Source organism: Bubalus bubalis, chromosome 5 (genome assembly GCF_019923935.1).
Source record: "Bubalus bubalis isolate 160015118507 breed Murrah chromosome 5, NDDB_SH_1, whole genome shotgun sequence".
Lineage (NCBI taxonomy): Eukaryota > Metazoa > Chordata > Mammalia > Artiodactyla > Bovidae > Bubalus > Bubalus bubalis.
Genome location: NC_059161.1, coordinates 40507901 through 40646425, shown reverse-complemented (window position 1 = coordinate 40646425; position 138525 = coordinate 40507901). Strand labels below are relative to the sequence as shown.

At 39.2% G+C, this 138525-nt stretch overlaps 2 long non-coding RNA genes across 4 annotated transcripts; both read right to left on the bottom strand.

Annotated features, from left to right (window-relative positions):
• Window positions 1-47025: 47025 nt before the first annotated feature.
• On the bottom strand, window positions 47026-49690 carry LOC123333697. Its single transcript, XR_006551161.1, has 2 exons — window positions 49611-49690; window positions 47026-47644 (listed from the first exon to the last, which is right to left on the bottom strand). It is a non-coding gene; the product is annotated as an uncharacterized LOC123333697 (long non-coding RNA).
• A 26479-nt stretch (window positions 49691-76169) lies between these two features.
• Window positions 76170-136776, bottom strand: LOC123333696. Of its 3 annotated transcripts, XR_006551160.2 has the most exons (4): window positions 136586-136776; window positions 136339-136438; window positions 119253-119490; window positions 116418-118384 (listed from the first exon to the last, which is right to left on the bottom strand). It is a non-coding gene; the product is annotated as an uncharacterized LOC123333696 (long non-coding RNA). The 3 variants fall into 3 exon arrangements; XR_006551159.2 differs by lacking the exon at window positions 116418-118384 and adding an exon at window positions 76170-77601 and having other exon boundaries at window positions 136339-136776; XR_006551158.2 differs by having other exon boundaries at window positions 136339-136776.
• Between the last annotated feature and the right edge of the window lie 1749 nt (window positions 136777-138525).

Below are 138525 nucleotides of genomic sequence, written 5' to 3'. Positions count from 1 at the left end.
CACCACACTTTATTTTTATCACTATTAATGAAAAGATCTCTTTAAAAATATATGCTGTTTTGCCATGTTAAATAATATACTGGATAGCATTTAATATTCACTTGATAACCTTAGGTTATCATTATGATGTCAGTTACTAAATTTCATTTTCCTGAGAGGATTCTGAAATATATAAAGTGCTACTTGTCACCACATTAATCTGCCTTAGGTAGTACTAAATCCTGTAGCTTTGCTGTGTGGACTTTAACTATCACTCTTACTCTTTTGTCTTCAAGAAATATTTTGTTCTTGGGGAAATTAAAAGAGACATGAATGACTAGACAGATATATCATGTTCATGATTCAAAAGATACAATATTTTAAAGATATCAGTTACTCAAAAATCTATGTGTAGATTCAATGTAGTCACAATCAAAATCTCATCAAGTTTTTTTATTGAAACTGAAAGCTGATTCTGAAATTTCCATGTAAATGCAAGAGACCCAGAATAACCAAGACAATTTTTTAAATGAAGAACAAAGTTACAGTACTCAGATTTTAAGAATTATATAGATATAAAACTATAACCATAAAGCTACAGTAATGAAGTCAGATGGTTAATAGGGTAACTGATTTTCAATAAAAGATATTAACCCATTCAATAAGGAAAGTATAAACTTTTTAACGAGCAGTCCTAGAGCAATTGGTTATCCTTATGCAAAAGTAATATTGGGCTTTCCTGGTAGCTCAGCTGGTAAAGAATCTGCCTGCAATGCAGGAGACTTGGGTTCAATCCCTGGGTTGGAAAGATCCCCTGGAGAAGAAAAAATACCCACGCCAGTATTCTGGCCTGGAGAATTCCATGGACTATATAGTCCATGGGCTCACAAAGCGTTAGACACTACTGAGCAACTTTCACTTTCCTGCAAAAGTAACCTTGACCCTTAACTCACACAATACATAATACTTAATTTGGAATGGATCATAAATCTAAAGAGAAGATATCAAACTATAAAAGTCTAAGAAACAAAACATAAGCAAAAAGTCTACAAGACACCAAATTTGGCAGTAAGTTCTTAGGTTTTCTGTGACCAGATAGGCTAGAGTTCACAGGGTCGCACAGAGTCAGATATGACTGAAGCAACTTAGCATGCATGCATGACTACAAATGGACAGCAGAAGGGAATTTTAAGGATGATGAACCTAGTCTGTATGGTACTACAGTGGTAGATAAAGGTACTCTGTGCTTTTGATAAAACCTCTAGTAGTGTGCATCACAAAGAGTAAACCTCATTTTATGCAAATTTTTGAAAAATCAAGTAGGATATTGAAGAGATCCTGGAATAGAACACAGACTGTGTTAAACAAATACAGATATATGACATAATCTTCCTGAAAAGGAAGAGGGAGAAAGTAACCATCACAGACTAAGAAAGACTAAAGGAAAAATGACAATAAAATGTAATATGGCATCCAAGATGGGCTCCTTGAACAGCCTTAACAAGAAAACTGATGAAATCCAAATAGAGTATGGAATTTAGTTAATAGTGATACAAATATTAGTTTATTAGTTTTGGTAAATATGCTATAGTAATTTAAGTTAGTTGTGTTAGGGGAAATTGAAACTGGGTGAGGGGTATATGGGAATTCTTTTGCAACTTTTTGGTAAATCTAAAATTATTTCTAGATAACATGTTTAAATGAATTAATAAATACCTAAGAACCTATAATATGCAGTTTATGTATACTAATTTTATATAAACCTAATTTATATATCTTGATATAAATGATGGAATAAATAAATGAGAAAGAATGAACAAATCTTCCTTACAGAAGAACTGCAAATAATAAATGCAGAAATAGTGGATTCATGTTGATATATGGCAAAACCAATACAATATTGTAAAGTTAAAAATAAAATAAAATTAAAAAAATAAAATTATGTGCTATAAAATAAATAAATAAATAAATGCAGAAATAATGAGAGAAATACAAAATCACCATTACAACACCAGAGTAATTATTGGTGCAGGTGGTGTCTATTGATGGGTACTAAAATTAGCGGGTAAAACTTTAAAGAGAAAAAGAATACTTGCAGTTTCAAAGTAACTGCCCCAAATATGAATTGCCATGGTGGTTTTAACATATGGCCACAAATTTTTTGATACCCTTTTCTCCAGGAAGTGGAGGTTTAAGTATGGGTTGAACTTAGTGACAAGCTTCAAATGAATAGAATATGAGCTGAGAAAAATAATCACTTTACAGTGAAGAAACCTGGAAGATACCACCCTACCAAGTGGTCAAGTTAACATCACCAGTAAAAAGTCTCGTTGATATCATGTATTGCTGATAATACAATGAAAATGTCACTTCACCTTGTTCTATTCTTCATCAGAAATGCATAACCTCATAAGAAAAAAAAATTATAGTCATGAGAAAGCCTCAGAAAAACCCCAGTAGAGGGACATTCTACAAAATACCTGAGGCATACTCTACCAGTGTCAGTCATGAGAAACGAGGAAAGTCTGAAAAACTGTTATAGACTAATGACTAAATGAATTGGATCTAAAAATGGGAACAAGTTAAAAAAAAAAAAAAACTGGAGAAATCTGAATAAAGTCTCTAGTTAACTGTCTTGAACCAATGCTAATTTCTGGTTTCAATAAATGTAATATGCTTATGTAATATGACATTAAGGGAAGCTGAATGAAGGGTATATGAGAATTCTCTGTGCTATCTTTGTAACTGGAAAATAATAAATCTGAAATTATTTTGAAATCAAAAGTTAAGAAAAATCACAAAGTATTTTAAAGTTATTGCTTCCATTGCAATAATTTTAAGATACTTTGTGATTTTTTTTAACTTTAGATTTCAAAATTATTTTAGACTTGTTATTTACAGTTGTACAGCATTGTAAAGCAGTTTTCCTCCAATTAAAAAATAGAAATAAAATAGTTATTGCTTCCAAATATTATTGCATATTTGAATAAAATGTTAGAATTAGCTTAGTAAAATAGTGGTTAAGAATGAGAGCTTTAATTTTAACCAAATAAAACGCAGTTCTGCCTTTTACTAGCTCTGTAACTTGGGCAAGTTGCATAATTCTTCCAAGTCTCAGTTTCTTATCTGTAAAATGGGAATGATATTAGATAACTTCTAGATTTTATAAGGATTAGAGAAGATAATGCATAGAATCTAGCACATAAGAATTGTGTAATATATTTATTATTGTTATTAAAAAATACTACTACCGTTGCTTATGTCTAAATAACCAAATATAAATGAAGAGTATCCTCTGCGCTGAGATTATTCACCTTAACCTACAAATAGGTAGAGAATACATTGTGAAGGTTTCGCAGATACTGGCAAAGAGGCCCTCAGCATGGCTGCTTTTAGCTGAGTAGACAGCTGGCTTTTATGGGAGGCAGAGGGCTGCCAGGAAAGGGTTGGTGGATCATGCCTCAGATGGTAAAATTCTTAGCCAAATATGAAGAGCCAGAAAGTCCCAGGAAGATATTGGTGGTCTTTTTTTTTTTTATGTATTTTATTTACTTATTTTTGGCTGCACTGGGTCTTTGTTGCTGGGCACGGGTTTTCTCTAGTTGCAGCGGGTGGGGGGTTTCTACTTGCAGTGCACATGCTTCTCTTGTTGCAGAGCACAGTCTCTAATAATAATATGGTTGTCAGTAGTTGCAGCACACAGGCTTAGCTGTTCCACAGCATGTGAAATCTTCCCAGGCCAGGGATCAAACCCATGTCCCCTGCATTGGCAGGCAGATTCTTATCCACTGGACCACCAAAGAAGTCCTGTGGTCATCTTCAGTCAGTCAGTCAGTTCAGTTGCCCAGTGGTGTCCCACTCTTTGCAACCCCAACGACTGCAGCATGCCAGGCTTCCTTGTCCCTCACCACCTCCCGGAGTTTACCCAAACTCATGTCCATTAGGTTGGTGATGCCATCCAGCCATCTCATCCTCTGTTGTCCCCTTCTCCTCCTACCTTCAATCTTTCTCAGCATCAGATTCTTTTCAATTGAGTCAGCTCTTTGCATCAGGTGGCCGAAGTATTGGAGTTTCAGCTTCAACATCAGTCCTTCCAATGAACACTCAGGACTGAGCTCCTTTAGGATGAACAGGTTGGATCTCCTTGCAGTCCAAGGGACTCTCAAGAGTCTTCTCCAACACTGCGGGTCAAAAAAATCAATTTTTTGGTGCTCAGCTTTCTTTATAGTCCAACACTCACATCCATACATGACTACTGGAAAACCATAGCCTTGACTAGACGGACTTTTGTTGGCAAAGTAATGTCTCTGCTTTTTAATATGCTGTCTAGGTTGGTCATAACTTTCCTGCCAAGGAGTAAGCATCTTTTAATTTCATGGCTGCAGTCACCATCTGCAGTGATTTTGGAGCCCCCCAAAATAAAGTCTGACACTGTTTCCACTGTTTCCACATCTATTTCCCATAAAGTGAGGGGACCAGATGCCATGATCTGAGTTTTCTGAATGTTGAGCTTTAAGCCAACTTGTTCATTCTCCTCTTTTACTTTTATCAAGAGGCTTTTTAGTTCCTCTTCACTTTCTACCATAAGGGTAGTGTCAGCTGCATATCTGAGGTTATTCATATTTCTCCTGCCGATCTTGATTCCAGCTTGTGCTTCTTCCAGCCCAGCATTTCTCATAATGTACTCTGCATATAAGTTAAATAAGCAGGGTGACAATATACAGCCTTGATGTACTCCTTTTCCTATTTGGAACCAGTCTGTTGTTGCATGTCCAATTCTAACTGTTGCTTCCTGACCTGCATACAGGTTTCTCAAGAGGCAGGTCAGGTGGTCTGGTATGCCCACCTCTTTCAGAATTTTCCACAGTTTATTGTGATCCATACAGTCAAAGGCTTTGGCATAGTCAATAAAGCAGAAATAGATGTTTTTCTAGAACTCTCTTCCTTTTTCCATGATCCAGCAGATGTTGGCAATTTGATCTCTGGTTCCTCTGCCTTTTCTAAAACCAGCTTAAACATATGGAAGTTCACGATTCATGTTTTGTTGAAGCATGGCTTGGAGAATTTTGAGCATTACTTTGTTAGTGTGTGAGATGAGTGCAACTGTGCAATAGTTTGAGCATTCTTTGGCATTGCCTTTCTTTGGGATTGGAATGAAAACTGACCTTTTCCAGTCCTGTGGCCACTGCTGAGTTTTCCAAATTTGCTAGCATATTGAGTGCAGCACTTTCACAGCATCATCTTCCAGGACTTGATATAGTTCAACTGGAATTCCATCACCTCCACTAGCTTTGTTCATAGTTATGCTTTCTAAGGCCCAGTTGACTTCACATTCCAGGATGTCTGGCTCTAGGTCAGTGATCACACCATCGTGATTATCTGGGTCCTGAAGATCTTTTTTTGTACAGTTCTTCTGTGTATTCTTGCCACCTCTTAATATCTTCTGCTTCTGTTAGGTCCATACCATTTCTGTCCTTTATTGAGCCCACCCTTGCATGAAATGTTCCCTTGGTTCTCCTAATTTCCTTGAAGAGATCCCTGGTCTTTCCCATTCTGTTGTTTTCCTCTATTTCTTTGTACTGATCACTGAGATAGGCTTTCTGATTTCTCCTTGCTATTCTTTGGAACTCTGCATTCAAATTGGTATATCTTTCCTTTTCTCCTTTGTTTTTAGCTTCTCTTCTTTTCAAAACTATTTGTAACGCCTCCCCAGACAGCCATTTTGCTTTTTTGCATTTCTTTTCCATGGGGATGGCCTTGATCCCTGTCTCCTTGTACAATGTCATGAACCTCCATCCATAGTTCATCAGGCACTCTATCTATCAGATCTAGTCCCTTAAATCTATTTCTTACTTCTACTGTGTAATCATAAGGAATTTGATTTAGGTCATACCTGAATGGTCTAGTGGTTTTCCCTACTTTCTTCAATTTCAGTCTGAATTTGGCAATAAGGAGTTCATGATCTGAGCCACAGTCAGCTCCCGGTCTTGTTTTTGCTGACTGTATAGAGCTTCTCCATTTTTGGCTGCAAAGAATATAATCAGTCTGATTTTGGTGTTGACCGTCTGGTGATGCCCATGTGTAGAGTCTTCTCTTGTGTTGTTGGAAGAGGGTGTTGGCTATGACCAGTGCATTCTCTTGGCAAAATTCTATTAGCCTTTGCCCTGCTTCATTCTGCATTCCAAGGCCAAATTTGCCTGTTACTCCAGGTGTTTTTTGACTCCTACTTTTGCATTCCAGTACCCTATAATGAAAAGGACATCTTTTTTTTCGGTGTTAGTTCTAAAAGCTCTTCAAAGAACCATTCAACTTCAGCTTCTTCAGCATTACTGGTTGGAGCATAGACTTGGATTACTGTAATATTGAATGGTTTGCCTTGGAAACGAACAGAGATCATTCTGTCGTTTTTGAGATTGCATCCAAGTACTGCATTTCAGACTCTTGTTGACCATGATTGCTACTCCATTTCTTCTAAGTGATTCTTGCCCACAATAGTAGATATAATGGTCATCTGAGTTAAATTCACCCATTCCAGTCCATTTTAGTTCTCTGATTCCTAAAATGTCAACATTAACTCTTGCCATCTCCTATTTGACCACTCCCAACATGCCTTGATGGCAACCCACTCCAGTGTTCTTGCCTGGAGAGTCCCAGGGATGGCGGAGCCTGGTGGGCTGCCGTCTATGGGGTCGAACAGAGTTGGACACGACTGAAGCGACTTAGCAGCAGCAGCAGCAACATGCCTTGATTCATGGACCTAACATTCCAGGTTCCTATGCATTATTGCTCCTTACAGCATTGGACTTTACTTCCATCTCCAGTCACAGCCAGAACAGGGTATTGTTTTTGCTTTGGCTCCATCTCTTCATTGTTTCTGGAGTTATTTCTCCACTGATCTCCTGTAGCATATTGGGCACCTACCAATCTGGGGAGTTCATCTTTCAGTGTCCTATCTTTTTGCCTTTTCATTCTGTTCATGGGGTTCTCAAGGCAAGAATACTGAAGTGGTTTGCCATTCCCTTCTCCAGTGGACCACATTTTGTCAGAACTCTCCACCATGACCCGTCCGTCTTGGGTGGCCTTACAGGGCATGGCTCATAGTTTCACTGAGTTAGACAAGGCTGTAGTGCACAGGATCAGATTGGTTAGCTTTCTGTGATTGTGGATTTCAGTCTGTCTTCCCTCTGATGGAGAAGGATAAGAGGCTCATGGAAGCTTCCTGATAGGAGAGACTGACTGAGGGGGAAACTGGGTCTTGTTCTGAAGGGCAGGACCATGCTCAGTAAATCTTTAATCCAATTTTGTCATGATGGGTGGAGCTGTGTTCCCTCCCTCCTAGTCATGCCTTGGTGGTGGTCTTAGTCATGCTATTTTTCACTCTGACTTTCCAGACGCTGCTATTTATTCCTCTGAGAAAGGAAAAAACAAACACATAAGGGCATTCTTGATCAGTTTCTTCAGTGCTCTTTTCACTCTCACCCAGTGGGAAACTCACATAGCTCTAAATAGATGTTTTTATATAGGAGTAACAAGACTTCCCTCATAGCTCATTTGGTAAAGAATCTGCCTGCAATTCAAAAGTCCAGGGTTCAGTTCCTGGGTTGAGAAGATCCCCTGAGAAGGAAATGGCAACCCACTCTAGTATTCTTGCCTGGAGAATACCATGGACAGAGGAGCCTGGCAGGCTACAGCTATAGTCTATGGGGTTGTAAGAGTCTGACACAACTGAGCGACTAAGCACAGACACACGCAACAAGGCCATACGGTACTAACCCTGAACATTTTGATCCAAGACCAAGTTGACATCATGAACATGATGAAGTTGGATGTAGTCCCTGAAACCCTGCATGTTAGTCCCAGCTTGATAGTTCTGTGAATATTTGTGTATGAGTGAGTGGTTATTAGTGTTCACTTGGTTAAACCAATAAAACCAATGTTATTCCTTCCATGCTAACCCAAACCTCAGATTCCTGTTCTTTCAGTAAATATATCACACACCTTACATGTAAATAGGTTTTGCCATGGGCAAAGCTGTCTCTCAGGCAGCTTATTTAAGTTTTTATTATTATTTAAGACTTTAAATTATTTAAGATTGCTTTTAAAAGTTTATTATTATTATTTAAGGTCTTACGTTTGAGGTCTTTGGGGTAAGAAAACACTCAGTGATTTCTGCTTTTTTCCTCCAGTGCCTCCTTCTCTTCCTCACCCTTCTTTTCTACTGGGAATAAGGTCTTTTGCTGCGTGGAACCACCCCATCTCCGCAGCTTCATAATTTTAGCATAGCATTGGGCTTCCCAGGTGTTGCTAGTGGTAGACAATCCGCTTGCCAATGCAGGAGACTCAAGAAACATGGATTTGATCCCTGGGTCAGGAAGATTTCTGAAGTAGGAAATGGCAACCCACTCCAATATTCTTACCTAGACAATTCCATGGACAGAAAATCCTGGTGGGCTACATCCATGGGGTCTCAAAGTGTCGGACTCGACTTAGAAACTGAGCATGCATGTAATCTTTTTTATTGCTCCTACTGGCTCAGCACATAGTATGTGTGTGATTGAGATCCACAATTTCCTCTGTTGGCTGAGCAATTAGTATTTTGATAGAAAGACAGAAAAGATACATGCAAATGGGTCAAAACAGGGTAATAAGTGAGCTGCTGAGAATGCTGGATCAAAGGTAGGTTCAGAAGATGACAAGTAATGAAGAAAAGGAAAATAGAGGCAAAAAACAAACAAAAAACCCCTCACCTTCTTAATTTTCCTCATGTGAGCTCAGATAGTGAGGAGCCATGGTGATACTAGCATTTCCACAGCCCTTTCTAAGGAGTTTTCATAACTATCTCATCTGATGCTTAGAGCAAGCAGTGAGGTGGGAAGGGAGGATGCCCAAAGGGCCCAAGGTCAAACCAGGTTTTAACGTTCCAAACCCAGAGTTGTTTCCCTTACCCTGCCAACTTCTAGAGGCTCATCTACATGGGAATGGACTCTAGAAGGGAAGGGCTTATTCTTAAAAAACCATTTATACTGAAAAGAGCAGAGGAAGCTGACTTTACCTGATGACTCAGAACTAGAAAGCACTGCCATGCACACTCATCAGGACATCTCTGCTATGAGGATGCATAGATGCATCATTCCCTCAGTCTCCAGCTTGGGTAGGGTGTGCTGGCACAAGGTCTCCACCTTTGCTGCACTGATGTCCTGTGCCGTTCCCTACTCCATCACCCAGGAGAGACTCCACTATCTGCCTTTTTCAGGGGGACCCTTATCAGCCCAGGACATGTGGTATAACCAATTCACCATTTATTATTAAAATTCTTTTTGTGGCGGATTCATTTTGATATTTGGCAAAACTAATACAATTATGTAAAGTTTAAAAAATAAAATAAAATTAAAAAAATTCTTTGATGTCCTTCTTTTAGTAAAAATTTTAATTGAACTATAGTTAGTTTACAATATAGTCTTTGTTTCTGCTGTATAGCAAAGTGAGTCAGTTATACATATATTCACTCTTCTCTAGATTCTTTGGTCATTGTATAGGTCATTACAGGATATTGAGTAGAGCCTCCTGTGCTATACAGTAGGTCCTTATTAGTAATCTATTTTATATATGGTAGTGTGAAGTTTAAAATGTTGATTCTATATTGAACCTACATAAAAGTTACAACAAATCAATTTTTTTCTGAAACATTTGAGAGTAAGTTTTGACAGGATGCCCCTATCATACTTTAAAGCTAGATTGTACTCTTAACAAATGAGGATATTCCCCTGTATAACCACAGCAACCATCAAAATCAGGAAACTAATATTGACATATGCAATTAATACCATCCTATCTTATCCTTTCACTGAGGTTTCAGTCAGTGTCCCAGTGATGTCTTTATAAGGAAAGGATCCAGTTCAGAATTACACACTGTGTTTAGTTGTGTCTCTTTAGTTTGCCTCTATCTTTGATCTTCTTTTCTTGACTTTCAGGATCTTGGTACTTTGAGGGATTACAGAATTGTTTTTTTTTTTGTTTTGCTTTGTTTTGTTTTGGAGAGTATCCAGTTTTATTTTTCTCTGATGTCTCACCATGATTGAGTTCAGGTTATTGTCAGGCATAGCATAGAAGTGATGCTGCATTCTTCTCATTGCGTCTTGTCAAGAGCATGTAACTGATTTGTCACATTACTAATGATTCTAGTTTGATCATTTCATTAAGGTGATATCCCCCAAGCTTGTTCAGTTGTTAAGTCATGTCTGACTCTTTTTGACTCCATTGACTGTAGCACGCCAGGCTCTTCTCTCCTCCACTATCTCCTGGAGTTTGCTTGAATTCATGTCCATTGAGTTGGTGATACTAGCTAACCACCTTATCCTCTGCTGCCCCCTTATCTTTTTGCCATCAATCTTTCCCATCGTCAGGATCTTTTCCAATGAGTCAGCTCTTCGCTTCAGGTAGTGAAAGTATTGGAGCTTCAGCAACACTCCTTCCAATGAAAACTGGTTGACTGTCAAGAGTTCTCTCCAGCACCACAATTTGGAAAGCATCAATTCTTTGGTGTTCAGCCTTCTTTATGGTCCAACTCTCACATCCATACATAACTATTGAAAAAACTATATCATTCTTTACTAAAGGGGACCAGAACTCCTTAGAGCAATGACTGATTCCATAGCTGGGGTAGGGTTGTTGACATTTCTCCTGGCAATCTTGATTCCAGCTTTCGATTAATCCAGTCCAGCATTTTGCATGATGAACTCTGCCTATAAGTTAAATAAGCAGGCTGACAACATACAGCTTTGACGTATTCCTTTGCCAGTTTGGAACCAGTCCATTGTTCCATGTCCAGTTTTAACTGTTGCTTCTTGACCCATGTACAGATTTCTCAGGAGATAGGTAAAGTGGTCTGATATTCCTGTCTCTTGAAGAATTTTTCAGTTTGTTGTGATCCACAAAGTCAAAGGCTTTAGTGTAGTCAATGAAGCAGAAGTAGATGTTTTCCTGGAATTCCCTTGTTTTCTCCATGATCCAATGAATGTTGGCAATTTGATCTCTGGTTCTTCTGCCTCATCAAAACCCAGCTTATACATCTGGAAGTTCTCAGTTCACATACTGCTGAAGTTTAGCCTGAAGTATTTTGAGCATAATCTTGCTAGCATGTGAAATGAGCACAATTGTGTGATAATTGGAACATTCTTTGGCATTGCCTTTCTTTGGGATTGGAATGAAAACTGATCTTTTCCAGTCCTGTGGCCACTGGTGAGTTTTCCAAATTTGCTGACATATTGAGAGCAGAACTTAAACAGCATCACCTTTTAATATTTTTTTATTAAATTTATTTATTTTAATTGGAGGTTAATTACTTCACAATATTGTATTTGTTTTGTCATACATCAACATGAATCTGCCACGGGTGTACACGTGCTCCCCATCCTGAACCCACCTCCCACCTCTCTCCCCATACCATCCCTCTCGGTCATCCCAGTGCACCAGCCCCAAGCATCCTATATCCTGCATTGAACCTGGACTGGTGATTCGTTTCTTATATGATATTATACATGTTTCAATGCCATTCTCCCAAATCACCCCACCCTCTCCCTCTCCCACAGAGTCCAAAAGACTGTTCTATACATCTGTGTCTCTTTTGCTGTCTCACATACAGGGTTGTCATTACCATCTTTCTAAATTCCATATATATGCGTTAGTATACTGTACTGGTGTTTTTCTTTCTGGCTTACTTCACTCTGTATAATAGGCTCCAGTTTCATCCACCTCATTAGAACTGATTCAAATGTATTCTTTTTAATGGCTGAGTAATACTCCATTGTGTATATGTACCACAGCTTTCTTATCCATTCATCCTCTGATGGACATCTAGGTTGCTTCCATGTCCCGGCTATTATAAACAGTGCTGTGATGAAAATTGGGGTACATGTGTCTCTTTCCCTTCTGGTTTCCTCAATTTCCACACTGAGGGATTGTCTTGATGACTGTGGCTTTGTAGTAGAGCCTGGAGTCAGGCAGGTTGATTCCTCCAGTTCCATTCTTCTTTCTCAAGATCGCTTTGGCTATTAGAGGTTTTTTGTATTTCCATACAAATAGTGAAATTATTTGTTCTAGCTCTGTGAAAAATACCATTGGTAGCTTAATAGGGATTGCATTGAATCTATAGATTTCTTTGGGTAGTATACTCATTTTCACTATATTGATTCTTCCAATCCATGAACATGGTATATTTCTCCATCTATTAGTGTCCTCTTTGATTTCTTTCACCAGTGTTTTATAGTTTTCTATATATAGGTCTTTAGTTTCTTTAGGTAGATATATTCCTAAGTATTTTATTCTTTCCATTGCAGTGGTGAATGGAATTGTTTCCTTAATTTCTTTCTATTTTCTCATTATTAGTGTATAGGAATGCAAGGGATTTCTGTGTGTTGATTTTATATCCTGCAACTTTACTATATTCATTGATTATCTCTAGTAATTTTCTGGTGGAGTCGTTAGGGTTTCCTTGTAGAGGATCATGTCATCTGCAAACAGTGAGGGTTTTACTTCTTCGTTTCCAATTTGGATTCCTTTTATTTCTTTTTCTGCTCTGATTGCTGTGGCCAAAACTTCCAAAACTATGTTGAATAGTAGTGGTGATAGTGGGCACCCTTGTCTTGTTCCTGACTTTAGGGGAAATGCTTTCAATTTTTCACCATTGAGGATAATGTTTGCTGTGGGTTTGTCATATATAGCTCTTATTATGTTGAGGTATGTTCCTTCTATTCCTGCTTTCTGGAGAGTTTTTATCATAAATGGATTTGAATTTTGTCAAAGGCTTTCTCTGCATCTATTGAGATAATCATATGGCTTTTATTTTTCAATTTGTTAATGTGGTGTATTACATTGATTGATTTGTGGATATTGAAGAATCCTTGCATCCCTGGGATAAAGCCCACTTGGTCATGGTGTATGATCTTTTTAATGTGTTGTTGGATTCTGATTGCTAGAATTTTGTTAAGGATTTTTGCATCTATGTTCATCAGTGATATTGGCCTGTGGTTTTCTTTTTGTGTGGCATCTTTGTCAGGTTTTGGTATTAGGGTGATGGTGGCCTCATAGAATGAGTTTGGAAGTTTACCCTCCTCTGCAATTTTCTGGAAGAGTTTGAGCAGGATAGGTGTTAGCTTTTCTCTAAATTTTTGGTAGAATTCAGCTGTGAGGCCGTCTGGACCTGTGCTTTTCTTTGCTGGAAGATTTCTGATTACAGTTTCAATTTCTGTGCTTGTGATGGGTCTATTAAGATTTTCTATTTCTTCCTGGTTCAGTTTTGGAAAGTTGTACTTTTCTAAGAATTTGTCCATTTCTTCCATGTTGTCCATTTTATTGGCATATAATTGCTGATAGTAGTCTCTTATGATCCTTTGTATTTCTGTGTTGTCTGTTGTGATCTCTCCATTTTCATTTCTAATTTTATTGATTTGATTTTTATCCCTTTGTTTCTTGATGAGTCTGGATAATGGTTTGTCAATTTTATTTATCCTTTCAAAGAACCAGCTTTTGTCTTTGTTGATTTTTGCTATGGTCTCTTTTGTTTCTTTTGCATTTATTTCTGCTCTAATTTTTAAGATTTCTTTCCTTCTGCTAACCCTGGGGTTCTTCATTTCTTCCTTTACTAGTTGCTTTAGGTGTGCTGTTGCCTAGTCACATCAGTCGTGTCCGACTCTGTGCGACCCCATAGACAGCAGCCCACAAGGCTTCCCCCATCCCTGGGATTCTCCAGGCAAGAATACTGGAGTGGGTTGCCATTTCCTTCTCCAGTGCATGAAAGTGAAAGTGAAGTTGCTCAGTCGTGTCTGACTCTTAGCAACCCCATGGACTGCAGCCTTCCAGGCTCCTCTGCCCATGGGATTTCCCAGGCAAGAGTACTGGAGTGGGGTGCCATTGCCTTCTCTGTGCTTTAGATGTAGAGTTAGGTTATTTATTTGAATTTTTTCTTGTTTCTTGAGGTATGCCTGTATTGCTATGAACTTTCCCTTAGCACTGCCTTTACAGTATCCCTCAGGTTTGGGGTTGTTGTGTTTTCATTTTCATTCATTTCTATGCATATTTTAATTTCTTTTTTGATTTCTTCTGTGATTTGTTGGTTATTCAGCAGCGTGTTGTTCAACCTCCATATGTTGGAATTTTTAATAGTTTTTCTCCTATAATTGAGATCTAATCTTACTGCATTGTGGTCAGAAAAGATGCTTGGAATGATTTCAATTTTTTTTTGAATTTACCAAGGCTAGATTTATAGCCCAGGATGTGATCTACCTGGAGAAGCTTCCGTGTGCTCTTGATAAAAAGGTGAAATTCATTATTTTGGGGGTGAAATGTCCTATAGATATCAATTAGGTCTAACTGGTCTATTGTATCATTTAAAGTTTGTGTTTCCTTGTTAATTTTCTGTTTAGTTGATCTATCCATAGGTGTGAGTGGGGTATTAAAGTCTCCCACTATTATTGTGTTATTGTTAATTTCCCCTTTCATACTTGTTAGCATTTGTCTTACATAGTGCAGTGCTCCTGTATTAGATGCATATATATTTATAATTGTCATCTCTTCTTCTTGGATTGATCCTTTGATCATTATGTAGTGTCCTTCTTTGTCTCTTTTCACAGCCTTTGTTTTAAAGTCTATTTTATCTGATATGAGTATTGCTACTCCTGCTTTCTTTTGGTCTCTATCTGCGTGGAAAATCTTTTTCCAGCCCTTCACTTTCAGTCTGTATGTGTCCCCTGTTTTGAGGTGGGTCTCTTGTAGACAACATATATAGGAGTCTTATTTTTATATCCATTCAGCCAGTCTTTGTCTTTTGGTTGGGGCATTCAACCCATTTATGTTTAAGGTAATTTTTGATAAGTATGATCCCGTTGCCATTTACTTTATTGTTTTGGGTTCGAGTTTATACACCTTTTTTGTGTTTCCTTTCTAGAGAAGATCCTTTAGCATTTGTTGGAGAGCTGGTTTGGTGGTGCTGAATTCTCTCAGCTTTTGCTTGTCTGTAAAGCTTTTGATTTCTCCTTCATATTTGAATGAGATCCTTGCTGAGTACAGTAATCTGGGCTGTAGGTTATTTTCTTTCATCTGTTTAAGTATGTCTTGCCATTCCCTCCTGGCCTGAAGAGTTTCTATTGAAAGATCAGCTGTTATCCTTATGGGAACCCCCTTGTGTGTTATTTATTGTTTTTTCCCTTGCTGCTTTTAATATTTGTTCTTTGTGTTTCAGTTCAGTTCAGTCGTGTCTTTGTGTTTGATCTTTGTTAATTTGATTAATATGTGTCTTGGAGTGTTTCGCCTTGGGTTTATCCTGTTTGGGACTCTTTGGGTTTCTTGGACTTGGGTGATTATTTCCTTCCCCATTTTAGGGAAGTTTTCAACTATTATCTCCTCAAGTATTTTCTCATGATCTTTCTTTTTGTCTTCTTCTTCTGGGACTCCTATGATTTGAATGTTGTGGCGTTTAATATTGTCCTGGAGGTCTCTGAGATTGTCCTCATTTCTTTTAATTCATTTTTCTTTTATCCTCTCTGATTCATTAATTTCTACCATTCTATCTTCTACTTCACTAATCCTATCTTCTGCCTCCGTTATTCTAGTTGTTGCCTCCAGAGTTTTCGATCTCATTTATTGCATTATTCATTATATATTGACTCTTTTTTATTTCTTCTAGGTCCTTGTTAAACCTTTCTTGCATCTTCTCAATCCTTGTCTCCAGGCTATTTATCTGTGATTCCATTTTGATTTCAAGTTTTTGGATCATTTTCAATATCATTATTCGGAATTCTTTATCAGGTAGATTCCCTATCTCTTCCTCTTTTGTTTGGTTTGGTAGACATTTATCCTGTTCCTTTCAGTTCAGTTCAGTCACTCAGTCATGTCCGACTCTTTGTGATCCCATGAATCGCAGCACACCAGGCCTCCTTGTCCATCACAAACTCCCGGAGTTCACTCAGACTCACGTCCATCGAGTCAGTGATGCCATCCAGCCATCTCATCCTCTGTCGTCCCCTTCTCCTCCTGTCCCCAATCCCTCCCAGCATCAGAGACTTTTCCAATAAGTCAACTCTTTGCATGAGGTGGCCAAAGTATTGGAGTTTCAGCTTCAGCATCATTCCCTACAAAGAAATCCCAGGGCTGATCTTCTTTAGAATGGACTGGTTGTATCTCCTTGCAGTCCAAGGGTCTCTCAAGAGTCTTCTCCAACACCACAGTTCAAAAGCATCAATTCTTCGGCGCTCAGCCTTCTTCACAGTCCAACTCTCACATCCATACATGACCACAGGAAAAACCATAGCCTTGACTAGACGGACCTTTGTTGGCAAAGTAATGTCTCTGCTTTTGAATATGCTATCTAGGTTGGTCATAACTTTCCTTCCAAGGAGTAAGCGTCTTTTAATTTCATGGCTGCAGTCACCATCTGCAGTGATTTTGGAGCCCAGAAAAATAAAGTCTGACACTGTTTCCACTGTTTCCCCATCTATTTCCCATGAAGTGATGGCACCGGATGCCATGATCTTTATTTTCTGAATGTTGAGCTTTAAGCCAATTTTTTCACTCTCTTCTTTCACTTTTATCAAGAGACTTTTTAGTTCCTCTTCACTTTCTGCCATAAGGGTGGTGTCATCTGCATATCTGAGGTTATTGATATTTCTCCCGGCAATCTTGATTCCAGCTTGTGTTTCTTTCAGTCCAGCGTTTCTCATGATGTACTCTGCATATAAGTTAAATAAGCAAGGTGACAATATACAGCCTTGACATACTCCTTTTCCTATTTGGAACCAGTCTGTTGTTCCATGTCCAGTTCTAACTGTTGCTTCCTGACCTGCATACAGATTTCTCAAGAGGCTGGTCAGGTGGTCTGGTATTCCCATCTCTTTCAGAATTGTCCACAGTTTATTGTGATCCACACAGTCAAAGGCTTACCTGCTGGGTATTCCTCTGTCTCTTTCATCTTGTTTATATTGCTGAGTTTGGGGTGGTCTTTCTGTATTCTGGCAGTTTGTGGAGTTTTCTTTATTGTGGAGTTTCCTCACTGTGGGTGAGGTTGTATGGGAGGCTTGTCAAGGTTTCTTGGTTAGGGAAGCTTGTGTCGGTGTTCTGGTGGATGGAGCTGGATTTTTTCTCTCTGGAGTGCAATGAAGTGTCCAGTAATGAGTTATGAGATGTCAATGGGTTTGGAGTAACTTTGGGCAGCCTGTATATTGAAGCTCAGGGCTGTGTTCCTGTGTTGCTGGAGAATTTACATGGTATGTCTTGCTCTGGAACTTGTTGGCCCTTGGTTGGTGTTTGGTTTCAGTGTAGGTATGGAGGTGTTTGATGAGCTCCTGTCGATTAATGTTCCCTGGAGTCAGGAGTTCTCTGGTGTTCTCAGGATTTGGACTTAAGCCTCCTGCTTCTGGTTTTCAGTCATCTTTTAATATTTTAAATAGCTCAGCTGGAATGAGAATTTTTTTTTTTCAGGAGTAAAAAAAATATATACACACACACATACATACATACACACACACATACACACATATATACAGAGCCTAGTGAGGGATGTAAGTAGATGTATTTGTGTGTGCATACCCATTTTTGTCTATATTTATCTCTATGTGTGTATATGTATATATACATGTACAAAAAAGCCCAATTGGCCAGTACCTTCAGTTACTGTCCAACACTACATGGTTCATTCTAGTTTTCTTCCTTCCCACATTTATAACTCTTTTCCAACAATGAGAAAGCATATACTTCTTATTTGATCAACCTCCTTGTTTGTAACTAATCTCTTATTGTCATTGTCCTAATCCTGCCATGAACCCCTGTCTAACATCACCTGAGTTCAGATATCCTGGGCTGACTACATCTGCAGGCTGAAGATCCCTGGTGCCTCATAGGCTCTAATGTTCCCAACAGGATTCCTTTCCTCATCTTGCTCAGGTTATATTTGCACGAGGTGCCCCCTTCATCTCCCTTGGATACAGACACTTATGCAGGACACCTACATGGATACTCTCATTCATCTACTTAGACTTTTCCACCCATACCAAGCTGCCCTCCTGTGTAGACATCCTCCTTATCTGCCTCTTGGGCTCTAATACCCCCACCCTATGCTCCTTTCTTTGTTGACCTTCTCTGCATCTTTCTGTGCTTCTGCCACATCATGACCTTCCTGCCAGCCCCCTGCCAGGATGAATACTTTGTCCTCTTCTCACTCTCACTGGGCCATTTTGGAAGCCTGACTAACTTTCTTTAGGCTCTCCAACATATGCCAGGCCACTCTTCTTCACAGACACCCTCCTCACCCTCCTTGGGCTATGGCTTTTACGCAGACACCACCCATCACTCATAGGCTCCCACATCTTAGATCAAGATGTTCCCTCTCCTCTCCCACATTTCAGTGCCTGTCTTGCTCAGCCCTACCTATTGCCTTCGAACTGTACAGCTCAGGAGGGGTGGGGAAAAGGGATGAGAACCATTTCTGAGATTTTTTCCTTTTCCTTTTTTTGGCTTATTTTATGCATTTGTCTTTTTATTATAATTTATTTTTAATTGGAGGATGGTTGCTTTACAATGTTGTGTTAGTTTCTGCTATACAATAACATGAATCAGCCATAGGTATACTTATGTCCCCTCCCTCTGGAACCTCCCTGCTACTCCACCCCCCATCCCACCCCTCTAGGTCATCACAGAGCACCATGGCTGGGCTCCCTGTGTTATACAGCAACTTCCCACCAGCTATTGATGTTACACGTGATAACACTGTTTCTTATTTCAAGATTCCTGGACTCCACATAGAAAAGCAACTGAACATAAAGTAAATTTAGTACCAAGATTTTTAAATAATTGTGAAGGGAAGTAGAATTGAGTTAAAGCCTAAAATAAAATGACCTTTGAAAATCTTAAATAAGAGATTTCAAGTTTCCAGGATTTTGTTAGAAGGGCAAGTCCCAATTTATTTCTCCAAGCTCCTTATGATATGTTGGTGCCTATGCTCTGCCTGTCAAAATAGTTTACATTTCCACAGTTAGTTTAGGCTGCATGTTCAGAAAAACCTCCTTTATAAGTTCTGGCTCTTAGGAGGTGGGAAGGGGGTTCAGGATGGGGAACACATGTACACCCATGGCTGATTCATGTCAGTGTATGGCAAAAACCACTACAACATTGTAAAGTAATTAGCCTCCAATTAAAATAAATAAATTAATTAAAATTAAAAAAATAAGTTCTGGCTCTTGCACCTCTTCAACTTGACTACTCAAAACAAGAATTCTGAATCATTTGATTATAACTGACCTTTGATTATAAAATGCCGTTTTTTACTTTCCAGTTGTTTTCCATGTGTAATAACAGACTGCTCCACAAGTTTGTGAAAATTTTTTGTAGCCCCTCCTCCACCCAGAGTCTAACAGAAGGTTAAGCTCACTAAGCTAGATTTGATGTAACTGATACTTCAGAGACAAAAAAAAAAAAAAAAAACCACACCCAGAGTCAGAAAGGGGACTTCCCTTGATATCACTCTTTCTCTGTCTCCCCTTAACCACCTTGACCTCATATCTACCCCCAGCCTCCTGCTGCATCTAGATTCGTTTGTGTTGTTATTGTCTGAGGCATAGGGGAGGCAGAAGCCGTTTATTTACTGAAGGTATTGCTTGCTGAGTAATACTTGGAGAAATACATGGGTTTCTGACACAGTCACCAGGGACCAGCAGCTTCTACCACAGTTGATGTGTTCATCTTTGGTCAACGACATAAGAACACATTGGAATTTCCCTGCGCTGATGAGAGGAATGGAAGAACTTGAGGACAGGCTGAGAGGAGAGAAGTACATTCTTAGGGGTGCAAACTCCAAGCTGTTCTGATAACCAGAGATGCCAGCTTTGTTTTCCCTTTTGTTTGTATTAACAGAGAAATTATTAGCTGGGATTGCCTCAAATAGGGGGCTTCCCAGGTGGCACTACTAATAAAGAAACTGCCTGCCAATGCAGGAGACATAAGAGATGTGGGTTCAGTCTCTGGATTGGGAAGATACCCTGGCTTAGGGCATAACGGTACACTCCAGTGTTCTTGCCTGGAGAATCCCATGGACAGAGGAGCCTGAAGGGCTGCAGTCTAATGGGTGGCAAAGAGTTGGACATGACTGAAGCAACTTAGCATGCATGCATGCCTCAAATAGGGATTTGTCTTGTCTAATATTACTGACTACCTTGACCTCATTGAGAGTCTGGAGGCTTTGTTAGAAATAACTTTGAATAATCCTTTGGATACCCCATTTCTTTTAAAATCAGTAAAGGGAATGTATACTCAATCTACTTGAACAGATACTGCCTTCTCAGAAAGCATGGCTTCTTCATAGAATATTATTATTACTTTCACATATTATGTTCATTCTTCTTTATTAAATTATTAATATACCTGTTTCTTAATTAACAGTAATGTTATGATATTTAGGATTATTTTTCTGTGAATGGATAAATGATATTCGTATTTTTCAGAGTTTTTAAAACCACTTTATTGAAGTATGATTGATGTACAAAAAGCTATACATAATCAATTGTGCAATTAGTGAATTTGGAGATAAGTATACAGCAATGAAGCCACCACCTCAGCCAGTGCCATAAACGTATCTCTTACTTCTGTAAGTTTATTGCCATCCATGCTCTTTTATTTGTGATAAGAACTCAATCTAAGTTCTATCTACTTAGCAAAATTTTAAGAATGTGATGTGGTATTGTTTACTGTAGGCATTGTGCTATACAGTAGGTCTCTAGGATTTATCTTGCATAACTGAAACTCTGTATCCTTTGACTCATCCTCCCCATTCTCCCTTCCCTTTTCCCCCATGGAAAGTCTCTGCTTCTATCAGTTTGACTATGTTTTTTTTTCTTTTTCTTTTTTAGTTTGACTATTTTAGATTCCTCATAAAGGTGAGATCATTAATAACTATTTGTCATTCTGTGTCTGGTTTATTTCACTTATTATGCTATCTCCCATATTCATCCATGCTGTTCCAAATGGCAGGGTTTCCTTCAATTTTAAAGGCTGAATAATATTCCATTGTATGTATATGCCAGAATTTTCCTTATCCATTTATTCAATGATAAATACTTAAGTTGCTTTCATATCTTTGCTATTTTGAATTATGATGTAATGAGCATGAGAACACAGATATCTTTTCAAGATTCTAATTTCAATTTCTTTGGATATACACTCAGAAACAAGATTGCTGGATCTTCTGGAAGTTCTATTTTTAATTTATTAAGGAACTTCCATACTGTTTTCCATGATAGCGGCATCAGTTTACAATCCCACTAACAGTGTACAAGGGTTCCCTTTTCCCCACATTCTCAACAACACTTGTTATCTTTTGTTTTTTGGCAATAACCATTGTAACAGTTGTAAGGTAATGTCTCACTGTGGTTTTGATTTTCATTTCTCTGATAATTAGTGATTCTGAGCACCTTTTCATCTACCTATTGGCCAACTTTATGTCTTCTTTGAAGAAAGGTCTATTCGAGTCATTTGGCTATTTTTTAATCAGCTTTTTTCTTTCAGTTGTAAGAATTTCTTATATATTTTGAGTACTAACCTTTTATCAGATACATGGTTTGCAAATATTTCCTCCCATCCTATAATTTGCCTTTTCATGTTGTTGATTGCTTCTTATGCTGTGCAGTTTTTTAGTTTAATGCTATTCCTCTTGTCCTTTTTTGTTGCCTGTGTCCAGGATTTTATTTCTGAAGTTGCAGGAATAAGAAGAACACAGATTTTAGGCATAATTTTGCATTATTGGCTTCAAAATTTAAACTTATTTTTTAAATAAGATGAAACTTTACTGTTGAATATATGTGATTTACCCAATGTGTATTGATTATCAACTGTGTGCAAGTTGCTGCCTTGGAGTTAAGAATAGAAAAGGATAAGCAGAGAGAAAAGAGACAAATTCTCCATCTCTGGGGACATTATAAGTTCAAGGGAGGAAATTAAATAGATAAATAACGAAAAGATATTTTGTATTGAGTGAATTAATTCTCCTGAAATTAATTCTTCCTGAGAAAAATTTTCCAAATGAGACTAATTTGTGAATTCTCTTTTATTAGATCAAAGTCTGAAAGCATGAGAAAGTAAGAATTCAGGGAAAAATGAGCAGTAGACTGGGGCTATAGCAAATGATCCCTAGGCAATATATGTAGGAAATAATTCTGGAGAAGCAGTTTGGAGTTAGATTATGAAGTCTTAGTTTCTACATTAAGGAACTTACAGTTTATTCTCATGATGGTATGGGAGAGGCTTCTAGGAAAGTGAGTGACATGAACTGATTTTCAGTGTGGGGACTGAGCAGTGGAGTGAATGGGAGTTTGTATCATAAAGTAAATCACCTATTTGTTTATTCCACAAACACTTGTTGAGTATCCAATGGTTGCTGGTGATACTGAATCTGATAAGACAAGATTTCTGTGATTGAGAAGCTTCTGGCCTAATGACAGATATAGTGCCAAGTAATCAGTGCTTTGGGGCTTCCCAGTTGGCACTAGTGGTAAAGAATCTGCCTGGAAATGCAGGAGATGTAAGAGCCTTGGTACAGTCCATAGGGTCACAAAGAGTTGAACATGATGAAGCGACTTACCACACATGCACAATCAGTGCTTTGATAGTGGTAGCATAGGATAGATTTAAATGAGACTGGTAGGTAGAGGTAATGATAAAAGAAAGCTATATGGGTCAATGACACGGGTTTGCAAAAGTAGGTCCACATTAGCTAGACTTGTATTAGAGGTGTGTGTATGGATTTGTGTGACAATGGTGGTGAGGGGTGTGTAGAAATTGGGTACTTCAGGTAGAGAGGTTTTCATATATAAATTCGTGGACATGGGACACATTTTCAGAAGGGATATGTACCAAATTATTTCATGTGAATGAACTGAACTGTATATAGTGGGTATGGTAGGAAATGAGCCTAGAGAAGAAGGCAGAAACTAAATTGTGGAAGACTTTAGTTGGTCCATGAAGATTTTTTTTTTTTACTTTAATACTGTTGGGTGGGTCAAAAAGTTAATTCAGGTTTTCCATACCATCTTATGGAAAAACACAAATGGACTTTTTGGCCTATCCAATAAATGCAATGGGAATCTGTGAAATTTAAGTAGGAAATGGCATAATCATATTTGGACTTGAGAAAGATCACATGTAGTTATTTGTAAATAGACACTAACCAAATTAGAGGTAAGAAGTCTGGTTGAGAGAGTGTTGTAGTTGCCCAGGTGAAGAGTAATGAGACTCTGAATTAAGCCAAAATGGGGTGAAATCGATGGATTGAAGACTTTTAAGACAGTAAAAGCTATGGAGTCAAAAGAGAGGTTGGGTTTGTAAGGCTGAGTGAGAGGGAGCGTTCTGCTAGGATGCTTAGTGTTTGGCTGTGAACTCGTAGAAAAGCAGGATGTCATGTATTGGAACAGAAAATATTGGAGAATACAAATTGTGAAATTATTTGTTCTAGCTCTGTGAAGAATACCGTTGGTAGCTTGATAGGGATTGCATTGAATCTATAGATTGCTTTGGGTAGTATACTCATTTTCACTATATTGATTCTTCCAATGCATGAACATGGTATATTTCTCCATCTATTAGTGTCCTCTTTGATTTCTTTCACCAATGTTTTATAGTTTTCTATATATAGGTCTTTAGTTTCTTTAGGTAGATATATTCCTAAGTATTTTATTCTTTCCATTGCAATGGTGAATGGAATTGTTTCCTTAATTTCTCTTTCTGTTTTCTCGTTATTAGTGTATAGGAATGCAAGGGATTTCTGTGTGTTGATTTTATATCCTGAAACTTTACTATAATCGTTGATTAGTTCTAGTAATTTTCTGGTGGAGTCTTTAGGGTTTTCTAAAACCTCAAATAGCCAAAGCTATCTTGAGAAACAAGAATGGAACTGGAGGAATCAACCTACCTGACTTCAGGCTCTACTACAAAGCCACAGTCATCAAGACAGTATGGTACTGGCACAAAGACAGAAATATAGGTCAATGGAACAAAATAGAAAGCCCAGAGATAAATCCACGCACCTATGGACACCTTATCTTTGACAAAGGAGGCAAGAATATACAATGGAGAAAAGACAATCTCTTTAACAAGTGGTGCTGGGAAAACTGGTCAACCACTTGTAAAAGAATGAAACTAGAACACTTTCTAACACCATACACAAAAATAAACTCAAAATGGATTAAAGATCTCAACGTAAGACCAGAAACTATAAAACTCCTAGAGGAGAACATAGGCAAAACACTCTCGGACATACATCACAGCAGGATCCTCTATGACCCACCTGCCAGAATACTGGAAATAAAAGCAAAAATAAACAAATGGGACCTAATTAAACTTAAAAGCCTCTGCATAACAAAGGAAACTATTAGCAAGGTGAAAAGACAGCCTTCAGAATGGGAGAAAATAATAGCAAATGAAGCAACTGACAAACAACTAATCTCAAAAATATACAAGCAACTCCTACAGCTCAATTCCAGAAAAATAAATGACCCAATCAAAAAATGGGCCAAAGAACTAAATAGACATTTCTCCAAAGAAGACATACAGATGGCTAACAAACAGATGACAAGATGCTCAACATCACTCATTATCAGAGAAATGCAAATCAAAACCACAGTGAGGTACCATTTCACGCCAGTCAGAATGGCTGCGATCCAAAAGTCTACAAGCAATAAATGCTGGAGAGGGTGTGGAGAAAAGGGAACCCTCTTACACTGTTGGTGGGAATGCAAACTAGTACAGCCACTATGGAGAACAGTGTGGAGATTCCTTAAAAAACTGGAAATAGAACTGCCTTATGATCCAGCAATCCCACTGCTGGGCATACACACTGAAGAAACCAGAAGGGAAAGAGACACGTGTACCCCAATGTTCATCGCAGCACTGTTTATAATAGCCAGGACATGGAAGCAACCTAGATGTCCATCAGCAGATGAATGGATAAGAAAGCTGTGGTACATATACACAATGGAGTATTACTCAGCCATTAAAAAGAATACATTTGAATCAGTTCTAATGAGGTGGATGAAGCTGGAGCCTATTATACAGAGTGAAGTAAGCCAGAAAGAAAAACACCAGTACAGTATACTAATGCATATATATGGAATTTAGAAAGATGGTAACAATAACCCTGTGTATGAGACAGCAAAAGAGACACTGATGTATAGAACAGTCTTATGGACTCTGTGGGAGAGGGAGAGAGTGGGAAGATTTGGGAGAATGGCATTGAAACATGTATAATATCATGTATGAAATGAGTCGCCAGTCCAGGTTTGATGCACAATACTGGATACTTGGGGCTGGTGCACTGGGATGACCCAGAGGGATGGTATGGGGAGGGAGGAGGGAGGAGGGTTCAGGTTGGGGAACACATGTATACCTGTGGCGGATTCATTTTGATATTTGGCAAAACCAATACAATATTGTAAAGTTTAAAAATAAAATAAAATTAAAAAAAAAAAAAGAAAATATTGGAGAATAAAGAAGAGAGGGTTTGGGGAGAAAACTGCTAAAGTTAGGATTGGACATGTTGAGTTTTAAAATGCTTATGGGCCATCGTTCTGTAGCCATTAATAGAGCCCTGAGTAGCCCTGGTATTTAAGAGTGGGAAAGAGGGAACTATGAAGGAGAAGAAGGAGGGAAATCAAAAGCATGGTGTCCTAGAAATGAAGGGGACAGAGTTTCACAGATGTGTCAGTGAGCAGCAATATCAGATATCATGAGAACAAAGAAGGAAAGAGCAGCAACAAGCTTGGAGCTTGTTGGAGACATTAGAAGTATGGTAGAGATAGGAGCTAGATTGCTATGAGTTGAGAAATGATGAGATCTGTAAATTAAAGGAAGAGGAAGCAGCAAGCCCCCTCCCCTTTCTCTTTTAAAAGAAGCATGGATTCTTAGAACGAATCATTGCCATTGATTTGGCATTGCTGGGTGATGTTTAAATATGTATATGTTGATGGAGCTGTACAGTTCTTGTGCCCATTACAGCCTCCCTAACCTGACGTTTGCTCTCTTCTCTGATCTTCAAATGCAGTGCAGCCAGGTGAGGACAGCTAGAAGGGTGAGACCCAGTCACCAGAATGGACTAGGTACTTGCTGAGGACAGTGAAAGTAATGTTTTGTGGCAGATAGAACAAAGAACATGAAATGAACAAGCATCCGGTTTACATCAAGGAGCAGCTTAAGAATGGGTAGACAGGGGTCCCAAAACCAGAAACATTGGCAGAAAAGACCCAGCGGACCCAAAACATTTCAAAGTTCTTGAGATTCAGTGCTAGTTCATGTCTGAGTAATAGAAAACCTGTAGGCCGTGGCTTTAAAACCACAGCATCATTCTTATGTAGGAATTCTGGGAAAAACCCCAAGGGGTTATCTCTTTGGGTTAGATGGAGCTGCCTGCTTGCAGACATGCAAATAATAATAAATATGTTTGATCTTTACCCATTTACTAAATTATAAGCTTCTAGATGCCAGGAAATCTGGGAGAGCAGGGTTTGTTTTTTTCAAAAATAATCATCATGTTTTGATAATTGAAGATACAGGCTTATTGGAAAAAAGAAATGTTTAATTACCGAAATGTGTAGAAAGTGAAAGTTTCCCATAATCAACCACCCACCCCCATAACCACTGTAAATTGGTATATCTATGCAATTACCTGGGTTTTTTTTTTTTTTTTTTTTTTTTACAAGAATGGATAATACTGTATATGTTTTGTGACTTTGATTTCAGTGATGAGTGCCCTTTCGGTCAGTACACAGAGACAACTTTCAGGCTTCATCTTCCTTAACAAACCAACAGAAACAAAACTTGTATTCTGTAGTGTACAGATTAATGAAATTATTTTAACAAATTCCTGTCAACAGACATGTGGGTTGTTTCTGGTCTCTCACCATTTCAGATAGACTGTAGTAAGTGTTCTTGTGTATGGATCTGCATAAGCATTTCTATTGGATATATGCCTATTTCTAAAAATGCATTTATAAAAATTATGTATATTTTGCCAAACTGCCCTGGGATAGGTGTTAAAGAAGTTTCAAACAGTATCAGTAGCAGGGGTTCTCATCTCGGATTACGTGAACTATGGATGTGATCAGGGTGTCTGAACTACAATGGGAAAAAAATTAGCATCTTCATTTCCTCTCACCTCTGAAATTTAGCTTTCAATTGCTAGTAATAACAACAAACCACAGTAGTTTTAGCAATAGTTGTGATTTTCTCACTAATGGAATTCATTGTTGCTGTCAATATCTTGAAATATTATTTGTTTCTTCACTACTTTGAATTTAAGGTGGCTTTAATTCCTGACAGTGTATCTTATTATTTAATGTGTTTAAAAAGTAGGTATATAAAACCAATATCACAGGTTTTAAAATATTGATAAATATTTCAATATACTTACTTCCTTTGTAATAGTGTGTACTTTATGTTTTTACGAGCATTTTTATGACAAATGGTCCACAGCCTTCTCCATACTGTCATAAACTGTGGCGCAAGAAGTGTTGCAAATTCCTAAGACTTAGAGGCACAGTACATAAAGCGAGAATTATAATAGAATTAATAAGAAATACTTATGGTGCTATGACAAGCCAGATGCTATCCTAAGTACATTACTTATATTAACTCATTTAATCTTTACAACAACCCAGTTAGGGAAGTCATCTATTTTCACTTACAGCAAAGAAAATAAAGCACAGGGAGGTGAATTTGCCCAGGGTCACACTACTAAACCAGTTGTGTAGGCAGGCTGTGACCTCAGCATTGCACTTTAGGGTCTGTGTACTTACCTCCTTGGATAAACTGGTTTCAGAGAAAAGTATCTTCATGTATGAAATAGTGAAGTCTTCACCTGGTCACCCTGACTTCACACCCTGACCTGAAAAGTGTGATTCGATATGTGCATCTTTACCTACTGTGTTGATGGAAACATGGGGGCAGGATACATAAAAGAACTAACAGAGAGCACAGACTCCCTGCTTCTGAATATAGTTAATATCTTCTTACCTGTGATGATTCTCATTCACTCACAAATTCATTTATTCCACAAATATCTTGTACCAGGTACTTTCCCTGGCACTGGGGATGTAGCAGAGCATCCGAAAAATACAGTTCCTACCTTTCTAGATCTTATACTGTGGTCAGGAAATTGAGACAAATAAACAAATCCATGGGAACAAACAAAATGAACAAGGTCATTTCATAAGAGATAAGTGCTATGAATATGCTAAAACAGGGTAATGGGATAGAGTGACACAGACAAGGGTGGGAGATGCAGCTTCAGCTGAGTGGTCAAGAAGGGCTCTACTGCAGGGTGGCATTTGGGCTGAGACAACAGAGATTTAGAGGACCCAAGCTCTCTGAGGACCTAAGGGACAGTAACCACACCACGGTCCGATGTCCGAATGTATGAAGGAGGTTGCTGAGACCGGGTCAGGTCATGGGAGAGGAGTGGGTGGTGACAATGGGCCACCTTTTGGGGAAGATGTCTTCTCTGACTAACTGGTAAAGTAAGACACTTTGAACCTTCCCCTCTCATACTTTCTTAGCAGGAATTTCTCAGCATCAGAGCCAGCCCTTAAAAATCTCTGGTGTTAGGAATGCTCTTGAGGGAGGATCAAGTCAGATCTCTCCTTCACTAGCTCTCTGCCTGAAGCCTTTTTCACTTGACCCTTTTCAAGAGCACGTGTTGTCTTTACATGTTTTCAAGTTGCTCTTCACTCCCCCAGGGACAAAATACCAGGAAGGAAAGAGACTTTGCCAGTTACAGAATACTGACAACACACTGTCACCCCAAATAGGCAGACTCATCTCCAGAAAAGTGAGTCTGTCCACAGTTTCGAGTTTCAGTTCTGTTTTGTTGTCTCACCACTGACCAATTTTCTGTCAATAGAGGGTGAATTGACTTTAGTGGGAGTGCTTACTTCTACTGTGAATCTAAGAAAATCAAAATAAAAAGTACAGGAATAAAAGAGATTTCAGTGTAGCCCAGAGGAGATCAATAAAACCAGGGTAGCAGAGGTGTGGGCTTACACTCATAAAATCATTTGCTTCCTTTCAGCTTTGTAGGAAGCCTGCAGGTGCTAAGGGAGGAGATGCTGAGTAGCTTCTCAGAGGGACACATATTCCTGTAGGGGTTCACACTGTTCCCAGGAACACCCTAATGAGCTGGCCGTGGAGGCATATGCTGTCTGTGGTTGTGAAAAGCATCAAGGCAATTTTTTTTTAAAGGAAGGGAGTTTCACCCTGAGTTTTTAACTTAAAATGGGCTAACATTAAAATATTTTCTGCCTTTCTAAAGCAAAGTCAGATTCCTTCCTCCTCCCACACAGATTTTTCAAACACTCATCTGATCTTCTTCAATGTCTTAGAGCAAGGAGGGGGAAGACAGGGCAGAATGACTCAAATAATTAAATAGACCCTACCAGGCAGGAAAATAAGAGGCCATAGGATAGAAACCAAGAATCCTAGAGAAGCTCCCATTATATACAATTGACCCATTTCAGAATTTTACATATTTTTATTTATTTATTTTCATATTTTTCTTTTTTAATATAAATTTATTTATATTAAATTATTGTTTAATATCAATTAATATATATTATATTAGTAATTATATTACTTTACAATATTGTATTGGTTTTGCCATACACTGACATGAATCTGCCATGGGTGTACATGTGTTCTCCATCCTGAACCCCCCTCCCACCTCCCTCCGCATGCCATCCCTCTGGGTTCATCCCAGTGCACCAGCCCCGAGCACCCTGTATCATGCATCGAACCTGGACTGGCGATTCGTTTCACATATGATAATATACATGTTTCAATGCCATTCTCCCAAACCACCCCACCCTCTCCCTCTCCCACAGAGTTCAAATTTTAATTGGAGGATAATTGCTTTACAATATTGTGTTGGTTTCTGCTGCACAACAACGTTAATCAGCCGTTAAGTATACATATATCCCCTCCCTCTGGAGCCTCCCTCCCACCCCTCTCATCCCACCCCTCTGGGTCATCACAGACCACCTGGCTGAGCTGCCTGTGCTATACAGCAACTTCCCACTAGCTAGCTATTTTACACATAGGAATGTATATATTTCAATTCTACTCTTTTAGTTCATCCCACTCTCCTTCCCCTGCTGGGTCCACAAGTTCATTCTCTATGTCTGTGTCTCTATTCTTGCCCTGCAAATAAGTTCATCAGTACCATTTTCTAGATTTCATATATATGCATTAATACTTACATGTTTTTAAAGTCCTTTCTAGCTAAGCAGAAAGATCACACTTAGTTTGCTTTCCATTTATTTTTGTGTGTCAGTCACCCCTCAATGATTGTAAACCAGTCTTGATCTCCTTCAGTTCAGTTCAGTCGCTCAGTCATGTCCGACTGTTTGCAACCCCATGAGTCACAAGCACGCCAGGCCTCCCTGTCCATCACCAACTCCCGGAGTTCACTCAAACTCATGTCCATCGAGTCAGTGATGCCATCCAGCTGTCTCATCCTCTGTCGTCCCCTTTTCCTCCTGCCCCCAATCCCTCCCAGCATCTGAGTCTTTTCCAATGAGTCAACTCTCCGCATGAGGTGGCCAAAGTACTGGAGTTTCAGCTTTAGCATCATTCCTTCCAAAGAAATCCCAGGGCTAATCTCCTTCAGAATGGACTGGTTGTATCTCCTTGCAGTCCAAGGGACTCTCAAGAGTCTTCTCCAACACCACAGTTCAAAAGCATCAATTCTTCGGCGTTCAGCCTTCTTCACAGTGCAACTCTCACATCCATACATGACCACAGGAAAAACCATAGCCTTGCCTAGATGGACCTTTGTTGGCAAAGTAATGTCTCTGCTTTTCAACATGCTATCTAGGTTGGTCATAACTTTCCTTCCAAGGAGTAAGCGTCTTTTAATTTCATGGCTGCAGTCGCCATCTGCAGTGATTTTGGAGCCCAGAAAAATAAAGTCTGACACTGTTTCCACTGTTTCCCCATCTATTTGCCATGAAGTGGTGGGACTGGATGCCATGATCTTCGTTTTCTGAATGTTGAGCTTTAAGCCAACTTTTTCACTCTCCACTTTCACTTTCATCAAGAGGCTTTTTAGTTCCTCTTCACTTTCTGCCGTAAGGGTGGTGTCATCTGCATATCTGAGGTTATTGATATTTCTCCTGGCAATCTTGATCTCCTTAGAAAAGGTTTAAAATATATATATATATATATGTGAGAGTGTGTATGTGTGCATGTGTGTGTGCTATGTGCATGCTAAGTCACTTCAGTCGTTTCCTACTGAAGCCTGCCAGGCTCCTCTGTCCATGGGATTCTCCAGGCAAGATACTGGAGTGGGTTGCCATGCCCTCCTCCAGGGGATACACACACACACACACACACACATATATATATATGACTAAGTCCAAGACCATTGTGTCAATGATACTGAGCATGATGCTCTTCCATTGAAGAAAATCAAGGAAAAGATTTGAAAATAGGCATTGAGACCATTCGACTCAGTTTCCAGGCTTTGAGTTAAGTACTCAGTGTCTTCCTGGTAGTATCATGTCAATGCCCTAGTGATATTTTGATTTTATTTTGTACCACATTATTTTTTTTTCAGGAAATTAATGTGTACATATGACATCATTAATGCAAAAATAAAAGCTATTCCACCTTCCTGAACTTTAAGTTTAATAAATCAGCATATGGCTCAGTAAAGCCCAGATGCTAAAGATTCTTCAGGGAATAGGTCAGGAGCATTTCTTTCAGAGTGTTTGTTCTCGGCATGGTGCCCTGTCTAGCGGCCTGATTAGATTCGCCTGCATTTCATTTTCTCCCTAGTTGGCTTCTAACCTAACTCCACCTCCTTTATCTTGTATTCATGTCTCTAAAGTTAACGGGAGTGACTCTCAGTCCTCTATGTATTTGTTTTGGCAAAAAATGTTCACCATCCTAAATTCCTTCCAATTTTTCCTACTGTATTTCAGGAAGAACTATTACGAAGTCAGTGGCATTGGATACATTTCTGTTGAATATATCCAATAGACAATAACCACTCCCACAAGAGAATCATCAAATATGAATTTTCCAGACTAAACTAAGGTCCTGTGTAAAAACTACACAATCATTTCATTGCATGACAGTGTAAGTAGATAATTTATCCAAATAACAGCCCACAAACCATTCTTAAACTGACCCAAATTTAACCTTTTGAAGTAGTCCATGAAAAATATAAAAATTGAAGTGATCACTGATGAAACTCCAAATATTCAAAGACAGAGAAGTAAGATTTTAGTTTCATTGAAGTATAGTTGATTTACAATGCTGTGTTAATTTCTGCTGTACAACAGCAACTCAGTTATACACATATATATTCTTTTCCATTATGATTTATCATAGAATATTCAATTTAGTTCCCTTCTGTGCAATAGAACTTTGTTGCTCATCCTATATATAATAGCTTGCAGTTCCTAATGCCAAACTCCCAGTCCTTCCCCCTCCCACTCCCCTCCATATTGGCAACCACAAGCCTATTGTCTTGGGGCAACCACAAGTGAGTTGTGAGTCTGTTTCATAAATATGTTCATTTATGTTGTATTTTAGATTCCACATATAAATGATGTCATATGGTATTGTCTTCCTCTGTTTGACTTCCTTTACTTAGTATGATAATCTCTAGGTCCATCTATGTTGCTGTAAATGACGTTGTTTCTTTATTCTTTATGGCTGAGTAAAGTAATATTCCCTTTTCTCTGCATCCTGGAGAGAAAAGATTTTAAAATGTACTCATGCACCATAGAAAGAGAGCATTTAAACATACAAGAGAATGCCATTTTAAAAGTAAGAGCCGGTTAGAAAGAAGCAAGACAACTTTAAAAAAAGTAATTGATGAGTCTGTGTTAATGAAATTTAAAGTAGCAAATCTAAGATGGTCTAAGGATCATACAGCGTGTCAAGAAAATTGAGCTGCTGAGTGAGTTTCACCTGTTTACTTGAACACATGGAGAAAATAGGGCAGCCAGTCTGGAGAGTTGCTAACCAAGAGCCATAAAATAAAAGGGCTGGAAAATATCTTGGAGATATTTATACCAATATTCTTATTTTATTGATGAGGCAGTGGAGGCCTGGGGAGTTTGAATGGCTTACTCAAATTACACAGGAACTTAATGACAGACCCTAAATAAGAATCTGGTCCCTTGGCTCCAGCCCAAATTTCTTGTTGCATAGGTCCCTGGCTCTCTGCTTGTCCTTTTCTTAGTTTGACATTGGTATTTTTACCCCATGGTAAACTCTTCTTCCACTCTCCTTCCTTAGTTTGAGTGGCCCAGAAATAACTTCAGACACTTAATTCCATCTGACTTTCTCTGAGCCTGGTTCCTATATAATGGCAGCTTTCTGGTACTGAAGGCGTTTAAAAGAATAATAAAGTTAGAAGAATGAGGTCCAAATCACTTACTAGCTATGTTGCAGGAATGATTTCCACTCTAAAAATAATTTTGAAACTATTAAATAAACATACTCCTACATACCTCAGTGACTAGGATCAAGTAAGAACTGAATAATTCCTAAAATAAAAATGATAGCAGAATAAAAAAATTGTCCAGGACTTCTGAATAACTAACAATCTCACATTTTCTTACCATGCCTAGTTAATATAAAGCATATGGTAACTGACATAATTTAAGAAAAAGGTAAATTACAATATAGAAATGTAAATAAATAAATGAAGTTCATCTTATAGATGAAAATATCATCTAACCTGAAACTCCAAGGTACTCTTCTAAAAACATTTTAACCCTGAATGAAATTTGCACTTTAAATAAAAATAATTTTACTTCAGAGTAGATGCTTTGATGATTATTTTTAAGCATTTATGTGTCTATCCACTACAGTACCTATCAGAATATCTAGTATGCATGCTCAGCATATATTTGGTGAATTTATGTAAATTAAAGTGAAATTCAGAAGAGCTTAGCAGAAACTATTCAGTTGTAGGTCTTTGGATACTAACTTTAGGCCTTAGAGGTGGCAGTGAAAATAAATGTATAGAATGGATTTTACAAATATACTTGAAACTTATTAGCATTGATTTTTATGAACTAATACTTAAGATCAAGGATTTCCCAGGTGATGCAGTAGTAAAGAATCCACCTGCTGACACAGGAGATGCAAGAGACCCGGGCCTGATCCCTGCATTGAGAAGATTGCCTGGAGTAGGAAATGGCAACCCACTTCAGTATTCTTGCTTGGGAGATTCCATGGACAGAGGAGCCTAGTGGGCTATAGTCCATGGCATCAAAGAGTCAGACAAAAGTGAACAACTGAGCACACTCATACTCTTAAGATCAATTTAATGATTTACATTTCCTTTTCTTATTTTTTGACATCTATATAAAAATATAATTCACATATCAAAACATTTACCCTTTTAAAATGCACAATTCTTTTGGTAGAACCAGAGAATTATGCGATCATCACAGTCTAAATGTATTTTTATCTTTCCCAAAGGAAATATTTTTCCTTTCAGTAGTCACTCCCCATCCTCCGATCTGAGCCTAAGCAAGCGCACATCTACATCTCTATAGATATGCCTGGTATATTACATTGATTGATTTTCTACATTAAACCAATCTTGAATTTATGAATTATCCCCAAAAGACAATTCTCATGTGATTATGAAACATCCTTTTAAAATATTGTTGGATTAAGTTTGCTCGTACATTTTGAGGATTTTTTGCATCTGTATTTCTGCGCATACTGGCCTGTAGTTTTTCTGCAGGGGGTGTTTTTGTTTTTATGGTGACCTTTTTTCCTGTTCAGGGATGAGGTAATTGTCTCATGTAGTAAGTTGGGAGGTGTTCCCTCCAATTATGTTTTCTGGAAGAATTGGTATTAATCCTTCTTTCCACATGGTAAAATTTGTTGATGAAACTGCAAACTCCTGGGGTTTTCCTTATGAAAAGTTTTAAAATTACTAATTTAATCTTATTAGTAAGTTAAAGATTGTAGGTGTATTCAAAGTAGGTATAGCACGAAAGTTTTGAGATCTTTATTATGTGTTCAAAATAGACATTTACAGCTCTAATTTTCCCACTGAGCCCTTCTTTAACTGCCTTCCATAAGTTTTGGTATGCAATGTTTCAGTTTAAATCATGAAAATATTTTCTCATCTTATCTGTTAGTATTTGCTTATTTATTCAAGAGGTTTAATTATTTTTACATATTTGTGAATTGCCCAACTTCCCTTTGTTATCAATTTCTAATTTAATTTTTGTCTGAGAATATACTTTGTATAATTTCAGTCCTTTTAAATTTATTGATACCTGTTTTATGGTCTATACTGGAGAATGTTCCATATGTACTGGAGAAGAATGTGTCTTCTGCTATCATTGCGTGAAGTGTTTTACAGATGTCTGTTAGTGCTATTTGTTTTATAGTCTTGCTCAAGTCTTATTCTGCTATTGATCTTCTGCCTTGTGATATCCGTTATTTAAACTGAGTCTTGAACTCTTCACCTATTATTGAATTATCTGTTTCTCCCATCAATTCTTTCAGATTTGTTTCGTGTATTTCTGACCTCAGTTGTTAGGAGAATGTATGTTTATTGTTTAGTCACTAAGTCATGTCTGACTCTGAACTGTAGCCCTCCAGGCACCTCTGTGCATGGAATTCTCCAGGCAAGGAAACTGCAGTGGGTTGCCATTTCTTTCTCCAATATATGTTTATAGTTGTTACATATTACTGATGGAATGACCTTTTCATCATTATAGTTCTCTATTATCTTTAGTAACATTTTTTTGTTTTAAAATTTATTTAGTCTGACATTAGTAAAACTGTTCATTTTTGAGATACCTTTCCACACTTTTACTTTCAACCTACTTGTATCTTTAATCTAAATTGTATTTCCTGTACATAGTATATAGGAGAAGGCAATGGCACCCCACTCCAGTACTCTTGCCTGGAAAATCCCATGGACGGAGGAGCCTGGTGGGCTGCAGTCCATGGGGTCACTAAGAGTCGGACACAACTGAGAGACTTCACTTTCATGCATTGGAGAAGGAAATGGCAACCCACTCCAGTGTTCTTGCCTGGAGAATCCCAGGGACGGGGAAGCCTGGTAGGCTGCCATCTATGGGGTCGTATAGAGTCGGACACAACTAAAGCGACTTAGTAGCAGTACATAGTCTATAGTTGTTTTTTTTTCTTTCAATTTTTATTTTCCTTCATTTTTTAATTAAATAGAGTTAATTTACAATGTGTGTTAGTTTCAAGTGTAACAAAGTGACTCGTGTGTGTGTGTGTGTGTGTGTGTGCTTTTTCATAACCCTTTCCATTATAGGTTATTACAAGATACTGAGCATAGTTTCCTGTGCTATTTAGTAGGTCCTTGTTGTTTATTTTATATATAGTAGTATGTATAGGCTAATCCCAAATTCCTAACTTATCCTCTCCCCTCTCTTGCTACCCGCTGTGGCAAGTATAAGTTTGTTTTCTATGTCTGTGGATCTGTTTCTGTTTTGTATATAAGTTAATTTGTGTCATTATTTTTTAGATTCCACAAATAAGTGATATTAGATGATATTTATCTTTCTCTGTCTGACTTATTTCACTTAGCATGATCATTTCTAGGTTCATCCATGTTGCTGCAGATGGCATTATTTCATTCTTTTTAATGGCTGAGTAATATCTTATTGTATGATTATACTACATCTTCTTTATCCGTTCTTGTGTCAATGGGCACTTGGGTTGCTTCCATGTCTTGGCTACTGAAAATAGTGCTGCAATGAACATTGCTGGTGCATGTATCTTTTCAAGTTAGAGTTTTCTCTGGATATAAGCCTGGGAGTGGAATTGTAGGATTATATTGTAGCTCTATTTTTAGTTTTTTAAGGAACCTCCATATTGTTCTTCATAGTGACTGCACCAATTTATATTCCCTCGACAGTGTGGAAGGATTCCCTTTTGTCTACACCCTCTCCAGCATTTATTATTTGCAGATTTTTTAATGATGGCATTTCTGACCAGTGTGAGATGATACATCACTGTAGTTTTAGTTTGCATTTTCTAATAATTAGAAAAAACTATGTTGAGCATCTTTTCATGTGCCTTTTGGCAATCTGTATGACTTGTGAACTTCTTTATAATATTTCTTACCAGTTTTGCTGGCAAATTGCTGAAATTATCTTACTTTTTCCTTTAATCTAGGAATGTATTTGTTTTCGCCTTTATTTTTGAAAGATAGTTTTACTTGATGATGTGAAATTCTTAGTTGAGGAATTTTTTGCTTTCAGAATTTTGAATATGTTCTCCTACTACCTGGGCCTTCCTGGTGGCTCAGATGATAAAGAATCTGCCTGCAATTGAGAATATCTGGATTCAGTTCCTGGGTTGGGAAGATCCCTGGAGAAAGAAATGGCAACCCACTCCAATATTCTTGCCTAGGAAATCCTATGGACAGAGGAGCATGGCAGGCTACTCCCTGGGGCCGCAAAGGACATGACTGAACACTTTCACTTTCCTACTGCCTATCTGTCCTCTATTGTTTCTGGTGAGATGTCAGCTATGTTATGTTATAGTTCTCTTCTGGGTAATAAGTGAAGTGAAAGTCACTCAGTCATGTCCAACTCTTTGCAACTCCATGGACTAAACAGTCCATGGAATTCTCCAGGCCAGAATACTGGAGTGGGTAGCTATTCCCTTCTCTCCAGGGAATCTTCTCAACCCAAGGATTGAACCCAAGTCTCCCACATTATAGGCAGATTCTTTACTGTCTGCATAAGAAGTTGTTTTATTCTTACTGCTTACCAGTCTTTCTCTTTATCTCTAGATTTTAACATTTTATTGTGATGCAATTGAATGTAAATATGACCAACCTAGATAGCATATTGAAAAGCAGAGACATTACTTTGCCAACAAAGGTCCATCTAGGCAAGGCTATGGTTTTTCCAGTGGTCATGTATGGATGTGAGAGTTGGACTGTGAAGAAATCTGAGTGCTGAAGAATTGATGCTTTTGAACTGTGGTGTTGGAGAAGACTCTTGAGAGTCCCTTGGACTGCAAGGAGATCCAACCAGTCTATTCTACAGGAGATCAGCCCTGGGATTTCTTTGGAAGGAATGATGCTAAAGCTGAAACTCCAGTACTTTGGCCACCTCATGCGAAGAGTTGACTCATTGGAAAAGACTCTGATGCTGGGAGGGATTGGGGGCAGGAGGAAAAGGGGACGACAGAGGATGAGACAGCTGGATGGCATCACCGACTCGATGGACATGAGTTTGAGTGAACTCCGGGAGTTGGTGATGGACAGGGAGGCCTGGCGTGCAGTGATTCATGGGGTCGCAAAGAGTCGGACATGACTGAGCGACTGAACTGAACTGAGGATACTTGGAGTTGATAGTGCTTCTTGGATGTGTAGAATATTTCATTTTGTTTTTTTTCAAATTTGAGAAATTAAAAAAATGGTGGGGGGGGCATTATTTTTTGAGCATTTTTTTTTGTCCTTTTTCTTCTGTTCTGATATTCTCATTATACATATGGTTAATTTCTTAATGGTGTCCCAAATCTGTCTGAGACCTCACTTTTTCTTTTTTCTTACCTTTGTTATTCAGGATGTATAATCTCTATTGATCTACTTCTCAGTTTAATAACTCTTCCTTTGGTCAGCTCATATTTACTGTTGATCCCCTCTAATGAGTTTTTCATTTTATCAAACTTTTTAACTCCAGAACTTTCATTTGATCTCTTTTATAATTTCTATTGTGTGTGTGTGTGTGTGTGTGTGTGTTTCTGTATTTGGTGAGACACTGTTATCATTCTTCAACTCCTTAGGTGTGGTTTCTTTTAATTTTGAAGATATTTATGATGACTGCTTTGAGTAATCATCTGCTGAGTCTACCACCTGGGCCTCCTCAAGCCAATTTCTATTGCCTGCTTTTATTCCTGTGTATGGATTGCAGTTCCCTGTGTCTTTCCATGTCTTATAATTTTTGATTGAAAGCTAGACATTTGAAATAATATAATATAGCAACTCTGAATACTATACTCTACCCCATCCCTAGAGCCTTGATCTTGTTATTGCTTGTTTGGTCATTTGTTTAACAACTTAGCTGAATTAAGTCTTTGCAGTTTACTTCCCTTCCCAGTGGTCAAAAAGCTCTCATATCCCTGCTTAATTTTTTAAAAAATCTTTTAGCTTAGATACCTAACGATTGCTCCTACTTCAACATAAACCACTTATTTGTCAAAAATTGTGCTTCAGTCTACTTGGCCAGTTAGATTTTTTCCTTTTACCATTGAACGTGTGTAGGTATGGAGGCTGCTGTAAAGATTCAAGTTTACATTTTTGCCACCGCATTCAACCAGAAACTAGTACCTTGGATTTTTTTCTCTCCAATTACTCTTAAAAGGACATGGCCTTTTGCATGTGTGCAGTCTTTCAGACATTCAAGGGTGGGAATGATTTTCCTAGGAGTTGCTTCTGGGTCTTCACAGATTATTGTTCATTCAGTATTTGATCAGAGGTTATGTTTATGCCACTAGTTCCTGTGAGATATTTCCTGGAATCTGCTTTCACTTGCTGTGAACATTATATCAAGTTATTTAACCTTTTTAAGCCTTCTATATTTTTTGCTTTTGCTTTTTTAACATGTAAAATGAGAGCAGTAACAACTATTTCAATCAAATATTGGTATTAGATAAAATAATTCATACAAGTGCCTTGTTGTTCAGTCGCTAAGCCATGTCGGACTCTTTGTGACTCCATGGACTGCAACACGTCAGGCTTCCCTGTCCTCCCCTGTCTCCCGGTGTTTGCTCAAGTTCATGTCCATTGAGCTGGTGATGCCATCCAACCATCTCATCCTCTGTCACTCTCTATACAAGTGCCTGGTATACTGTTTTTTTACAGAATAAAATAAGGGTTGCAAATTATTATTATTTTTATTATTATTAGGTATTATCAATGCTAATATTAAGAATAATAAATCCTTTAGGTAGTAAATCATATAAATATCCCAACTCTATCAGTTAGGATGCTTTGGGTCAAATAACAGAAAAATCAGCTCAAAAATTTCTTTCTTACAAGAAATCTAGAGGGAGGCAAATTTCATGGTTGGTTGAGTTAATGACCCAGAGGTATCATTAGGAAGCAGATTTATGCAGTCTTTTAGTTCTTCAATCCTCAGAGTTTTCCTTGTTGTCTTAGGTTGATTCTTTTCAAGGCATAAGATGGCAATTACAGTTCCAAGTTTCACACGCAGGTTGCGATAGCCACAGGCTGAAAAGAAATTGAGTCTGTTTTTCATTCCTTTTTAAGGACAAAAACAGCTCTCCCTAAGTTGAAAAGCTTCCCCTCAGCTTTCATAAACCAGAATTGTGGCACACACCCATTATTAATACATCACTGATAAAAGGGTTCCGATTACCACCACAGGTTTACAAAGATTAATGAAGATTTACCCCTCTTCCCCAGCTGGTAGAGAGGATTAACATCTCTGAAAGCAGGTTGTATTCTAGTACCTGAATATAATTGGGTTTCTGTGGGCAAGGGAGAAGAGGAGAAAGGATTTGAGTAGATAATAATATCTATTACATCTGTGCTAGGGATTAGGGGACTTAGAGATCAATAAGATAGTTTATCTTCAAGAAAATTATATTTATTAATAATATTACGAAAAAAATAGTATCATGATTATTTTGCCCATGATAACTGATACATTGCCCTGTCAATGTCTTTAATGTCATGGGTTTAAAAGAAAATGAGACATTAACTAAACTTGTTGACTCTCAGACAAACTCATTTCATTTCCTTCATTCTGACCAAGACATTCTGTTTAGTCAGCATTGCAGATACAATTAATCAAATTGGCTAAAAACAATAAAGGGAAATTTGAAAACTATCCCTCAGTGATGGGAAAGTATCACTAATACCTAGAAAAGTTAGTTTATTTTATCTGTAAAGAAACTAATTCATGTTGATTTGAAGACTCATCAATTGTTATTCTAGACTGTTTTGAAGAAATCACTCAGGGTCTGTCTAGTGGCTCAGACCTTCCAAGTTTCTACCCACAGAGTAACATATTCTGTCAAGTAGACATTTGAAAGTTTTGCAGAAAAGAATAATAGAGATTTAGTTCTGTTTTGAATGAACACCTAAGAAAGTCTATTCTTCACTATAGTTTGGGGTAGAGAATACAGTTGAATGTGGTTTAAATTTTAGTGTCTTATACTTGGTAGTGGGTTAGAGAGAGAAGTGCCAGTGTCTAGATTTATGAAGCATGTATTATTTGTCCATAATTTCTTTGTTTATTCATTCCACAAATTACACAGCTAAGTAGCTAATATGTGCTCTACATTTTGGTGGGAAATGATAAACCCCACAAAGTGAAAAAACTTCAAGGACTTTAATATGAGCATATTGTTATAATACAAAGAAGCAAGTGATAAGACAGTTCCTGCTATAGAACTTATGCAGAAGGGAAACAATGTCTATTGCAACTAGAACAATATTTTATTGAAACAATAACAATTTTATTGCAACAAGAGTTGCAACAAAGAAGGGTAAAGACAGATATGAACATAATAATAATACATGGCACATACACATAGATACATTCATCAATTATTTATTGGGTCTTTGCTATATATAAGACCCTAGGTCAAAAAGATACAAAGAAAAATAAAACATTTCTGCATTCATAAAATTTACAAGATCACAAGAAAGATAGCCTGCATACTTAAAGTACTAAAAACTAAGAAGGAAAAAATCAGTAATTTTTAATAAAATAGCAAATGCACACATAGGGGTTATTATGTGCCAGGAGTTACCCTAAGCATTTTAAATACATTGCTACTAACTCATTTAAACTTCACAGTCCACACTATTCTTCCATATTGCAGAGGAGGAAACTGAGGCACAGAAATAATTTGCCCAATGTTGCATAGCTAGAAAGTGGGGGGGGGGGGGTCAAGACTATAGGCCAGGCAATATGGCTCCAGAATCTATGCTCTACATGGTGCTTCATAATTACATTCAGTAACTTCACAGACTTCATATATAGGACAGGACAAGATATACAATTTGAAATTTTAAGGAAGATATGAAGAAAACACTTGGAGTCTCCAGATAAATGAGATATTGTTTCTAATTCAAAGGATAAAATATGCCATTCTGGAAAAGAAAGCATTTGGAAGATGTGGAGGATTTAGGCATGAAGGATTAGGCAGGTACAGCCTGGGAAAGTATGAGGTATTAATGGGAATGAAGGCTTTTTCAGTGTAGTTTGGAATATAGTTGGTTATAGGAGATTAACCAAAGGTTAAAGTGGAAAGAATCCTAAACTGTTAGGACTGGCGGTGCCTTTGTTGTTGCTCAGTCCCTAAGTCGTGTCTGACTCTTCACAACCCCATGGGCTGCAGCATGCCAGGCTTCCCTGTCCTTCACTCTCTCCCAGAGTTGGCTCAAACACATGTCCATTAAGTTGGTGGTGCCATCCAACCATCTCTTTCTCTGTTGCCCCTTTCTCCTCCTGCCCTCAATCCTTCCCAGCATTAGGGTCTTTTCATTGAGTCAGCTCTTTGCATCAGGTGGCCAAAGTATTGGAGTTTCAGCTTCAGCATCAGTTCTTCCAGTGAATACTCAGGGTTAATTTCCTTTCCATCAATTAGTCTAGTTTATTCATTTACTGACAAAGAAAGTGAAACCCAGAGAGAATGACTGGAGCATCATCCCAGTGGTACTATGACTGGCAGAGCCAGGATCAGATGTCTGTTCTGTGTTACAGGCCAGAAGTTTTCATATTCCACTAACTTACAGGAGTAGATCAAGGAGAAACTTTGTATGTAAGTAACAGTAAACTACTAAAGGGTTTTGAGTAGGGAAGGAAGACCTGACTTTGAATTCCACATCTTTAACCTGCCAGTTGTGCGATTTGGGAGGATTTTACTTAACTGATTTAAATTCAGTAGGTTCATCTGTAAAATGGGGATAATAAAATGCCTTTGTCATGGGGTCGCTTTGAGAAGTCGATGAGGTGCCTTACATATAATAATTGTTGCTGTTGTTTAGTTGCTAAGTCGTGTCTGACTCTTTCCAACCCCATGGACTGTAGCCCACGAGGCTCGTCAGTCCATGTGATTTCCCAGGCAGGAAAGGTAGCCATTTCCTTCTCCAGGGGATCTTTCAGCCCAGGGATCAAACCCGTGTTTCCTGCATTGGCAGGTGAATTCTTTACCACTGAGCCACCAGAAAAGCCCACACAAAGTAACAGTAGTTGCCAAATAAATAAAATCCCCACCCTCCACTTCTTTCTATTTTTCTTTCTTCTTTTTTTTTTTCTTGTTTTGTTTTGTTAAACTTTTCTTTCCCTCCCCCCTCTTCTTTTTCTCTATCAGTTAGAAAGGTGGAGAAAGGCAGACACTGACCAGCCCCATGCCCACCTGCAGTGTGCTCCTATCTAGGATCTGTACCTCCTGGCCTGGAGGTTGCCTTGGAAGCATGCTATGCCCAAGCTCATGACAGATCAGAAATGCCAGAATGCCCATAACCCTCCTCCCCACCTGCAGACCCCACCCCAGCCCCCACCAGAGAAGCCCTAAAGCAACGGCTGAAGGAATCTGGCTGAAGGAATTCATCAGCTTCTTCCTTGACACACAGATAAGATTCCTCTGAGATACAGGTTCCATATCATTTCCCAGGGTTTCCCCACAGAACTGATCTCAGAGCTCTCTGGGATAGCACACCCTTCACTGGCTTCCTTCCCTTCCCTGACTCAGTTCCTTTTTTTAACTTTTTATTTGTATTGGGGCAGAGCTGATTAACAAACAATGTTGTGATTGTTTCAGGTGAACAGTGAAGGAACTCAGGCATACATATGTATGTTTCCATTTTCTCCCAAACTCCCCTCCCATCCAGGCTGTCACATAACATTGAGCAGAGTTCAATGTGCTATACAGTAGGTCCTCATGGGTTATCTGTTTTCAATATAGCCGTGTGTACATGTCCATCCCAAACTCCCTAACTCTCCCTTCACCCCAACCTTCCCCCAACCCCTGGCAACCATAAGCCCATTCTCAAAGTCTATGAGTCTGTTTCTATTTTGTAAGTTCATTTGCATCATTTCCTTTTAGATCCCACATATAAGGGATGTCTTAACGATATTTCACCTCTTCTGACTTACTTTACTCAGTATGACATTCTCTAAGTTCATCCATGTTGCTGCAAATGGCATTGTTTCATTCTTTTTAATGGCTGCCCTGACTCACTTCTTCATTCCCCTTTCAACCTTTCAAATAAACTATCGCTAATGACTGTTTGAATGCTTTGGGGGGATTCCACACCAAGATGAGATGGGATCTTAAATGGTAGAACTGGGTCCTAGAAGATCAGGGAGAAATGGGAATAAAAGCATAGATTTCCCCTAGTCCAAGGGAAGAAAAAGAACATTTTTGGGGTTAGAACTAGCAGTTTACCGACAGCCAAGCTAGCTCTGTTACCTGTTATCCTACCCTCTCATCATTTCTTAACATTCCAGACCTAAACAACATAATCTCAGAAGTCTCATTATCATGTCTACTGGGAAATCCTGAATGGCCCAACATCTGGGTTGACCTTTCTTTCCCAAGGCTGATGCTCTCTGGCTTTTTGATGGTAGAATGAGGAGGTGGAAGCCACTAGTGCTAACATGCACTGTGATTCTGGGAACAAGGGTATTCCCAATATACAGACACCAATAACTGTCATTTTCAGAATTACTGTTGCAGTGCTGGTGATGAAGGCGGCCCAGAGAAGCTGCCTGCTTATCTAGACGACAGTGAGTTTTCTGGAACATGGAGATGGGTCTGGGCCAGGAGGAGACTTTTCCCTGATAGTGCATGAGATTTGCCCACAAAAGCAGAGAACTCTACAGCCTATCCCTACCCTTGTACTGAGCAGAGTGCTGCCTTGAGCAGGGCAAGGCTGTGTCTCCAGTTTCACATATCCATCTAATAAATAATCCTTTTTTGTGCTACAAGGCAGAATCCAGGAGAGTCTGTTGTGCACAAGGAAGAGGAATATCTTTAGCAGACACCCACAAAAATATCTTTTAAAAGTCTAGAGCCCTAGGAGAATGAAACCAACTGGTGCCCAAAATGGCCTTTTAACATTCCAGGGAAACAAAGACCTTCAAGTTTCAGGGGTTATCATGACTAGACTTTTGAGGGGGGAAAAAGTTTAGCTGCTCAGTTGTGTCTGACTCTTTGTGACCCCATGGACTGTAGCCACCAGGCTCCTCTATCCAGAAAGATTATTGCTAATATGGCCTCTGTGTCTAGATGACAATGAAGTCTTTTTCATGCAGTAAATACCTAGGCTACACAAATAATGTGAGAAATAGTTTCCTAACACACTGAGGTTTGTAATATGACCTGTGTTTAAAATTTTAAATGGAGGTATAAATATAGGCAAATTGAAGGTAGGTGATTTTTCTGAAAGTCAATTGGTTGAGAACAGTTGTTAAAATCAACTTGTGGTGGTTGTTTAGTTGCTAAGTCATGTCCGACTCTTTGCAACTCCATAGACTGCAGCATGTCTGGCCTCCCTGCCCCTCACCATCTCCTGAAGTTCATTCAAGTTCATGTCCATTGAATCAGTGATGCCATCCAACCATCTCATCCTCTGTCACTCTCTTCTTTTGCCTTCAATCTTTTGAAGAGTCAGCTCTTCACATCAGGTGGCCAAAGTATTAGAGATTCAGCTTCAGCATCAGTCCTTCCAATGAATATTCAGTTTGATTTCCCTTAGGATTGACTAGTTTAATCTCCTTGCTGTCCAAGTGACTCTCAAGAGTCTTCTCCAGCACCACAATTCAAAAGCATCAATTCTTTGACACTCAGCCTTCTTTATGGTTCAACTCGCACATCCACACATGACTACTGGAAAGACCATAGCTTTTACTAGACAGACCTTTGTTGGCAAAGTGATGTCTTTGCTTTTTAATACACTATCTAGGTTTGCCATAGCCTTTCTTCCAAGAAGAGTCTTCTAATTTCATGGCTGCAGTCACCATCCACAGTGATTCTAGAGCCCAAGAAAAGAAAATCCATCACTGCTTCCACTTTTAACCCCTCTCTATTTGCCATGAAGTGATGGAACCAGATGCCATGATCTTAGTTTTTTTATTATTGAGTTTTAAGCCAGCTTTTACACTTTCTTCCTTCACCCTCATCAAGAGGCTATTTAGTTCCTCTTCACTTTCTGCCATTAGAATGGTATCTGCACATCTGAGGTTGTTCATATTTCTCCCAGCAATCTTGATTCTAGCTTGTAACTCATCCAGCCCAGCATTTAAAATTAGGATATTGGTCAAAAATTGATATTTCCAATCATGGTAACTTTTCATTCAGTGATGCTTACCACTTAATTATAAAAATCATTTGTTCACAAATGGGGATAGCACTCATCATGTATTGAGTATTAAGGGTGAATAGTACAATAATGTCTATAATTATTGGAAAATTAAATCAATAAAATGGGCTTCCCAGGTGGCTCAGAATCTGCTTGCTAATGCAGGAAAATCCAGTTCAATCCCTGGGTCAGGAAGATCTACTGGATGAGGAAATGGCAATGCACTCCAATATTCTTGCCTGGGAAATTCCATGGACCTAACAGGTTGTAGTTTGTAGGGCCACAAAGAGTTGGACATAACTGACCATGCATGCATGTAAATCAATAGAAATTATCTATAAAGTATTTCCAATATCTTTATTTCGTATTCCACTCTTAAAACAACATTCTAAACCATAGTGCTCTTTCTAAAAATACTTGACAAAAAGAAAAGAAAAGCATTCATTTGTTCATTTTGGAAGTTTAATTTTCTTTATAGAGAATTGTCACAGTTCCTTATGTTATAAAAAGCCAGGAAAATGTAGTTAAATATCACTGAAAGTGGACAAAATAGCTTTTTAAATGTGTTTTTAAAATTTTTAAATTATTGTAGGTTGCTTAAATATTAATTGTATGCAAGCAAGTGGTTAGACACTTTAAATATTTACCAAATATTATTTTGGGTACTTTATTTAGAGAAATATTATTTTATAATTTCTGAAAATATTAACCAATTAATTTAAGATAATTTTATGAGATTTGAAAAATAAACAAAAGTACTAAAATATAAACTATTATTCTAAACAAGTATAAGAAAAATGATTCTCTAACCAAATACTTTCTGAAGAAATGGCTTGAAATTAATTGTAGCCTCAAAAATTGAAAAATAGTCTCATGATACGCAGAAATCACATATTTTTTAAGACAGTGACTGGAAAGGTTTTTGTTTTCAACTAATTTGTGATTTTAACCAATGTGTTTTAGTGCAAGTCTTTTGGAGAAATTTTAGTCATAAAGTCTATACAGGGCAGTCACTCATTTTACCAGATGTTGATACAAGGTGAAGTGACTTTCATGTATTTATGATTTCCAAAATGACTAGTGAAATGTAGACATAAAGACCTTGGAGGTGATGATGGGAGTCTTAATTCCCTTATCTGATGTGTTAGGCTTCTGGATGTCCCTGTATCATGTGATTACTTGCTTGTTGGGCAAAGAGGACATCCATGTATGGAGAGATGTTCCTTGAAGAGAGGGTCTTCATCACAATTTCCTGCAGTGGTCCAATCAGGCCTGAATGGGTGACACAGAGGAAACTGTGTTACATGCTTTATATAAAAGATTTTGATGCTGTGGTCTGTGGATTGTTTCCTGAAGGAGAATAGTAAGGTCAACCACAATAAAGCACTCAGGTGAACAAAATAGGATCTGCACAAGCTGCAGAACAGATATGGGTGTGTCAAATACTGAACAGATATGGGTGTGTCGAATACTATCGTATTATTTACGTTCCAGATTCCGTTGGTGGAGACAGAGGTGTAGAGATGTTGTTGCTCAATTGCTAAGTTATGTCAGACTCTTTGCCACCCTATAGACTACAGCATGCCAGACTCCTCTGTCCTCCACTATCTCCTGGGGTTTGTGCAAATTTATGTCCACTGAGTTAGTGATGCTATCTAACCATCTTATCCTTTGGCTCTCCCTTCTCCTTTTGCCTTCAATCTTTCCCAGCATCAAAGTCTTTTCCAATGAATTGGCTCTTCACATCAGGTGACCAAAGTATTAAAGCTTCAGCTTCAGCCACAATCCTTCCAATGAATATTCAGTATGTAAGGATACTTAACTTGAAAAGCGTGAGAGACAGAGGCAGAGAGAAAGAGAGTGAGACTTGAGAAATCTTTATAGACTATTTTATTTAGTTCTCTCAGGCTCAATAACACCAAAACTAGAAAGGACACTTGGGCAAATTCTGAGTCATAAAAATACTTGTGGCTGTACATTTCATATTACTAAATTAGAGCCTATTAGAGGTTTTATGACTAGTTCTTGGCAAAAAGATCAGAGAATGTCCTTTCATCTGCCAGTGCTAACTGAAAAGGCAGTAGATTTTTATAAGCAAAGGCAGCAGGCTGAGCATATAAATTTCCTGAAGGGTACCTTTGACATTTGCAAGTAAAACTCTGTTAGAAGCCTAGATGTATCCAGTGAAAAACAATATGTGAGCTGTGTAGTTTTGATTTGCATTTCCTTAATAATTAGCAATGTTGGGCATATTTTCTTTTTTTTTTTTTAATTTTATTTTATTTTTAAACTTTACATAACTGTATTAGATTTGCCAAATATCAAAATGAATCCGCCACAGGTATACATGTGTTCCCCATCCTGAACCCTCTTCCCTCCTCCCTCCCCATTCCATCCCTCTGGGTCGTCCCAGTGCACCAGCCCCAAGCATCCAGTATCGTGCATCGAACCTGGACTGGCAACTCGTTTCATACATGATATTTTACATGTTTCAATGCCATTCTCCCAAATCTTCCCACCCTCTCCCTCTCCCACAGAGTCCATAAGACTGTTCTATACATCAGTGTCTCTTTTGCTGTCTCGTACACAGGGTTATTGTTACCATCTTTCTAAATTCCATATATATGCATTAGTATACTGTATTGGTGTTTTTCTTTCTGGCTTACTTCACTCTGTATAATAGGCTCCAGTTTCATCCACCTCATTAGAACTGATTCAAATGTATTCTTTTTCATATGCCTGTTGGTCATCTGTATGTATTCTTTGGAGGAATCTCTATTTAGTTCTTCCCCCCATTTTCAATTCGGTTTTCTGTGTTTTGCTGTTGAGTTGTTTGAGCTGTTTGTATATTTTGGAAATTAAACCCTTGTCAGTCGCATCATTTGCAAAATTTTCTTCCATTTCAGTAGGCTGTCTTTTCATTTTGTTTTCCTTTGCTGTGAAAAATCTTACAAGTCTGATTAGGTCTCATTTGTTTATTTTTGCTTTTATTTCTATTGCTTTGGGTGACTGACCTAAGAAAACATTGGTACAGTTTATGTCAGAGAATGTTAGCCTATGCTCTCTCCTATTATGTCTAAAGTTTAAGTCTTTTGTGCTTTACCTTTTAAAAATTTGTCATGCTTTTACTTTTAAGAGTGCAAACATATGAGAATACATGACCCTCCTTTATTAAAAATGATTTTAATCCTTTTAATCTAGCTGAAAAGACAAAGGCATTATAGCTGTCATCTCTCACCTTTCTATACTCTGTTCTCAGTTTCATTTTTCTCCTCCCAAGTTCCTGACATTCGCATAGTTGCTCAGTCTTCCTGTTCTGTAGGGATAATGTAGGAGAGTGTTCTACTAAGTTAATTTACACTACTGTGATAGGAATTTACAGGATTATCTTTCTGATGTGGGTAACCTGAAAAGAGACTAGTCAGACTTTATTACAAAAGCTTGAATTGATAATAGTGGAATTTTAGGCCAGAAATATCTGAAAGTTGAAGGTTTACATACAACCTCTTCCATCTCAACCAGTGTATCTCTAATACATTCTCAGAAATATACCTTCTCAGGAGCAGGTATTTACTGCTTTTCTTTACCTCAGGATTCAACCGGATATAACCAGAGATAGAACACTTTTCCATCTTATCAACAGAGGTGATACAAGAGTAGAAAGAATCATAGTAGGATATTCATGATTAGGATCAGGATATTGATTACCAAACATAGTCAAAAGATTTTTTTTTATAAGTGGCAAGAGAGAGAAAAAACCATGTGACTCAGCTAAAACTATGTACTATACAAATCTCTTCAAATACTGAAGCTTCCTTGGTGACTTAGATAGTAAAGAATCTTTCTGCAATGCAGGAGACCCAGGTTCCATCCTTGGGTCTGGAAGATCCCCTGGAGAAGGGAATGGCTACCCACTCCCTTATTCTTGCCTGGAGAATCCCATGGACAGAGGAGCTTGGAGAGCTACAGTCCATGGGGGTCTGCAAAGAATTGGACATAACTGAGTGACTAACACTTTCACTGAAGCTTTAGGACTAATCAGGTCATTTTTTAAGATGTATGAAAAATTACAAGTGTCAACTCCTCGTAATCTGTTCCTATGCTTTCTGGAAACTTGTACCATCAACTTTCCTTTTCTCTTTTTCTTCAACTTTTCCTTCTCTACATCTTTTTTCTACTACTATGCTTTTTCTCTCTGATCAGTGCTTTTTAACCTCTTTAATAATTCTATCTTCACCCCCAAGTCATGAATATATATGGAATTAATGAATATACATGGCAGTCATGAATATACATGGTATTAATGAAATATGTTGTGTGAAATAAAGATCATTTCACATTTTTCATATAGATGTTTAATTGCTCCAACATCATTTATTGAAAACAACATATTAATACTTTTCCCTACTTGTTATGAATCTAATGTCCGTATAAGCATCTCTTGGTCTTGTAATTTTTCTCTACTTGTTAGCTTTCTGATACCATCAGCGAGATTTACTTGGGGGTTGTCATCAATGTTCTCAAATTAAATAGCTCTTTTTTAAATTTGCTACTTAAAAAAATAGTCCCCAGTCTCTGCTGAAATTTTTGATAGTATCTATTCAGTTCAGTTCAGTCACTCAGTCGTGTTCGACTCTTTGCGACCCCATGAATCACAGCACACCAGGCCTCCCTGTCCATCACCAACTCCCTGAGTTCACTCAGACTCACGTCCATTGAGTCAGTGATGCCATCCAGCCATCTCATCCTCTGTCTCCCTGAAAATAACAAGCAGAATTATTCTAAAGTTGTGTTTGGCAATCATATTTAGAAGCACATTTAGAAGCATTGTTTCTGTTGGTTCTCACCTGTGTTATCTCGTCTCCCCACACGTATGATTAATTTTTATTATCTGCTAGACTTTGACAAATTTCCTGTTTGAGGTCAAGGATAGTGTCGTCATTCTCCAGAGAGGTTTGCTTCTGTCAGGTTCCTGAGAAATTTGAAACCTGGCTTCACTGAAATCCAATATCAGGTGTTGATCTGATCTGAATCTGGGTTGGTTGCTGTATAAGGACCATTCTACCCCTACTTCACCCTTACTCCTGGGGCATCCTGCCCAATCAGCGAGTTTGTAGGAACCATGCCCTTGGTGAGCCCTATGCTCTTTCCAGAGAAATGGCATTCTTCCACAACAACAACTTAAAAAAAGAAAAAAGTAAACCTTAATGTGAAAATCCCAAATATAAAATAGATAAAAGCAACAGTGCTCTGGTTGAAACTAGACAGTAGGGCCTGGGACATGAAATTACATCTTCTTAGTCTTATTGTGTCTCCTAAGGTGGTTTCCAAAGTACTTCCAATGAATTCACCTCTTTTAAATATCTTTTTAAAAACCATTGAATTTTAGGGAGTGGGGGGAAAGCACTTCAATCTATTTTTATAAAGCTGGGTGTGGTTGGCTCAATAAAAGGCCTAAGCCATGCATACAAGCCCCTTACATCTAATTGGTTTTATTTACATCTGTAGTCTCAGGCTGCACCCTTAAACTCAGGCTTGTATGAATAAAATTTGAGCCAAAAGTAACAAGAGACACTGAAGGTGCAGTTGGCTCAGTACAAACCAGAAGTAGTCAAATAACTCTAAACCTCATGTCCTTTATAGATGGACAGAATATTTCAGGTTTTATTTATTCATTTATGAAATACTTTTGAAGTACTTACAGTGCAGACTTTGAAGATATCATGATTAAAAAAGAAAAGTGTGCGATGTGTTTCTGATCTTCTAGGCTTCTACTTAGTTATGTATGAAGGTTTTTTTTTTTTTTTGTATTATGCTTTAATGTTATGTGCAAGCACCAGTCTCTCAGTAAGTCTATATTTTTATCTCTTCAGTAACACCTACACTTAAATTTCCCCTTTTTCCACTTTTTAAAAATCCAGATTCTTTATTTATTCACCTCTCTTATCAACCATACCACTTCCTTTGAAACCCCCTCAGCCAGAAGCACTATCATAGTGTCTAGAATCTCGGACAGATTCTATCATTGTGTCTTCTTTTGGGCCTGGGAGACTATGTCTGCTTTCTTTGCTCACTCACAAATTCTTCTTGACTGTGCCCTTAGTTCAAAAGCCTTTACTCCACTGAAAGCCACGCCATCTAATTGTACCACTCTTTTTACCATAAAATGCATGCAACAAGCAATTTCACGCACCATGTAATTTAAATAATATATTATGACTTGAAACTGAGTTTTCCCACTTTTATCACCACTTGTTATTGGCCCAACTCAAGGTTGGGCTTTCCCTGGGGCTCAGTGGTAAAGAATCCACCTGCTATGCATGGACATGGAGATGCGGGTTTGATCCTTGGGTGGAGAAGATCTCCTGGAGAAGGGAATGGCTACCCTTTCCAGCATTCTTGCCTGGAGAATTCCATGGATATGAAGAGCTTGGCAGGCTATAGTCCACAGGGTCACAGAGAGTTGGACACAGCTGAGCAACTAACACTCACTATAGTTGATTAATAATGTTGTGTTAACTTCAGGTGTACAGCAAAGTGATTCAGTTATACATGTATCTACTCTTTTTCTAATTCTTTCTCCATTTAAGTTATTATAGAATATTGAACAGAGTTTCCTGTGCTATACAGCAGGTTTTTGTTGGATATCTATTTCAAATATAGCAGAGTGTATCATGTCAATCCCCAAATCCCAATCTATTTCCTGTACTCCCCCCGACCACCACTGATGTGAGTGTGTTTTGTGAATAAGTTCATGTGTATCATTTTAGTTCCTTTATTCTTTCTCAGCAGCTTCTGTTCCTATTCCCGTTAGAGACTACCCGGAAGTTTTCACTCTACACAAAGCCTCAGCAAATGACCCAGGTTCCTATTTCACTGAGAAAAGAAACACTATCAAGTAAAAATGTTCTTGGTTCAAACCTGGATCTTCACCCACCTTTTTCTTTTCCTGAAATGGAATAAAAATTTCTTCTGAATCACTAAGGTGATTCTTCTACATATATTTTTGATCCATTTCCTCCTGCATCCTTAGAGTTTTTCTTTTATCAGTAAGCTTCATTCTTTGCATCTCCATTTATTTCCATCTCTTTACGTAAGTTCCAAATACTCAACCCACAAATATGTTTGTTATTTCCCCTTTCTTAAAAACTCTGTACCACCCAACTTTCTCCTCCTCTTCACTACTATTCTCTTTCCTACTCAGTTTGTTAAAATAAGCCTTACTTGCCTCTTCTGCTCCTTTACCTTTCATACATTTTTACCCACTCAAATTTGACTTCTGCCTCTTGTGATCCAACCTTCTCAAAGGTCAACAGTGAAAAATCCTATTTCCCAAATCCAATGCCTTTTTTTTTTTTTTGCTTTCCTCATTCTTTGAATCTGGTTATGGTATTTAACAATATTGACCACTTCTTCTTTCTTGAAAGTCTGTTCCCCTTCAGCTTTAAGATAGATTCTGTTTCCTTTTATTCTCTTCCTGTCTCCTTGATCCACTATATCAACCTTCTCTTTCTGCCTCTCAATTGTTGTTTATCAGAATTCCAACTTTGTTCTCTTCTTGCTCTTCACTCTTTCATGGAGTGTTTCCAAACATTCTCTTTTCAGCTCTCCCCTATATGCCTTAGAGCAGCAGTCCCCAGCCTCCAGGATCTTTATGATCGTAGGTAGAACTAAGGTAATAATAATAGAAATAAAGTGTACAATAAATGTAATGCACTTGAATAATCCTGAAACCATCTCCTACCCTGCTTCAGTCCATGGAAAAATTGTCTTCCACAAAACCAGTCCTTGGTGCCAAAAAGGTTGGGGACCACTGCCTTAAAGCCTGTTTCCCCTTCTTTTGAGCTACAGCTCACTTCTAACGGCATACTGGAAATCTCTTTCCATTGTCTTACTCCTGCAGATATACCTCTAGTCTAACTAGAACTCTTCTAAACTCTCCTCCATACTTACACTCCAAAGAAACCTTAAAAGTCCTGTTTCTCATCTTATACTCTTTCTCTGTTACTAGTCCCCTCATTATCTCCATTATCTAAGTTGAAAACCCTGGAATCACCCTCACTCCTCTTCTTTCCTCATTCCATTAAGTCAATAGGTCAGATCACCTCCATTTTGTCTTTGAAGCATTTTTTATTTTTTTTTTTAATCAGATGTGACTTTCTACTTCCCCTTTGGACCCTCTTCATCAAGGCATCCCTGACTCTTTCACTTACCTGTAGGTAGCCTTGATGAGTCCTGGCTTTCTTCACTCTAGAACTCTCTTACTCCTTCCTTCTCTCAAGTTGTATTTTTATACTATCTGACCCAAATGACACTCAGTTACTGGATTCTTCAAGGAATTTATGACTACATAAAAGTTATTCCCGTCTACTAATTAAACGAGCTATTAGTGTGCACATGAGACTTGCATATCAGAATCTCTGAAATTAGTGTAGGGTTCATTAAGGATGCTTTAGTGTCTATAAGATGGACTTCCCTGGTGGCTCAGACGGTAAAGCGTCTGCCTACAGTGTGGGAGATCCAGGTTCAATCCCTGGGTTGGGAAGATCTCCTGGAGAAGGAAATGGCAACCCACTCCAGTACTCTTGCCTGGAAAATCCCATGGATGGAGGAGCCTGGTAGTCTGCAGTCCATGGGGTCGCAAAGAGCTGGACATGACTGAGTGAATTCACTTTCACTTTCTTTCAGAGTCTATAAGATATAAAATGAGGATGCTTTAATATGAATCAATGAAACTCTGAAGTCATATTTACTTCTTATTGTGACTATTTATCAGTACTCTCTTCCATCAGAATTTTCCCAGTCATTTATTATAGGAGTGGGGGAAAAGCAAGGGAACCCTGCCCACCACAAACTAGACAATCAAGAGCTAACTCTTTTGAATTGTTTCTGTTATAAAGTCTTTAAAATATTTGTTCTCTTCTCCATGGTTTGGAGACTTTTAAATTTGTATCCTTGCTCAAGAAAGCCTTAGAAAGTAAGGTGTATGAATCAAAAAGATGAAACTTAGTTTTCCTATTTGTTAGAAGTTCTGATTGAACCACAGTATTGAGAAGAGGGTGCAATACATAAATCAAAGGACTTGAGATTTTAAGCAGAGGCTAATTATATATAGATTCATTTGTGTCAATGACTGAAAGTTGACAGTTGTGATTCTAGTTTTTTTACTTTAACATAGTTTTCATAGATAAAGCAAAGCTCTGGTGGTGCTGAATTTTTCTAAAAGTCTACTTCTGATGTAAAAAAAAAACAAACAAACCCTGAATACTTAATAATACATGAATTAAGTATGAAATCTGAATAAAATTCAGTGTTCATTTTTTTTTTTACTCTGAATTATCTATTCTCATGTAACAGCATTCTACACAATTGCATCAACTTAGATCACAATAAAATTAGGGCAAAGAAAATAATGAAAGGATTTTATTTTGAAAGAGATTTCATATCTAGATCTGGAACTGTCAACTCAGTTATGTCTGTTAATTGTGTGTGTGTGTGTGTGTGTGTGTGATAAGGTATGTACAGCTTCCCAGGTGGCTCTAGTGATAAAGAACCTGCCTGCCAGTGCAAGAGGCACAGGCAGGAGACTCAGGTTCAATACCTGGGTTGGGAAGATCCCCTGAAGGAGGAAATGGCACCCCACTCCAGTATTTTTGTCTGGAAAACCCCATGGACAGAGGAGCCTGCCAGGCTACAGTCCATGGAGTCGCAAAAAGTCTGACACAATTGAGTGCGCACATACCCACCCCCCGCCCCCCGACACACACACCTCAGATTCATGAATGTGGAAGTCATTTGAAATGAATTTTTAAATACAAGTAAGTGCTTTGAAAAGCTTTCACAGCTTTGAAAGCTTTCAAAGCTTTCACAGTGCTTTGAAATTTTGAACTGGCCGTATAGGACTATAAAGCAAACAAATGATGTCTTCTCTAAAATATATGTTTGACATTAGGAAAGAAGTAATTTCTGGACATTCCATGCACTACCACCAGTGTGTTGAGCTCAAAATCAGGTCATTTAGTTTCTCTTCTATTAAATGTCATGATGAAATTGTGGTGCAGCATTGACCTTACAAAAGGTTTAAATACTATTTCTGTGGTAAAATTAAATAAACCTCTCTTGTTTCAAATGGGTTTCAGAATGTGCACTAGCCAGTTTTAAGATCCAGTGACTAATACTTATTAATTTGTGTCTTCCAGTGACAATGTTAGTCATTGTGTCTTTGATTGTGTCAAGATACATAAAGCAGCTGTAGAATTTTTTAAAAACCAAATGTGGCAATGTTTTCATCCTGTGGCAATATAGTATGTGAGACAAAGATTTTCGTAATTTCATATTTTGTATGATTCATCTAATTTTTCAGAAGACTGAACCCAGTGCAAATAGCAAATCATTTTCTGCTATTTAAGCTTTTTTTTTAATTAGATAATGGAGCTGAATTGGTTTTTTGTCAATTGTATTTGAGATGGCAGCCACTTTAGAAAATGACTAAATTATATGAGACAATTTCAATTTCATGCGATTCACTGAAGACAAAATTGTCTAAAGATATTTCACTCAAGTATTCTGACAGTGGTATGATAGTATATGAGTTTTAGAAATTAACACAAATTAAAAAATGCTGATAAGGGCAGTAATATTTGAAATGGAATCGAAAATTGTTCTTTTATGAAAGTAATATGTTGTACAAACATATTTAATACATATGTTTGTCATAGGTTACCTCTTGGAGGGAGGGTGACTACTTTGGCTCAACTGTGACATTATGCTAGCCCTAGAAAATAGCTTGAACCAGAAAATATATAATGGGATAATATTTTTATGGGCTGATATAATTATTTTAGTGAACCTTTAAGACTTAATTAAACTTCTGAAAATTTTTTCATATATTCCTAAGAAGTGAAAGTTAAAGATCGGCCAAAGTATATAACCCTCTAATTAAAAAGAAATGCATTCTTTTGTGGCCATTGTTAAACATAAATATTGTTTCTCTGCATGAAGTGCTTTGAGTTCATTTTTGAAATGCTTTTTTGTGGTTTTCATAAGAATTCTTGAGGATCATTACTTTTCCTTCCCAATCCTTCAAGTTTGAATGATTTAATCTCCAACTAGGGAAAATTTATTTATTAAAACTGAAATAGGGATTAAGAAATTTAGTCACAACCAATGAGTCTTTTGATGGAGAAAAATCTGAAGGGAAATTCACCATTAATTTTTAGACTAGTCAAGTCATAACTCTTATACCCATGGGAATTCCATTCTTGCCCTTAAGGACTTTTTACCCATCCAATAACATGTCTTCATTTAACATTGTTAGTCTGGATTGGGTTCTTCTTAAATGCCACTCCAGTTTTAGTCTATCTAAATGAACAACTGGCTCTATATCCTTTTTGTTACCATAAAGAACATTTATTCCTTCTCTTTCTGAAATGCTGAGCAGATGATGAGTGAAGGGTCATTCAAAATCTTCATGAACTGGAAGCAGGTTTTTATTTTTTCACATCCTTACTGTGCTCCACACTCAAAGTGATATTATTTGAGTCCACAGGGTTTGAAAGCTGAATGGCCAACCTAGTATTTTAGACCATTCCTGAGATACTTTGCTCAGGAAAGTGGAACAAAGGGAGGTGGATTTCTGATTCCTTGAATGGAATTGGTACTCACAGTGTTTCTAACTAATGCAAAAATACTTTGAGTTGAAATTAAATGGTGTTTTCATGGTTATTTATCTAAATGCTGTGCACAAACCTAAAATGTCAATCACCCAGGATGAAAACTTGATTGTTTATTATTTTGTATTTTATGGACTTCTGAAAAATTAATTTTTAAAATTGAGGTTTGGCTGGTGTAACAATATTGTATTAGTTACAGGTATACAGTATAGTGGATCACAATTTTTAAAGATTATACTCCATTTATAGTTATTATATAATATTAGCTATATTCCTTTAGGGATGCTTTAAATCAAAGAATTTGGAATTCTTAAAGAACACCAAAAGTTGAGTCCTTTTGGAAATTTTCCTGACGTTTGGAAGAAACTAGCCATCTTTCTTAAATTGGAGAATGTTTTTCTGTTGCCTGGAGGGCTTTACCTATGCTATTCCCTTGATGTAGAATGATGCTACCTTTCACCTCCATCACCCAATTAATTTTTTGACACTTAAGATTCAGCTTATATATTGCTACCTTGAGGTTGCTAACTCATGACCCCTCAGCCTAAGTCCTGATTCTTGTTATATGCTCTTGTAGATCTTTGCAAACATTACTTGAGGCCCTTACCCCAAGTAGTACTTAGCCATTTCTTTTGTATAAGTGATTAGTTTTAATGTCTTCCCCAATAAACTCTAAAGTTCTATCTGATTTGCTAATTCCACCCAGTTCCAACTGCCTAGTAGAGTACTTTGTATATATTGCAGATGCTCAATGCATATTTGTGACTAAAATGTAAGAAAAAATATAGGGATGAAATATTTTCCCCCCAAATTAATGTGTGCTTTCCTGATTGTAAATTATGCATTTCTAATGGCTAATTTTCTCCAGATCTCTCTATACTCCAGCATCACTTTGTTCTAATCCATGAAAATCACACTTCAGGTGTTTCAATGACCTACTTACTGCCAAATTTAGTATAGCTTATATATTATTTTAATCTCTTAAACTCCAATATAGTTTTGCATGTGTTGAACTCCCAGCAAAATATTGTTTTTAAAATGTAGATGCCTTCTTTTAAAATTGAAATATAGCTGATTAACAATATTGTGTTAGTTTCAGGTGGACAGCAAAGTATCAACATAATTTTAAACACTGGCCTCTGTTGCATGACTGTCTGCACTTCTCCTTTTCTGGTGATTCTTATCTACTCATATTAGAAGCTATCTTAGGTTAGATTTTTCATTCTAAGTAAGGGATTGGGGAAAATAGGATAGAGGGGAAGGAGTCAAGCAAGGGTAAAATTTTAGGCAGAGTACCCTAGAGAGTAGCTTAGTCTTATCCCAAGGGAAACTCTGGGGTCTGAGTTACTTAAGAGAGTTGTTCTTTCATTGCTCCTGCGCTGGGCTGTCATGGGCTAACAATGGTTGCTTCCCCAGGACTTTGGCTCTCTATCCTTACAGGAAAAACAGCTCTAGTAGCTAGAGGACTGAGGGGAATCTCGTATATGGGCTCTAGAAGAAAGAGAACACAAAGCTGGTAAGGCTGCTTAGAAACACAAGTAAAGACTGAAAGGAATCTGGGAAGAGTGCCAACAGTATCTGTTATGGAGATGCAACCAGAAGCATCATCCCTATCAAAGCGAACTATTTCTGTGCTCAATTGTGTATTCTGTAATTTTGGATCCACCTGTTCAGGGCTTCCCTGGTGGTTCAGTGGTAGAGAATCCGCCTGCCAATGCAGGAAATGCAGGTTTGATCCCTGGGTTGGGAAGGTTCCGTAGAGAAGGAAATGGTAACTCACCCCAGTATTCTTGTCTGGGAAATCCCATGGACAGAGGAGCCTGGTGGGCTTCAGTCCATGGGGTTGCAAAGAGTCGGATACAACTTAGCAACTAAACAAAAACAACCATCTGTTCAAAAAAGACATGCAAATCTACTGGTCCTTCCCTGAACATTACCAGGTGGCTGTGCAGCACTGGAGTGACGAGCGGCAGAGAGAAGATACCCTACGTCCAAGGTCAGTAGCAGCAGCCACGAGGAGATACCCCACGTCCAAGGTTATGTTAGGTCCATGAATCAAGGCAAATTGGAAGTGGTCAAACAGGAGATGACAAGAGTGAACGTCGACATTTTAGGAATCAGTGAACTGAAATGGACTGGAATGGGTGAATTTAACTCAGATGACCATTATATCTACTACTGTGGGCAAGAATCCCTTAGAAGAAATGGAGTAGCCATTATAGTCAACAAAAAGTCCAAAATGCAGTATTTGGATGCAGTCTCAAAAGGGACAGAACGATCTCTGTTCGTTTCGAAGGCAAACCATTCAATATCACGGTAATCCAAGTCTATGCCCCAACCAGTAATGCTGAAGAAGCTGAAGTTCAATGCTTCTATGAAGACCTACAGTACCTTTTAGAACTAACACCCAAAAAAGATGTCCTTTTTATTATAGGGGACTGGAATGCAAAAAGGAAGTCAAGAAACACCTGGAGTGACAGGCAAATTTGGCCTTGGAATACGGAATAAAGCAGGGCAAGGGCCAACAAGGGCTTGCCAAGAGAACACACTGGTCATAGCAAACACCCTCTTCCAACAACACAAGAAAAGACTCTACACATGAACATCACGAGATGGCCAACACCGAAATCAGATTGATTATATCCTTTGCAGCCAAAGATGGAGAAGCTCTATACAGTCAGCAAAAACAAGACTGGGAGCTGACTGTGGCTCAGATCATGAACTCCTGATTGCCAAATTCAGACTTAAATTGAGAAAGTAGGGAAAACCACTAGACCACTCATGTATGACCTAAATCAAATCCCTTACAATTATACAGTGGAAGTGAGAAATAGATTTAAGCAACAAGATCTGATAGACAGAGTGCCTGATGAACTATGGATGGAGGTTCATGACATAGTACAGGAGACAGGGAGCAAGACCATCCCCAAGAAAAAGAAATGCAAAAAAGTAAAATGGCTGTCTGAGGAGGCCTTACAAATAGCTGTGAAAAGAAAAGAAGCCAAAAGCAAAGGAGAAAAGGAAAGATATAAGCATCTGAATGTAGAGTTCCAAAGAATAGCAAGGAGAGATAAAAAGCCTTCCTCAGCGACCAATGCAAAGAAATAGAGGAAACCAACAGAATGGGAAAGACTAGAGATCTCTTCAAGAAAATTAGAGATACCAAGGGAACATTTCATGCAAAGATGGGCTCAATAAAGGTCAGAAATGGTATGGACCTAACAGAAGCAGATGATATTAAGAAGAGGTGGCAAGAATACACAGAAGAACTATGCAAAAAAGATCTTCATGACCCAGATAATCCCAATGGTGTGATCACTCACCTAGAGCCAGACATTCTGTAATGTGAAGTCCAGTGGGCCTTAGGAAGCATCAGTATGAACAAAGCTACTGGAGGTGATGGAATTCCAGTTGAGCTATTTCAAATCCTAAAAGATGATGCTGTGAAAGTTCTGCACTCAATATGCCAGAAAATTTGGAAAGCTCAGCAGCCATTGGTCACAGGACTGGAAAAGGTCAGTTTTCATTCCAATTCCAAAGAAAGGCAATGCCAAAGAATGCTCAAACTACTGCACAATTGCACTCATCTCACACGCTAGTAAAGTAACGCTCAAAATTCTCCAAACCAGGCTTCGACAGTACGTGAACCGTGAACTTCCAGATGTTCAAGCTGGTTTTAAGAAAGGCAGAGGAATCAGAGATCAAATTGCCAGCATCTGCTGGATCATCAAAAAAGCAAGAGAGTTCCAGAAAAACATCTATTTCTGCTGTATTGACTATGCCAAAGCCTTTGACTATGTGGATCACAATAAACTGGAAAATTCTGAAAAAGTTGGGAATATCAGACCACCTGACCTGCCTGTTGAGAAATCTGTATGCAGGTCAGGAAGCAAAGGTTAGAACTGGACGTGAAACAACAGACTGGTTCCAAATAGGAAAAGGAGTACGTCTGTATATTGTCACCCTGCTTATTTAACTTATATGCAGAATACATCATGAGAAATGCTGGGTTGGATGAAGCTGGAATCAAGATTGCTGGGAGAAATATCAATAACCTCAGATATGCAGATAACACCACCTTTATGGCAGAAAGTGAAGAACTAAAGAGCCTCTTGATGAAAGTGAAAAAGGAGTATGAAAAAGTTGGCTTGAAACTCAACATTCAGAAAACTAAGATTATGGCATCTAGTCCCATCACTTCATGGCAAATAGATGGGGAAACAGAGGAAACAGTGGCTGACTTTATTTTGAGGGGCTCCAAAATCACTGCAGATGGTGACTGCAGCCATGAAATTAAAAGACACTTACTCCTTGGCAGGAAAGTTATGAGCAACCTACACAGCATAGTAAAAAGCAGAGACATTACTTTGCCTACAAAGGTCCATCTAGTCAAAGCTATGTTTTTTCCAGTAGTCATGTATGGATGTGAGAATCGAAGTATAAAGAAAGCTGAGTGCCAAAGAATTGATGCTTTTGAACTGTGGTGTTGGAGAAGACTCTTGAGAGTCCCTTGGACTGCAAGGAGATCCAACCAGTCCATTCTAAAGGAGATCAGTCATGAGTGTTCACTGGAAGGACTGATGTTGAAGCTGAAACTCTAATACATTGTCCACCTGACTCATTTGAAAAGACCCTGATGCTGGAAAAGATTGAAGGCAGGAGGAGAAGGGGACAACAGGGGATGAGATGGTTGGATGGCATCACCGACTCAATGGACATGAGTTTGAGTAAACTCTGAGAGTTGGTGATGGACAGGGAGGCCTGGTGTGCTGTGGTCCATGGGGTCACGAAGGGTCAGACATGAAGAGTTTATTCAAATTCATGTCCATTGAGTCAGTGACACCTTCCAACCATGTCATCCTCTGTCACCCCCTTCTCCTCCTGCTCTCAATCTTTCCCAGCATCAGAGTGGCTCTTCACATCAGGTGGCCAATTATTGGAGCTTCAGCTTCAGCATCAGTCTTTCCAATAAATGTTCAGGGTTGATTTTCTTTAAGATTGACTGATTTGATCTCCTTGCTGTCCAAGGGATTCTCAAGAGTCTTCTCCAGCACCACAGTTTGAAAGCATCTTCTTCAGCATTCAGCCTTTTTATGGTCCAACTCTCACATCTGTACATGACTACTAGAAAAATCATATCTTTGACTATTTGGACCTTTGTCAGCAAAGTGATGTCTTTATTTTTTAATATACTGTCTACGTTTATCATAGCATAGCTTTTCTCCCAAGAAGCAAGCGTCTTTTAACTTCATGCCTGCAGTCACTGTCTGTGGTGATTTTGGAGCCCAAGAAAACAAAATCTGTCACTGCTTCTACTTTTTCCCCTTCTATTTGCCATGAAATGATGGGCTTTTATGCCATGATCTTAAGTTTTCTGCATGTTGAGTTTTAAGCCAACTTTTCCACGCTTCGCTTTTACCTTCATCAAGAAGCTCCTGGCAATCTTGATTCCCATCCAGCCTGGTATTTCGCATGATGTACTCTTCACAGAAGTTAAATAAGCAGGGTGCCAATATACAGTCTTGACAAACTTCTTTCTCAATTTTGAACCAGTCTATTGTTCCATGTCTGCTTCTGTTGCTTCTTTACCTACATACAGGTTTCTCAGGAGGCAGGTAAGGTGATCTGGTATTCCCATCTCTTTAAGAATTTTCCAGTTTGCTGCTCTTCACACAGTCAAAGGTTTTAGCATAGACAATGAAGCAGAAGTAGATGTTTTTCTGGAATTCTTTTGCTTTTTCTATGATCCAGTGGATGTTGGCAATTTGATCTCTGGTTCCTCTGCCTTTTCTAAATCCACTGTGTACATCCTGAAATTTTCAGTTCACATACTGCTAAAGTCTAGCTTGAAGGATTTTGAGCATTGTCTTGGTAGCATGTGAAATGAGTGCAATTGCATGGTAATTTGAACATTCTTTGGCACTGCCCTTCTTTGGGATTGAAATCAAAACTGACCTTAGCCAGAAACAACTTAGCCTCTCATAGCTATACTGCTCAAGTGAGATACACGAACATGATGCCTACTACCTGTGTTGAGTTCCTTCTATGTCAGCTCCTAAGTTGTTGCAAATCTTCTCAGAGTTCCACACCACCAGTGCCAACCCATGAGAAAAGAATAAAGTAAATGCTGACTTTGCCTTCTGCCTTAGGATGACTTACTGTCTGCTGGTGCTGAGGTTCTTTTATTTCTCACCAGCATTCAGAAACTGTCATTTCCTTTTCTACCTGCAAGGCCTAATAATCACTTTTGAAGCCCTGTGTATTATTCATCACACATCTGCTTCTCAGATGTGGGCCTGAAAGCTTGCTGAGGAACAGCTTCCAGTTTTACTCTCTTCTTTCACTGTGGAGAAACTTAGAAGTTTGGTCATACTTTTTGATGGAAGGACAAGGAACTAGGTAAATTGCTTGAACTTGATAAGCTTTCAGATTTTTAAACTGTATTTTCATTCTTAAAGGATAAAAATGTTCTCACAGAATTTAACAAAGCATCTTATATTATTAAGGTTTTTATTGTTGTTTTTTTTTTTTTTTTTTTTTTTTAATATTTGCTGTAGTCACTGTAGATACTTAGCAAAATGTCTCTGCTGTGGTGAGTGGATCTCCAGGATTTAGAGTTTCTGTTGTGGCTTTCACCTGGTGGGGTTACTACAGGACTGGGTCTTTTATCATGAATCCATGTTACAAAATATATATTCAGTTGGGATATGGTAGTGGTACCTGGACAGTGGTGAGGAGTATGAAACAGAACAGAGGAGAGGGGAATGCTATTCTTGGTTTATCACCTCAACTGGAATGTGAATTCACTGGGTTTTATTACCAATGGTACTACAAAAAAAAAAAAAAAAAAAGAGTTTTCACTGACTACAAAGGTCTTAACTGTAACTCATGGAGGATTAGCAAAACTCTTCATTTAAGCCAGGAGTTGTACCTCATGAAAATGAATTTGTTCTGACTTGATTCAGTGGTGGTATTGGAAGGGCCAAGACTCAGGAGTCCAGACTTGATTATTTTCACACAGAATAGATCCAAATGCCACATAGTCAAGTAAAGTACAAACATGAGATTAAAATGATCCTGTGCTCTGCTGGCCCTTTGAAGTTTAAGAAATTACTAACCATGTCCACTGTCCCAGGTGCCTAAAGAGATCCAAACACCCACAACTGAGTGCATTTGTCAGAGCTGCAAGCAAGTTTACATATTTTATGCCAAAACTTTAATGGCAGTGTCTCCCATCCTGAACTTCCATGAAAGCTCCCTCTCATCAATCTTGGTTCTTGTTTTACTCAAATCCTTAATTGAAAAACAAACTTTATTTTAGAGGGCAAAGGACAGAATATTTTTCTCACTCTTTTCATATTCCCTGGGTGACTAAATTCTCGTTCAGCATGGGAGAGAATGTTTATTCCCGAACTGCTGGTGGTGGTCTAGAACGACTCCAGAATATTCCACCTACATCTGTGTAAAGGTTTTTGTGCCGTGACCAGATGATAAGGGTTGGAAAACAATGAGAGGCATGCCACTCAGCCTGCAGGAGGATTGTGGGTAGCTGGGGCTGAGTCCTTCTGTGTCTACTTGTCATCTCAGCTCATCATTAGTCTGGCCTCTGAGTTATGCTTGGAGAAGACTGCAGCCACTGAGAATGCTCACAAAGATACCTCTTGCGGTTTCTGCCACTTTGGCCTGAAGTCTAACTAAATCGTTTACCTAATGGAGGCCACATGTTGGCCCTTCTTGCCTGGGTGTGTGCCTCTTCAGCTGCATGATAGTCAACTTCATCCAAAGATGGGGTTTGCCAAACTGTTATGCTATGAAGGGCCAGATACAGTTCTGAGTTTCTCAACCAAAACAAAAATGAATTAATTAATGACTCATGCTTTACACTCATTTCCTGAGGCACACCCTTTGTTTCTCCTCACTCTTGCCCTTATATCTTACACTCAATTTATTTTCTTGGTATTGTTTATGCTATTCTTGCTTTTCTCACTGCCTCCACCTTAGTTTTTTATATATACATATATGTGTGTATGTATATAAAAATCCAGCTTCTCTCCCAAGCTTATAATGCCACTCTATTCACTTCACGTTGATTAGTTTGTGTGTTTGGTATTATTTAATTTTTTTAAAACCTTAATTTTAATGTATACTTTTTAGTCTTTTTCTTTTGGTTTCTGGATTGGATTTTGCTTAAAAAGGCCTGCCCTATTATAAAATCAACTTTTGTATTTTCTTCTGCAAATGGAATGAATTTTGATATAAGGGGTGAGGTAGCAATCTAGTTTTGCTTAATTTTCTTTTCTCTAAATGGCTGGCTGTTTATCCCAACGTCATTTATCGCATAATCCGTCTTTCTCTACTGACTCAAGTACCATCTTTTTCTGTTGTACTGATTTCCCATGAGGATTTGGTATGGTTCTAGATTCTCTGTGCCAGTCCATAGATCTTCCTAACTCTACCAGCACCAGTAGTTTTCATCATTCTGGCTCAAATTCATTCTGTTATGCCTTTATCCAATACATTTACTGAGGGCCTACTATATAACTGACATTCTTCTGTGTGTTAGGATTACACTGATGACCATTTTAATCCCTAGTAATATTTCTTTTCATCTCTCATTACTTTTGTGGATTGGAATTCTTGGTGTAGAAAAAAAATTCTTGGTGTGTATCACTTTTTTGGTTTGTTTGTTATCATATAAATTTTAGAATCAGTTTACCATGTTAAAGATAGTCTTCCTGGGATGTTTATTGGGGTTGCTTTGAATTTCTACCTTAGTTTAAGGAGAATTGGTATCATTTGAATATTACTTCTAGAAAATAATTTCCTATTGATTCAAGACTTCTATGTTCCCTTATAGAATTGCAAGCTTTGTTTAGATAGGACCTGCATATTTTTTGTTAAGTTTGTTTCTAGGTATTTATCTCTCTTGTTTTTTATCATAGATGGTATCTTTTCCCCACTATATTTTGTCATTTACCTCTGTATTGAGAAACTACTGATTGTTGTGAATTATTTAACCAGTCACTATGTCGATTTCTCTTAGTATAATATTTTTTAATCAATCCCAATGTTTTCTAGGTGTGTGTATATATATATATATAAAATGTCTTTTATTTGCAAAAAGATTGTAATTTTATCTATGTTATGATTTTTATTTCTTTCTCTTGCCTAATTACTTGAGATTGTGATCCCAGTAATGATGTTGAAAATGGTTATCTTTATTCAGTTTCTGATTATAATGGGAACACTTTTAGTACCTTATCATGACAGGGGGTCTTGATTTGAACTGTGAAACTGTTTCTCACAGAAGAAACTAATTCATTAATTTTTATTTTGAATTTTATTACCATAAAGTTGATTTAATTATTTTTTCTCTTTTTGACTATGAATACAGTGGATATATTCATAGATCTTTTTGTCTAAAACATCTTGTCTCTCTTCCATTATATTTTAGGTTAAATCATAAAGAGGTAAATTATGTGGGTGATTGCTACTAATTTAATTCTGTTTTGGCTTTTTAAAAAACTGAGTCTGGGATGTTAGCCAAAGAGTCGAATATTTTTCCCTCTTCTTATTTCCTTTGTCAAAATGAGCAAAACTAACTTTGTGTGTATGTATGGATGGATGGATATAGATACATTCTTAAAGCAGGAATAAGACTAAAAATCAAAAGTCACAGTTAAAAATGTGCTGTTTTAAAAGCTTGTCAGTTTAAAATATCCTATTAGAAAGAATTCCACAGGACCTCTGGCCCAGATTTGCCTCCGCTATAAGTAAGACCCAACAGTTGAGCATTAGTGTTTCAAATGTTTGTTTGCCTTCCTGGATCTAACATCAATAACAAAATTGATTTGAATGATTATTCAATAAGTATTAAACAGATCAGCTGGTCTGACCTTAAACCAAGTCACTTACAGATCTCACTAAGAATTCATTATCCAGTTTCTAAAACCTTGAAAATCAAATGGCAATCCACTCCAGTATTCTTGCCTGGAGAATCCCATGGATGGAGAAGCCTGGTAGGCTATGGTCCATAGGGTTGCAAAGAGTTGGACACAACTAAAGTGACTTAGCACGTAGGGTAAGGGAGTTAGAGAAGGCAAGGTTCAGAAAAAGAACGAGACTGGCACTTTACAGGAACAGATCACTTTTAATGAGGCGAGAAGGGGCAGCAGTCAGATTAGTGAGCTGCTGCACTAACCCAAGAAAAAGTAAGTATGTATAGTCTTATATGTGGAAAGCTACTGTCTTAAGGCGGCCTCTTCTCCAAGGTTGTTCGGAGTAGTTATCTCTTAAACGGCTGGGGCAAGGAATTTTGGAGATCAGCCAGAGGCTGGACCAGCTGGGAGCTGGCCTCAGCCTTAATGTCCATTTTTTTTTTTTTTTCTTTCAGGTGAGACAGTTCTTTGTTTTGCATAGAATGGTGGGGAGGACCTGGAGGGGAGTTTTAACTCCAGTCTATTTTGAGCCATAAAACTTTCCTTCATAGCACACAGAAGGCAGTAGAGAACTTCTCTGTAGGACATAATACAGTAAACTCCCAACAATATTTTTGGGTCATGTCTTCTTAGCTCCCAAGTTTCATTTATGGTGGTTAGTAAGAATCAGTCCTTCTCTCCAAATTCCCTTCTCTACAGTGTCTTGAGAGCAGTACTATTTTCTACTTGGTTCCTCCTTGCTAGTCTGACCCAGCAGCCTCTTCCTTCCCCCTTCTGAAAAGCCTGTTTCAGGAAAGGTGAAACTTCCCACCATCCTTGCAAAAGACAGTTTTTCAAGAGGGATAGTTCCTGCCATAATTCTAGCAAATAAAGTCTTTCATCACTTTAAAACTACACTATTGCTGTCACAGCCGCATTTCTACCTCTTAGGTGGGAGTTACCAAAGAGAAAGAAATACTGTGAGCCATCGGAGGAAGAAAGAATTTCAAACAAGCACCTACTCATGCTCCTTCCTTCCTGGGAGCACTAGAAAGTTTTCATAGGCAACATTTTGAGGGACTTTTTGTACAGAAATTACCCTGATCACATAAAAGCATTCCTTCTATAGGATACTCACTGGGACAAAGATATAGATTTAGAATATAGCATTCTATTGATACTTTGATCTTTCCCAAACCATTAATGTATTTCTTATGAATCAATGCTACTTTTATGTAAATCAATAAATGGTTGCTGTAGCTTTGATGCAGAGCCTATTTGAAAAGTTTTTGTGAAGTTCTCTGAATTATAAACAAAAGAGGTAGTTTTATGCATCATTTGAACTCTTGGGAACTTAATTAATTGACTTATTTTCCTATCAGGAATTCATAATTGAGGATAAAAGAAGTTATAGAGAGAGCCAATGGGTTTTTTGGATCCCATTATATCCAAACAAGACCAGAAGGAAAGAGTATTTTTCTCCCAACCCTTCTTCAGATGATGTTTTGTCTACTGCAGAGGAGAAAGGATAAATAAGCTGGGGAAAAAATGGCTTAGTGAGGAGTTAGGCTAAAGGAGGTACATTTAGTTGAATAGTGGAGATTGCCTCTTTATACACTTTAGAGAAGCAATTTCCTTTCTCACTGGAATTTGGTTACTGAGGAACAAGGCTTCCTAAGCAAGTACCTCACCCACCCCTTCCCCATGAGAGTGACTTCATCATAGGAAAGGTCTTCCATTATGTCACAGTGGGGTTCTCAGTCAAATCCGTGATAAGAAGTGGTTTATTACTGCAAAAGGAAAACTATTAAGAAGTGAAGCTGGGGACCTCTAAGAGCAAACTTGACTGTTCTCCCAAACATTATGTTTATTCCCTTTCAGTTCAGTATAGTTCAATCACTCAGTCGTGTCCAATACTTTGCGACCCCATGAACCGCAGCACACCAGGCCTCCCTGTCCATCACCAACTCCCAGAGTTTACCCAAACTCGTGTCCACTAAGTCGGTGATGCTATCCAACCATCTCATCCTCTGTCATCCCCTTCTCCTCCTGCCCTCAGTCTTTCCAAGCATCATGGTCTTTTCAAATGAGTCAGCTCTTCGCATCAGGTGGCCAAAGTATTGGAATTTCAGCTTCAACATCAGTCCTTCCAATGAACACCCAGGACTTATCTCCTTTAGGATGGACTGGTTGGATCTCCTTACAGTCCAAGGGACTCTCAAGAGTCTTCTCCAACACCACAGTTCAAAAGCATAAATTCTTTGGTGCTCAGCTTTCTTTATAGTCCAACTCTTACATCTATACATGACCACTGGATAAACCATAGCCCTCACTATAAACCATAGCCATGACTACTGGATAAACCATAGCCTTGATTTTTGTTGACAAAGTAATGTCTCTGCTTTTTAATATGCTGTGTTGGTCATAACTTTCCTTCCAAGGAGTAAGCGTCTTTTAATTTCATGGCTGCAATCAACATCTGCAGTGATTTTGGAGCCCCCCAAAATAAAGTTATTCCATTTATTGGAAGCATTTGTTTCTGTAACTCCACCAAGGAAGTGAGAATCAGGCTTGACTCTAAATATTTCTTTTTGAACATTAGTCAGTTAAAAATAGAATCATAGGAATTAAAATAACTTCCAGGTTGTTGTTGTTTTTTTTTTTTAAACATTCCTGTATTTCACAACAGCCTTCCTAAACCCTTCCCCACATGTATCCTGTTTGCCCAAACACTGAGGATGTAATATCTCATGGTCTATTTCAGAATTCAACATTGTCAAGGGTCAGGGAAATACTCCCCAGCCAATCTAAGTGTATTCAGTCCAAGTCTGCATTTTTTTCTACCTCAATGCTAGAGCTAATAAAATGATCTTAAATTGTAAAAATTTAGGAGAATAAAGGCCTTAAAACTCAAGTGTTTCCCAACCAGAATTCTACTCCAGGCTGATAAAGTAATGAATGTCTGTCATTGGCCCTAAGCACATAGGAGAAGAAAGGTTTTGTGGGAGAGGGCAAGAAATGATCAATATTCACTACATGGACGGAGAACAGGCTCATTTAGACCAGTGGTTCATCTATGCCAGGTTGACATCTGGTGCCTAGAGAGCTACATATCAGATCACTTGGGCTGCTTGTGAAGAATCCAAGTTTACAGACTCCCCTCTTCTACCCTGCTGCTGCTGCTAAGTTGCTTTGTGACCCCATAGACAGCAGCCCACCAGTCTCCCCCATCCCTGGGATTCTCCAGGCAGGAACACTGGAGTGGGTTGCCATTTCCTTCTCCAATGCATGAAAGTGAAACGTGAAAGTGAAGGCACTCAGTTGTGTCTGACTCTTAGCGACCCCATGGACTGCAGCCTTCCAGGCTCCTCTGTCCATGGGATTTGCCAGGCAAGAGTACTGGAGTGGGGTGCCATTGCCTTCTCCTACCCTAGATCCTAATTTAGTAGATCCATATTGTCGAGTGCTACTCTGAGTTCAGAATCTGTACTAAACCAACACCCCCTACCCTGGCCAATGTAGGAAACCTGCCTGTGTATCTAGCCCAGCTCTGCTTCCATGCCTCTAGTGATGGTGGTGGGCAAGGGGCGGGGCAGGGGGATGTCCATTACCTAATGAAGCAAGCAATCTCTTTTTCAAGCAATTGTAATTATTACAAGCTTTTCCATGCACTCATTTGAAATCAACCACTCCTTGACTCTTATTCACTGTTTTCAGTTATATGACATAGAAGAGAGAGCAAGCAAATATAAGTCTCTAACAGATTAGCTCTTCAATGTTTGTTGATCATATGTCATGTTTTCTCTCTGTTTTATCTTTTTTCTTTTCTAACAAACAGAATAAAACAAATCATCATTCTCTGAAATCCAAGAAAAGGGAGGGCCTGGAACACTCAGCCAGGACTTTCCAGCCTCACACCTTGATCCAGTTCCCCAGTTAATTAGCCAACTCATAGTTCATTTTGAATTTATACTTGCTTGTTCAGAATGACTTTGTAAAAGCCTCCCCTGTCCCACTCTTACTGTGTAATAAAGATCTAGGAAGTCTCAGATTTATCTTAGGTTATCTTTGAAAACCTTTGCATCACCCCACATTGCTCTAGCTCTCTCAGCTTCAATGCTTTGGGTCTGAGTGGATATCAGAGCCTCAAGAAGTCCCTTGTTGAGACTCTAGTCCCTGCAGAACCCTGGAGGACCTGAGCTGAGTCACAAGGTCAATTGGTATAGATTTTACCCAGAATAAGTTGCACATCCCCCTTTCTATGAATTTTCTTCCTTCTCTCTTCTCTTTTGCCTACCTCTTACTTTCACATCTCAGCATAGATCTTACCTCCTTAAGACAGTGCCCACACTGGGTAAGGTTGCCTACCCCATCATGTATTTCCATAGTATCTGTGTTAATCATAACAGCTACTACATAGCAGGGGCTTCCCAGGTGGGGCTAGTGGTAAAGAACCTGCCTGCCAGTGTAGGAGACCTAAGAGATGCGGGTTTGATCCTGGGTCGGGAGGATCCCCTGGAAGTGGGCACAACAACCCACTCCAGTATTCTTGCCTGGAGAATCCCATGGAGAGAAGAGCCTGGCAGGCTACCATCCACAGGGTTGCAAAGAGTCGAACACGACTGAAGTGATTCAGCACGGCACCACATAAGTTGGAAATTATCCAAGTAGTTGTCTGGTGGCTTGTTATTACATTACAAATTAGCTCCTTGAAGACATGGACATTGTCTTATTTATCTGTGAACCTTAGATACTTCGTAACTGCTCAGTTAATAATTGCTAAATAAATAACTAAATGGATGGATAAGTAGATGAATGCATTGACCTAAAGAGAAGCTTGAAGAATTCTGAGTGAACAGAATTTGCCTTCCCCTTTCACTTTTTTGGGTGGTTTCTTAGCCTTTTCTCCAAATGGTTACTTGAGAGGTCTTCAGTCTTGCGATGAGGTGGTGTTCATTGCATTTATTATTTATTCACTAGTTTCCTCCATACATGGAGACTCCCAGGAAATACTGCCAGTAAAGTTCCCAAGCTGATCTAGAAAAGCAGCATTGTTAATGCATTTAGTTTCTCACCCTTGATACTAAAAGTTGTCCTATTTTCCAGTCAGTAGGTAGGTTGGGAAATTTTTAAAGCTTATCCTAAACTCATCTTGACATTCCTAACCTTAATTAAATATTACAAAGTTCCTATCTCCTGTCAAAGACACTCCTGTGATGGAGACCGATAGGCAAAATTCCTTCCATTCCTGTGTTGCCTGAGAACTCCCAAACTGTGTAAAGAATCTGGTATTTTCTCATTAGCAAGTGTTCTCCCATCAGCCATGCTCTTCCCACAGAGCTGCATTCTTCTTTGACGAGTAAAACATTCTTTTAATCATGTTCTGCCAGTGAGTCATTGGGACCCAAAGCAGTTTAGAGGAGAAATACAGAACTGAAGTTGGGCATGTGATTCTAAATACTTGGTTTACATTTTATGTTGTGACTAAGTAGGCTCAAGGCATATTCCGGCAGAAAGCACCGCCTCCACCCAGAAAAATGAAATAGATCTTGGGTCTTTCCTATTTATTCATACCTTTCATGCCTGATATCTCTCTTCCAAAGTAACTTCCATTTAACATTTTCTCATGTTTAAGTGACAGTGCTTAGTAAATTACAGTTTTAAAGTGAATTCAAGAGAAGGATAACATATAAGCCAAAAAGTGACATATAGAGAGATTATGAGAAAACAAGTAATCTTAGTCTCATTGGGCATCAGTCCCATTACTTCACAGTCTCCTTAGTTAACTCAGAAAATAATCAAACCATACATCTCCAGTTTTACTTCCGAGTTCTTTTTTAGGATAAGACAACACGGTAAACTCAAAAGAATACAGAAAAATCAAATGCTATAAAGTATTCTATGATCTTGTTGCATCTTGTTCTTTGGCTTATAGTCATTGGAACAAATAATTGGCCATTTGGGGTTTATTTTATTTATTTTTAAATTAATTTTATTGGGGTATTGTTGATTCATAATATGTTAGTTTCTGTTGTACAGCAAAGTGAACCACCTATGCTAATGTTAAGTTACTTCAGTTGTGTCCGACTCTGTGCGACCCCATAGATGGCAGCCCACCAGGCTCCCCCATCCCTGGGATTCTCCAGGCAAGAACATTGGAGTGGGTTGCCATTTTCTTCTCCAATGCATGAAAGTGAAAAGTGAAATTGAAGTTGCTCAGTTGTGTCTGACTCGTAGCTACACCATGGACTGCAAGCCTTCCAGGCTCCTCTGTCCATGGGATTTGCCAGGCAAGAGTACTGGAGTGGGTTATACATATACATATATCCACTCTTTTTTAGGTTCTATTCCCATATAACTAATTACAGAGTACTGAGTAGAGTTTGCTGTGCTACACAGCAGGTCCTTATTAGGTATCTATTTTATATATAGTGATGTGTATATGTCAATCCCAATCCCGCCCCCTCCCTTCTCCCTTGGTAACCATAAGTTTGATTTGTACATCTATAACTCTGTTTTTCTTCTGTATACAGGTTCATTTGAACCATCCTTTAAGATTCCACCTATAAGTAATGGTATATATTTGTCTTTCTCTATCTGACTTACTTTACTCAGTATGACTCTAGGTTCATCCATGTGGCTGCAGATGACATTACTTTGTTCTTTTTATGGCTGAGTAATATTCCATTATATATATGTACCATATCTCCTTTATCCATTCCTCCATTAATGGACATTTAGGTTACTTCTATATCCTGGTTATTATAAAGTGCTACAATGAACATTGGGATACACATCTCTTTTTGAATTATGGTTTTCTCAAGATATTTGCCCCAGAGTGGGATTGCTGGATCATATGGTAGCTCTATTTTCAGTTTTTTGTTTGTTTTTTTTTTTAAGGAACCTCCATACTGTTCTCCATAGTGGCTGTATCAATTTATATTCCCATAAACAGTGTAGGAGGGTTCCCCTCTCTCCACACCCTCTCCAGCATTCAGTGTTTGTAGATTTGTTTACTTTAAATGTCTGTCTTCCACTAAACTGTAAAGTCCAGGAGGACAGAGGCAGTGTTTGTTTATCTAGAATCTAAAACTGTGCCCTGTACGTTGTAGCACCCGGGAGTAATTGATAAATGAATAGAACCAATTACTGGCTAGCATCTAGTTGAGAGAAAGCAAGCCTGAAGAGTTCCTTTTAAACCTCTGCAGTTATCCCATGGCAGGAGAGAAGGGCAGCGCAAAGAGCTCTACACCACTCTGTCGAGAGGACCCCTCCCATACCCCCAGTCTTCCTAGCTCCATGCTCAATACTTCTCTTCACCTCGCCACTACACATGGCCTGAGGACTAAATGCAGGAAGGCACTGTGGTCAGAACTGAGTGTTCTTCTTCACCAAAGAGTCTTTAGGGCTTGCCTTCATGTTATTCCACCTCTCCTCACGTTGCTCCATATTCCCTACTTGAACTCCTTCTCCAAACCTCTCAGTCAGATTCCCCAAACCCTTCTTTTGGACTATGTTCTCACAGTCAAGCCTCAACAAGGTCTCCTATATACACAACCTCTTTTTCCATTACTCCTTCATTCAGTTCAGTTCAGTTCAGTTCAGTCACTCAGTTGTGTCCGACTCTTTGCGACCCCATGAATCACAGCACGCCAGGCCTCCCTGTCCATCACCAACTCCTGGAGTTCACTCAGTCTCATGTCCATCGAGTCAGTGCTGCCATCCAGCCATCTCATCCTCTGTCGTCCCCTTCTCCTCCTGCCCCCAATCCCTCCCAGCATCAGAGTCTTTTCCAATGAGTCAACTCGTCGCATGAGGTGGCCAAAGTACTGGAGTTTCAGCTTTAGCATCATTCCTTCCAAAGAAATCCCAGGGCTGATCTCCTTCAGAATGGACTGGTTGGATCTCCTTGCAGTCCAAGGGACTCTCAAGAGTCTTCTCCAACACCACAGTTCAAAAGCATCAATTCTTTGGTGCTCAGCCTTCTTCACAGTCCAACTTTCACATCCATACATGCCCACTGGAAAAACCATAGCCTTGACCAGATGGACCTTTGTTGGCAAAGTAATGTCTCTGCTTTTGAATATGCTATCTAAGTTGGTCATAACTTTTCTTTCAAGGAGTAAGCGTCTTTTAATTTCATGGCTGCAGTCACCATCTGCAGTGGTTTTGGAGCCCCCAAAAATAAAGTCTGACTCCTTCATTTGCTTGTCCTAATCAAAATCTAGGTCTCCTTTAGAGATTTCAATTCTTCCACATCCCTTGCAAGTGAAGGCAATTTTTTTTTCTTCCAACTTTTGTGCCATAGTGCTGGAGGTGAATATTTGATTCTTAGTACTTTCAAATATTGTTAACGATTCTCTTTAAACAGTTTTCTGAAAACACCTACCATTAGAGTCTATACACATCCTCATCTATCTCCTAAGCTGTAGGTCTCCCCCTTTTTTCAGTAAAAATTTCAACTTCTGTTTTTCCCCACTCCCACTCCTGTCAAAAATTCTGATGCCTCATTATCCACTGAAATAGTCCATCTTCTACTTGGTCTTTCAGTACCTTGATCTCATTTTCTGTGCTCCTAACCTCCACCACACCTCATCTCAGTCATTTACTCCTGTCCAAAACAGGACAGGAAGCCCAAATGGAGTCACTTATGATAAGCCCCATGTTACCAAGCTGAGATGGAACATATTTGCAGTTTTGACTCTTTCAGAAATGGACTCTTAAACCAGTAAATTAAGAATCTCTTGATCAGCACTAGTGAGCACTAGTGCCTGACAGACCCTTGCCTATCCCAGAAGGGAAAGTGACCACACTACAACCAATCCACTCTTCACTGGTATGACTCTCTTGATCTTGCTCACTTCTGACTACAAAAGTCTTTCATTTTATTCAGCTCCTTGGAGCTCCTTTCTACCTTCTAGATTGGATGCTGTCTGACTCATGAATCATTGAGTAAAGCCAATAAGATCTTTAAAATCTACTCAGTTGAATTTTTTTTTAACACTTCCTACACTTATACCCTAGACCATGTATTGGGATGGCCAAAAAGTTCATTTGAGTTTTTCCAACCCAATATTTTGCAAGCACTGAATCTCAATCAAACTGTCTGATCACCACTCTTACATCTCCAGTTCAATTCCTCTTACTAGAGGAATTCAATTCAATCCATCAATTCAATTCAATCCAATTCAATTCCTCTTACTAGCCCTCCTCTACTCCCCAGGGATCCTTCTCCCATTCACCCTCTCCATTCCACCTCTCCACTGCCTATTATCTCCTCCATAGCCTGTCTTCCCTCCTTACCCAAATTAGTTCATTGGTTTATTCTCATAATTACCTCTGGGATATACTTTTAATCCCTTGCCCCTTTAGGTTCTGGTTATGTTTACCAGGTTAAATCCAATTCTCCACCCATATTTGTTTGCACCTGAGGTGGTGAATATGGTTGGAAAGACTATATAACTAGGCAGACTGATACATTTGAAATTCAAGAGTATTAAATGACATGAGCATACTACACTTACCAGCAAGTCTGCTCCTGCTTTCTGGGGTCTTTAGTTCTTACCTTTTCCTCTCTCTTCAAATCTATAACAGCTCTATTCTTGCTCCCTCTTGACTGTTTACTGTGCCTGATATTTCACTGCAGAAATAAAGAGTAATCAGATAAAAAGCTCCTCATCTCTTCCCAACCAAATCTCTCTCCTCCCTGTGCCTTTTATACCCATAGAGTCTTGCCTCCCTACCTATTAAGAAGAATGCATTTTCTGTCCCCCTATTTAAGACCAACCATTCCACCTGTGTCCTGGATCATTTTTTGATTAATTCACACTGTGTTAGATTGATTGATGCTCTGCTATCTTAAGAGGGAATGATCTTCATATTGAGACCAAAACCTAAAGATTTTAGCCAAGAAGAATTGTAGGAGAAAATCCTCAGTGGAAATGGGGTTAATTATTTAAACAGACCTTACTCTGATGGCCCAAGTTTCATTTCCTCTTTGAGATTTTGTCATGTTTATTTTTGCAGCCACTACCTTATCCTAGACTCAGAGGCCTACTGTTCCCCTAAAATTTTGATATACTACTGCCACAACCAAAATTAATTTTGGTCTTGGCATAACTGAAGTGTACTGGATTTTCCTAAAGGCCTTTTACTAGAAACTAAAGAAAAATACCTTAATATTTTGTGACAAAATTTAGGTATAGAAAAGATACATTTGTTTATTCATTAATTCTTCAGCTATCTATTAAGTCTCCCATTATCCTTGGCACTGAGATTAAAGTCAAAGGTTTTAGCACATGGTATGTATTTGCAGATGGCTCTGAATCTAGGAGAGAAGACAATAAAAAAGAAACAAATAATTGTGTAGAATTTAATAATATATAAATGTGGTGCAGTGGTTGGACAGATTGGAATTGATTTTCTCTACCTGAAGAAGTTGGGAAGGTGCATTGAGGGGAGGGTGTTTGAATTTGGAGAACATAAGCAGGTCAATGTAGATGGAGTATTGACGTGAGGCGAGAGAGATGAGGAAGGGACTAGGAAAGCAGACAGGTGCCAGTCCTGGAAGATATTAAACATAATACTAAAGGGTTTAGACTCTATCCTGAATATGCAAAAGGAGATCTTGACTTTTTTAAGCATTAAAGTTTACATGTTAGGTAGTTTTCATTTGTACGAAGACTATTTAGGAAGTCAAGTGAGAGAGATGAGGACCTAAACTTAAAATGTTTGAGTGATAGTGATTCAGTCGTGTCTGACTCTTTGAGACCCCATAGACTATAGTCTGCCAGTCTCCTCTGTCCTTAGGATTCTCCAGGCAAGAATACTGGAATGCATTGCTATTTCCTTCTCCAGGTAACATGTTTAGAAGGATGAATCATTAGGTCCTAAGGAACAGTTGGATGGAGGAAGGAATAGTCAAGGATGACTTACCTGTTTCTAATGTGGATATCTAGATGAATAAGGGAAGAATGCACTATTGAAAGGGATGAATAATTTCCAGTGGGAAGTGTTTTGACTACATCCTTTGTGAGACTAGCATTAGAAGTTAATTTTTTGCCTGCAAAAGAATCGTTTGTGACCTTTTCTCTAAACTGGATTAATGAATGACACCACCTAAAATCCATTGTGTGTATTATATTATTATGATTTTTAAAAACTAAGCAAAACTATTTGCAGGATAATAAACCCATCACCATGACACCTGAGCACTTAGTGAAGATATCTTAAGACTCTTTCTAGAGCCTGCATCCAGACAAATACGATTTGAAAAATTCTATTCAAATTCTTCTTTTCTATCAACATTAGTTTAACAATGTTGTCTTTTTAACTTATTACTCCAGGAAAGATACAATAGCCAGGCTTATGCAAACATGGTGAAATAAAACTTACAAAACTTGCTCAAAGCAGTTAATTTTCCTGAAATACCAACTAGACATTTCTGTGATCTCAGGGTGATTGTTTTCAATGAAGAAAATCAGATCATCTGAAAGATTTTAGCTGTGTCTACTATGATAATATAGATCGGGCCATAAAATTTGTCCTATGGCTACTGATCTTGAATCCCATAACTTGAATCTGATAGACAGATATATGCTATTTGCCTATCCATTCATGCTATTACCCTTTATTAGGGAGATAGAAGGTGTTATACAAATGATAAACTCCATATAGAATTGATTAGAAGTATAAATAAAAATGAAAAAGTAAAGTGGCTATAAAGTTCTTTGAAATTTTTAGGTGGTAATATTATAAAAATAACATTAATAATAGTGCTTACTCTTTTCCAGGCAGTATTCAATGCTGTGCCTCTATGATCTTATTTAATCCTCACTATGATCCCATGGGCTAAGCACTATAACATCAGCTTTATGCACAAAGCAGATGGATTTAGTGAGGTTAAGTAACTCATTTCAAAGAAGCAGTCAATAAGCAGAAGAACTGTGATTTAACTCAAGGGTCAGTGGAAACCCCAAGAATTTAAGAAGAATGGACTTGAACCCAAGTCTTTGTTCCAGATTTGCGGTGTTGAACTATACCTAAGACTAATCTTAGGGCAATGATACAGCCTCCAGTAAGCAGGGCAGATACAAAGACATGAAGAAGATGTTTGTTATTTAGCATTCTTTAAGAGGTACACACACACACACAGATAACAGATGGAGTTTTTTCCTAGGAGATCTGGCTACCCTAAATTCTGACCACTAGTTAGGCCTCAGCATGACAAATGCTGGTCCTAATGTACAAAAAGATAGGATGCTTAAGTGTGGTGTTTTCAAAGACTTTGCTTACATAATCTCTAAAAGACCTTTGTAAAATGATCTAGAGCCATGTAGCTACCTCTCACACTCTTAAATTACCAGATAAAATTCTTCATTTAAATTTAAATAATTTCTGAGTATGAAATTTCCAGTGCCCTATAAATATTGGCGTGAAGTGCTCAGTTACTCAGCCATGTCCTACTCTTTGTGACACCATGGACTATAGCCTGCCAGGCTCCTCTGTCCATGGAATTTCTCAGGAAAGAATGCTGGATCAGGTTGCCATTTCCTTCTCCAGGGGATCTTTCCAACCCTGAGATCAAACCTGTGTCTCTTGTGGCTCCTGCACTGTCAGAATCCTCCTGGATTTTTTACCACTGTGCAACCTAGGAAGCATTACTTATAATTAAACAGTGAAATCATTCTTTTAAGTATATTCAGTGAAATCTAAATACAATAGTGGTTTGATACTGTCACCCACATTGAAATAGATGATCATGTTCTATAATGCATGAAAGTTTTGTAATTATCTTTGTTTTTTTTTTTTTCATAATCAACTGTATAATTTTTATTTTTTTATTTTGTGGTGGATTCATTTTGATATTTGGCAAAACTAATACAATTATGTAAAGTTTAAAAATAAAATAAAATTAAAAAAAAAGAAAAAAAATGTAATTATCTTTGAATTAATACTTCCCTTCTCACTGTTTTATCCTCATGTAACCTATTTTAGCTTTGAAGGTCTCTCATTGATTACCCAATCATTTTTTTTTGTAGCAAATAGATGTATATAAATGGAAATTTCACTATTTAAAAACTTTCCTATAATTACCATACAGTTTATTAGTACAGAATGGTTGAAACATGATACAACATGTGGGATGCAATGTAATTGGGCAAAATTTTGAACATTTTTACTTTTAAAAAGGGCTTCCCAGGTGACTTTAGTGGTAAAGAACCCATCTGCCAATGCAAGAGACATAAGAGATGTGTGTTTGATCCCTGGGCTGGGAAGATCGCCTGGAGAAGGAAATGGCAACCCACTTCAGTATTCTTATCTGGAGAATTTCATGGACAGGGAAACCTGGCAGGCTATAGTCCATAGAGTTGCAAATAGTCAGACATGACTGAAGAGACTTAGCATGCAGTTTAAAAAAAAAGTAAATGGGAGTTTTTTTATCCAATTGTTTCAGATATTCTGTTCATAGATTTCTCAATACTAGAATGAGACAAAGTTCATCAATTTACTCTTATTTTTTGTTTGTAAACGTATAAGCACTGGGAAATCTTGTTCACGTGGTTATGTAGAAATGTCATTCAATTAATAATCCTCCTTTTGTGTTAAATGCCAATGTTTATATCAGGACATTAAATAACAAACAATTTATTATGCTCTCTTCAGCAGCATATATACTAAAATAAACTATTTAGTGATCTATCAGCTGACAGATTGGTTAAGTCTTCCTCCAATTTTGAAAAACTCAAAAAGCTGAAAACCATCCAACTTGCAACAGATCCGTCATAAACAGAGTCATTTGCTTTCTCAACACCAGCATCACTATTTTCAAATGTCTCTTTGTTTGTCACCCAGTAGTCTTTTATACTCTGGAGCAATGAGCCAAAGAAACTTTTGGATGGATAATGGGTGGTTCTTTCTTTTGCAAAGTGGACAAAGTTATTATGAAGATGGGAAAGAAAAAAACTATGCTTTTTCATAAGCATTTTATGGAAGCTGAGAATAAATTAGTGCCTTGAAACCATGTACATCTGCATATCCTCAGAAAGTTTTCAGATACCATCAGAATCTAGGCAACACTTTGAATCCCACTACTTTAGTGCCCATGCTTGTATACATGAAAATCATGGTATTTTGAGTCATCTGGGTTGTCTTTATTCCTAAAGATAGGTGAGTACCTAATTAACGTCATTTGAAGCCTGTGTGTATAAGTTGCTTCAGTCATGTCCAACTCTCTGTGACCCTATGGACTGTAGCCTGCCAGACTCCTCTGTCCGTGGGATTCTCCAGGAAAGAATACTGGAGTGGGTTGCCAAGCCCTCCTCCAGGGGATGGAACTTGCATCTCTTACATCTCCTGTATTGGCAGGCAGGTTCTTTACCACTGGCACCACCTGGGAAGCCCCAGTTTGAAGGGTACCAGAATGTTTTTCTGGATTCTAAAATTCCCCCAAAGCAGTGGTTACTGTTACCCCTCTGAACAAAAACCTCTCAAGTATGGAACTGAAACTGACTGGAAGAAGTAATAGATAGTGTTTACTGAGTATATATTATGAGCCAGATATTTAAAATTTTTGCATAAACTTAATACTACTTACAACCCTATGAAGTAGATGCTATTAGCCCTAGTGTACAAATGAGAAAAATTAAGGCACAGAAAAGTTAAATAACTTGCCCCTGGTTTCACCATTAGTTGGTAGAGCTGGCCTCCAAACCAGGCAGTTTGTCTCTGAAAGCTACTAAGCTTAACCACTAGACTAAAAAGCTCTCAATATTATTCCTGTCTTTACACACTAGATTTCTTGGGTTAATTTTCTAGACATACTTTGGGGCTTTGAGAATAAGGGGCAGAGGACAGACCTGGGTTTGGGTGTTTGTTTTTTGGAGGGAACTATAGGTAATGCTACAAAATGGAAGTCTGAGTGCAGTCTTTCAGTAAGGGCTGTGGACAACTAAATGGATGACTGAAGGTATTGAGTCTTGGGAAGGGAAGACGGGGGTTCAGAACCAGGGAAAGCAGACTTCAGAGAGAAAAAAGAGATAATGACTTTGTCATAATGGTTCTCTGCCTGGCCCCACCAGGAATTTGTTAAGCTAAGAGAGTAATAGTCTATTTGGTTAGTGACAGATGTTGAATATCTTGTGCATCTAGCTGCATATGGGAAACCTACAGGAAAGCCTGTAATGCTAGTTACTTCATTCACTGGACACTTGCTTATTGATTGCAGCCTCTGTGCATAGACAGTAGCATACTCAAGATGTGCAAAAAAAAAAAAATCAGGATCATAAATGCCTTAGATCATAAAGTGTGATAATCACGGTAAATTCCTAAATCAGGAGTGTTTCTGTCTTAATTTCACACTGTTCCATTCTACTTGCCAGTAGCAAGTTAAAAACAAGCCAGGAAGGACCTAGTTAGATTAGATCACCTCATACTTTGGGATAAATATTGAAAAACACGAACCTTAGGGCATGCCTTGGAGGTCGGAAAGTCAGCACTTGTGAGAACGAGAGAAGAAACAGTTCCCAAGGTCTTGGCAGAAAATGTTTTCGGCCACCTGGAATCACAGTTCTGCTGTTTGCAGCATTGTATTAAACCCTCTATTAAAGTGTGGCTATTGTTTAGATGGAAAAAAAGATAAGCAGACAAATTAGCAACCGACCAGGGAGACTTGTGGGTTAGCATTTGACTTTGTACCTAGAAAGAAACGAGAGGTTTGACAAGCTGCCTTCAGGTTCCCTGCTCTTTGTTCCTGGAAACCTCTTTTTGAGGGCCAGAATATTATAACAAGATTTTCTGATAAAGAGCCATCAAAGTCAAAGAACCAGAATAGATGATTAAATGTTAAACCTACCTAGAAAGTACATCAAGTAAGAAGGAATTCTTTCCTTTATTGGTAACTATACTGAAATCCTTAAAAGTCTAGAAAACCCAAGTTAACCTAATTATCCCTGGTCCTTGTGTACCCTTCTGTAAAAGTTGGCAGAGGATTTAGGACAACACTAAAGTGAGTCTTAATCTGTATGTTCTAAATATGAGTCAACTGTGACAAAGCTGTCAAAACCCTAACTGTCTTATTCTGGGCACAGGACCAAAATAAGGAGAACGACAGCATTGTATACCTTGAAACAGTCAAGCCATTTGTTAAATGTTCGGTTTCCCTCTGGAATTTACATTTTAAGAGGGATATAGATCAACTGGGGGCTTCCCAGGTGGCACAGTGGTAAAGAATCTGCCTGCCAATGCAGGAGACACAGGTTTGATCCCTGGGTCTGGAAGATCCCCTGGAGGAGGAAGTGGCAACCCACTCCAGTATTCTTGCCTGGAAAATTCCATGAATAGAGGAACCTGGTAGGCTATAGTCCATAGGGTCACAAAGAGTTGGACACAACTGATCACACAAGCACGCACATTGATCAATTGGAGCATATATAAAGGAATAGAACAATAATGATAGGGTCTTGGAAACAATGCACAGAGGAAACAGCTAATGACTGAGAAAAATTGATCTGAAAAGAGAAAAAGGAAGAACGCATATGATTTCATGTTTGAAGGAATGTTTTGTGGGACAGGGGACAGACTCATTTGTGTTGACCTATATAGCAGGTGGATAGGAAAGATTTAGAGGCGGATTTAAAGACATGTTTGGAAAGAATTATCTTATAATTCAAACTTTTCAATTGTGGATCGGGTTGTCTAGTGAAGTAATGGGCTGGAAATGATCAAGGAAAAGCTGTCATGGATATTAGAGAATATTGCAGGGACTTCTGCCCTGGGTGACTTACATAGCACTGGCCCTTGAAACCTGGAACCTCTGCCTTCAAACCATTTATTTCTGACGCAGATTTTTTTGAATGAAAATTGCACTTGGAAACTCACTGTGTTTTTCTCTTTTACCTTAAAGATAAGCCCACTGCATGAGCCAAGTAAATCTTCTTGCTTATTGGGTTACACTTCATTATTAGAGAATATGAATATGGTTTGCAAATTAGCCTTCTATGGAAGGTGGGGGAGATGTTATTTAAATTTGAATCACCTGTCATACTACATTCCAGGATCCAAAGACTTCACAGTGACCAAAAGGAAGTGGTTGATACTTTTCTTCAAAAAGAAGATTTTTTTTTCTATTTGGTGGTTGGAAAGCATTCCTACTCTGTGAAAGGATAATAAACTTTTAATACCCCTTTGCACACCAATATTCTATATTAAAAATATGTCTAGACTTCCCCTGAAGAGAAAAAGTTAAAATTTTACATAACCTCCTCCTCCTTCTGCCTCTGTAACTCAGCTTGCCCCTTGCAAAGTCTAGATCACGTAGGTCAGGTAGTCTCAGAAAGTGGGGACTTGCAATACTAGGAACTGGATTTTATCTCACTCACCCTTGTCCTGCTCTTCACAATTGCCCAGCCCCTGAAAACCTGCTTAATCATGCCTGTCCAGGCCAGGCATCCCCCTCTCCATCTTGACTGCTATTCCCATGCGTGAGAAACCCAGCCTATTAACAGCTAGTGCTGCCCACTACAGCCTGTCTATAAAAACTCTGTAATCCCTTTGTTCAGGGCTCAGAGTTTGGAGTGTTAACTCCTTTGGGCCCGCCAGCGTAAAAAAAGTTGGAGTTCTCTAACTCTCAGAGTGTGGTGCTTGGTTTCTCGAGTACTGGTTTCTGTAACACCCCTAACTAATTCAGATTTTATGACATGATACTAGCTGATTCAGGTTTACTAGCACCTTATAAATGATTAGTTTTTTTTAAAGAAAACTTTATATACTATTATTCTTCAAAACATTTTATGGCATATGCATTTATTCACTTTTATATATTCATAAAATGTTTATTATCCTATTACATCTAGAAATACAGGAATGAACAAGACAGAAAATTCCCCTGTTTTTTGGGAACTTAGATTCTAGATGAGAGGTAATAGAAGAAAAACAAAGTCCTTAAGAAACAACATGCAGAAAAGTGAATGGATAGATATATACATTGATACATGTGCTTAGCTAGTTTTAAATGCTACATAAAGAGTATAATAGCAGCTGTGTAAGGATTGCTAACTGAGTATGTGTTCATGTTTCCTGCAGAAGTTAATGTTTGACTTGAGACCTAAATAAACAGAGAAAGTGAAAGTCACTCAGTCATATCCAACTCTTTGTGACCCCATGGACTGTAGCCCACAAGGCTCCTCTGTCCATAGGATTCTCCAGGCAAGAATACTGGAGGGGGTAGTCGTTCTCATCCCCAGGGGAATCTTCACAACCCAGGGATCGAACCTGGGTCTCCTGCATTGCACGAGGATTCTTTACCATTTGAGCCACAAAAACCATGTGAAAATATGGAAAGGACCTTTCTAGGCAAGTGAGCAGCAAGTGCAAAGACACTGTGGTGAGAAGGAGACCGACTTGTTGAGGAAAAGCAAGACCATGGTGACCAGAGGATAGTGCCTTGAAAGGGAAAATAGTGGCAGAAGAAGCAAGAAGGTACAGGGGAGCCTGAAGACTCTTACAGGCTTTTGAAATAAATTTAGGGTTTATTTCAAGCACATTTAAAGTTATTAAGAGACTTTTAAGGGAGGCAGTATGTAATACAATGAGATATTCTTTCTGAAAGAATCTTTTGGCTTCTGTGTAGCAAGTAGATGGGAAGGAGGTGAGAGCCAGAACAAGGTTTATTAGGCCACCATGCAAACATGTAAAAATAAAAATAAGCTCCCCAAGTGAATGTTAGACCAGTTGTTAACAAGAACTATCATAATATCGTCCTCATAGAATAAATAAATATTTATTGATAAGTTAAGTGTCTGGGACTGAAGCCAAGCTCCTTGTTCTCTCCATGAATTGTGCTCTTTTTATTTGGCTCCCAGGTAATGAAATTACAAGCGCTATGTACACTCATATTTTGGAAGACTTAAGGCAGAGAGCTGCTGCCTTTGAGAGGACTTACGTTCAAAATAGGAACACGTATATCTCCAACAGATAGCTGCTTAACTGAAAGAAAATCCATGGATACAGAGGAGATAGAAGAGGTTGGTGGAAAGCAAAGCAGAAAGACACTTAAGGGTCATGGTCCCTTTAGCCCCCAGATGCTAACAATGCTTATGTTGCTCTAATTATTTAGCCTCAAGGCAGCTTCTATGTCCTGTCATAACATTGCCTCCAGGTTCTCTATACCTCTTCTAAAGGCTCTATGCTGACTGGTTGGCTTTGAGCTTCACAGCAGGCTTAATCTAGTGCTTCTTGCCAGAGCAATGGTTTTCAAGTTCTAGCATGTGTCAGCATCACCTGCAGGTTTGTTAAAACACAGACTACTGGACTCCACCCCTAGAATTTCTGGTTCAGCAGGTGGGTCCCAGGAACCAACATTTCTGTGCATTTCAGGTAATACTGATGCTCGAGGTCTAGAAATCATGCTTTGAGAATCTCTAGCCTTTAGGCATAGAGTGTAGGTGAAGAATGAGATAGAGAATGACAGTGATTAGAGAAAACCCCTGTTTACAGCACCTGTGCAATAGATACCTATAAGATAAAACCAAATTAACTTGAACCTCAAAGGTATCTTAATTGGGGAAAATGTCAAAAGGAGGAATTACAGCTGAGAGAATGGAATACAGCTGGAAGAACGGTTTTACTCTTTGCTTGAAGATGGTAGCAGAGCTGAGAGCTTAGGGTTCTCAAATAATTGCATGGAGTCAAACTGCCCATGAACAGTATGAAAAGGCAAAATGATAGGATACTGAAAGAGGAACTCCCCAGGTCAGTAGGTGCCCAATATGCTACTGGAGATCAGTGGAGAAATAACTCCAGAAAGAATGAAGGGATGGAGCCAAAGCAAAAACAATACCCAGTTGACTCATTGGAAAAGACTCTGATGCTGGGAGGGATTGGGGACAGGAGGAGAAGGGAACGACAGAGGATGAGATGGCTGGATGGCATCACTGACTCAATGGACGTGAGTCTGAGTGAACTCCGGGAGTTGGTGATGGACAGGGAGGCCTGGCGTGCTGCGATTCATGGGGTCGCAAAGAGTCGGACACGACTAAGCGACTGAACTGAACTGAACTTGAGTTAGAAATGTTAGGATCATCTCTCTCTTTCCTCTAGCCCAGTATTCATTGGAACAATTTTTTTTAAGCCTTTTTATTTTGTACTTCGGTATAGGCAATTAACAATGTTATCATAGTTGCAGCGATAGTTTCAGGTAAAAAGCTAAGAGACTCAGCCTTATGTATACATGTATCTATTCTTCCCCAAATTCCCCTCCTATCTAGGCTGCCATGTAACATTGAGCAGTGTTCCCTGTGCTATATAGTAGGTCTTTGTTGGTTGTCAGTTTTATATAGCAGTGTGTACCTGTCCATCCCAAACTCCCTAACTATCCCTTCCCCACACCCTTTCCTCTAGCAGCCATAAGTACCACATCTTTTTTTATCCATTCCTTTGTCTGTGGACATCTAGTTTGCTTTTGGAAAACACTGATGCTTGGATTCCATGCACAGAAATTCTGATTTAACAGGTTGAGGATGTAACCTGAGCATCAGAATATTAAAGTGCTTTCCACGTCATTGTACAGCCAGTGTTCCAGCTTCTGCCTCTTTCTGTTTGCAATCACTGGCTGTCTTTACTCTGGTCCAATTCTTCATTTCCCAATGTGGAACAAGGTTGGCTTAGTCCTACTATTATTATTCATCACTGTCAGCCTAAGAATAGGAAAAAACAGCTAGAAAGAGGAATTCAGGTGCAACTGGACCAGCTGGATCAGAAGTGGCTCTCAGTTAGTGGCTCTAGAAAGTAAGATATTTTTAGATATTGGAGGAGGGGTCACTTAAAAAAAAAAACCTCTATACAATTAACTGTTTAAATTATCATTTTATAAAAAATGATAGCAGCTTATGCTGTATAACACAGGGAGCCCAGCCCAGTGCTCTGTGATGACCTAGAGGGGTTGGATGGGAGAAGGGGGAGGGAGGCTCAAGAGAGAAGGGATATATATATATATATATATATATATATATATATATATAGTTGTTGTTTAGTCACTAAGTTGTGTCCAACTCTGCTACCCTATAGACTGCAGCATGCCAGGCTTCCCTGTCCTTCACTATTTCCTAGTTTGTGAAAACTCATCTCCATTGAGTTGGTGATGCTATCTAATCATCTCATCCTCTGTCACCCTCTTCTCTCACCCTCAATCTTTCCCAGCATCAGGGTCTTTTCCAGTGAGTCAGCTCTTCACATCAGGTGGCCAAAGTATGGGAGCTTCAACTTTAGCACTAGCCCTTCCAATGAATATTCAGGACTGGTTTCCTTTAGGATTGACTGGTTTGATCTCCTTGTTGTCCAAGGGACTTTCATGAGTCTTCTCTAGCACCACAGTTTGAAAGCATCAATTCTTAGGCACTCAGCCTCGTTTATGATCCAACTCTCACATCCATACATGACTACTGGAAAAACCATAGCTTTGACTATACAGACCTTTGTTGGCAAAGTGATGTCTCTGCTTTTATACTTATGGCTGGTTTCTGTTTAGTCGCCCAGTCATGTCTGACTCTTTGTGACCCTGTCCAAGGAATTTTTCAGGCAAGAATACTGGAGTAGCTTGACATTTCCTCCTCCAGAGGGTCTTCCTGACCCAGGGATTGAAACCATCTCTTCTGTGTCTCCTGCATTGCAGGAAGATTCTTTACCCATTGAGCTATCACATTGTTCTATGGAAAAAACCATCACAACATTGTAAAGCAATTACACTCCAATTAAGAATTTTTTTTAAGTGATAGCAGCTTAGAATTCTTTAAAAGTAATTATTTAGTTCTTTGGCCCATTTTTTGATTGGGTCATTTATTTTTCTGGAATTGAGCTGCAGGAGTTGCTTGTATATTTTTGAGATTAGTTGTTTGTCAGTTGCTTCATTTGCTATTATTTTCTCCCATTCTGAAGGCTGTCTTTTCACCTTGTTTATAGTTTCCTTTGTTGTGCAGAAGCTTTTAATTTTATTTTTTTTTCTCGTTTCATACATGATATTTTACATGTTTCAATGCCATTCTCCCAAATCTTCCCACCCCCTCCCTCTCCCAGAGTCCATAAGACTGTTCTATACATCAGTGTCTCTTTTGCTGTCTCGTACACAGGGTTATTGTTACCATCTATCTAAATTCCATATATATGCATTAGTATACTGTATTGGCGTTTTTCTTTCTGGCTTTTAATTTTAATTAGGTCCCATTTGTTTATTTTTGCTTTTATTTCCACTATTCTGGGAGGTGTGTCATAGAGGATCCTGCTGTGATTTTTGTCGGAGAGTGTTTTGCCTATGTTCTCTAGGAGTTTTATAGTTTCTAGTCTTTTGTTTAGATCTTTAATCCATTTTGAGTTTATTTTTGTGTATGGTGTTAGAAAGTGTTCTAGTTTCATTCTTTTACAAGTGGTTGACCAGTTTTCCCAGCACCACTTGTTAAAGAGATTGTCTTTTCTCCATTGTATATTCTTGCCTCCTTTGTCAAAGATAAGGTGTCCATAGGTGTGTGGATTTATCTCTGGGCTTTCTATTTTGTTCCATTGATCTGTATAGAGACATTTCTCCAAAGAAGACATACAGATGGCTAACAAACACATGACAAGATGCTCAACATCACTCATTATCAGAGAAAGGCAAATCAAAACCACAATGAGGTACCATTTCATGCCAGTCAGAATGGCTGCGATCCAAAAGTCAACAAGCAATAAATGCTGGAGAGGGTGTGCAGAAAAGGGAACCTTCTTACACTTTTGGTGGGAATGCAAACTAGTACAGCCACTATGGAGAACAGTGTGGCGATTCCTTAAAAAACTGGAAATAGAACTGCCTTATGACCCAGCAATCCCACTGCTGGGCATACACACCGAGGAAACCAGAATTGAAAGAGACACATGTACCCCAATGTTCATTGCAGCACTGTTTATAATAGCCAGGACATGGAAGCAACCTAGATGTCCATCAGAGGATGAATGGGTCAGAAAGCCGTGGTACATATACACAATGGAGTATTCCTCAGCCATTAAAAAGAATACATTTGAATCAGTTCTAATGAGGTGGATGAAATCGGAGCCTATTATACAGAGTGAAGTAAGCCAGAAAGAAAAACACCAATACAGAATACTAACGCATATATATGGAATTTAGAAAGATGGTAACAATAACCCTGTATGTGAGACAGCAAAAGAGACACAGATGTATAGAACAGTCTTTTGGATTCGGTGGGAGAGGGAGAGGGTGGGATAACTTGGGAGAATGGCACTGAAACATGTATAATATCATATGTGAAACGAATCGCCAGTCCAGGTTCGATGCAGGATACAGGATGCTTGGGGCTGGTGCACTGGGATGACCAAGAGGGATGGTATGGGGAGGGAGGTGGGAGGGGGGTTCAGAATGGGGAACACATGTATACCCGTGGTGGATTCATGCTCATGTATGGCAAAACCAATACAATATTGTAATTAGCCTCCAATTAAAATTTAAAAATTAAATAAAAAAATATAAAAGTAATTATTTTCTGGTTTTAACATAGGTCATTAAAAAATTTTTTTTTCAGTTGCCTTAGAGGCCCTGTTTTCAGGTGTATTCTTAACTTATTGTAATAGAAAGCATTTGGTTTTTGTTTCCCCTGTGTCATCACTTTTTCTAGCAAACCATTTGTAGCATTTATATCTTATTAGTCTATCCTTGTCAGATTTCAGGCAACCTGAGAGATGGAAGGAAGGGGATAACAGGGAATCATCAAGACCTGGAAGCCCTCGTGGACTTAGGCTGTGGTTAGGGTGCTTGCTAGAAATACACCAGAGAATGGAGGGTGCGTCATCACTAAGCTAAAACATGTTAGCTAGATAGCCATCAGAAGGATTTCCTGTTTGCCTCTGTGGGATGCAAATGAGAAATTCATCTTTTCATCTGATTTTACCCATTTTTATTGCAAATGACTCCATAGATAGTAGGTCTCTTAGCCCTCTATCAGAAGGCTCTTGCCCTGTTCACCCACATACAGAAAGAAAGATGGGCCTTAGGATAATCCTTGATTGAGTCACTCTTAATGGATGAGTTTGACACAAGAAACTGCCCTTGTATGGAGAAAAGTGCCAGGCCTCCCCCATGGGGAACCTGGATTGGGAAAGACTGCTTTGTGCCCTTCTGCTGGGTCCTGCAGTCCCCAGAGGTTAGCAGTGGGGGAGAGAAGAGCACAGTTAGTTAAAAAAAGACAGAGTCAATGCCACATTCAGAGATGCAGTTTTCTGAGCCCCACAGAGTACCATGTCATTAAGATTCAGATCACACAGATTTCTCTGTCCAACATGCCTCAGAAATACATCAGATTTACTGATCTATCCTGGAAGAATGAGATGATTTAGACTGCTATTGACTTTTCAAATGAGATTCATATGCCATAAAAATCAGTTTTAAAGTGTACAGATAGTTTTTAATATTTTCATCAAGTTGTGCAAGTGTCAGTGCTATAATTCCAAAATATTTTCATCACCCTCTAAAGAAACTCCCATTCTCTCTCCCCTACACTCCCAGGAAACCACGAATATACTTTCTCTCCCTGTGGATTTGCCTAGTGTGGAAATGTCATACACATAGAATTGTACAATCTGTAGCATTTCGTAACTTTTGTAACTGGCTTCTTTGGCTTAGCTTGGGATGTTTTCAAGGATCGTCTGTATTGCAGCATGTATCAGCATTTCATTCCTTTTATGGCTAAGTAATAATCCATTGAAGGATATACCACATTTTATTTCTTCACACATCATTTGATGAATATTTTGCTACCATTTTTTGGCTATTATGTGTAATGCTGCCATGAATATTTGTGTACACATTTTGTATGTTTTCCTTTCTCTTGGGCATACATTAGAAGTGTAATTGCAAGAGTATATGGTTACTCTATGTTTAATTTTTGAGGAACTCAGACTATTTTCCAAAGTGGCTGTACCCTTTCACATCCCACTAGCAATGTCTGAGAGCTCTAGTTTCTCCATATCCTTGCCAACCCTGGTCGCTACTGTGTGTTTTAGAGTATAATCATCCTAGTATATGTGGAAGTGGCAGCCAAGTGTGGTTTTGATGGCATTTCATTAATGACAGATGATGTTGAACTTGTTGGCCATTTATATATCTTTAGAGAAGTGTCCACTTAAATTCTTTGTCTGTTTTTAAATTCAGTTCTTTTTATTGTTGAGTTGTAAGTCTTCTTTATATATTCTGGGTGCAGGTATCTTGTAGTATCTGCAAATATGTTCTCTTATTCTGTGACTTGTACTCTCAATTTCTTGGTGGTATTATTTGCAGCACAAAGAGTTTTTTTGTTTGTTTTTGTTTTTGTTTTTTCACTTTTGATGTAGTCCCTTTTTTCCTCCTCTCTTCCTTTGTCACTTGTGATCTTGATGTCATATCTAAGAATCTACTTTCTAACCCGAAGTCATGAAGATTTAATTTAATTTTGGGTCTAGGAGTTTTGTTTTCACTTTGACATGTAAGTATATGATCTGCTTTAAGTTAATTTTCGATGTATAATGTGAGTTAAAGATCACCTTCATTCTTTTTGCTGAAAATCTATCTACTACAAATATATTGATTTATACGTGGGTCCTTTGCATTTCTGTATGATTTTTAGAGTTAGCTTGTCAAATAATGCTTTTTTTTTTTTTTTTTTTTTTTTGCATTTCTTTTCCATGGGGATGGTCTTGATCCCTGTTTCCTCTACAATGTCACGAACCTCAGTCCATAGTTCATCAGGCACTCTATCTATCAGATCTAGGCCCTTAAATCTATTTCTCACTTCCACTGTATAAGCATAAGGGATTTGATTTAGGTCATACCTGAATGGTCTAGTGGTTTTCCCTACTTTCTTCAAGTGGAAAAAGTTGGCTTAAAGCTCAACATTCAGAAAACGAAGATCATGGCATCCGGTCCCATCACTTCATGGGAAATAGATGCGGAAACAGTGGAAACAGTGTCAGACTTTATTTTTTTGGACTCCAAAATCACTGCAGATGGTGACTGCAGCCATGAAATTAAAAGACGCTTACTCCTTGGAAGGAAAGTTATGACCAACCTAGATAGCATATTCAAAAGCAGAGACATTACTTTGCTAACAACGGTCCGTTTAGTCAAGGCTATGGTTTTTCCTGTGGTCATGTATGGATGTGAAAGTTAGACTGTGAAGAAGGCTGAGTGCAGAAGAATTGATGCTTTTGAACTGTGGTGTTGGAGAAGACTCTTGAGAGTCCCTTGGACTGCAAGGAGATCCAACCAGTCCATTCTGAAGGACATCAGCCCTGGATTTCTTTGGAAGGAATGATTCTAAAGCTGAAACTCCAGTACTTTGGCCACCTCATGCGAAGAGTTGACTCATTGGAAAAGACTCTGATGCTGGGAGGGATTGGGGGCAGGAGGAGAAGGGGACAACAGAGGATGAGATGGCTGGATGGCATCACTGACTCGATGGACATGAGTCTGGGTGAACTCTGGGAGTTGGTGATGGACAGGAAGGCCTGGAGTGCTGTGATTCATGGGGTCACAAAGAGTCGGACATGACTGAGCAACTGAACTGAACTGAACTGTCAATTAATGCAAAAAAGGAGCTGAAATTTTAATAATTCTTTGCTTTTTCTCTTTGCTACCATATCTCTCTGATGCTTTGAAAATGATTTTTTTGTAATGTATCCAACATTTCCTAATTTTCACCGTGAGGCCTTTGTCTTGCCTTGATCTACTACATCCTTCTTAAAAGTAAAAGTTCTCAGCTTATTTTTGTGGCTATATAGGTATCTCTCACATACGATGATCTTGATATAGGAGTGTTTGCATTTAAAATATAAATATGTCCTATATTTGAGTCATGTGTCTTCATCTAGAATGTGAAAATATATGTCTCTTCTACATTTACTTCTTGTAGGGAAGCCTTCTCTACTGCTTTTTCCTGACAGATATAACCATGAATGACATTTCTTCTTCTCATTTACACATATGATTTAATCATTTTTCATTTTTGCTATTCTTTGGGTCATAAAATCCCTATCTTTATGACTATCAGAAATAATCAGTTTTTTCTCAGTAGGAAAAAGAAGTTAGAGGAAATGAAGTTTTGAAAGGGGAGCAGTTGCTAGTTTCAGGTTCTGAATGTCATTCTCATTCTGAGAGTAAGATTTCTTAAGCCTTAGGTTTCCTTCTATTCTCCCCACCATGAAAGAACTGCAATTCAACAGCAATCTTTGCATGATGCTATTTAATGTGTACAGAGCTGTCCCTGAGTCCTTCCAACCATGTGATCACCCTCAAACATATTTTTCAAACATAGTTTTAAATAGGCTAAATTCTGGAAAACTACAGAAGGAACAATCTCACACTCATTTTCTATGGTTCTTTTATTCAAGCTTCCCTTCAGGATGGGGAACACATGTAAACCTGTGGCGGATTCATTTTGATATTTGGCAAATCTAATACAGTTATGTAAAGTTTAAAAATAAAATAAAATTTATAAAAAAAAAAATAAATAAATAAATTCAAGTATTTTCCCCACAATTTTCCTGATAAAATCAAATGTAGTTAATATGTTTAAATAGTAGGCTTGTTAAATTATCAAATTATTTTTAAACTTATTCATTTAATGGTTTGTTGGCATGTACATGCTTTATTTCAACAAATGTTTTTTGAGTTCTGGACCCCGAGATACTTGTGATTCAAAGATGAATAAAATTTAGATCATGCCTGTGAGGAGTTAAAAATTAAGTGGGAGTGGGGAGAAATAGACAAAAAACATACAATTTTAAAATAATTTAGTGAAGTCAATGATAGTACAAGGTGTTGTGGATCACTGATGAAGGATAGGAGTTGTTGTTCAGTCACTTAGTTGTGTCTGACTCTTTGCAACCCCACGGACTGCAGCAAGCTAGCTTTCTCTGTCCTTCACTATCTCCTGGAGTTTGCTCAAATTCATATCCATTGAGTCATCTCATCCTCTGCAGTCCCCTTTTCCTCCTACCTTCAATCTTTCCCAGCATCAGGGTCTTTTCCAATGCGCTGGCTCTTCACATCAGGTGGCCAAAGTATTGGAGCTTCAGCTTCAGCATCAGTCTTTTCAATGAATATTCAGAGTTGATTTCCTTTAAGATTGACTAGTTTGATCTCCTTGCAGTCCAAGGGACTCTCAAGAGTCTTTTCCAACACCACAGTTCAAAACCATCAATTCCTCAGTGCTCAGCCTTCTTTGACTACTAGAAAAATCATAGCTTTGACTATAGGGCAATTTTAAAATAATTCAGTGAAGTCAGTGATAGTACAAGGTATTGTGGATCACTGAAGAAGGACAGGAGTACTAAGGTAAAAAGAGAACCATGAGGCATTAAGGCCTTGGAAGGAGAGGAAGGTAAAAGCAAGAAAGGACCAGAATATTCTTGGCGGTAAAACTTAAGGGGAAGTAGATTCTGTTATCATTAGATGGATACCTAGTGAAAGCTCAGTCATGGTAAAAAGGAACATCATCCCTTATTTTTTCACCTATTTCACAAAATTGTCTTGGAACCATTCAGTAGTCAGGTTTCTCTTTTTCTCTGATCAGTTCATGGGGCTTCCTTGACAGCTCAGTTGGTAAAGAATCCACCTGCAATGCAGGAGGCCCTGGTTCGATTCCTGGGTCAAGAAGATCCACTGGAGAAGGGATAGGCTACCCATTCCAGTATTCTTGGGTTTCCCTTGTGTCTCAGCTGGTAAAGAATCCGCCTGCAATGCTGGAGGTCTGGGTTAAATCCCTAGGTTGGAAAGATCCCCTGGAGAAGGGAAAGGCTACCCACTCCAGTATTCTGGTCTGGAGAATTCCATGGACTGTATAGCCACAGGGTCACACAGAGTTGGACACAACTGAGTGACTTTCACTTTCCCAGTTCAGTTACAAATTCTCTGATGCAGAAGATTCCTTGTCTGGGCAATGCATAGCTTATAATTAACAACCAATTATTGTACTCAAAAAGAAGGAAGGAAGGATGTCACTGCACTTCACTGAAGACCTCTAATCTTACCTTCTCAGTGAGTTTCATTTCCTTTCTGCCACTAGAGGGAAATGTCAACATTTTTTTTTTTCTTCCTATCACCAGAGGAAATCTTCCTGAAGAAAAGGCCCTGCCCCCATACAGCTGGAGCCTATTTCTCCTGGAGAATTTTCAACATGAATCAGTGTTCATACTTTATCCAGCTAGGTTCTTGAAACATAAACTAACATCTTAATAATGGAAGAAATATCACCAAATAACATAGCTCCATTTTAACTGTTCTCATTATTTTCTCTTTTCAGTCCTTAGAAACCAAATTCTATTGTAACTGCACCCTCTGTGTGTGCACACCGACACTCACACATGTACATACACACACACTCCATGTTGCAGGCTTGCAAGGAGGTATTTTCTCACTTTGTGCTTTAATCTCTTCTCAAATAAGACTGAGAACTCTGAGGGAAAGAATGCACATTTTCTTCCCCAGATATTCTTACTTAAAATGAACACATTTAAAAATATGTCACCCTAAGTTTTAAGAGGGACATCAGGATGGCCAAGGGGTCTAAAGTGAAAGTGAAGTTAGTTGTGTCTGACTCTTTGCGACCCCATGGACTGTAGCCTACCACGCTCCTCCATCTGTGGGATTTTTCAAGCAAGAATACTGGAGGGGGTTGCCATTGCCTTCTCCAGGAGATCTTCCCCACCCAGGGATTGAACCCAGGTCTCCAGCATTGAAGGCAGATGCTTTACCGTCTGAGCCACCAGGGAAATACTTGTTGTTCAGTTGCTAAGTCATATCCAACTCTTTGCAACCTGATAGACTGCGGCACACCAGGCTTCCCTGTCCGTCACTATCTCCTGGAGTTTGCTCAAACTCATGTCCATTGAGTCTATGATGCCATCCAGCCATCTCAATAAATATAAATTAAGCAATGAAGAACTCCTACTTTGGTAGAAAACAGAAATTTAAATGGTGGTAACCAAAAAAGAAGATCATATTAGTGGTATGTCAACATCACTAGGGGGTGTCCTCATGGCTCAGATTGTAAAGAATCTGCCTGCAAGGTGGAAGGTTTGATTCCTGGGTCTGGAAGTTTCTCTGGAGAAGGGAATGGCAACCTACTCTAGTATTCTTACCTGGAGAATCCCATGGACAGAGGAACATGGCCAGATACAGTCCATGAGGTCTCAAAGAGTTGGACACAATTGAGTGACTAACGCTTTCAACATCACTAGAGACCTGAAGGAAGTGAAATGCCAGAAAGGTCAACGTGTTTACTTTTTTCCTACCATCAATGAAAATTTGCTATTTTCTAGACACTGGTCTAAGATTACATGCATTATTTTAATCTTAAATACCACCCTATGAAGTAAGTAATAATACCACCCCATTCAGGCTGGATGAAACATAGACTGGAATCAAGATTGCTAGGAGAAATATCAATAGCCTCAGATACACAGATGACACCGCCCTTATGGCAGAAAGCAAAGAGGAACTAAAGATCCTCTTGATGAAAGTGAAAGAGGAGGGTGAAAAAGCTGGCTTAAAATTCAACATTCAAAAAACTAAGATCATGGCAGCCAGTCCCATCACTTCATGGCAAATAGATGGGGACATGATGGAAACTGTGACAGACTTTATTTTCCTGGGCTCCAAAATCACTACATAGTGACTGCAGCCATGAAATTAAAAGACGCTTGCTCCTTGGAAGAAAGCTATGGCCAATCTAGAAAGCATATTAAAAAGCAGAGACATTACTTTGCCAACAAAGGTCCATCTAGTCAAAACTATGGTTTTTCAAGTAGTCATGTATGGATGTGAGAATTGGACCATAAAGAAAGCTGAGCACCGAAGAATTGATGCTTTTGAACTGTGGTGTTGGAGAAGACTCTGAGGGTCCCTTGGACGGCAAGGAGATCAAACCAGTCAATCCTAAAGGAAATCAGTCCTGAATATTTATTGGAAGGACTGATGCTGAAACTCCAGTACTTTGGCCACCTGATGTGAAGAACTAACTCATTTGAAAAGACCCTGATGCTGGGAAAGATTGAAGGCAGGAGAAGGGGACAACAGAGGATGAGATGTTTAGATGGCATCACTGACTCAATGGACATGAGTTTGAGCAAGCTCCGGGAGTTGGTGATGGACAGGGAAGTCTGGCATGCTGCAGTCCATGGGGTTGCCAAGAGTTGGACATGACTGAGTGACTGAACTGAACTGATGAATTGAGTATTATATGTCCCTTGGGACTGAGCTTAACTATATTAAGGTAACTTAGGTAAGTTTCCACAGCTAGTAATGTGAAGACCTGAGATCTGAACTCAATTTTATTTTCTTTCTCTCCGATATATTGCCTTCTATTTATAAACAAAGTTCTAGACCTAAATCAAAGGGATCTCTGACTGTACTGCCAAAGTGTTCCCAACAGAATCCCTTTGGCAAGATATTCCCTTTACCCCAAAGGGTAGAGATAGAGGATGGGAAAATTAGGCCAGTATTTCCAGTGTTGGTCCATCCTATAACTTGTTAGACTCAGACTTTGCCTATGATATGGTCAAAACAATCAATGACTTAAAATTCCGGGCCTCAGTTTTCTAATCCATAGACTAGGCTTAATGATTACCACAAACTGGACTGCTGTTAGGTGCAACCTAGAGAATTTATGTAAAACTCTAGGACAGTTCCTTACTCTACCGTCATGTGCCCCCAGATATACACTCCTTCAGACAAGCTGCAAAAGATAATCTCCAAGGCATTTGTATAGAATTCTCATGGGACCCAATCAAAATCCAGATTTCTGAGTCAATTAAAGTAAAATACAGTATAGAGCTTCCTCAAAAAATTGAAAAATAGAACTACCATATAATCCAGGAATTCTACTCTTGGATATATAGCCTAAAGAAATAAAAACACCAATTCAAGTATGTACATCCACCCCAATGATCACAGCAGCTTTATTTATATTTGCTAAGACGTGTGTGTTAGTCGCTTAGTTGTGTCCAACACTTTGCGACCCCATGGACTATAGCCTGCCAGGCTCCTCTGTCCTTGGGGATTCTCCAGGCAAGAATACTGGAGTGGCATGTCATTTCCTTCTCCAGGGGATCTTTCTGACCCAGGTATTGAACCAGGGTCTCCTGCATTACAGGCAGATTCTTTACCATATGAGCTACAGGGAAGTCCTATAATTGCTAAGATATGGAAGCAAATTAAGTGCCCATCAACAGATAAATGGGTAAAGAAGACATGGTATGTGTGTGTGTGTATATATGTGTGTGTGTGTGTGTGTGTGTATGTATATATATATTCAATAGAATATTATTCAGCCATAAAAATGAAATTTTGCCATTTGCAACAACATGGATGGACTCAGAAGGCATTATACTAAGTGAAATATGTCAGACAGGGGAAGACAAATACTGTATGACATTACTTATATGTGGAATCTAAAAAATATAACAAGCTAAATGAATAATAATAATAATAAAAGAAGCAGACTCACAGGTATAGAGAATAAACTAGAAGTTACCAGTGGGGGGAGGGAAGGGGAAGGGACAATATGGGAATAGGAGGGAAAAGGGTTATTAAATGAAATCATATGTGTGAAATTTTTGAAAATTGTTAAGAGCTATAGAATTTAAAGAATATTTCATTCAATAAAATAAGGAAGAAGGGTAAAATAAAGTTCCAAGGCTTCTCCATTTAGGTTTAGATGATTCATAAAAAAGGCCTAATTCAGTAAACAGCAAGTACTTTAAACTAGAAATTGATATAATCCTCCCTGTCTCTTAAAACACTATTTTTCCCTTCCTTACTACTGTTGGTTGCTCTCTCACAACTACAACATTCTTCATTTTATAGTTTGGTGGTGATTTTTTTTTTAAAGATTAGTTCTCAAGTTTTTTCCATCATTTCTCAAAATGGAAATTCTTCAGTTTAAGGGTATCATTATTGTCTATTATTGTCGGTTTCATTTTGCACTGCCCTGAATCTTCACATGCAAAAGCAATTTCATCTTGTCTAAAAATGGAATCTTTGAAAACATAACAGTTGGCAGCTTGCCTCCATTTCTAATATCTGAGACCACCTTAGTATATTGCAGCACTGTTGGAATCCATACCTTTGGAGTCTCAAGCAGAAAAACATACTTACCATTCTGCATATTAATCTTAAATTTAGCTATTATTAAGCAAGAAAAATAAGTGTCAACAATTAGAGTCTTAGAGCTACATATGGGATTGCCAGTGTTTCAGATAAAGTGGAAATTTATAGAATCAGTCTTTCTTAATGTTTACAAGAACTTCTGATTATTTTGACCTTATTTCTTGATACTCTTTTCCTCTCTCTTGCTCTGTTTTCTTTATATTACCCAGAATTGAGAATTGGGCTTTTTCGTAGGTTGTTTCTGCATGGAATCTATAGAGAAATCTATATTTGCTGGCGGGCGGGGATGGCTGAGGCAGCCCTATATGTTTTTGACATGATTGGTTACTGTACCTTGATCTGGTGAGTGTCTGGTGCCTCCAGAGCAGAATGAATTTCTAATGGGGATGCAAGTTAGGGGGAGTCCTTGATCGGGGCCTAGATGCAGAGGTGTCAGGCTAGACAAAGAGTCTTGCCTTTTTCAGACATTTGCGGAGTATTTGAACCCACCTAGTCCTTGTACTAGGAACCAGATGGATCTCCTGAGTTGATAAGTGTCTTCACTCAGGTTCCCAAAAGCAGACTCTGAGACAGGTTTTTATGAAAGCAACTTATTGAAGATGTGCTCTCAGGAGAAGAGAAGTGGGATGCATGCATGCTCAGTCGCTTCAGTCATGTCCGACTCTTTGCGACCCTATGGACTGTAGCCCACCAGGCTCCTCTATCCATGGGATTCTTCAGGTAAGAATAGTGGAGTGGATTTCCATGCCCTCCTCCAGGAGATTTCCCATCTCAGGGATCAATCCCTCATCTCCTGCATAGAACAGGGGAAGAAAGTAAGGATCTGATCTCACTTGGAATTAGCTTCAGTCTATGTCCCACAAGGAGTTCTGGAGCATGAATTATACCACGGTTTAGTTGCACTTTGAGGCAAGGGAGCCAGAACTGTATAGTCCCTGTCAGTTACTGGTGGCGGACTATCTTGGGGGAGGGATGGCTTCTCTCAGAGGGCAGTTCTCTGGAGAAAGAGCATCTGGGTACCCTTAGTGGTGACGCTCAGTGCTACTGGGTACCCTTAGTGGTGACGCTCAGTGCTACTGGGGGATGGATGTGCCCACTCAGTGCAGGGGATGTGGGCAGGCTGGCAGCAGCATCCACTGCAGTAAGAAATGTCTTTCTCTTCTCACCCTATCTTAAGAACATAAAAAAATGCAGGTCAGTTCCTTTGCTTTTATTTAAGGAATTAAAATGATGCTCTGAATATAAATGGCTGTCTACACTGTCAGCCAGAGAAAGCCTTAGCTTTCAGCTGCAGTTGAAATCTTGATTTGCTAGATATTTGTGGTTATGCACATTTAAGAAATCCCAAAGTTGTAATTTAGGTGGATTACCACAAAGCAACAGCAGAAATTAGTTATATACACAAAAAGCTTTTCTTCATCACCTCTCACCTCTGCCAATACCAAGTTTTCCATATAATATTCAACTTTAACCTACAAATCCATTCCTTTCACTTAGGATTATTCATTTTCCTACTCAGATGAGCCACATATTGTTTTCATAGAAGCTTGGTTCACAGAGACTGGGAGATGACTAAGGGATGAAATTGGCCTAGAGTCAGATGATAACTAGCAACAGATACTTGGAATAATCAGCTGTGTATTCAACTGCCCATCAAAGTGGAGACTATCTCTCGCCTTTAGTCCAACATTGCCATGAGAGAAACAACACAGTGACTCTATTTTTTTTCCCCCAGTTTTTGACAGAAGAAATGAAATTTTAGGTTTTCTATATAAATAACTCTATTTTAAATGTTAGAATAAATTCATATTTAAAATACTGTGGAGGCCTACTCTGTAGAGGTCAACATAGCCTCAAGTCCTGTGAAAGTCTGTCTGCTTGCACATTGCTATAAGATTTTAATCCCCTAGGATGAAAAATAGGAGTCTTATTTACCTTTGTATCATATCCAAGAGGGAGTTTTGCATTTAATACTCAAATATTTATTAAATGATTTGTTGAAAAATTGTGGAGACTCTTAGCATTTACCAACATTTAGGAAGATCTACAATTAATCTAGAATCACTGTGCTAAAACTGGAAATACAGAGAGAAAAGATAGCATTCTTACCCTCCAGCAGTTCACAGTATATCTGACAGGATAAAGAGATATGGAGAAGATAGTCACAGTCTGTGGGGGTGAAAATAAAACAAAAAAGTGAACAGTTTCAAGATCTTTGAGAGAAGCAAATACAGTAACACCTAACTGATTAAAGTAAATTTATCAATAGGAGCTAATAAAACAAAGTTTTGAATGACAAGTTGTAGTCAGCCTATCAGTGTACATATGGCAAAAAAGAAAGGCTTTCAAAGCAGAAGAAACAGTGTATACAAAGCCATGGAACAGTGATAGTTCAAAAAGCTGCACCTTTGACTAGTACATAGAGTGAAGGATGAAAAGATAGGAGAGGACACATCAAAGGAAAATCAACAGCCAATTTGGGTTGGGAAGTGGGACTCACATGTCATGCTAGGAAGTTTTTCAAGACAGTGATGGAAAACTGCTGAAAAATCAAAAAAGGAAGAGGGTAGTGTATTTTTCAGGAAGGCATATTGAGTAGCTGCAGTATGGCCTCAGCCTCATCCCCAACTAAGGCCTGCTAAGAGCAGTACCTCCCAGCCCTCTCTATGACAGGGTTCATAAAGCTGACACATCTGTCCTTGCAAAAAGAAGCATTTCCAGTTATCCAAAGTCCATCACATGACCTTTGATATGACCCAGGGACCTCAATGAAACAAGAACTTGGCATGGCATCACACTCACTTCACCACAGTGAGCTGAGTTGTGCTTATTGCTAATAGGAAGCAGAGAGGGGAAAAGGACTATTGTGAAATTTTTTGGAAGCAACGCCTCTGGCAACCTGGTATCTTTTGAAATGTCTAGGATACTCTTGTAGTGAATTGAATAGCTGGGGAATAAAGCTGAAAGAAAAGCACTTCTCTCTATCTTATTATTTTTTTTTTAAGCAACTAAAAATGAGATAAAGATTTGAATGTAAGACCTGAAAGCACAACACTCTTAGAAGAAAATATAATGGAGTAAGCTCCTTCATAAATGCATAAAGAAAGAAGAGATGGCAAGAAAACACAGAACAACTATACAAAAAAAGATCTTAATGACCCAGGCAACCCCTGTGGTGTGGTCACTCACCTAGAGCCAGACAGCCTGGAGTGTGAAGTCAAGTGGGCCTTAGGAAGCATTACTACAAACAAAGCTAGGGGAGGTGATAGAATTCCAGCTGAGCTATTTCAAATCCTAAAAGATGATGCTATTAAAGTGATGCATTCTATACGTCAGCAAATTTGAAAAACTTAGCAGTGGCCACAGAACTGGAAAAGGTCAGCTTTCATTCCAGTGCCAAAGAAGGGCAGTCCCAAAGAATGTCCAAACTACCAGACAATTGTGCTTGTTTTGCATGCTAGTAAGGTTATGCTCAAAGCCCTTCAACCTGGGTTCAGCAATACGTGAACCAAGAACCTCCAGATGTACAAGCTGGATTTAGAAAAGGCAGAGAAACCAGAGATCAAATTGCCAACATTTGGTGGATCATAGAGAAAGCAAAGGAATTCCAGTAAAACATCTACTTCTGCTTCATTGACTATGCTAAAGCCTTGGACTGTGTGGAGAACAACAAAGTGGAAAATTCTTAAAGAGAGGAATACCAGACCACTTTATCTGTCTCCTGAGAAACCTATATATATGTGGGTCAAGAAGCAACAATTAGAACCGGACATGGAACACTGGACTGGTTCAAAATTGGGAAAGGAGTATGGCAAGGCTATATATTGTCACCCTGTTTATTTAGCTTATATGCAGAGTACATCATGCAAAATGTCAGGCGGGATGAATCATAAGCTGCAATCAAGATTGCTGGGAGAATATCAACAACCTCATATATGCAGATGCCACTCTAATGGCAGAAAATGAAGAGGAACTAAAGAGCCTCTTGATGAGGGTGAAAGAGAAGAGTGAAAAAGCTAGCTTAAAACTCAACATTCAAAAACTTAAGATCATGGCATTCAATCCCATCAGTTCAGTTCTGTTCAGTCACTCAGTCGTGTCTGACTCTTTGTGACCCAATGAATCACAGCATGCCAGGCCTCCCTCTCTATCACCAACTCCCGGAGTTCACTCAAACTCATGTCTATCAAGTCGGTGATGCCATCCACCTATCTCATCCTCTGCTGTCCCCTTCTCCTCCTGCCCCAAATCCCTCCCAGTATCAGGGTCTTTTCCAATGAGTCAACTCTTCCCATGAGGTGGCCAAAGTATTGGAGTTTGAGCTTTAGCATCAGTCCTTCCAATGAACACTGAGGACTGATCTCCTTTAGAATGGCCTGGTTGGATCTCCTTGCAGTCCAAGGGACTCTCAAAAGTCTTCTCCAACACCACACTTCAAAAGCATCAATTCTTTGGCACTCAGCTTTCTTCACAGTCCAACTCTCACATACATACATGACCACTGGAAAAACCATAGCCTTGACTAGATGGACCTTTGTTGGCAAAGTAATATCTCTGCTTTTTAGAAGGGGAAAAAGTGTAAACAGTGAAAAATTTTATTTTCTTGAGCTCCAAAATCACTGTGGACAGTGACTGTGGCCTTGAAATTACAAGATGCTTGTGGCTTGGAAGGAAAGCTATGACAAACCTAGACAGCAAATTAAAAAGCAAAAATATCATTTGCCAACAAACGTCCATATAAAAAAAATCATAGAAAGCTATGGTTTCTCCAGCAGTCATGTACAGATGTGATACTTGGACCATAAAAAAGGCTGAGCACCAAAGAATTGATGCTTTCAAATTGTAATGCCAGAGAAGACTCTTCAGAGCCCCTTGGACTGCAAGGAGATCAAACCTGTCAATCCTAAAGTAAATCAGCCCTTAATATTCATTGGAAGGACTGATGCTGAAGCTGACTCTCCAGTACTTTGCCCACATGATGCAAAGATCCAAGTCATTGGGAAAGACCCTAATGCTGGGAAAGATTGAAGGCAAAAGGAGAAGGGGGTGGCAGAGTATGAGATGGTTAGATAGCATTACTGACTCAATGGACATGAGTTTGAGCAAACTCTAAGAGATAGTGAAGAACAGGGAAGTCTGGCATGCTACAGTTCATGGAGTCACGAAAAGTCAGACACAGCAGGTGAACTCACACACAAACTCCTTGATAGCAGTCTTGGCAATGATTTTTTAGATTTAACACCAAAAGCAAATGCAACAAAAACAAACAAGTGGAACTATATCAAAAAAGCCTCTGTACAGCAAAGGAAACTATCTGCAAAATTAAAAGGCACCCTAGGGGACTGGGAAAATATTTGAAAATCATGTATCTGATAAGGAACTAATACATAAAATATATAAAGAACTCAACTCAATTGAAAGGTTAAACAATCTGATTTTAAAATGAACAAAGGAACCAAATAAACATTTTTCTAAAAGAGGACACATGAAAAGATGGGCAACACTACTAATAATCAGAGAAATACAAATCAAAAGCCCAATGAGGTATCACTGCATACCTGTTAGAATGGCTGTTATCAGGAAAGACAAGAAATAACACATTTTAGTAAGGATGTGGAGGGAAAACAGACACTTGTGCATTGTTGGTGAGAATGTAAATTGGTGCAGCTACTATGTTTAATAGTGTGGAAACCCCTCAAAAAATTAAAAATAAAACTACCATACAATTCAACAATTCTACTTCTAGGGTGTATTTCCAAAGAAAATGAAATCACTATCTAGAAAAGATTTCTGTACCCCCCATTCATTGCAGCATTGTGCACAATAGTTAAAACATGGGCACAAGTATCCATCAACAGATAAAGGGATAAAGAAAACAGATAAATATATTTCTACACACACATATACACACAATAGAATACTCTTCAGCCATAAAAAGAAGGAAATCCTGCCATTTGTGGCAACATGGATGGAACCTGAGAGCATTATGCTAAGTGGAAGAAGTCAGACAGAGAAAGACAAAAACTTACATTGGAATCTTAAAAAATAAAAGCACTCTTCTCTTAAATCAAAGATCTCCAGCCACTTGAAAATTGTTAACTGTTGACTCAAGAGCCAGAGGCAGATTTAATTGCCCACAAACTGTTGCCTGCAATATGTGAAAGCAATTTTTAAAAATTAATTGTCATTGAAAGACTGGCAAGTTAATGTTAGAATCCTCTACGTCTCTTGTAAATAATGCTACTGTGAACACTGGGGTGCATCTATCTTTTTGAATTAGTGTTTTCATTTTTTTCTGATTAAATAGTCAGGAGTGGAATTCCTAGATGATTTGCCAGAGAGGAGAGAAGTAGGGGAGGAGATAAAAATAGGTGAAGGGAGTTCAGAGATACAAATTACCAGTTACAAAATACATGTCACAGGATTATAAAGTCATGGAGAATATAGTCAATATTTTATAACTACTTTCTATGGTGTGTAATCTATAAAAATATTGAATCACTATGTTGTCTACCTGAAGCTAATGTAATATTGTAAGTCAACTATATTTCATTTAAATAGTAATCTCCATGTCTGGTTTATGTTAAAAATCCTGAACTATCTGGAAATACTAGGCCCATTTTAGTATTTTAATTAATTGCTTGCCGTACTTAAAACACCTCTCCAGCCATGAAGCTTAGTGTTCATATAGAAGTTAGAGAACACATCCTGGGTAACAGAGACACTGGCATGATTCATTTGTTTTGTGCATGCCTTTACAAAAAGAAAAATGTGTGTAAGTAATATAACGAACCAAGAAAACTGAAGTTCTAATCTTACAGCATGCATGCTAATTTGCTTCAGTCATGTCTAACTCTTGGCAACCTCATGGACTGTAGCCCACCACGATTCTCTCTCCATGGTATTCTCCAGGCAAAAATACTGGAGTGACCTGCCATTCCCTCCTCCAGGGGAGTCTCTCTGACCCAGGGATTGAACCCATGTCTCTTACTTCTCCGCATGGGCAGGCAGGTTCTTTACCACTAGCGCCAAGTTGCTCATAACCTACAATATCATTGGGATGAGAAGATTTGCCTTCCTAAATTCAGCTTTCCTATACATAACTCTTTGTATGTTAACTTTTTTTTTTTATTTTATTTTATTTTTAAAATTTTTGGTGATATACGCTTTGTTTTAGGGTCAATTTGAATTAGCGACCAAACAAGGTAAAACTTCACCTTTAAAAAAAAAATCAAAGATGGTTACATAATTCATTTGCAAACTAATGTATACCTGAGACAACCAAATACAATTTAAGGCAATAATGGGAATATAGGAATTTTGTTGGTACCTTCCCAAAAAATAACACATAGTCAACTGTGAAAGGACATTATTTGTCATCAAGGATTAATTTATGACTATAGGACATGCTGTTGTGAAATGTAGCTTGTATTAAGTAAACAAGTTTTCCTGGAATCAAAAATGTTTATGAATGACAACTTATAGAAGCATGTCAGTTGTTTGAGCAGAAATGATGTGTACCAGTCAGGAATGACCATTTGGAAATGGAAATCTAACTGCACATATTTCTTATCATTTTGAAGACATAACTAAGAAACTATAGAAAAAGTTTTACAAAAAAATCAAATCACTTGGATTTTTTTTTTTTAATGAAGCTGATGGAAACACACATTTGAATAATACCATCTTATTTTTGTACAAGCTTCCCAGGTGGCAAAGTGGTGAAGAATCTACCTGCCAATGCTGGAGACTTGGGTTTGATCTCTGGGTCAGTAAGATCTCCTGGCATAGGAAATGACAAAATGGCAACCCACTCCAGTATTCTTGCCTGGGAAATCCCAGGGACAGAGGAACCTGGTGGGATCACAAAGAGTCAGACACGACTAAGTACACATGTGTGCACACACACACATATCTTATTTTTGTGGTGTTGATGAATACTTTTCCATTACTAAATAACTTTTGGGAGAGGCCCAGGAGAGACACATCTCAGAAATGACTTCTTTATGTGTTGATAATAGTCTTGATTTAATGCAGACTACCAAGAAGTACTAAGTGTGACTTGAAATAGTACTCTTATGAGTATAGTTGGTACTTGGTATTAATATTAGATTACAGTGAAACTTAAATCCTGGTGACATTGTTTTACAGAGACTGGGAACTCAAATCTGCCTACTACATTTTCTCAGAAATCATTTTGTGCTAGGAATTTAAAATCTCACCCAATGTGGATGTGGTTTTTGTTCTAGGAGCTGGACATGGCACTGTGCTGGAGCCATAGACAATGCAATACTTGGCTTACGAAACATAATGTCTATAGAATGACAAATTAGGTGTCCTGGTCATTCATTACATAGTGCTAAAAACATGTTTTGACTTCTTGGAGGGAAAAAAAGACCTGACTTATTCCTGTTATTCAAAGGGAAATTCTAGAGAAAAAAAAATGTATGGGTGAGGTTAGAGCTCCCTTTTAAGTTCACAAGTAGATGGTAGCAAAGACAACTTAAGCTCATCAGTTTAAGGTTCCTTCCCTCTTGCAGCAGACATGTAGATCAGTCCTGAAAAACTTACATGGAGAGAGACATCAAGTTGCAGGAAAACATCATTTGTCCCACAGGTTTCTACTGCAATTCCATGTTTCAGCCTGGTCCTCAGTTCTTAGTCCATTCAAGTGTCTGTTGAACTTTCACTTCCTCTTATGTAAAGGCTGGCAAATTCCCTCATATATTCTGGGCCCCCTTGTGAATCATGTTTCTGCCAACAGATTGTCCTAAGAACTATGGCATTCTCTTGCCTTGATCCACCACTTCTTAAGTCCTATTCTCTGGCTCTGCTTTTTTTCCTGCAAGGTGTAGATACTCTCTACTCCCCTAAATCTGTCAGGGGTCTTGCCATCTCTCTGGGTCTCTTCCCAGAAGGCAGAGTATCAGACCTCTCTCTCTGGGGTCTACCCACTTGTTGCTGTAGTTGTTTAGTCACTAAGTCATGTCCGACTCTTTGCGACCCCATGGACTGTAGCCCACCAGGATCCTCTGTCCATGGGATTTTCCAGACAAGAATACTGGAGTGAGTTGTCATTTCCTTCTCTAGGGGATCTTCCTGATCCGGGAATTGGACCAGCATCTTCTGCATGGGAGGCGGATTCTTTACTGGTGAGCCACCAGGGAAGCCCACCCCAATCTTTTTGGCACCAGGGACCAGTTTTGTGGAAGATAATTTTTTCACAGGCCCAGAGAGAGGGGATGGTTTCAGGATGATTTCAAGCACACTGCATTTATTGTGTACTTTATTTCCATTATTATTATATCAGCTGCATCATAGATCATCAGGCATTAGATCCCAGAGGGATCCCTGTCCTACATCTCCCCAGCCTGGAGAAGCTTTTTCTTGTACTAGAGGGAATGTTATTCTCCAGTCCTGTTCATCATACATTTTAGATGAACCCATAACTATCTGTTTCCCTTACAGAGCTGAGGATTTTAGAAACAAAGCCAAGAAATAGCTCTTGGGATACTTTGGCTTTCTACCCTGTCCCATTCCTCCTCCAAGGCAATGAAGACAGAGGCAATAATTGGGTCTAGGAACTTTATATGTAAGAACACAGGAATGGGATGGAGGGAGCAGGGAGGGGAAAGAGACAGAACACTTGTAGAACAAAAGAGAAGAGAAAGTTCAGAATACTGTTCCAGGAGACAGTATTTTAAAAGCATTCCAGATGGTCTGAAAAATTAACTAGTCAAAAGGCAGATGCTCCAGATGTCTGGAGGGGATCCTCCCAGGCCTTTTCTGTGTTATCACCATCCCAGAGCTCAGTGCATTCTGCAGCACTGTTATTTAAAATTAAAAGCAAAAAAGCTGTAAACACCCTCACTTGTGACTTGCCTTCCTTGAAAACAAGTTTCTCAATAGATTAACCATTGATTGCCAAAACACATTCCTTGGTCAGTTTTCCTGAGATGCCTCATGAAAATTAATTCTTTGCAGGGTTAATTTTCTCCCACTGCCAGGTTAATGTGAAACTTTCCACTGCCAGGTTTGAGCTGTTTATCCATGAGGAGTGTGATAATTTGTCTCCATCCATCTACCTATTTTACTCACTCAACACTGGATGGGCACACACACAAGGAAGTGGGAATATAAGTAAGGATTAATACAGTCACTGCCTCCAAGGATTCAGCCTATTGAGGATGGCAAAGCTATACACAGACAGTTTCAATATAGTGTGGTAAGGGCTCTGCCAGAAACTGCCCAAGGGCTTCTCTATCTCAAAAGTATCAGAAGAGTCAAATAGCCAGTTACTCTACTTCTAGCTACCAGTAGAGATAGCAAGCTTGCCTAATGGCTCAGATAATAAAGAATCTGCCTGCAATGCAGGAGACCTGAGATCCTGGGTTGGGAAGATCCCCTGGAGGAGGGAATGGCAACCCACTCCAGTATTCTGGCCTGGAGAATCCCATAGACAGAGGAGCCTGGTGGGCCACAGTCTATGGAGTTGCAAAGAGTTGGACATGACTGAGCAACTGACACACCACTACAGCTACTTGTACTCCTTTCCCTGGGCAATGGCAGCTATCCTAAAGATATTTTGTCCTTGTCAACCGCCTAGTATCTTTTATTTATTTATCTAAGTAGGCACAGGCAGAGAATTGAATTGATAATTCCTTTTAGTTCATGGATCATTAAGCAGTTAATCAGTCAAATACCAAGTCCGTTGTCAAGAGGCTCAGCCTAGCAAGCTAGCCGAAGACAGGAGCACACAGACTTTGTAATGGTGGTGTTAAATGAGAAGGTTAATCTTTCCTATTGTACATTGCCTACTTGCTTGATTTGCTGATTCACCACTTTATTCCACAAAGGATAGAAGACCAGATGGTAACAGTAACTTAGATCCTGCACTCACCAAGGTCAATAGTAATCCTTTCTGGGTGGTCTATTTGTCTAGATTTGAAACATGGGAGAGGAACACATACCTCACAAACACCAGTGTTAAACTGCTTTTGACAAAAACTTTTATTTCTAAAAACCTGAAGTATTTCTGAGCAGAAAAGGAGTATCAGCTTAATTCAGAACATTTAAAAAATTGTATTATTGGAGTATAACTGCTTTATAATGTTGTGTTAGTTTCTGCTGTATAACAATGTGGATCAGTTACATGTATTCCCTCCTTCTTAAGCACCCCTCCCACCCCTCTAGATTGTCACAGAACACCTTGCTGAGTTTCCTGTGCTTTATAGCAGGTTCCCATCAACTGTCTATTTTACACATGGGCTCCCCTGATGGCGCAGAAGGTAAAGAACCTACCTGCAGTGTGGGAGACCTGGGTTTGATCCCTGGTTGGGAAGATCCCCTGGAGGAGGGTGTGGCAACCCACTCCAGTATTCTTGCCTGGAGAATCCCTATGGAAAGAGGACCCTGGCAGGCTACAACCCATGAAGTCGCAATGAGTCAGACACGACTGAGCAACTAAGCACAGCACAGTGTATATATGCTGGCTCAGATGGTAAAGAATCGGCCTGAAATGCAGGAGACCAGGATTCAATCTCTGGGTCAGGAAGATCCCCTGGAGAAGGGAACCGCTACCTAGTCCAGTATTCTTGCCTGGGAAATCCAGAGGATCCTGGAGGGCCACAGTCCATGGGGTCACAGATGAGTCTGACAGGACCGAGGGACTAACACTTCCAGTGCATATATGTCAGTGCTACTCTCCCAGTTTGTCCTACCCTCCCCTTAACCTCACTGTGTCCACACATCTGTTCTCTGGATCTGCGTCTCTATTCCTGCTCTGCAAATAGGTTCGTTTGTACCATTTTTCTAGATTTCACATATATGTGTTAATATATGATATTTGTCCTTCTCTTTCTGACTGATTTCACTCTGTATGACAGAGTCTAGTTTTATCCACATCACGAAAAGGACCCAGTTTCATTCCTTGAGCTAAACAGTTCCACCTCTCCTTTCTTTCTGTCAGTTCAGTTCAGTTCAGTCGCTCAGTTGTGTCCATCTCTTTGTGACCCCATGGACTGCTGCACACCAGGCCTCCCTGTCCATCACCAACTCCCGGAGTTTACCCAAACTCATGCCCATCAAGTCGGTGATGCCATCCAGCCATCTCATCCTCTGTTGTCCCCTTCTCCTCCTGCCCTCAATCTTTTCCCAGCATCAGGGTCTTTTCAAATGAGTCAGCTCTTCGCATGAGGTGGCCAAAGTACTTGAGTTTCAGCTTTAGCATCAGTCCTTCCAATGCACACCCAGGACTGATCTCCTTTAGGATGGACTGGTTGGATCTCCGTGCAGTCCAAGGGACTCTCAAGAGTCTTCTCCAACACCACAGTTCAAAAGGATCAATTCTTTGGCACTCAACTTTCTTTATAGTCCAACTCTCACATCCATACATGACTACTGGAAAAACCATAGCCTTGACTAGATGGACCTTTGCTGGCAAAGTAATGTCTCTGCTTTTGAATATGCCAACTAGGTTGGTCATAACTTTCCTTCCAAGGAGTAAGCATCTTTTAATTTCATGACTGTGATTTTGGAGCCCCCAAAAATAAAGTCAGCTGCTGTTTCCACTGTTTCCCATCTATTTGCCATGAAGTGATGGGACCAGATGCCATGATCTTAGTTTTCTGAATGTTGAGCTTCAAGCCAACTTTTTCACTCTCCTCTTTCACTTTCATCAAGAGGCTCTTTAATTCTTCTTCACTTTCTGCTAGAAGGGTGGTGGTGTCATCTGCATATCTGAGGTTATTGATATTTCTCCTGGAAATCTTGATTCCAGCTGGTGCTTCATTCAGCCCAGCATTTCTCAGGATGTACTCTGCATATAAGTTAAATAAGCAGGGTGACAATATGCAGCCTTGATGTACTCCTTTTCCTATCTGGAAGTTTCTATTCTCTCTCTCTGTCCCTCTCTTTCTATTTTGTCATAACTTCATCCTCAGAAAATCACCAGTTTGTTCTTTCGACCACATAATTTTACCATTATTCCTCTTGGAAGACTCTCTCTACCATAGGAGTTAATGTGTTGAGTTAATGGGAATAAATGCACCATATGAGTTATTGAGTTATTCACAAAATAAGCATTTCTCTACTAAAGTAATGCTGTTCCTATTTTTTGACATGTCAGGACAAGTATAACTAAATGAAAATGAAAAGTATTGAAATGACCTTCAATTCAAAAACATGTGTTATGTTACAGTTGTTTACGTGTCTATCAGCTTTGTGAACCTGGAGTCTGGAGGAAGGAATGTGGACTTTGGTTTAAGTAGCTTTACGGGCTTCCCTGGTGTCTCAGATGGTAAAGAATCCACCTGCAATGCAAGAGACCTGTGTTTGATCCCTGGGTTGGGAAGATCCCCTGGAGGAGGGCATGGCAACCCACTCCAGTCAGTATTCTTGTCTGGAGAATCCCTATGGACAGGGGAGCCTGGTGGGCTACAGTCCATGGGGTCACAGAGTCGGACATGACTGAGCAACTAAGCACAGCACAGCACAGCTTTACTTTAGTTCCCTATAGAGTAATTCAGGAGCTATATATCCTTGGTCAAATTCCTTAGTGTCTCTAAGCCTCAATTTTTTCATCTGTTAAAGCAATAAGTCATGGTGGCCTTGTGCTTTCTGCTTACTTTGTACTTGGCATCTCCCTCTACCCAACAAGCCCCTCCTTTCTCTCTACTTCCACTTAATCTGAATCCCACCCATCCTACAAGTCCAAGTTCTAGTCACTATTTCCCCAGTTGCTCTGGCCCACTGTGACCTCTGCTCCTTTGAACTTTCTAAAGTAAATAAGTACTCTTTGTACTACTCAATTAGCACTTACCACAATACCTTTGTAAAACATCCTTAAGGAGAAAGGAAAAAGAGTGCAAGAAGTAGATCTAAATCAAACTACTTTTTCACCAATTTTCTGGTTCAAGCCTCCATGAAACACATCTTGATCATTTTTTCCTTTGTAATTTAATTTAATTTATTTATTTTTGGCTGTTCTGGGTCTTTGGTACTGTGCATGGTCTTTCTCTAGTTGCTACGAGCAGGAGCTACTCTCCAGTTGCTGTGCGTGGGCTTACTGCAGTGGCTTTTCTTGTGCGGAGCACAGGCCCTAGGGTGCCAAGACTTCAGGAGTTGCAGCATGTGGGCTCAGCAATTGCAGCTCCTGGGCTCTAGAGCACAGGCTCAATAGTTGTGGCACTTGGACAGGCCTAGTAACTTCGAGACTTGTGAGATCCTCCCAGATCAAGGATCGAACCTGTGTCTCCTGCATTGGCAGGTGAATTCTTTACCACTGAGCCACCCGGGAAGCCTCATCTTGATCTTTCATTAGTCAGATAGATTGCTCTGGTACTTCTTAGATATTCCATTGCAATTTCTCTGTCCATCCATCTAGTTCTAGGTTGAAAGGGGGGGAAGGGTTAAAATGCCATCAGACACTGCTGTTCCACCAGGAATGTGAACCTTCTGATGCTTCCTTGCCATTTTCCTTAACCCACTCTGAACCAGGGGAATTACGAGTTTCTCCCCTTAACAACTGAGGTCAGTGTCACCATTACTGTCAAATGACAAAACAGACAAATTTGGCTAACACAAGACCTGAGTTGCTGCTGCTGCTGCTGCTAAGTCGCTTCAGTCGTGTCCGACTCTGTGCGACCCCAGAGACGGCAGCCCACCAGGCTCCCCTGTCCCTGGGATTCTCCAGGCAAGAACACTGGAGTGGGTTGCCATTTCCTTCTCCAATGCATGAAAGTGAAAAGGGAAAGGGAAGTCGCGCAGTTGTGTCCGACTCTAGCGACCCCATGGACTGCAGCCTACCAGGCTCCTCCGTCCATGGGATTTTCCAGGCAAGAGTGCTAGAGTGGGGTGCCATTGCCTTCTCCAAAGACCTGAGTTAAAACCTATGAATTTCCACCTCTGCTTGCCTTGAGCAGAAACCTTCTTCAAATCACTCAAAACTGCAGCTGGTGCTGTTTTCTTGTTCTCAGCATTTTGACCAGGTGATTTTAAATGGTTATCCAGAAACTTTGCTCCATTTCAAAGCCCTTTTCCAGACAACAAACAACTTCTTCACTCTGGCTTCACATTTGGCCCTACTCCACTCTGTCTGGGACTGTGTTTCAGCTTTGGTTTGAACTATTGAATGTTCTCCTTGAATCAGCATTCCTCAGGATGCCTAGTCCTTATCACAGTTTTCTACAATGTCTTTTTTTGGATTGCATTGAAAAGGATTTCATCATTCCATTAACTGAAAAATCATATTATTCTGCTTCTTATCAATGAACTCATCATTATATATATATACTTGGCCAGCATATTATGTCTCTAGGTCATGGAGTCTGTGCAGACTGAGTCTGATTTTTTTCTTCCTTGGGGATTTAGGAGCCTGTTAAACATACAGTATCCTGCTATATATATTTACCAATTGCTACAATGCTACATTTTCCTGGACAGTCTCAGATTCTAATACACTGTCTAAGCTTTATGTGCATATTTTTTATGTATAGGTCCTATTTTGAAGTTTGGAAACCTCAGGTTCCTATAATCTGATCCCAGCTTTCAAGGAACTTTCCATTCTGTGGTTCTAGGGCACAACCACAAAACAAAAACCAGAAGACTGTAAATAAAAAGGGTCAACCTGATCAAAACAGATAAGAGCATTATATCATTTCAGAGTCATTTAGGGTTGGGAAGGCAGGGAGATCTCACTTGGAAGTGATATCAAAGTCAAGGCCTTTGCATATATTTCTACCCATTCACATTTTTTAAGTAATACACTTGTTGACATCTTAGGGATATATTGTCTCAAAGTTTGGGAGATATGATGGGCTCGAAGGAGGATATTCCCAGCATGGTGAGTCTACTTTCTGTAGGCCTGCAGGCTGCTGGATGCTGACTGAGGCATCTCAGTGTGGCCCACATGGCGCTGCATGGAGCATAGTCAATAGAGAGTCCTGTGTTTTCTACTCACAATGAGCCTGCTGTGAAGCAGAAATGATGACAGAGGTGGTAAAGCCACTGAGTTGGCTTACTCACTGGGAGGGTGAAATTCAAGGTCAGTCAGCTTCTGTTATCCTAGCAACCCGCCCCCACTTCCTCTTGGCAAATAAATCACACAACGTGAAGTGTTTGAGTTAGGGGAGGACTGCAAGGCACTAAAAAGGAGGTTAAGAGGCTTCTGTTCTGACTCTGCTTCCATTGCATCAAGTTTCCTGGGCAATCCATTTATTTAGTCAAATAATTAGGGTGCTGGATGGTAGAGAATTTCTGAGCAAAGGTAACTTTTTTTTAATACAGTCATAAAATTCCATTACATTCCATTGTCAAAGAAATATTAAGAACTTTGTATAGCTATAGAAAAAGCAACTTATTTTTTAAAGAGTCAACATTTTAAAGTCAGGAAAACAAAACAACTTTTGCCCCCTGCAAAAGAAGGTGATTGGAGCAGATAGGTGGTGTTTTATGCTTTTTAAAAAGCGCTGATAGCCTGTTATCAATAAAATCTTATACAAAGCCATGATATATCAAAGGGATGAAGCAGAAACTGGTTGAAGTGGCAGAAACTGTCTACATAGCTTTTAAAACCTAAGCCGAAAAGTCTGTGTAGCTTCCCTTGCACAGAACGTGAGGGCACTGCATAGCAGAATCTGAAACTGCTGGCCTCCATGCCTCCACACTGACTTTGGCTCTGACATTCCAAAAGGGAGCAATGTTCCCCCTTTTTTTTTTTTTTTTTTTTCTTTTTAACAAGGAAATATTTTATTCTACTTTTCTGGTGTGAATAAAAGGAAAAGGCAGTATGGACAAGGGCATGGTCATGTGTTAAGCAGTTTTCTTTTTGTTCTTCTTGTATCATGAAAGTTTGAGAGCAGACGAGAGGTAAAGGGAAGTTCTGTACCTCCGAGTGATCAGCTCTCCACTCTTCCATTAAGCAACAAAACAAATGAATATAAAGAAGATACACTATGTTTCATGACCAGGCACTGGTCCTGTCTCCCTCACCCCATCCCCTCTCTCCATGAAAGAGTTGAGGGGTCTCTGAGCTCCTCTTTAAACCACATTGCTAAACCCTGGAAGGGTTAAGGCAGAAGATGGAAGTGTGGTCTCAGGGGGAGATGGAAGAGGAAACATCAGTGTATGAGATGAGGAACTTCCAAGAAGGCAGGCTGAGTGTTGACTTGGGAAGACCAGTCTCTGCATACTTGGATGTCTTCCTTAGGGCCCTAGTGGTAGCTGGTCTTGGTCATCCTCCCCACTGTAAAGACATGATATTAGGATCAATGAAATAATCCCTAGGTGTACTCAGATTCCACAATATATGCTGTCACAAAGTGCATGATACCATGCAATTCACTAATTTTCACAGGCCCCAAAATGAGGGTTCCACTATCTACTTCACAGGAAGCCTACATTTCAGAAAATTTAAAGTACTGTAAAAATGTACATAAGCCCTCTGGGATATCCTTTCCCCTTTCCTCTCATCTTTTGCATACTTTTCCTCATCGTCTTATCGAGAGATAGAGGTAAAGGAAAGGCATTATGTGAATTTGTTGGAAGAGGTAGGTAAAAGCAGAGAAGGAGAATAACCATTCTTCCCTTTTAAACACGCCAACTGCCATTCCATTCAAGTCCTGTTTCTCTCTAGTTGAGGTGGATATTTGTGTCTTCTCTATTTCCTAGAGACATACTACAAAAAAAGAACTTTGGAAGTTTCTAAGCATTAGACAAAGTATAAAATAAAAATGTTACTTAGTTCAGAGAGAACTCAACTTATTTAATGAAAGCATAATGAGCCTGAGATGTATTGTTTTCATTCAACAAATTTCAGGGACGCATGTAACCTCATGCTAAATCCACCTTAAAAAGAAAGAAATGTCTTATTCAGTGTTAAGTCACTTATCTAGTTTGAAAGATCCACAGAAGGCTCTTACTATAATGAGGAATCTGTTGGAGAAATCAGGCATGATGTATGTACTACTAGTAAGAATTGGCTCTATTCTTAAAACCAAAAAATTAGCCATTAAAAAATGTATAGACTCATGGAAAAACATTTAGAGGGAAAGGAAACTTAGATGTGTAACAAACTATGACAAATTCAGTGACTTCAAACAACAATCACTTACGTAACTCATGAAACTGCAATTCGGGCAGGGCTTGGTGGGGAAGACTTGTCTCTGTTCCATGTGGCATCAACTGAGGCTTTCTAGGGTCTGGAGGATCCACTTGTAAGTTGGCATACTCACATGCCTGGCCTGTTGTTGGCTGGGAGCTCAGTGAGGGCAGGAGGCTGGAGATCTCTAGTCCCTTCCACTTGGGAGGCTCTATGAATTGCATAGTGGCAGGGTTCCAGAACTCAGAATCCTACAAGATAAGAAGTGGAAGCTTCCAGTTTCATAAGGCCTAGAACTAGAAATAACCACAGCAGCTTTTAAATTTAATTAGTCTCATTTGTTTATTTTTGCTTTTATAACTTTTACTCTAGGAAGGAGTAGAAATGAATCATGCCATCTGGAGAAGAGTGATGCTAATATATGTAGGGAGACTGTGTAGGAAGCTTCTCTAAGTTGTGCCCTGACTATCCGTCTCTCTACTATGATCCAGGTCCTTCCCTAGGATTGCAACAACAAGATATCTGTGGGCCCCTTGGAAAGGGCTTGGGAATGGTCACGAAGCTGAGCCATCTGCCAACCAAGCCTATGTCTGTTGACCGTGGTCATCCTCTCATGGTGGCTGGATCAGTGACTGGTGTTGGTCACTGGTCAGGACTGAAGGGTAAACTGGGCTCAGAGCAGGCCCTGCACACATGTGAGGAGTCTGTTTCTGGTGAACCTCCCACTTCCCAAGCTTTTGGCCTATTTCCCAGGGCCTTGATCTCTTCAGTCCCAAGATCCTCTTCTACAAATGAGGCAGGTTCTATACAGCCATGAGGAGAATGGGGAATCAGTTAATAACTTGGCAGATGAGGGATTCAGTTCAAATATTAGTATTTGACCAAATCTCTCCCATCAACCCATGAGTTCACCTTTTTTCTAAAGGATTTCCAAAAGCCAATGTTTCAAGCCCAACCAAGAGGAGCACTGATACTCTTAACCAAAAGGATTCTCATTATAGCAAGAGCGCTATAAACTTCCTCAGATATAGTCGCAATTTAGGATAGCATTTCTCTGTTGCCATCTCACAACATCCACTTCTGCATAGTCTTACACATCACCATGAGTTCAACATCTGTCCCAAGGAATGAGACCCAGAGATAGAGTTTAGAGAATGTTCTTTTAATAATAGGGTAATCTATGTCCCATCGTTCCTATAATTAACATATGAATCTTACTTTTTTTCCAGTTTAGATTAATTCCACTAAACTGGAAATCTGTCACTCAAAATAGTTCCTGGTTCTTTATTTGCTGATAAGCCAAACATAAATAATTGCTTCTCACTTTCCTAGAAAGTAAGAAGGGGACATAAAGTCATCTCAAGGCATATCCCCAGAAAACAGGCAAGTCTGGGAGTTGGCCTCTGTCTTTAGCAACATTGGAGGGTGTCGCAAGTGTTAGCATAGACTGCTGGGAGAATATGTCTCTGCAATATCCATGTATCCCCCGCTGAGATTTCATCATGGTAGGTTCAAATTTTTGAGAAATAAAATATTATTTATAGATGTGAAATATTTTGTGCAGGCCACTACAATGAAGATAGGTTGGTGAGAGTTATTTCTGTAGAAATTTTTCTATATATCAGCAATAGTAATAATAGTAAATAACACAAATATTTCTTACAATGTGTCCAACATTATTCTAAGCACTTTCTATGTGTTTAGTCATATGATCTCTCCATCCTATAGGATAAGTATCACTGTCATTTCCATTTTATTGATGAGGAAACTGAAACTCAGAAAAGTTTAGTAATGTGCCCAAGACTAGTGGTAAAGAACATGCCTGCCAATGCAGGAGATGTAAGAGACACAGATTCGATCCCTGGGTCAGGAAGATCCCCTGGAGAAGAAAATGGCAACCCACTCCAGTGTTTTTGCCTGGAGAATCCCATGGACAGAGGAACCTGGTGGGCTACAGTTCATAGGGTCACAGAATCGGACATGACTGAAGCGACTTAGCATACACACACATAAGTAGAAGAGTCAGAATCTAAAAAAAAATTAATAATATATAGCAATATTTTATATGGTTTTAATGTTACATATATGGTATCATGTTGAATGCATCCTTTATAACTTGCTTTGTAACTTTATATTTATTTATGTTAATATGCACAGCTCTTATTCATTCATTTAAAGTGTTACACAATACTTCATATGGAATATATGGCTATTCCACATTATGTTGATCTATTCTACTATTCTTGTCCCTGTTATGATTTATAATTTTTCCCTATTATAAAAATAGTATATTAAACATAAATATATTAAATTTGTATGAAAACACCAAAGACAGACACATAGATCAATGGAACACAATAGAAAACCAGAAATAAACCCACATACTCATGGTCAATTAATCTATAATAAAGAAAGCAAGAATATGTAATGGAGAAAAGACAGTCTTTTCAATAAGTCATGCTGGGAAAACTAGACAGCTATTACATACAAGAATGAAAATAGAAGCTGAACAGCTACATGTAAAACAATGAAATTAGAACATTATCTAACATCATTCAGTTCAGTTCAGTTCAGTCGCTCAGTCATGTCTGACTCTTTGTGACCCCATGAATTGCAGCACACCAGGCCTCCCTGTCCATCACCATCTCCCAGAGTTCACTCAGACTCACGTCCATCGAGTCAGTGATGCCATCCAGCCATCTCATCCTCTGTTGTCCCCTTCTCCTTCTGCCCCCAATCCCTCCCAGCATCAGAGTCTTTTCCAATGAGTCAACTCTTCACATGAGGTGGCCAAAGTACTGGAGTTTCAGCTTTAGCATCAGTCCTTCCAAAGAAATCCCAGGACTGATCTCCTTTAGAATGGATTGGTTGGGTCTCCTTGCAGTCCAAGGGACTCTCAAGAGTCTTCTCCAACACCACAGTTCAAAAGCATCAATTCTTTGGCACTCAGCTTTCTTCACAGTCCAACTCTCACATCCATACATGACCACTGGAAAAAACAAAACGTGACTAGACGGACCTTTTGTAGGCAATGTAATGTCTCTGCTTTTCAATATGCTATCTAGTTTGGTTATAACTTTTCTTCCAAGGAGTAAGTGTCTTTTAATTTCATGGCTGCAGTCACCATCTGCAGTGATTTTGGAGCTCAAAAAAATAACATCATATACAGAAATAAACTCAAAATGGATTGAAGACTGGATACTAAAAACTCCTAGAGGAAAACACAGGCAAAACACTCTTTGACATAAACTGCAGCAATATTTTAGGGGAGGGAGGATTTGTTTTCAGCTATTCATGCCACTGTCCCCCTAAGTCACTCCTGCTTCATTGCAGTGAAAGGCAAATCATCAGGTTCACTCCAAGGAAAATGTATTCTCTTTTTGCAGGCTTAGCTTTCTCCTTACCTGCAGTTCCTCCAACCAATCTCAATTCTCTTCATCCTTCAAAGAGCACTGTAAGGTTGACCTTTATTGAGGTTTATATGTCTTATAATAAATGTGTGCTTTATACATTTTAGTTCACTTAGTCCTTACAATAACCCTACGTGGTTGGTATTATTATTATTATTATTTTCATTTTAGAGATGGGAAATTAAGTTTCAGAGAGATTAAGTTCCAGAGTTACACAGTATATGGCAGAATGAGTATTTGAGGGCAAGTCTGTGAAGAAGGCTGAGCGCCGAAGAATTGATGCTTTTGAACTGTGGTGTTGGAGAAGACTCTTGAGAGTCCCTTGGACTGCAAGGAGATCCAGCCAGTCCATTCTGAAGGAGATCAGCCCTGGGATTTCTTTGGAAGGAATGATGCTAAAGCTGAAACTCCAGTACTTTGGCCACCTCATGCGAAGAGTTGACTCATTGGAAAAGACTCTGATGCTGGGAGGGATTGGGGGCAGGAGGAGAAGGGGACAATAGAGGATGAGATGGCTGGATGGCATCACTGACTCGATGGACGTGAGTCTGAGTGAACTCCTGGAGATGGTGATGGACAGGGAGGCCTGGTGTGCTGCAATTCATGGGGTCGCAAAGAGTTGGACATGACTGAGCAACTTAACTAACTATTAATTGAATTCTAAAACTTCTGCTTTGTGACTAACCTGTGTGGGCCCACCCATCATAAGAAGCATTCCCTAGTTACTTTGAGAACTAGAAATACAAAAATCACAAAGGAAAATACCTCTTAAACACATAACTAGGTCCCATTAATACCATGTGAAGAATCTGCAGAAAATAATAATTATCAGAGGATACATATCTTGTCAGGGAGAAATGAATAATAATAGAAAATGAGTAAAACTTGGGAAAAATAAAGCTAAGACCTGCTTTGCTTCTTCAGGGTTCCTAAGGTATTTTTGTAAATGTCCTTTCAGAATCTTCCCAATAATGTGTTAACACTTGTTTTGCCTTAACATCTGTGATAACTATCAGGATGGGACTTCCAAGCTATGACACTGAGAATTCCTACATAGTACTGAATAATGACTGATTAATGAGAAGGGGATGTTGAAAATAACTATGAAGATAAATGCACCAGTTACATAGAATATAGGTCAGGAAGTGAGATTTGGTGATTCCCAAGCTGAGACTTAACAGCCAATTAAGAGCAAAATAAAAGATGTAGAGCATTCTGGGGCTTCCCAGGTGGCACTAGTGGTAAAGAACCTGCCTGCCAGTGCAGGAGACTTAAGAGACTCGGGCTGGATCCCTGGGTCAGGAAGATCCATGGGAGAAGGGAATGGCAACCCACTCTAGTATTCTTGCCTGGGAAATCCCATGGACAGAGGAGCCTGGTGGGCTACAGTGGAGTTGCAAAGAGTTGGACACAACTGACGTGACTTAGCACTCACACACGGAGCATTCTAGACGTGGTAAACACCAGGAGCAAAGGGATTGAAAGCAAGAAATAGCATGGGATGAGGGATAACTACAAAGAATTTGGTTTTCCTGCACCATGAGTGAGAAAGTTGAGGTTAAAAAGACACACAGGGTTCAGAAAATGGAGTCCACCTGGGGGCACGTTAAGGAGTTTGCAGTTTATTTAGCCTGTGGATGGTGAAATGATATCAAATGATCTTAGACAAGTGATCTGATTATATTTGCATGTTTAGGCAGATGGCTCTGACAAATGGGTAAGGCTTTGAGGTAGAAACCCAGTAAAGAGACTACAGTTGACCCTTATACAAGCCAACCTTCCACACAGTCAAAATCTGAGTATGTCTTATAATCAGTCTTCCATGTCTGTGGTTCCTTCTTACATGAGGTTCCTCTTATCTACAGTTCCATTATGCACAGATTCAACCAACAGGGGATCCACGTAGTACTAATATTTACTATTGAAAAAAAATCTGCAAATAAGTGGACCCACATACTTCAAATCCATGTTGATCAAGGGTCAACTGCATTATAATCTTCCAGGAAAGACATGAGGAGGGATTGGCATAAATCCATGACAATGAAATTGAGAGTGGGATAAAATAAACAGATGATTGGAAATTTGAATCCAAGACAATGTCCTACAGGATGTACGAGTTCTGTGAGAAAAAGAATGATTTGGGTCACAGGCTGGGGTTTCCATATTGGCTACTTAAGGGACAAAAACCTGCCTTGTCCCTTTCTCTCTTCTGATGCAGCGTGAGAGCTAGTTCATAGCATCTTCTCTCTTTACGGCCATGGCAGTTCCTTAGCGGTCTTGTCACCCTTCTTTGCCACAAAGCCTGGCTGGGAGACAATTCTGCTTTACCCCGGTAGATCTTCCTACCTCAAAAACCTCAGGAATAGGTATTGGGGTTTAGTCACACTCTCACTTGGAAAGATCCTAGGGAAGTTCAGACAAGTTGCCTTATCTTCTGCCTGGAGCTTGGCATCCCATGAGGCTGAATTCTTTTAAAAACAGGTCAATAAAAAAGTGGCATTAATCCTTTCTCCAAAATAAGAAACTGTCTGGTATATAGCTTGGCGTCCGAAGAGAGACTCCAGGTGACATTTTAGCACTGCTAGCCCAAACTGCACTTCACTAAAGAAAAAAAAAAAAAAACCATGTTAGCTACATCAGCATCTTTGTAACAACTAAAACTGTGAAAGTAGATGAGATCATTCAGAGTGAAAGGTAGAATGAGAAAAGTGGCATGAAACCACCAACTTTTGAAATCCGTGGGCAAAAAAAGCTAACACTGAGATGAAAGTAACAGGAAAATCAACAGAATATTTTACTGTACAAATCCAGGGGTAGAGCATTTTAAGAAAGAAGTTGTCATGAAGAGTCAAAGTTCTACTAAGCTAAGGTCACTGAAGAGTCCATTGTAATTGAATTTGTTGTTGTTAAGTCACTCATTCATGTCCAACTCTTTAGAACCACGTGGACTGTAGCACTCCAGGCTTCCCTGTCCTTCACTATCCCCTAGAGTTTGCTCAAATTCATGTCCATTGAGTTGGTGATGCTATCTAACCATTTTATCATCTGCCACCCTATTCTCCTTTTGCTTTCAATCTTTCCCAGCATCAGGGTCTTTTCCATTGAGTCAACTCTTTGCATCAGGTGGCCAAAGCATTAGAGCTTCAGCTTCAGCAGTAGCCCTTCCAATGAATATTCAGGCCTGATTTTCTTTAGGATTGACTAGTTCGATCTCCTTGCAATCCAAGGGACTCTGGGGAGTCTTCTCTAGCCCCATAATTCAAAAGCATCAAATCTTTGGCACTCAGCCTTCTTTGAAGTCCAACTTTCATATCTGTAATGATTATTGGAAAAACCATAGCTTAGACTATATGGACCTTTGTTACCAATGTGGTATCTTTGCTTTTTAATGTGCTGTGTAGGTTTGTCATAGCTTTTCTTCCAAGGAGCAAGTGTCTTTTAATTTCATGGCTGCTACTGCTGCTAAGTCGCTTCAGTCGTGTCCGACTCTGTGCGACCCCATAGACGGAAGCCCACCAGGCTCCCCTGTCCCGGGGATTCTCCAGGCAAGAACACTGGAGTGGGTTGCCATTTCCTTCTCCAGTGCATGAAAGTGAAAAGTGAAAGGGAAGTCACTTAGTCGTGTCCGACTCTTAGCGACCCCATGGACTACAGCCTACCAGGCTCCTCCATCCATGGGATTTTCCAGGCAAGAGTACTGGAGTGGGGTGCCATTGCCGTCTCCAAATTTCATGGCTTCATTCACCATCTGCAGTGATTTTGGAGCCCAGGGAAATAAAATCTGTCACTGTTTCCATTGTTTACCCATCTATTTGCCATGAAGTGATGGGACCAGGTGCCATGATCTTAGTTTTTTGAATGCTGAGTTTTAAGCCAGCTTTTTCATTCACCTCTTTCACCCCCATCAAGAGGCTCTCTAGTTCATCTTCACTTTCTACCATTAGGGTGGTATCATCTGCATATCTGAGGTTGTTGATATTTCTCCCAGCAATCTTGACTCTAGCTTGTGATTCATCCAGCCTGGCATTTCATATGATGTACTCTGCATAGAAGTTAAATTAACAGGGTCACAATATAAAGCCTTGTCATACTTCTTTCCCAGTTTTGAACCAGTGTATTGTTCCATGTCTGGTTCTAATTGTTGCATCTTGACCTGCATCCAGGCTTCTCAGGAGACAAGTAAGGTTGTCTGGTATTCCCCTCTTTAAGAAGTTCCCACAATTTGTTGTTCTCCACACAGTCAAGGGCTTTAGCATAGTCAATGAAGCAGAAGTAGATGTTTTTCTGTAATTCCCTTGCTTTCTCTATGATCCAATGAATGTTGGCACTTTGATCTGTGGTTCCTCTGCCTTTTCTAAATCCAGCTTGTACATCTGGAAGTTCTTAGTTCATGTACTGCTGAAGCCTAGCTTGAAGGATTTTGTGCATAATCTTGCTAGCATGTGAAATTAATGCAGTTGTATGATAACTTGAAAATTCTTTGGCACTGCTCTTGTTCAGGATTGGAATAAAAATTGACATTTTCCAGTCCTGTGGCCACTGCTGAGTTTTCCAAATTTGCTGGCGTATTGAGTGTGGCACTTTCACAGCATCATCTTTTAGGATTTGAAAAAGCTCAACTGGAATTCCATCACCTCCCCTAGCTTTGCTTGTAGTAATGCTTCCTAAGGCCCACTTGACTTCACACTCCAGGATGTCTGGCTCTAGGTGAGTGACCACACCTTCATGGTTATCTGGGCCATGAAGATCTTTCTTGTATAGTTCTTCTGTGTATTCTTGCCACCTCTTCTTAATCTCTTCTGCTTTGGTCAGGTCCTTACCATTTCTCTCTCCTTTATTGTGCCCATCCTTGCATGAAATGTTCCCTCAGTTCAGTTCAGTTGCTCAGTCATGTCCAACTCTTTGTGACCCCATGAATTGCAGCACACCAGGCCTCCTTGTCCATCACCAACTCCCAGAGTCTACCCAAACTCATGTCCATCGAGTCGGTGATGCCATCCAGCCATCTCATCCTCTGTCATCCCCTTCTCCTCCTGCCCCCAATCCCTCCCAGCATAGCTCTAATTTTCTTGAAGAGATCTGTAGTCTTTTCCATTCTATTGTTTTCCTCTATTTCTTTACATTGTTCATTGAAAAAGGCTTTCTTATCTCTCCTTGCTATTCTCTGGAACTCTGCAATTTTTCCCTTTTTACCTTGCTTTTCACTTCTGTTCTTTCTTCAGCTATTTGTAAAGCCTCCTCAGACAAACACTGCCTTCTTGCATCTTTTTCTTTGGGAGGATTTTGGTCACTGACTCCTGTACAATGTTGTGAACCTCTGTCCACACTTCTTCAAGCACTCTGTCTACCAGATCTAATTCTTTGGATCTACTTGTCACCTCCACTCTATAAATCATACAGGATTTGATTTAGGTCATACCTTAATGGCCTAGTGGTTTTCCCTACTTCTTCAATTTAAGCCTGAATTTTACAATAAGGACCTGATGAACTGAGCCACAGTCAGCTCCAAGTCTTGTTTTTGCTGATTGTATACAGCTTCTCCATCTTTGGCTGCAAAGAATGTAATCAATGTGATATCAGTATTGACTATTTGGTGATGTCCATATGTCTCTGATCTTGTTGGAAAAGGGTGTTTGCTGTGATCAGTGTTTTCTCTTGACAAAATTCTGTTAGCCTTTGCCTTGCTTCAACTTGTACTCCAAGCCCACCTTACCTGTTACTCTAGGTAACTCTTGACTTCCTACTTCTGTTTTCCAATCCCCTATGATGAAAAGGACATTTTTTTTTTTTTGGTGGTGGGGGGGGGAGGTGTTCTAAAAGCTGTTGTAAATCTTCATAGAACCAGTCAACTTCAGGCTTTTTGGCACCAATGGTCGGGGTATAGACTTAGAGTACTGTGATGATGAATGGTTTGCTTTGAAAACAAACCAAGATCATTCTGTCGTTTTTGAGACTGCACCCAAGTACTCCACTTAGGACTCTTGTTCACTATGAGGGCTATACCATTTCTTCTAAGGGGTTCTTGCCCACAACAGCAGATATAATGGTCATCTGAATTAAATTTGCCCATCCCCATCCATTTTAATTCACCAATTCCTAAGATATCAAAGTTCACTCTTGCCATCTTCTGCTTAACAATGTCCAATTTTCCTTGATTCACAGACTTAACATTCCAAGTTCCTGTGCAATATTGTTCTTTACAGCATCAGACTTTCACTACCAGACACATTCACAACTGAGTGACGTTTCTGCTTTGGCCCAGCTGCTTTATTTTTTCTGGGGCTTTTAGTAATTGCCTTCTGTTCTCTCCGAGTAGCATATTAGACGCCTTTCAACCTGGGGGCTCAACTTCTGGTGTCATATCTTTTTGCCTTTTCATACTGTTCATGGGGTTCTCATGGCAAGAATACTAGAGTGGTTTCCCATTCTCTCCTCCAGGGGACCACATTTTGTCAGAACTCTCCACTATGACCTGTCTGTCTTGGGTAGCCCTGCACAGCATGGCTCATAGCTTCATTGAATTATGCAAGTCCCTTTGCCATGACAAGGCTGTGATTCATTAAGGGGTATAACTGGATACTGATGTGCTAACAAGAGCTGTTTCAGTGGATTTGTTGGGGTAGGAGTTAGATTATATTAAATTGAGATTTTAATGGCCAGTAAATAAGTAGCTGAGAAGGAAATTAATCATGAGGTACACAGAGGGAGAAGTTGTATATAAGAATGGATACACAATGAAGAAATGAGCCAGTGAAGAGGGCAGGCTGAGGATGAAAGACGGAAACACTAACTGATGGAGCTGGTCCTCTGGGAGACAGGAGGAGATAGGGTACAAAGTACAGAGGAGTGTGTTTGCTTTGAGCCTGAGAAAGAACAATCTATTCTGCTCTACAAATAAAGAAAAGGGGAGGAGAAAAATTATGAATGTAGACAAGTATGTAGTAGATAGGAAGTTCAAATATTTCATGCATGCTTGCTTCAAATTTCTCAGAGAACCAAGTAGTGAAAGCATCTGCTTAGATGGGCTGGAGAGATATGAAGCTTTGACATTGTGACACAGTCAGATCAAAGACAAATAAGAGAGTCAATATTTGTTATTAATTCTCCCACTGATATTATAAACAACTAGCATTGTGTAGCCACGCATTCTGGGAAACAAACTCACTCAGAAGGACAATGCAATAGTGGAGTGCAGGTTTTTTTTTTTTAAATTTTATTATTATTATTATTTACTTTACAATATTGTATTGGTTTTGCCATACATCAACATGCATCTGCCACGGGTGTACACGTTAACTAGGCTTAAGACATATGAATCACCGGTTAACTTTGATTGTATCTTTCTTGTGTGGGCCCAAGGTGGAGTCTCCTCTTAGCCAAGGACCCGGACCAGTTTTTGTAAAAACCTTACATACCCTAAGCATATGTGCCCAAACCCACCTCTCCAAATTCCCTGAAACTAGTCTGAACAAAGGAAAAAGAAAGATACAATCAAAGTTAACCCGTGATTCATACGTCTTAAGCCTAGGTAGTTAACAGTGGACAATTATCAATAGGCCTGTGGTCATATTCCAATAAGCATAATAGAATGTTATGATTCTATTTGGTTACACAGATAATTAGGGTATTCTTTTAGGCGATCGAGAGTCCTGGGGCTCTTCTTCCAGAGGCCTGGTTTTCCAGTTGGTCCTTCCAGGGGCCTGGTTTTCCAGTTGGTATGTGTGAACACTGTAACTTTGTGTTTCATTTAAGTTAACTGAATCTCTACCACCAAATTTAATCACACGGTGGCCCACCACTTACATTATTCACCCCACATACACTCCACATGTCAGTGTTTTTCATTTGTATGTGGCTTTTTTTTCAGTATAAAGAAGTTTTTGATTGTTCTTCTTGTGGTAAGGAAAGGAAATACAGCTCTTTTGACAACTTTATTTTCTTTTGACAAATTTGTCTAAAGTCAGTCCTATATAATTTTTGTTTATTTTTACATTAGAGGATAATTGCTTTACAATGTTGTGTTGGTTTCTGCCATACATCGACATGAATCAGCCATAGATATACATTTTTCCCCTCCCTCGTGAATCTCCTTTCCACTTCCCACCCCATCCCACCTCTCTAGGTTGTCACAGAGCAGAAATGTGGTGATAGAGAAGACTCTTGAGAGTCCCTGGATTACAAGATCAAACCAGTCAAACCTGAATGAATATTCATTGGAAAGACTGTTGCTGAAGCTCCAATACTCTGGCCTCCTGAAGCAAAGAGTTGACTCATTGGAAAAGACTCTGATGCTGGGCAAGACTAAAAGCAAAAGGAGAAGAGGGTGGCAGAAGATGAGATGGTTACATAGCATCACTGACCCAGTGGACATGAATTTGAGCAAACTCCAGGAATTAGGGGAAGACAGAGGAGTCTGGTGTGCTACAGTCTGTGGGGTTGCAAAGAGTCAAACACGACTTAGCAACTGACCAACAAATAAAGAGGGTGATATTTTTTTAATGCCAATGTATAAACTTCTATTCAGTTCTGGGACTGAGAACAAGTTAAAGAGAATGAAGAAAAATGGAAACTAAAACACTGTGGAAACTTGGTTCTTGATCTCAAGTCATTTTCATGGAAATTGGAAGGGCAAAACTTATTCCCTAAACCAGGGATCCCCAGCCTCTGATTCCCATACCTCATGATCTGAAGGAGAGTTGATGTAATAATAATAGAAATAAAGTGCACAATAAATGTGATGCCCTTGAATCATCCTGAAACAATCCCCCTGAAGACAATTTTTCGTGGAAACAAGTCCTTGGTGCCAAAAAGTTTGGGGGCTGCCACCCTAAACAATTAGCCTGTCAACAAACACTATTTAATAGAATTCCTAGTCTGTGCTTAAGTCTCAAGCAGGAGTCTTATGGCAGATTTTACAAAACTAGAATTTTACATTCATTTAAAGAGGAGTTGGCCTCTGAATGAAAGGTTCCTTTGATTAATGTCAAGTTAATTAATTTCTACTCAAGATTAATCAATTAAGAAAACAAAGCACTAGTCTGGTTTAAACAAGTCTCATAAATAGAACAGTTTATATCTTTCTCACATAGCATTCAGATATATTGACTCTAATTTATACATGAAGAACCTTATTTAAATATGTTAGGCCATCAATAAGAATTTTTTGACCATTTATGGTGTCACAGGCCATAAATGCAAGGACATCTATTTCCATTTTGTTTCCATATGAAAACAAAGCAGGGGGAAAAAACACAAATGATGAAAATTGAAAAGAGGAGGATCTGAGAATCTGGATTTTAATTTGAAATCACTTTATGCCTACTGCTAAGATTCATAAAGCTGATTTGAAACTATGGGATACTGTAGACATCAGATCAGATCAGTCGCTCAGTCACGTCCGACTCTTTGGGACCCCGTGAACCACAGCATGCCAGGCCTCCCTGTCCATCACCAACTCCCGGAGTTCACTCAGACTCATGTCCATCGAGTCAGTGATGCCATCCAGCTGTCTCATCCTCTGTCGTCCCCTTTTCCTCCTGCCCCCAATCCCTCCCAGCATCAGAGTCTTTTCCAATGAGTCAACTCTTCGCATGAGGTGGCCAAAGTACTGGAGTTTCAGCTTTAGCATCATTCCCTCCAAAGAAATACACTGCTCTTAACGTATAGCTGCTTGTAACCATATCTAAGTCAAAAATCAACTTGTCAAAAAAGGAATTTTCAACCTCAAGGAAGCAAGACTTGATTTTTTATCTTGTCCTTCATGGGTATTAGAAGAGTTATTAGGAGGCTGATGTCCTGAGCCAACCATTCCAGGTTCAGGAGGGAAGAAAGAGTGTGAGAACAGGACTTGGTGGCTAGTGGTTTCAAGCCCTTGATCAGGAGAGTATTACTTTGGTGGTCTGATGGAGAGCAGGGAACACGAAGAAGCAGCAGCATAAGAGAAATGCTGTCAGACCTCAGATGTCAGTAAATCAAGTACTTGGGGCAACAGTTCAACTGGCTTAATTTTCTTTCATTTAAAACACACATCTGCCCAGACTGGGCTGGGTGTTAACTTGTCTGGTAACAGGGCTGAGAGTCCTCAAAGAGTTGGACACGACTGAGCGTCTGAACTGAACAGAACTGAACAGGGCTGGAAAGAGAACCAGCTATTTTTCAAGGTCTTTTCCAGCTCTGAGATTCATCCCATCATTTGCTGCCAGGGGAAACACAGGCTGAGCACAGGGATCATCCAAGCATTGGCATAAGCACACCAGGGAGCATAGTTCTGGACGTGGACAGTCAGCAGAATGGAATTTGAGGAATGTGGTAGGACTAAAATGTGAAGCTAGGAAAGTTGACTTACATCAGAGAGACCATTGTTTAGATTCCTTAAGATTTTGAATACTTGAGGGTACAAGCCTAGGTTAAGGGAAATCAGTTTCAGTGGAATTCAAATTGGGTCAGGCTTTTCCAGATGAAGCGGAAAATGCTAAAAGCCATAATGAGGCTAGGGGAACTGGGTTCAGAGTTTTCCTGGGTTCAAAGCTACTTCTGTGTTCCTCTCCTGGGATTTTGGAGAGCACATGGATAAATCAGGCAAGTGTATTCTCCTCAGTTCTGTCTCGTCTTAACAAAAAATTGAAGCGCCGGACATTAGAGCCCTCGGCGTGTCATAGCTCTCGGGTCTCAGACAGACAATGTTATAGCTCTCAGGTCTCGAACAGACCATATTATAGCTCTTAGACAAATCAGTGTTATAGCTCTTAGACAAATCAGTGTTATAGCTCCATGTTACAGCTCTATTTTATTTAGAAAATAGCAGGAAAATCCACCCTCAAGGCATGAGGGCATGCCAACCCAAAGACACGAAGAGAAGGGGTGGGGGGGGGGCACGCCAGCATGCGGGAGAGACAGAGAGACAGAGAACGAGCACGCACATGGGACAGAGAGACCCCTAGCCATTTGGCTCCTCTTTTTATATGTTTTTTCCTCTCCCTGGGCCTGTCCTATGTAAATTGGGCTAGCCAGGAGTGCAGTTTGTTCTACCTGAGGTCCTCACTCAGGTCCTCGGTCCTTGGACCTTCCTTTGTTCTATTTTCGTGGGCTTTTCCCTCCCTTGTCTTTTAGCTACCACCATTCTGGACTCCATTTCGTACTCTAACTACCTAACAGATATAAACCATCAGCGCAGAAAGAACACATGTAAACCTGCTTTGACGTCCCTGCCTTGACCATCACTTTGCTCAAAGCAGAAGCTTTTCCTCACTCCGCCTCCTCCACTCTGTTGCATCTCAGCCCATTTTCATCACTTTGACTCTCAAACTCTCTTCTCTACCTCTGCCTTCTACAGCCTTCATCCAAACCATTTCACTTGGGTCCACTTCCCTTGGGCTCTTTGGAACATGACCTTGCCAAGGGGATACCCAAAATACAAATGCTTCTTTACAGAAAAACCTACTAGGCTTTTTTTTAGTCAATTAAAATATTCATACTTGTAAACCATATCTCAGTAAATCTGGTTCTCTGCAACCAAGATAAATCTTAGGAGTTTCTTTCTTTCTTCAGAGTTAATGATTTACATTTTCTCACTCTCCTTTTATTGCAACAACGGTGGCAAGTTTCGCTTGCCAAAGAGCTTGTGGGTGCCAATACAGTCAACTGTTGACTTTGAGTTTGTCTGATTCTCAGAGCAGATTAAAGAAATTGTTGTTGTTCAAAGCAAATTGACGCAAATTATATAATTTCCTTCCAGATGTGTGTGAATCTAAGCGTTTCTGAGATAAAGAGCAAGATCTCAAAATCATTCCCACTTGGATAAACAGGAACCTCTTGAATTTGGGGCAGATCATCCTCTCGTTTTTGGCTCCACTAACACTCAAAGACAATGAGAGCAGGCATCCTCCCATTGAGGGCAGCCCCTTTGAGCACTGATCTCACCCTAAGTGTGTACCGTGTATAAATGGTTATGAAGATACACAAATCAATGTGTGCGTAACTGATGAGTTTAACACAAGGGTTTCTGGATAGTTACAGTGTTTTGCTCCCAGAAGGAAATCACCAAAATAAATTCCAATTTTGTTTTTGTTTTTGAAGAAACATTCCATAGTGCTGATTTGTTCTCTATTTCCCACAAATCTACAGCAACAAGTGACTCATTTTAAAACTAGCTCTAGAGTTGCCCATCTAAAATAACTCAAGTAAAACACACACACACACACACACACACACACACTTGTGATGTTTGTCACAATTAATCAATCTTACAACACAATTCCAGAACAATTAAAAGTTAAATAAGATATAAAACTATAAGAATCTTAGAACAACAAATGTGTGGAAATTTTTATACTTCTCAAGTGGGAAAGGTATTACTAAGCATTGTATCAAAGGCAGAAAGCATTAAGAAAATGAACAATAGAATTGATTTCTGAAAAAAAATTAAAACTTTTACAAGGCCAAGAACTTTGCCAAATATTAAAAAATATAAATTAGGGAAAATATTTGCAATCCATAAAGAGCAGGTAACATATAGTTTTTCACAGTTGCATGCTAGGCAAAAGTCATGAGAAGACACTTGACAAAACAAATGTCCAGTAAACATATAAACATGTTTGACTTTACCAATAAAGCTTTCCTTTATTCTCCAATGGTTTTACTTCTCTAGTATTAGCTTTAAAAAAAAATTTCATTGTTAAAGAAAATAAAAAAGCAAACACTTTTCTTAAGCAGGTCTTTCATTCAGAGGATTGAAGACCTCTGTGAGTAGGTGGTAGTAAAACCCAGTGAAATTTGGATTATTACTATTAATATTATTAGTGCTAGTGACATGGAAAAATGTAGGTTGTATCAGTGCTCACAGTTCCTTGATAGGCACTTAGGAAAAGCTCATCAAAAACAGTTTAAGTCAGTTGGAAATTACATCAGTGAAATAAGGGTATGTACATTTTTGTGTGTGTGGTGATGACCTGTAGGACTCTAGAAGCTAGGAAACTACTGTTTTCCTTATGACTCTGTTTGTCCCTCCTTCATTCCATCTTTAAAGTGGGCTTTTCTGTAAGACTGTGTTCTGAGTTTGTTTGGATCTTAATGTATTGTTTATTGTTAAATTTTCTTTCTTTGTGGGAGAGATGGGGACTGAAAGAAAAGTAATATCAAGTATGTTATCATTTTATCAGAAAGCATGATTTAAGATACTTCAAGTCATGCATTTATAACCTTGCCAAAGGATACAGTTGGAATTTGATGTGGCAGCAGCCAGATATGAACACTGAAGCGACTCCTGGAGAGAGAGTGGACTCTCGAGCAAACCACTGCGTTCAGAACCTGGCTCTAAGTATACTAGTACTGCAACTGCAGGGAAGTTATTTAACTTCCTGAAGCCTTAATTTCCTTATCTGTGAAAATGACTAAAACCAGGACTTGCTTCTTAAGTCTCTTGTGAGTCTTACTACTTGTAAGCACTAAAAATGGTATCTGACCAAAGTACTTGCTCAAAAGCTGTTAGTTACATACATATTTTCTTCAATTTTCTGGGTTCAGTGATTTTTCTTGAATTCTCTGGCTGGCTGTGGTTCTTCAGATGTGAATACAGATTACAGGAAAGAGGAGAGTCATGCCAAAAAGTGAGAGACTGGAGAAAATGATACATTCTCAGGAATCCTCTGAAAATGTTATAGCAGAAAGTTTAGTGAAAATTTAAAAGCAAACCTGATCTCTTGGATAGAGATGAAGAAGAGCTTGGTTTGGACCAGCTGTTGGTCTTTTTGATGAAAGGAAATTCCATAGTGAAAGAGTGTTCTCTGGAGGCCTGGAAAGTTGAGAAAAGCATTGACTGCAGAAGGTCCTTGGGTGGAAGAAGCCTCACTCGGCTGTGAGAATGGCACCTCCTTCAAAGAGCACAAATGCCATCTTCCCAATGCCTCCTGACCACTGTGGTTTTGATTCCAGTTCTTACCTTCTTTCTATCACCACCTGCACTCTCAGTCTCTCACTCCTTGCTGTAATTTTTCTCCATTGTAGTTATTCTAACGTATTTAACACTTGCTTGTGTGTCCATTATTTAAGGTCAGTCTGAGAAGACTCTTGAGAGTCCCTTGGACTGCAAGGAGATACAACCAGTCCATTCTGAAGGACATCAGCCCTGGGTGTTCTTTGGAAGGAATGATGCTAAAGCTGAAACTCCAGTACTTTGGCCACCTCATGTGAAGAGTTGACTCATTGGAAAAGACTCTGATGCTGGGAGGGATTGGGGGCAGGAGGAGAAGGGGATGACAGAGGATGAGATGGATGGATGGCATCACTGACTCGATGAACGTGAGTCTGAGTGAACTCCGGGAGTTGGTGATGGACAGGGAGGCCTGGCGTGCTGCGATTCATGGGGTTGCAAAGAGTCGGACACGACTGAGCGACTGATCTGATCTGATCTGATCTTTCTTCACTTGAAATTAATTTACACAAGGGCAGAAATTGTGTCTTTTTTGTTCACTGATGCATTTCTAATGCCTATACATAGTGGGGCTCCTTAAATATTTGTTGAACAAATGAATGAATCACTGGATGAGTGGAACACAGGGAGATAGAATGGTTTTAACACAGTTCCTCAGTTTTTCACTACTTGGGCCACACATGCTTACAAGGCCCACCCTGACACAGTAGCTCATAGAGAGAGAAAGGAGAAAATTGAAATAAACAAATGGAAACAGAAGATAAATGGAAGCTCTGCTCTATAATGCTCTCAGTCTCATTCAAAAGGTGATGTTTAAATTTAGCCCCTTAAGGAAAATCCCTGCATCTCAGCCTTCCCCTTCCCCAGTCCCTGAACAAAGCAGGGTAAAAAGGACTGTGGCAAATCTTTGTTTGCTGTTAGCACCCAAAGAGGTGTATAAGAATGTATGGGAAGCAAAGCTGAGGATGAAATTTTTCTCAGACACACCTCTTCCTTTGGGTGGAGATTGGTGTATGTGGTGTAAAACCTTAAGCTGTATTAAACAGAGCTGTGTGGGTTCCTCTAGGGGAGGTGCTCAGATTCTCAGAGTCCTGTCTTAGAATGCTTTATCCATTGACTATATCAATCTATCAGTGTGTTTCAACTGTAGTTTCCTTTGTGGTAAGTGCTGGTGAGAAAGTAGGATAGTTCAGTCTAGTTGTTTCTAGAAGATGAGGCCTGCCCATCACTGACCAGTGGAAAAACCCACAGTGAGGAAACAGTCCTGTATAAGGTCTGTATCTCTAAAATAATCAACTAACTGACTAACTAACAAACCCTTCATCTATCTAGCTAGATGACTAATAGAAAAACCACTGAGTAGCCAGAATAGAGCTGTTGATGGCAACAATTCAAAGCCATGTATATATATGTGTATATGTACATGAGCTTCCCAGGTGGCGCTACTGGTAAAGAACCCACCTGCCAATGCAGGAGACATAAGATATGTGGGCTCAGTCCCTGGGTTGGGAAGATCCCCTGGAGGAGGGCATGGTAACCCACCCTGCTGTTCTTGCCTGGAGAACCCCATGAACAGAGGAGCCTGGCGGGCTACAGTCCATGGCTTTGCAGAGTCAGACATGACTGAAGTGATTTAGCATGCAAGTATGCATGAATGCAAGTATGCATGAATGTCCCACCCCAGTACTCTTGCCTGGAAAATCCCATGGACAGAGGAGCCTGGTGGGCTGCAGTCCATAGGGTCGAAAAGAGTCAGACACGACTGAACGACTTCACTTTCACTTTCATGCATTGGAGAAGGAAATGGCAACCCACTCCAGTGTTCTTGCCTGGAGAATCCCAGGGGCAGGGGAGCCTGGTGGGCTGCCGTCTATGGGGTCGCACAGAGTTGGACATGACTGAAGTGACTTTGCAGCAGCAGCAGCAGCATTCATGAATGTATATGTATG